Source organism: Pipistrellus kuhlii, unplaced genomic scaffold (assembly GCF_014108245.1).
Source record: "Pipistrellus kuhlii isolate mPipKuh1 unplaced genomic scaffold, mPipKuh1.p scaffold_m20_p_6, whole genome shotgun sequence".
NCBI classification, from domain to species: domain Eukaryota; kingdom Metazoa; phylum Chordata; class Mammalia; order Chiroptera; family Vespertilionidae; genus Pipistrellus; species Pipistrellus kuhlii.
This window is the reverse complement of record NW_023425562.1, coordinates 34,158,297-34,283,763: the sequence shown is the minus strand read 5'-3', so window position 1 is coordinate 34,283,763 and position 125,467 is coordinate 34,158,297. Positions and strand designations below refer to the sequence as shown.

Sequence of the window (125,467 nt, the reverse complement as noted above, 5' to 3'; positions counted from 1 at the left end):
TTATCCCAACTCTGCAACACAGCCCAGTGGGAGTGTCAGACAGAGGGACTGACAAGAAGCTGAAACTGCACAGATACAGCTCATTGGTTCTCTTATCTAAACAAGATTTTTTTCACTGAGATAAAACTTACATGCATTAAGAATTACTCTTTTTATTGTACAGTTCTGTGACTTGCCAAATACATATAGTCATGTAACCACTCTCACAATCAAAATATAGACTGTTCCGTCCATTCAGAATACTTCCCCAGGCCCTTGTAGTCAACCATTCCTCCCTCCCCCAGCGCCCGGTAACCACTGATCGGCTTTCTGTCTCTATAGTTTTACCTTTCCCAGAAAGTCATAAAAATGGGCCACACAGTACATGGCTTTGAAGCCTGGCTTTTTTCATTTAGCACAATGCACTTGAGATTCATCTATGCGGTTTTGAATATCGGGAGTTCATTCCTTTTACTTACTGAGTAGAATTCCATGGTATTCATGTACCACAGTCTGTATACCATTCACCAACTGAAGAACATTTAGGCTTTTTTTTTCTTTTTCTTTTCATTTTAAGACAATCACAAATCAAGCTCTTATAAACACTTACATACAGGTTTTTGTGTGAATGTAACTTTTCACTTTACCTGGATAAATACTTAGAAGTGTACCCAGCCAGAGTAGCTCAGTGGTTGAGCATCAATCTATGAACCAGGAGGTCATGATTCAATTCCCGGTCAGGGCACATGTTCGGGTTGTGGGCTCAGTCCCCAGGAGGGGGCATGCAGGAGGCAGATGATCAATGATTCTCTCTCATCATTGATGTTTCTCTCTCTCAAATCAATAAAAATATATGTATTTTTAAAAAGAAGTATGATTTCTGAGTTTTATAGTAAATATGCTTTATTTTATGAGAATCTACAAGACTGATTTTCAGTCTCTACACAATTTTTGCAACTCTCCAGCAATGTGTGAAATTTCCAGTTGCTTCTCATTCTCACCAGCAGTTTGATTATGTTGAGGTTTTTGTTTTGTTTAGTTTTCTACTCTTAGCCATTCCAATAGGTGTGATATCACTTTGTGGTTTTAATTTTTATTTTCTTAATAACTAATGATGATGAAAATCTTTTCATGAGTTCATTTGCCATTGTGTATCTTCTTTGGTAAAGTGTCTATTCAAGCTTTTGCCCATTTTTCAATTGGTTTGTTTGTTTTCTTATCATTGAGCTTTGAGACTTTGTCAAAAATTCTGGGTACAAGTTCTTTCTCTGACATGTGATTTGTAATTTTTTTCCCCAGTCTGTGACTTGTCTTTTTATTCTCTTAGCTGGGTAAAACAAGGATCCTTTTACTTCTAATTAAACTACATCATGATTTTGTGTGAACAATTAAGCATATAAGGATGCATGGTTTGGGTTTGTTCTACTATGTTTACTACAGAGATAAGCAGAGTGAGCACGAATAATTATGGCAAGTGTGATCCTTGTTAGGACACTTTCTCATACCCACCACATCTTAGGATCCAGCACACCCTCTGGTACATAGTGGACACTCAGTAAGAAATTATTGAGTGAAAGATTAAGTGAAATATAGGGCCAATAGAAAGAGTGCAACAGAGATATAGGTAAAGAGGTAGGTAGAAGCCAATACCTAACTATAAGGCTGAGAATTTTAAACCTTATCCTGTAGGCAGTTGGAGGCCTTGAAGTGTTTCAAACAAGGAAGTAATGGAATAGAATTTGCATATTTTTGAATGATCATACTTGAAGTAGCATAGAAAATAAGAAACGAAATGGTGCTAGTCATGAGACTAATGAGAAGACCATTAAAAGTTTCCAAGCAAGAGATGATGAATGGCTAAAATACAGATGCAACAGCAGGTACAGAAAGCACAGGGAAAATACAAGAAATATTAATGAATCAGCAGAATATCATTTTGCCTCAACATTATGTGAATTTGGAAACCTCTGACCAATATACTAGTATATCATGTTAGGGAAGATGGAACTACTTATCAGGAACCCAATGTGCATCATATAATTCTTTCTCACATACCCCTTGCAAACTTATACATACCTTCTCCTAATTATCCCCCCACTAGTCTTCACAGCCAAATATTTTTTCTAAAAATGTGACCACTTGCTTTTTCACCTCCTCATTTCTATTTTATGCCCCTTGACTTGACATGTGAGTAAATAATAATTTACCTTGAATCAGAAGCCCAAGAACATTTGACCAGGAAAATAATATTATTGAAATTAAATAGATAATTTCATGACCTATGTAGAACAGATTAACATGAATGTATAAAAAAAGCAATCCTCTCTTTGTGTGTGTGTGCGTGCGCACGCGCGCGCATTTTAGTATATTTGTATTGATTTCAAAGAGGAAGGGAAACATCAATGATGAGAGAGAATCATTGATTGACTGCCTCCTGCATGTCCCCTACTGGGATTGGAGCCCATAGCCCACGCATGAGCCCTTGACCAGAATTGAACCTGGGATCCTTCAGTCCGCAGGCTGACACTATCCACTGAGCCAAACTGGCCAGGGAACTCTCTTCTTTTTGTGCTGCCCAATCAAATCCTATAAGTCACTTCTCCCTACCTTTATCTGCTCACTTATCAATTTTTCAAATGCAGACAAATATTGACATTTGAAGTGTCAGGACTCAGAGAATATATAGTCAGGATGTTGCCTTGCAGACATACACTTTCAATAGACTCTCCAAGAAAGCAACAGAAAGTGTCAGGAAGCAGGTATTGTCCATAATATATTATATGCTAGGACAGTAAGAAGTCTTTAGGGAGACCATTGTTATATTTTCAATTTAAGTGCCTTTGAGACAATGCTTTTGGCACTGGTCTTTTTCTGCCACCTATTGTTGGCCGTGATTCACTGTCAAGATAACAACAGCTAAGAACTTCTAGCGCATGCTCTGCTATTCATAACTCTAAGAAGTTACTTAATCCCTCTGACCCCAGTGTCCTCATCTACAAATAAGATTGGTCTCGAACTAGATCATCTTTAAGATTCCTGATTAAACTGATACCGGTTTGGCTCAGTGGATAGAGCATTGGCAGACTAAAGGGTCCCAGGTTCAATTCTGGTCAAGGGCATGTAACTTGGTTGGGGGGGCACATCCTGGGAGGGGGGGGGCGTGCAGGAGGCAGCTTGTCGATGATTCTCTCTCATAGATGTTTCTATCTATCCCTCTCTCTTCCTCTCTGTAAAAAATCAATAAAATATATTAAAACAAAAGATTCCTGATTAAATGAGATCTTGGTTATAAACCTAACTTCAGAGGAAACATCTTAATGTATAACCATTGATCTTAGTGAATTAGGGCATTAAATGTCTTTCTAAAGATTTTAAAAAGCCAACGCTCCTTTATTGTGCCAGTGGGGCAAATCAATACTTTTGTTGGTACATTTACAAGTAAACCTCCAGAACAAAGAAAAAAAATCTGGTGTCTGTTAATAAAGTCACTTTTTTAAAAATGGGATTTTAAAAATTGATTTCAGAGAAGAAGGGAGAAGGAGAGATAGAAACATCAATGATGAGAGAGAATCATTGATTGGCTGCCTCCTTACTGGGGGTTGAGCCTAAAACACAGGCATGTGCCCTGACCAGGAATCAAACTGTGACTTCCTAGTTCATAGGTCAACACTCAACCACTAAGCTATGCCAGCTGGGCAACAAGGGCACCTTTTTTTTAAAAAATATATTTTATTGATTTTTTTTTTTTTTACAGAGAATAAGGGAAAGGGATAGAGAGTTAGAAATATCGATGAGAGAAAAACATTGATCAGCTTCCTCCTGCACATCCCCCACTGGGGATGTGCCTGTGACCAAGGTACTTGCCCTTGACCAGAATCGAACATGGGACCCCCCCAATCCGCAAGCCGATTCTCTATCCACTGAACCAAACTGTTTTTGGCACAAAGGCACCTTTTTATTTTATTTTATTTTATTTTTCAAAGTCACCATTTTAAAAGAGATATCCAAATGTATATTTGCGTGCCAGCCACAGCTAAACAATTTGCTACCTAAAAGCCAAACAAAAAATTCTAATTACTTTCTCTTTTTATTGAATTTATTGGGGTAACACTGGCTCACAAAACCATACAGTCTACAACTTAACAAAACATCATTTGCACACTGCATCATGTGCCCATCATCTGTCCCCATTTAATTCTAATTACTCTTAAATTCTCTTTAGTCATTATACCATCCCCATCACTTCCTGAATTAAATTTCCAAAATCTCCTCTAAAAGAAACTTCGATACAAACACACATATATATACAAATGTTTTAGAACTCAGAGTACCATGAACTGTGTAAATTTTTTCCTCAGAGTAATCTCCAATAAAGAATTATATTATAGGGTCTGTTCAATTTCCAGACTGTACAGCTATGATTTCGAGAGACATATCATGAGAACAAAATCCTATTACAACTACATCGGATATAGTTATACTGATATATATGCTTAGGTATAGTCATATATGGATATAGTTATGTAGACTTCATGTTAATAAGATTTCACCAGTCCTCATCAGACAAAATCCAGGACCTAAACTTTAATTTGACCTTAAGATGACACATAGAAAAAAAATTAGTTATCTGTGTCATATGGAGACATAAAACATTTAAAATTTTTTATAGATTCAAATATGTTCTTTTTCCCCTTATTATTTCCAGGTTTCCAAAATTTCTTTAAAAAATTTTCCCAACTCTGAAATTATATAAATATTCTTCCAATATTTTTGCTTTTTTACATCATTGTATCTGGAGCTCATTTCTGTACATGATGTAAGAAAAAGAAAACTATCTGTTCCATATGGAAATTGTTAGTTATGCCAGCATTATTTATTAAATAAATCACCTTTTCCCCACTGAATTGAAATATTACTTTTATGATAGATCAAGTTGCTATATCTTCTTTGGATTATTTCTGGACTCCATCCATTGTGACTGATCCAAGGATATTTATAGCAGTATTATTTGTATTTATAAAAACGAGAAAAAACTAAAATGTCTATCAATAGGAGAATTGATAAATAAATTATGGAACATCATATCATAGGATATTATTTACCCTAGAGAGAGAATGAGTTAAACTATAAACAATAATCTGGACAGATAGCTATGAAATACTATATTTTCTTTTTTTTAAAGTTTAGGATTATGATTTGAGAAGTAGAATCATTTATAATTGAATATTTGAGGGAGGAAAGTGTTCACATCAATTTTTTTTTTCAGATAGTGATGATGGGGAAGGGGGAGAATATTAACTTCATAGGTGTCTGAATTGCTTAAGTCATTGAAATAAGCAAGTATGAACTTTTTATATATACATATCTAGAAACATACCATAAATTAAAATATTATGATTTTATTTTAAATATATGTTAGAATGAAAATTTATATTTCATCCATCTCCGGAGAAATTGACAGCAATAGCCCCATGTTAGAATAGCAAAACGGGGACAACGCAAATGTCCTGCCGGAGTGAGGTACTGATGAGAGCGGGTCTGGACTGGCACACGGCAGCAATGCTCCCAACTAAGGAAACCGGCTTCTCCCAGTGCTGCGATTTCTGAGTTTAAAGAAGAATTCTTGAAGCAGAGTTGCCTGGTGGAGATTATTCCTGAAAAAGGAATGATCAACAGTGGTTTTATGGTGCCTGGATCTCTCTGCTCTAGAGCTTACTATTTCCCTCTCCTTAATACTCACATGGAGGGATTTAGCGCAGGGTCTGTCCTTCATTCTTTCCCCCCAATTCCATTACCAGAAAGACCAGCTGTTATTCTCAGGTGAACATGAATTTACAAGTATAAATAACCAGATCCTTAGGAGAACTACCTTAACTGACAAACAGTAAGCTGAACACCATATATTAATACATGTAAAGCAGAATTGAAACAAATGGATCAAGAATTTAAAATATGCATTATTCATATACACAAGGAAATAGTAAGTTATATAAGAGCCAAAAGTGAGAATTAAACATAATAAAAAGTAGAAAAATTGAGTATGAAATACATAAAAATTGAAATAAAGAACACAATCAATTTTTTAAAAAAAAACAGAAGAAAGAATTAGCAAATTAGATAGAGGAACTTTCCCATCAGGCAACAGGAAGGGATGTGCCCTACGTGCCATTGTTGAGTCAGCTCCTACTCCTGGCGACCCTGTAAATGAGTGATGTTCATAATATCCTGTCCTCAACAGCCCTGCCCAGCTCCTGTAGACACATGCATATGGCTTCTTTTATAGCATCAATCCGTCCCCTGTTTTGGTCTTTCCCTGCTGCCCTCTATTTTTCCCAGGATTTTTGTCTTTTCCAAAGAGCTTTACCTTCTCGTGATGTGCCCAAAAAGGACATCAGTCTTGTCAGTTTTAGCTCCAGCAATGTTTCAGGTTTAAGAATGTAAAGTGGTACAGGCACCATGGAAAATCGTATGATAGTTCCTTTAAAAAGTAAAAATCGAACAATAATGTGATACCGCAATTCCACTTCCGGGTGCCCCCCCAAATTAAAAATAGCATCCAGAACAGATATTTGTACACCCATATTCATAGCAGCATTAGTCACAATAGCCAAGCCATGGAACCAACACAAATGCCCATCGGTGGATGACTGGATAAACAAAAGTGGTGTACACATGCATTGGAACATTATTCAGTCCTAAGAATGGAATCCTGGAGGCTTTCTCCACGAACACGGCCACACCTTTCCCACCCCCTTCCCCCAGGTGTAGACTTCCTTGCTTCTGTTTCTTAAATCCAAGGGCCCTTCTGTAACTTGGTTCCTGAGCCCATGCCCAGCTGGCTCACTTTTCCTACCTTTGTTATTTTCTAAATAAACATTTGCTCATTAAAAAAAAAAGAGAGAGAGAGAGAGAGAGAGAGAATGAAAATCCTGACACATGCTACAGCATGGATGAACCTTGAAGACGTTTGCTAAGTGAAATAAGCCAGTCAGAGAGGGACAAATACCTGCATGATTCCACTTTTTTAAGGCATCTAAAGTAGTCAAACTCAGAATCGAGGATAGCATGGTGGGTACCAGGGGCTGGGCAGGGGGAGTAGAGACTTGTTTCACGGGTATATAATTTCAGATTTGCAAAATGAAAAAGTTTTGGAGATTGGTTGCACAACAGTGTGATATATTAAACACTACTGAACTGTACATTTAAAAATGGTTAAGGTGGTATATTTTATGTTACCAAAATTTAAAATAAAAATTAACAAGCTATGGTGCCTTTTGAACTAGAAGTGTGGGAGGAACCTTTCTCTATTCTGCAATTCTGGGTGAACAAAATACACAAATCTTTTTACACAGTTATGGGTGAATAAAAATAACCTGGGCTATTTTGCTTTTTTGTTTCTCTTTTAATAGAAAAAGAAAAACTCATAAGAAGAGAGACTATGTCAAACACATTTAGTTAGAAATCTCTTACTAAAATAAAAGACTAAAGCAAATACCTTTTTTGTGATAATGATCCCATAATATTAAAAGGCACAAAATTAAAAGCACACAATAGCTTATTGTTGCACTTAAACCAAGGGTAGTGCTGTGCATTGAATTATTAAATAAGCAATTATGATAACCTACGATATTAAAGACATTGTTGTGTCAGTGAGACCTAATGTATTGTTCTCGGGGGCGGGGGTGGGGGGGTGGGTAGGTGGGGGGTGTCCCAGGGGACTGCCCTCACTCCCTTTTTGACAGCACATATGGATTTCACCACACGGATGAGCTTGACCACAAGCATCATATCTAACAAGAGAACAACATGTACATAGTCCCAAAATTTTGGTTAAAAAAAACAAAACAAATACCTTTGCTTTTCCATCCCACCGGGGAATAGTTTTAATGAACACACTAGGTGACATCTTTATCAGCCCTCATAAACCTTGATTGAACACACAGCGATAAGGCCTGTTTAAACTGTCCTGATAACAGGCCTGGAGTCAGCGCCGGCCTTAGCAACCAGCCTGCAGGCCTCCCCAAAACCCAGAGTGCCGGCCGGCCACTCGGCGCAGTCACCGGCTTCTTTGGGGGTGAGGCTATGGTGGTGGGTAGGTGAGTGTGGGCTCTTCTCTCTGGTTTTCTTACAAGGAGACTTTTCATAAGCAAGTTTGGCTCCTGGGAGTGAGGAAGAGGACAGAGCAAGGACGTGCTTTCAGCCCCAGTGACCTTTAACATTTACATCTACAAACACAAGAGAACTCCAGACAGGCGGTTTGAAAGGATTTGGGAATGGCCAGCTCTGGTTTTCTTTCCACCAGCATCATAAAGGAGTGAAAGGTACCGACATCTACAAAGCAGCGGGAGCCATGGATTTTTCTAGTAAGCTTTAAGTCTCCTACTGCAGCCCTTTCCTTTGATGTTCTCATTCAATCACTACTTGCGTCTTCAAATCCCATTCCCTTGCCTTTCAGCCCTCCCAGTCCAGAGCCACAGTAACCCCCACAGGCTGCAGCCGCCAGGCCCTGTGGTGGGAGAGGCCATCATTCTAGGGCGCAGCGGAGGGCTGGTCTCAGCAGCCACAGCCAGCAAAGGAGGACAGTGGTCTATGAGGCAGGCTGACGATCGGCTTCATGTGTGACCCTGGAAAATGCTCTGAGCTGAGATGGATGGCCTCTGAGTCTAGCTGGTCCCAGCCTTATCCGACTTACTGGCGGCCCTTGAGTCCAGCTTGTAACTTTTCTAGGTCTCATTTTCTTCAATAGAAAGGAGAGATGGTTGGACTAAAAGATCTTTTCAATCTCTCTCAGGTCTAAAATTAAATGATTCTCTTTCAAAAGCATTTTCCCATATTCCCCTAATCTCATTTTCCCCAATTTTTAAAGAACATTTAATTACCACCACAGGGTTATCTTAGAGGTCGGGACAGAGTATCCTGTAGGTTATTTCCTTCATCACGGTTTTCACAATAACCTCCAACACATGGATGACAGTAAAATTTCCTCTCATCTCTCCCCATCCCACCCAAAACTGGACATGCCTCCAATAAGGGTCAAGGCAGACCCCTAAATTACCTTTCTGAAGGTCAGTAACCTAGATCTTTGCCAAAACAGTAGTGAAAGGAAGTTTTATAGCTGGGAAATTCCACCGATCTATGGGAAACACCTGGCCTATGTGATGTTCAGGGACTTGTATCTTCAATTGAGTTTGCAAAAGAACTCAAGCTTCTTTTGACCCAGGAGGTAAATAGGAAGCCAGGTCATCTCCAGGGAGACAGGGCGTCAGGACCTGTCTTTTGAGCTATACCCAGCACAGGCTCCACGCCAGCAATGTCCCTTGAACATTTACATGGACTTTTATATTTGCAAAGTGGTTTCCCAACACGTTGCCATGAGTCTACACCCCCACAACAACTTTATATCACTTGTGAGTTAATATTACTTGTGATTTTTTTTTAATAAAGAAGGGATTTTATGCAAAGTGAGAGAGGGAAAGGAAATGAAGTGACAAAACTAATAAATACTGAGCCAAGGATTCTAATTTTTCGTGCTAATTTTACATACATCCATTCAATGTGTGTATTTTCCAAACCTAAAGTTAGCACGTGAGAGGCGATGAGCAGGCATGTTTTTGAGGGTGATATGGCAGAATAGCTAGAACCTCATGTGGTCACCAAACCTACAGGAACTCCTAGGAAAATGGATGCTGGGATCCATTCTTCAGAGCAAAGACACCGGTTCCGAACCATCATAATAGTCAAGCATTAAATACAGAGAGAAGCAGACTTCTGGTCAAGATGGCTGAGTAGGTAAATGTGGTACTCGCATCCTCCCTTGACCACATCAAAATTACAACTAAACTATAAAACACCTATCATGCATAACCACCTACAATCTAGCTGACCATAAGTCCTACAATTAAGGATATAAAGAAGAAGGCACATCAAGACTGACGGAAAGGGCAGAGATGCAGAATGGGTTGATCCCATACCATTGAGTGGTGGATAAAAATTAAGAGGGAAATCTCCCCCGGGGTGGGTTCACCCCTGAGGAATGAGGAGTCCCAACCCCACACCAAGCCCCCAGCTCATGGTTCCAGTGCCAGTAAGAGAGGTCCCTGTAACGTTGGGCTGTAAAAACTAGCAGTGATTGTTGGCTGAGTGAGATGGAAGGCTGCTAGAGTCCCAGACATTCCTCTTAAAGGGTCAGCACACAGACTTATATGGACTCACCCACTTTGAGCTTCAGCGCTGGGGCAATAGCTCAAAAGGCATCAGGGGCATACAGGGAGGAACTGAATTGTTTGGTTTCAGGGCATGAGCTGAAGTGGCATCTTTCTCCCAGACAGAAGTGCTGGCAAAGACCTGCTCCAACAGAACTAGCACGCAGGAGCCATATCTGAATCTCCATCAATCTGGTTCACACTGTTCACCTTGCCCTGATGGTTCCCTGAGATCCTGCCTCGCCCAACTTGTAGGCCCACTGAGGCTGTTTCCAGTGGATTTTTTTTATATGAATGGCCTGTCTTGGCTAATGCTTCAAACTTGCCTAAAATTTCTCAAACAGGCAGCAGCAAGTCTCAGTGTGCCCAAAACCTTATGCTAAATGGCCTCAGGCCTGGCACTAGTGGCAGATGGCCTTGATCACAGCTTGGTCTCTTCCAAGCTCAGAAAAATTCCAAGCTCAGAACAAATTTCATCTGCAGATCACTTTGTAGCTCATGCCAGGTGGCCCTGGGCAGGACACAGGAGGCAACTGGCATTGGACTGCATCTCCAAAAAGGTCCTACAGCCAGTGCATCTAGTGGATAGCTTCAGATCACATGGAAGCACCACCCAATGATTTCCCCAAGTGGCATGCTCAAGGGGCTGGCTCAGAAGGCACAAGAACTCCATTGAAGTAAGTCCTGCTCTGTGGAGTGGGTACCTACACAACTGATCCTCCATGGTGGTTGTATCCAGTCCTTGCAGCCAATTAGTCTGGGAGTAAATCCCTCCCATTGATATGCCAACGGCTATCAAAACTCAACTACAGATAAAGCTGGTTTGATTCAGTGGATAGAGCGTCAGTCTGTGGACTAAAGGGTCCCAGGTTCGATTGGTTGCAGGCACATCCCTGGTAGGGGGTGTGCAGGAGGCAGCTGGTCAATGCTTCTCTCTCATTGATGTTTCTACAATAGCTCTCTATCCCTCTCCTTTCCTCTCTGTAAAAAGTCAATAAAATATATATTTTTTAAAAAGGCTCAACTACAACAAGAGGGTATACACAGTGCACAAAGTATGGGTCACCTGGAGTGTACAGCTCAGATGAAAGGAGAGGCTATGCCACTGGATCCTACAGGACACCTACTGTATAAGCCATTCTATCAAGCCCAGAAGACATAGTACCTCTACCTAATACTTAGAAAGAAATACAGGGAGGTTGCAAAAATGAGGAGACAAAGAAACATGTCTCAAATAAAAGAACAGAACAAAACTCCAGAAAAAGAACTAAACAAAATGGAGATAAGCAATCTATAAGATTTAGAGGTCAAACACTGGTTATAAAGATGTTCAACAAACTTGGTGAAGAGTAGATGAACTTCCTGAGAACTTCAAGATTACCCTCCAGCAAAACTATCATTTAGGATTCTAACAAAGAGATAAGAAATATAAAAATGCAACTAGAAAACATAAAAAAAAGGACTAGTCAGAAATGAAGGATAGATTAACTGAAATGAAGAACACATTACATGGAATTAACAGTGAAGTAGATGAAGCAAAGGATCAAATCAGAGATTTGGAAGATAAGAAAGCAGAAAATATCCAATCAGAATAGTAAAAAATATCTAATAATAATTTTTAAAAGAATCCAAAAAAATAAAGATAGTGTAAGGAGCCTTGGGATAACTTTGAATATACCAACATTTGCATCATAGTGGTGTCAGAAAGAGGAGAGAGCAAAAAATTAAAATCTATTTAGAAAAAACAGACAACTTTCCTCAGCTGATGAAGAAAATAGACATACAAGCCCAGGAAACACAGAGAGTCCCAAACAAGATGAAACCAAAGAGGCCTGTATCAAGACACATCATAATTAAAATACAAAAGGTTAAAAACAAAGAGAGAACCTTAAAAGCAGCAAGAGTAAAGCAGTTCATTACCTACAAGGAGAATTTCCATGAAACTGTCAGCTGATTTCTCAACAGAAACTTTGGAGGCCAGAAGGAATTAGCAAAATATATTCAAAGTGATGTAAAGCAAGGACCTATAACCAAGATTACCCTCCAGCAAAGGGTATTCTTTAGAATCAAAGGACATATAAAGATCGTTCCAGACAATAAAAAACTAAAGGAGTTCATCACCAACAAACCAGTATTGTATGAAATATTAAAGAGTCTTCTAGAAGAAGAAGAAGAAGAAGAAGAAGAAGAAGAAGAAGAAGAAGAAGAAGAAGAAGAAGAAGAAGAAGAAGAAGGAGAAATACATTATCTCTTAACAATTGAATCTAAAAACACAAATTAAATGAATAAGCATAACAGAAATAGATTCATAGATACAGAGAACATTTTGACAGTTGCCAAATGGGAGATGCCAGGCTTCACACAACTCAACCTAGATTATTTTTTCATATTTTCCTCTTCTTTATGAAAATTCAACATGTCAAGGTCTGGAGAATTATAATTTTTATTCATTCCTTCCTTTAGCTAATGTATATTGATCCCCTACTGTATGGCAGGTAGCATGGTATCTGCTTGATTCTTCCAAGCACTTGAAGTATAGTGCCGCATCAATTGAGATTAAAATCCTGGTTTCTCTTTTAGCACAGACCTCAGTTCCTTGAGCCTCAAGTATCCTAATCTGTCAGGTGGGGACAATAAAGTAACTACCACAGTAAAGTGCATGTAAGTGTCTGGCACAGGGAAGTGCTTTGTAAGTGTTACTGTAAGCAATGGAATGGCCTGTTTCTGACTTAACCATTTCATTTATGGTGATTTTTCTCTCTAAAGATGTAGCTCAGTCCACAAAATACTCATTCATCTCACTAAGTGGCCACCAGATGTTGGACACTGGAAATGACACAACCAAGCATAAACAATGTCAATCTCTGCCTCTTGGTAATTTTACAGAGACTGCAAGAGGGAAGATGATCACAATTGGAAATGGAAACAAACACATGAGAATTAAAAAATATCAGTGCTTAATAACTCTGACAATACATTAGAATTATACGAAGAGATTTATTTTTCAAGTCAGGGACTTGCCACTTACCAACTGAATGATCCCTTCTACAAGTAATACAAATAACACAGAACATTGATGAAAGAGTTTCACCTGTCAGCAAAAGGGGCACGGATAAGCTGTGAATCCTTTGCAATACTCACTGAGAGAGTAGCGGTTTTGAGTGTTTATTATGTTGTACCAAGGGCTCCATGAGTTGGTTTGGTCCAAGGTGACTTCAGAGGGGGAAGAAGTTGAGCCAGGCGAGGAAGGATGCTGGGATTCGGATCAAGAGAAAGAAGCTGGGGTTTCCAAGATGCAAAGAAGATGGAGTTTGCATTTTTGGATTAGGGATAAATAGAACGAGCAAATTCAATGTTAGTATTTGTGCTGCCAAAGCAATCACTGAACAAATGTAAAAGTGAATCAAATATATATTATCCTCACTTGAAGATATATTTTATTGATTTTAGAAAGAGAGGAAGGGAGGAGAGAAATATCAAAATGGGAGAGAAACCTTGATCAGTTGCCTCTCATATGCACCCTGACTGGGGATCAAACCCACAGCTTGGGTATGTGCCCTAACCAGGAACTGAATCTGCAACTATTTGGTGTACGGGATGACACTCCAATGAACCACCCAGCCAGGGTGCAAATACTTTTTGTTTTATGCGTAGTTTACATGTCCTCTGTAGCTTGTAGGTATTATTGAAACAGAACATTCATTCTCCAAAAGGGAAAACTTTTATCTTAAACTGGAAAATGTATGGCTTCCAAGGCATAAACAAGCAGGCCGGCCTACATTCTCACTTCATGGAGTCTTATGTAACTGACTATATTCACAGCATGAGCTACAGTGAAACTTCATGGGAAACAAAACAAGAGTAGGTCTGCGTATATTCCTTTCGCTTTGCCCTTCCTAAATCCTGACCTCTGCTGTGTTCCCTGAAAAACCAGCAGCAAGTTCTCAGGGATCAGCCTGGAGGCAGCACTTTGGAGTCTTTATTTTGACTTTCGGGTAAACATGAACAAAAGAACAACAATCAGAGACCGAGACACACACAGAGAGAGCTTATTAGATTTTAGTTACAAAAATAAAATTAAAACATGGCTTCATGCAATGCAGACTCCCTCTCCCCCTAAGAGAGAATGGAACTGGTGTCAGAAATGGAACAACTCTGAGAAGGCCAAGATTAAACAGGCAGAAAATAGACCCATCATGTCACACCAGAGGATTTTTAAGATAAAAACTCTTCATTCAGCCTTATTCCAGGGAAACCCAAATCTCCCTCCTCACCCCCCACACAAAGCTGGATTAGACAGGTAGGCATTTCTTGATTTGTTAGACAACTCTTTTCCAGGCTTCTACAACGTGAAAGACCCTATTCAACGCAAGAGGTGAAGAGGGGGCGGCCAGCATGTGACCCCTATGAGACACTCTTTCAATTAGGAGTTTGGATTTCTTCTACCGTCTTCTGTTGTTGTCTGCATTTTTTTCCTGTCATCTCACTTTGGTTATGATACTAGGGAAACACATTGGTACAATCCCTTATGCACTGTGCAAAGTCTGTGCTAATTTGTAGACCATCCTAAAACCCCAATTAATAACTAACCCTGGGATTTCGCATCACAGACTACCGTGTCTCCACATGATCCTCCAGCAACCTTATGGGTTAACCATCATCATCCTCATCCCCATTTTATCCATAGGAAGACTGAGGGTCACAGAAGCTAAGTGGATGACTGAAGGTCACAGGTTATTTGGCACAAAGTTCCCATTCTAAATCCCATTTCTTTCTACTAAACTATTTTTTTTTCCCTGCATCTTTGGGTATTTAATTATCTCCCTCATGCTGAGGCAATCAGGATAGAGAAAGACGCCACATTTCAAAAAGTTCATTTTATTGGCTTTAACCGACATCTCTGACACCAGTATGAACCACGTGAGGCATCTGAAAACTTCACCTCTGCTTTCACACATCCAGTCCCTCCCTTGTTAATGTGCAGGATTGTGTGGGCTCTGCTTGCTAATCTCCAGGACTCGAGCTCCCCGGACGGGACCCTGTGGAGGTGATCCCTTGCCTCTCCCTACATGTTGATGAATGGTCCCAGAAATGCAATGGACCGATTTCAGGAGCCAAAAGAACAACCACCCAGGGAACTCCGTAATCCTGCAGCAACACACACACACACAAAAGCAAGCTCCAAGTATTATCAAGGGTCAGGCCCAGGCATGGAGACACTCCAGACTCTTGCGTGTGTTGGAATTCCCACCGGGACCTTCAGCCGTCCTCGCTGGGTTCTCAGTCTGTAATGCCTTGCAGATTTCAGGGCTGGCCTCTGACAGCTCTGACATATCTGAACTAAGCCTAACCTCAGCGAGTTACTTGAAAGCCTGATAAGTTGTACTGTACCTGTCAAAGCCTCTCTCCAGCGAGATTCTCTCTCCTTCTCCAATGGGGCAACGAAACAAAACAAGAGCAGAAGAAGAAGGGAAAGAAGAAAGCGTATCTTCTTCATTTGACTGGCATAACCTCCTCTGCAATTTGTAATTACCATAGCATTATTTCAAATCCTAACTTATAACCAAAGGAAAATGTAGACTGCTTCGTTGAGAGGGCAAACATTTCAACTCAATTTTCTCCAACTTTCAAGGCCTCTTTTAAAACACAAATTCCAGGTCCAAGCTGTGTAGGATAGAGAAGTCATGTCCACATTGTCAGACATGAGACACACCACTTTACCCCTTCCGAAAGTCAACAGGTTCCCTCTAGCATTCTGCACAGTGGAAGTCAGTTCTGCATATTGTCACCCTCTGTCATCCATGAGAGACAGCAAACGCTGGCCTCTGCCCCATACCCCTCCCTGGAAGTGGACTCACCCTCGAGGTGGTGCTCCTTGCAAGCCCCCGAGTCAGCATCCAGTAAGGAGCTCAGAAAAGATCACAGGGAACCTCTCAGGAAGGCCCTGGAAGAAGGGAAGACCCATTCTCCCCTCATCTGGCCCAGTCCTGACTAGTGAAAAGATTTCACTTTGAACTATGAAACAGTTAGGAAATTAAAGATGTACCCAGGTCCAGTCTGGCTTTACAACCATCATTCATTAGTCAGATCAGTAAAGACTTTAGGAAAAGGAATATGTCATGGAATAAAATGAAATCATAAACAATTTCTACTCTTGACCCATCGCTGTTATAAGACCTTGAAGTGATGTTTTTCATCTTTTTGCCACAATTCTCTACCTATTATAAAGAGGGAAGCCTACACCTTTCTTTCAAGAGTACTGAAACAGGAAGTAATTTTGAAATATCATAATATAAGAACTGCATAAATCTTAGAGCACAAATGATACTGCAAATGATTTATTTCTTAGCAAATAATATTACCCCTGCTAGACAAATACAGTTACAAAAGGAACTGGTAGAGTGCTTTCAGGTGAGGTCAGCACAAACATATTGATGTGTTAGGGACATGGGGTCACCGAAGACATCCCTGCCCTCTATGTACAGCTGACCCTTGAACAAAATGGGTTTGAACTTGTGTGGTTTAAAAAATAAATATTGTAGCCCTAACTGGTTTGGCTCAGGCCTGCGAACTGAGGGGTCCCAGGTTCAATTCCGGTCAAGGTCATGTACATGGTTGTGGGCACATCCGCAGTAGGGAATGTGCAGGAGGCAGCTGATTGATGTTTCTCTCTCATTGATGTTTCTAACTCTCTATCCTTCTCCCTTCCTCTCTGAAAAAAAAAAAAAATCAATAAAATATATTTTAAAAATAAATAAATAAATAAATATTGTAAATGTATTTCTCTTCCTTATGATTTTATTCACATTTTTTGGGTCTCTAGCTTACTTTATTGTAAGAATTCAGTATATACAATGCGTGTAACATTACAAAATGTGTGTTAATAGACTGAGGTTTTTGTTTGTTTTTTATTGATTTTTTTTTTTAAGAGAGGGATAGAAACATCAATGAAAAGAGAAACATTACCTATCTGCTGCCTTCCCCAACTTGTGGGCCCACTGAAGCTATTTACAGTGGCTTTTTCATCTGAATGGCCTATCTTGGCTCTGGTTTCAAACTTGCCTAAAATTTCTCAAACAAGCAGCAGCAAGTCTCAGGGTATTTGATACCTCACGCTAAGTGGCCCCAGGCCTGGCACTAGCTGCAGCTGGCCTTGGTTCACAGCCTGGGCAAGTGCCCTGATCCCAAATCAAACCAGTGACCTCTTGGCTCCTGGGTCGATGCTCAACAGCTGAGCCACACAGGCTGGGCAATAAACGTTTAAGTTATCAGTAACAGTAGGCTTCCAGTCAATAGTAGGCTATTGGTAGTTAGTTTGGGAGAGTCAAAGTTATATGCAGATTTTCAACTGCACCGGGAAGTCCACACCCTTAACCCCTGCGTTGTTCAAGGGTCAACTGCACTTTCCTTTCATAAAGATTTTATTTAATGTTTCTTACATGAATATATTCTCATTTTAAAATTTAAACAAAAAAATATTTTTAAAGCACGTCCTCCCACTCCTTTTCTCCACCAGCCCCACCTGTCCTCCCAAATGTAACTCCTATTAGCTTCTTGCTGTGTGTCTGCTGGGCTATGTGTGGGCCATTTACCTGCATGTGTGCTAGTACTAGTACATAGAGTATCTGATTTTTACATACACGTTTTCTTACTCAAGGATTATTTGACCCGTGGAACTTTAATATCAGTATGAACTCTGGGTAAGAATTTAATCTCTAAGGCTGGCTTGTTCCTTTTATACAGTAGAAGCTAACTCCAGGTTAATCACAAAAGAAATCAGTACTACAGCTAATTCTCAATCATGCGAGGATTCATTTCCCAGTGTGAGAACTCCTGAGCCTCTGCTCTTTAAAAATATATATTTTTATTGATTTCAGAGAGAAAGGGAGAGGGGGAGAGAGAGAGCGATAGAACATCAATGATGAGAATCATTCATTGGCTGCCTCCTGCACACCCACAATGAGGAGAGAGCCTGCAACATGGGCACATGTTCAGAAAAGATCTAACCGTGATCTTCTGGTTCATAGGTCAAGGCTCAACCATGAGTCACACCAGCCGGGCCTGAGCCTCTGCTTTTCCAGCTCTACGTGAATACCCATGTTTTGCCCATTTTCTCTCTCACCAGCACCTCATCCAGAAAATAAACCGGTTGCATTCAAAATACTTCTAATATAATCACTGTTACTTGTTACCCCTTTCATCAGTGTGTTCAAAAGCAGAGAATTTGGATTTTCACCCCCTCTTATTGTCTAAAATAAAACGGGTTTATCTGCAAATTCTACTTACACCCCACGGCACCTTCCTCTGCTGCCCACAAACACCAGGACAACCCAGATTTGGCTTTGGCTGAGATTTATAGGGGCGCGGAGGTGGATTTCCTTCTCTACCCTGGTCTGCTAATGTCCAGTTGGCGGGCGTTCAGGGCAGAGTGCCAGGCCTGTGTTTTGGGGAAGAATCATCCAGAGAGATAGGGGCAGATGTGATTTGGCAGCCGTGTGAGATCTGGCATGTGATTTTACGTGCTGCGGTGTTATGTTTCTTAAACTCAGTACACATACTTAGGAGGCTGTTTATCATCATCACGGAATATCCAGGCAGCCCCTACTTGGCACCAGAGGCAAATATGTCTCACTACAGTAATATTTCAGCAGGAGGCCCGGGAAATGCATAAGAGATTGGCACTGCATGGTACTAACATATTATGCTGATACTGGCATTTCATGGGAAATTAGGACATTTTCCTGTTTCTGACCATCAGAGAGAATTCTGGAAAGGCCTAAGATACATGCCCGGGTTTATGATTGTTTTCACTTACTCAGTGAAAACAATGGTAAGCACATACTTTGAATTAAAGCATTATTTCTTGGGCTAATAAAAAAAATGAAACTAATACTAAAACTTTGTCTTCTCGCTGCCTTTCTTCCTTCCCTATATAATTCACAAATGAGGATGAAGGACACTTTTTCGCCACTCTTCCGAGCAAAGCTGTCTTGCCTGCTGCTTACACGTTTTCCAGGGCTGTTTCCCGCCCCAGGTTAAGACTCCTGATTTGTGATGATAGGTTCTGGCAGCAGGACTTTGGAAGAGGTATCCCGAGACTGCACGGTGAAACCCCAGCCCTTCCTTTAGCCAAGCCTGCTATTATTTTGCTGTCAGCAGGACACATGCCCGTGCATCACTCAAGAATAATGGGGTCCCACACATTTTTGAAGGATCCAAGTAAAACACGTGGGGCCAGTGTTTCAGGAAGAAGTCAGCGAAAACAGAGCAAGCGCGGCCCCTTGTCCCATCAGGTAGCTGAGGAAGTTCAGGGTAGGTTGATGAAGTGTAGGGATTCTCTTCTGACTTCGGACAAGGAGTTTGGTTAAGACAGAAACACCACCCCATCAGGAGATTGCCTCCCTGAGGCTGACTCCCCTCTCGTTTTGGAAGAAAGGAGCAGGCTGATGCCCTCCAAGCCCCTTCAGATCAAGAATTTCCAGGCTGCCATCAGGGTTTGCCTACGTGGCCTTTTCCCCAGCAATAATAAAGTTATTAGGGGATGGGGAGGGAGAAGGGCAAGTGAAATGAGTCAGCATGTTTTCGATGGGCCCCTTCACTTTACTAGTGTCTTGTCCCCATGCAGAACCCACCCTTGTCCCTAGAAGCTGGTTTGGGGAAACAGACAGCAGGCTGACCCCACAATGCCATGTTTATTTTAAAAAGATGTCACTCTGGGTGTGTGGGTTTGTAGTGTTTTAACCAACCGGTAACTCCTTCTCCCTCTTCCTCTTCAATAGCTAAGTTACTGGCACCAAGCTTTGGGTCTGGTGACAGGAAGGAAGAGTTGCCTTCTGTCAGGCAGATATCATGAACATGCCCATTTTACAGGCGAGTAAGCTGAGACACGGAGGGGTTACCTGATGAGGCCCAGATAAGGCACCCTCGTTGTCTTAAGACAGAGAGAAGAGCCCAGCAAATGGCAGAGGCTCATAAGCTCAGATCTTAAATTAAGCTAGCAAAACAAAAGACTCTTTAAAGCTGCATAAAAATCAGGTCATGTCACTATTCCTAAGGCTGCTCATGGTGTCAGACGCCCAGCCCTGCGCCCGCCCGAGGGGACAAGGACTTCCTGGAGGTCTCAGCACCCCAGGTCTCCTGGCAGGACCACTGCTGCACTATGGATCGCCTCCTTCCTAGAAAACTGAGCTCCTTCCTAACCCAGCCAGCCTGCTGCTGGCCCCCATGCAAGCCCCATCCCTGGGGTAAGAGAAGATAGTTTGATAGCTCTGGAGCCAGAGGGGGGTGGGTAAAAGGAGTCGGGAGGTGAGGACATCTCCAGGGACAGGCCAGGGGAGACAGAGAAGAGAAACTGCAGCAACAGAGAACAAACTCATCAACTGAAACCCACAGGTTCCCAGAATCATCACATGTCACTCCTCCAGCCCCCCAACCTGTCATTGTCCCCGTTTGGAGGGGTGGGGGGAAGCGAGGCTCTTGCTTATGATTCAAGTGGGGGAGGAAAGGGAAGGGGAGGGGACTTGGCCAAAGGCCCCCACAGCCTATAGAGGAGAGCCACACTGAAGCCAGGTGGGGTGGTGGGGGTCGGGGAGACTGGAATCTGCTCTTCCCACTCGTTAGGCTGCCCCCAGGCCAGAAGCAAGGCATGTGCCGGTCGGTCGGAGGGCCCAGCACATGGCATGACTGCTTGCCGGAGGGAACAGTGAGCTTGCTCTGGCTCCGAGTGCCCCAAACCCTGCTACCTCACAAAGACAGACATTTGAGGTGGGGGTGGGGACAGCAGTAACCAGATTTGACTACCATCTTGTTAAAAAACAAAGATTCTGACCGGTTTGCTTCAAAGTTGCTTCAAACAAAGAGCTGCGACATATCCAGGAGCCCATTAGCAAGGTTGAGGGAACTTTACTCGGATTTCTTCAAGATCGAACTCTACCTTCTCCACCCCCATTCGTCTCCAGTCCGCTTAGGAGGAGGCTGCCAAAAGTTTGGTCCTCAGAGAGGAGACAGAGCTGCATCAATCAAATAAGTATTTATTCAGTGCTGACATGCCCAGGACGGTGATAGGCCAGCAAGAAATCCTGGTCCCTGTCACCAATTTGTTTATAATCTAACTAAACAGAGATGGACTCACATAAAATGCTTTGTAAGCAATCTGCTAGGACGTCACTGAAGGCTAGCCCAGAGTGGGCACTTAACAAACATTTGTTGTGGGAATTGTTTGTTAAAACTTGTAGTTTAGCTGGAGGAGAGGTCCTGGCCTTGGCGTTGCTGGGAAGGCTCCGTGGCCCAAGGTCAGAAGGAGATGTGTGCTGGGTGGAGAAGGTTTTAGGCCAAGGGAGAAGAGGTTTATCAAAACTGAGTCCGGGGGGGGGAAAAGTAGACAATGGGCCCAAGATGGCGGTATATTCTTAAGTCTCAGTTGAACACTCACTGTGCCGTGCTATGGGTGTCCCTGATCTTTTTTTTTTTTTAATTGATTTTTTACAGAGAGGAATAGAGTTAGAAATATCGATGAGAGAGAATCACTGATCAGCTGCCTCCTGCACACCCCCTTCTGGGGAGGGATGTGCCCGCAACCAAGGTACATGGCCTTGACCTGAATCGAACCTGGGACCTTTCAGTCCGCAGGCCGACGCTCTATCCACTGAGCCAAACCAGTTTCAGTGTCCCTGATCTTTCTTACTGATACAATGACCTGTGGCCAAAAATAAAAAACAGCAGTTTTTCCAAAGTAGACTGCATTAGGGAACATCAAGAAATCCTGTGGCCATGGCCGGTTTTACTCAGAGGTTAGAGAGTTGGCCCTCAGACCCAAGGGTCCAGGGTTTGATTCCCTGTCAAGGACATGTACCTGGGTTGCAGGTTTGATCCCAGTCCCCCCAGCCACCTAGGCCCCACTATGAGGGGGGAATGAAGGGGGTGAGGGGGTGTGCAGGAGGGAACCAATCTATGGTTCTCTCTTACATCAATGTCTCTCTCTCTCTCTCTTCTCTCTCTCTCTCTTCTCTTTCTCTCTCTCTCTCTCTCTCTCTCTCTCTCTCTCTCTCTCTCTCTCTCTCTCTCTCTCTCTCTCCTCTCTCTCCACTCCCTCCTCCCTCCTCCCTCCCTTCCACTCTCTCTAGGATCTAAGACGTAATGTCCTCAGGTGGGGATTAACAAAAACAAAGAAATCCGGACTTGCCTGCCTATCATTGGAGAGGTACTGTCACTAGATGGGAACTAGGTCCCTTTTGGCAGAGGGCCATGGTTGTTTCTTAGCTGTGTGCTTTGATCTGTCAGTAAAGCTGTGGTGAATTAGTTCTCTGGGGATCTATGCAGGGGATTTACCCTAAAGATAAAGAAGCTTCAGCCCTGACCGGTTTGGCTCAGTGGATAGAGAATCAGTCTGCAGACTGATAAGTCCTGGGTTCGAGTCCAGTTAAAGGCATGTACCTTGGTTGCAGGCACATCCCCAGTGGGGGGGGGCGGGGGGGGGAGTGTGCAGGAGGCAGCTGATCAGTGTTTCTAACTCTCTATTCCTCTCCCTTCCTCTCTGTAAAAATCAGTAAAATATATTAAAAGAAGAAGAAGCCCACACCTCCCCCTTTACTAGACGGGCTCCTTCCAAGGCTTGGGAAGGGCCCAGGACTATGTTTATGCATTCACCATTTGTAAAGTGGGCAAAGACAAGATATTTTATAGTTAATTGGTTGAGACCACTTCCTGTTTCCACTCCCACTCTTGTTTTGCTTCCGTTTGTCAGGTGGCCCTGCGTTTGTGAGAGGAGGCAGATGAGGGTGCATGAAGGATACATTTATTTGGGGTTTAGTTGGACACACTGGTGTGGCTTCCAGTTCCTTCTGTGTCTGCTTAAGGTGTTGCTAAGCCAACCTGGTATAGAAATGGCTTCTAGGACACTGCCGGGTGCCACGATGGAAAGAAGCAGGGCCAAAGGGGGAATTGCAATATGCTGTGTCCAAGGGCGCCTGGCACCTGAAGGACATGGTTGTGAAGGAAAAAGATTTGAAATCAGTGAAGTCAGAAGCTGGCTTGTGGAAACTCTTCCAATCATCAGACATGCAAATGTGAGCCAAAGATTAGGTTCTCATTAACCTTAGTCCAAATGGAACTTCCCTCTTGTCAAGGGGGCAAAGAGGGAAGGAATTGGATATGTAGGGAGTTTAATAAAAATATGCTTATTCATATATAATTGCAAGATATAGAAAATTAAAAATTAATTTGTAACCATATTTTATGTACAGCAATTTACATGTTTAACTAAAATATCATTTTAAGTTAAAAGTAAAAAATGAATTGAGACTTTGTGCTCATTCCATTTGTTTCATTCCACATGGTAATATGAGGATGGAATACAGATTCCAGATGAATTCAGCTTGAATAATGCAGCGTGAGGAGGAAGAGCACGTGAAGGTCAGAGGTCTGTTCAATAATAGAATGATCCTCTCTTGTCTCAATACTAAGCCTAGTGGCTCTGGTATTAACAGGTCTTTAATTCACTAAGAGGATTTTACTGACTCCTTGTGGACGAAAGAAGTTGGTGCACTCAATAAAGATTATAATTTGGGGAACTTACTTTCATACTGGAAATCCTTTTGGGAGTAGAAAGGGGGTAGAAAGGAGCAGAAAGGTGAGGTAGGTTACTACCACTTCCTATTCAACTTGAAATTCTCATATACTGTTACTCCTAGCCAGTTTGGCTCAGTGGTTGGGGTGTCAACCAGGGAACTGATTCTGGTTAAGAGCATGTATGTACCTTGGTTGCAGGCTCGATCCCCAGCCCCAGGACAAGCATGGGAAGCAACCATTTGGTGTTTCTCACAAATCGATGTTTGTCAGTATTCTTGGGAGGACGGGCTCTCCCAAGCAGGGAGGCAGGAAGACGTAGAGAAGGGGCATTGCAGACAGCCTTCTATGGTCCTATGATTAGTCTGACTTTTAGTGCATCTGTCCCTGCGCTGTCACCTTCCCGAGTGCTTCTCAGTATTCTCCCCCTTGGATGAGACAGGAAGGCTACGGCTGGGGGCTGGATTCCGTACTGGCCTTCCCCAAATGGAAGCCTAAAGTGGGCTGCACTTGGGTATTTTGCCAGTTAGGCCCTGGCAGAACGGTTTTCCTTCAGGGCAGGCCTTGTTCAGGCGCGCAGAATGCCTGGGTGTGACAGAATGGCTGCTTTTCCCTCCTCAGGCCAGAAGCATAGGGGGTTTGCCTCCGATCTTCTCTGTAAGAACCTGGCAGGCCCCCTAGTGGTAAAATTCAGGGTTGGGGCCCCCTGGAGTTTTTAACTCTCATTTGTCCACACTGAGCCTCTAGCATTTGATCAATAACCGAGGGTTTCCTCCCCTGGCACTGGTTCCAACCTGGTGTCAGCTCCTGGGTTCTCTGGCACTGCCTGTGTCTGGTTTCTGCAGCACTGGCTCCTGTGGCCTCAATTCTCTGATCAAATAAGACTTGTTGATTTTCAGTTTGTTCAGCTTTTTTCTTGTTGTGAGGAGAGAGGTGTCAACTTCTGATCTCCTTTCATAGCAGACCAGAAATTCTAAAGCCAGATGTCCTTCTTTTTAAAGGACAATAATTATTCATACAGAGGCCAGATGGACATGGGTAGGGGGTGTCACAGTGAGACCAGGTAAAACACTTCTGAAATTATCCAGGCAGAGCTGATGGGAGTGGAGATGAAGACTGAAGAGATATTTCCAAAGAAGCAATAGCAGGATCTAACAAATAGATATGATAAAAGGTAGTCAAATATGACTTAAGTGTCTACTTTAAGAAACTGGGTAATAGGATTAACACAAGTATACTAGAAATAGTCTATTTAACACTGAGACATACTAGGTTTGAGATGCCTGCATATCTACTCAAATATGCCCAAAGGAAGTTGGGAATAAGAAACTTAGGATGTATTATAGAATCAGGAATCTTCCAAACATATAGCTGATAACTGAGCCATAGTAATGGCAAGATCATCAATATAGAATATAAAGATAAGAAACCGTATGTAATATACCAGTGCACTTATAAACCAGAGTATCATTAATATCATTGTTTCCAGAACATTCAAAATTTTAAGCAAATTATTTCATTTGAGACCATCCCACATTCATCAACGAGGAACTGCCTACATGCTATTTCTGCTAATCTTGGTGGGTTTAATGAACCTCTCAATGCAATCATATCAGTTCTCTAAATCTACTGCTGAGAATATTTTCTCTACCTATAGAATATTTAGTAATATAGGCCCAAATTCCCATCTGCCCCTGTGGTGGGCAGAATAATGGCCATGTCCTAATCCCTGGAACCTAGGAATATATTACATTGTTATGAATATGTGTTATGAATGTTATGGCAAAAGAGAATAAAAGTTGCAGGAATTAAGGTTACTTGTCAACTAAAATTGAAATAAAGACATACCCTGGATTAGCCAGTGGGCCTAATGCCTTAGGAGTGGAAAAGTAGAAGAGGCAATGTCAGGGACGCAATGTGAGATTCAATCACCCAACGCTGGTATTGATGGGAGGAGGCCAATGAACATGGCTGCCTCAGAAACTAAAAAAGGCAGGAAATGTTCTCTCCCCAAGAGCATCCAGAAAGGAGCAGAGCCTTGACTCTAGCCTAGGGAGGTTCACATCAGACTTCTGACCTCCAGGACTCTAAGGTCATCAGTGTCTACTGTTTTAAGTCACTACGTTCATAACTATCTGTTACAGCAGCAATACAAAATCAATAGGATATTCTTGTACTAAAACATACATATTAAAAGCATATAATCTTTCCGAACATCACTCTTTCTTCAGTGTGGTTTGCCCATTACTGTGGTCAGTAATCAAAGATTCTCTGATTTGATTCTGTTTTCCTATTAAATCAAAGTTAACTTCACCTTCAGGAGCTTTTTCCAAATTTTATGCAACGGGAAGCGAGAGGAAAGGAAAGTAATATGAGCAATAATGAATATTTATATTGACTTGAAAATCAGCCTTTCGGAAAGCTGCCACACCTGAAAATGCAAGGACCTGGTCTGGTATAAAGGCGCACCTAAAGCATGACATTTGATTAGAGCAGCGACTTTTAAACTTTTTCATCTCATGGCACAAATTACTAAAATTTTGCTCCATACCAGAAAGTATATTTGTTGCCCATGTGACCAAAAAACTGATTAATTTTGATTCATTCACATTGGATGGCTACTGTTGTGTTGGTGGTTGTCATTTTTTTATTTGACAATCTAGGGAAAAGAGGTCAGTGCCCTCACTAGTCAGGAATTGCATACAGCACCGGTTGAAAATCTCTGGATTAGATAGCATTAGTGCACAAGCAGCATGGCCTAACAGTCTCATTGATACTCATTGTCTTAGCCATTGACGGTCTCTGTCCTGTTCTTGTCTTATATTTAGAGGTGTACTTTTTTTTTTGGTCCTAACAAAATATACTAGTAAAAATGTGTTTATCAACTAGTTTTGTTATAAGTGGGGGAAAAAACTAGTATTACAGAATTGTACACCTGAAACCTATATAAATTTAGGAACCAATATCACCCCAATAAGTTCAATAAAAAATGAAATAAAGGGAAAAACTATTAGCCAAATGATCATTCTTCAGCAATGAACATATCTGACATCATTTCTTTTTCTTTTTCTTTTTTTTTAAATATATTTTATTGATTTTTCTTACAGAGAAGAAACGAGAGATATAGAGGGCTAGAAACGTTGATAAGAGAGAAACATCGACTAGCTGCCTCCTGCACACCTCCTACTGGGGATGTGCCAGCAACCAACGTACATGCCCCTGACCGGAATTGAACCTGGGACCCTTCAGTCTGCAGACCGACGCTCTACCGCTGAGCCAAACCAGTTTCGGCTGACATCATTTCTGATGTTCTACTTTCACCAATGCACTTATTCTAGCTCATAAATGCCTACAATGATCTGTAATACACCATTTAAAAGTTTTCATTGTCAGTAAATTTGGGGAATTCCACACTATAAAACTAAAAAACAAGTTATGAATAACTGTCAATGATAAAAAATATATATATAAGTCAAATTTTCTACCATGGCTTTATTTTTAAAACCTATACAGTTTCATTTAATAAAATACTTCCACAAAATATCTAATTATACAGCAACAGAGAAACAAAAATACAGTTAGAGGTTATCCAAAAATAAATTCACAATTTTGAAGATGAAATACATGTTTTTTCAAATAAACAATTTAAAGATTGTTTCAGACAGCTTTCCTCTTAAACGTCTGAGAGACACATGCTCAATCTTTTTAACTCAAACTAGACAACCTCTCAATAACTTCACAAGTGCTTCTATTAACATGAGAAGCTTAAAATAATTAAAATAATCCTCAAGCCACTCAATAACTAATTTAGTTACAAAATTTACTTGGCTACTCTTGAAAATGAAATCTATATCTGAATTGTGAAGAGGAACAACTTTTTATAGAAAAAGTTGAGTCCTCCTAAGTAATTGATTTATTTTCTATTAAATGATCCTATTAAGACTACTTTCACAATATATCTTAATCCTGAAAGAGTTCGAGGTGTTAAAATACGAAAAGCTTCTTTGGCCCTTTGGATAGAGGTACCTTATATGTAAACAACTGTAATGAGAGCCTTCTACAAGTGGACACTGTATCTTACTGAGTTGGAGATGTGTGTCCTTGTTTCTGAAAGACATAGAAATTCATTTCCTTATAATAAAAGAGTTGATATACTGAGATTTATTTTCAAATGCCTTATCAAAATTCATATGTATGTCTATAAAGAACAGGTTCAAACGATCAGAGGAAAGCATTCCATAATGATATTACATCATAGGTTTTATTAACGGTAAATGTTTGCATTTATTTTTAAAAGCTTAGCTCTTGCTAAGCACCTTATATAAAAAAAAAGCTAATAAGCAAGAATCATTTGCCATACAAAAACTATATTCACAAACTAGACTTTAAATTTAATCAAGTGAAAGCTAAAAACCACTGGAAAAAATACAACACAAAACTCTGCTGAGTCAACTCAATTGCTTTCTATAACCGAATATACAGTATTTAGGATGATACAAGCATGCTGAACTTAAAAGTAATTTTGTGGATTCAATCTAAGCAAGACTGGCAGTAAGACTAGCATATCGACAAGCAATTCCTGATTTCCACTCCCAACCCCAAACATTTCTTTAAATTGAAATCACTTGAACAAAAGGTTTCTTTTTCATTTGAGAGGAAGATCATCTGTGTTTACCAAACAGGTCCTCATTTCATATTAAAATGGCAAACTGAGCCCTATTTCCTCTTCCCAGAGGCTAATTATACATGGCTTTGCATAATGACTTAACATAGTACTACTCTTCTGGTAACAGTGTCGTGGCCATGAACAATCAGTTAAAAACAAACAAACAAACAAACAAAAACAAACTATTAAGTGCAAATCTAAAAGAATTCCTTTAAAGAATTACCCAAACTTAGCACACACACAGTATCGCTATTACACAAGCTTAAGCAATACAACCTATAAACATGTGTAGGATAAGACACACACACTATGCCTTCTATAAAGTTTTAGTAGTGTTGCCAAGTTAATAATTCTTTCAAGGCACTGAAGAATTGTGTAGATGAATTTTCCAAAATATAATTACCAATTGCTTCAACTGTTAAAAAGCCCTGAGTCAGAACTTTCAATAGCTTCCTAACATTATAGATTTCGGCCAAAATGGCACATTATTTAATTTATAGAAAATTATAAGACTAGTTTTGCTTTCAGGAGGAAAGAAATCATGTTTATGAAACAAAATCAAACAGACTGTAAGGAAAAGGAAGCTATCGGCACTATTATCTTTCTTACACATTTTATGCCAGGTGTGAATTCAACTTGTGGTTATGAAATTAATTGCCAAATTGACGTGGCAAGTCACCTTTCCTGTACCTGCTCCTTAAATCCTCAACTAAAAATTTCAAATCTAAAGAGTCCCCCTCACTGTAGCAAAGCAATGTACACATGAGACGGCATCGAATAGTTTTTCCTCAAATTTAATGTTTTAAAGAAGTACAATTGTAATTACTAATACTATTATAGTTTTATATATATGTTAAAGTTCCAAGACTATATATGACTACTAAGTAATATCAGTAAGCATTCCTATCATAATAGTCAAGCAAATAAAATTGCTTTTTGAGAAGAAAAAAAATTTTGAAACAATTACATGTAGACTTAAAGACAACTTACATTTTCAACAAGGCACACATAATTGTGAAAATCTTTTACCTTCCCAATTTAGTACAAGTTCAAAGCTTAACTAATTCTAATGTTTAAAATGTGTTTCTTTCTTCTGGTTCAAAATGAATTCACATACCCTTCCAATTAACAGACTTTTAAAACCTACTCAATTAGGACTGTTGATAATTGTAGGGGAGGGGGAAGAAGTTCTGTCATCCCCCAAATTTTAGAAACTTGATGTTTACCAAGACTTTAGATCTTGCAAACACTAACAATTACGATAATTCAGGCATTTCTTTTATATTTAATCAAAATTCTACTCCAGTTGGGGGAGGGGGAGGAGTTTGTGTTTTAATGGGTATATAGTGTCACTTTTTCAAGATGTGATTGTTTCACAACAATCTGAATTTACTTAACACTAGTGAACTGTACACTAGAAAATGGTTAAGATGGTAAATTTCATGTTGTTTTACCATAAAGAAATGCAAAAACTTCCGATTCCAAAGTTCAATTTTTACACAAAAATTACTATAAAATACTTTAGACTAGGGGTGTCGAACTCAATCAGAGAAGGGGCCAAAATCTAAAATCCAGCCTAAATCGCGGGTCGAATGGTTTACTCAACAGTCATAAACTGTCATTGTGATGGAAACGCAGCCGAGTGCAGTGATGACAGCGCGGTGCGGGCCACATTGCAAGGCCTGGCGGGACGGATTTGGCCCACGGGCCTTGTGTTTGACACATGTGCTTTAGACATTCCGAGAAGGTAAGTGCTTTTCCTTTTGCATTTTTTTTTAAAGCAAGCTGTATCAAAGCCTATAATTTCCAAAGCAATTGTCAATTAAACTATACTGGAAACTGGTTGAAAGGCCCTTTCTATTATTCAATTAAATGCACTCTCTCCACTTATTGCTTTAATAAAATCTACATGATCCCCTTTTCTCTTTAATTCAAACACTTGACTTTTTTTTATTTTATTTTTTTTTTACTTTGGCAAACCCTACTGTCTTCCCTATTCTACCCCATCACCAAATCTCTTAGTTCATTAACTAATTCCTAGTCCAAAAGGGTCCAAACTTGATAATAAACAAAAATGACAATGGGGCAACACAGATTAGAGAGTATATTTCTATCATGTAAAAATGAAGCAAGCTTTGAAATTTGAATTGGATAAATCTTAAGCAACATGCATTTCAATATGCTAGAATAGTCTTATAGGCTAAAGCCATCAAATATAAAATTTAAGAATTCAACATTATCAATTAATTTTATACCTCAGTAGCTAGCTGGCCAATTTGCGATGTTTAAAATTAATAACCAAGCATAATTTAGCCAACTAAACTAAACACTTGTCAAAAGTAATATTCCTATACGAACACAAAATGATCTTTTCTTAAAAAATGATCTTGCTCCCAACAAAATTAAATATGAATATAATAGAAGCAGTAACAATGTTAAATTATGTGAAGAACACAATTGGAATAGCACCACCATCTGCTAAATTGTATGTTTTGGGTATCAAAGCTGACAATCTTAGAAGAATAAAGGGGGTAGAGAAAATCCAATACCACTTGATAACTCTTATAAAACATTAGGAAATGCTATCAATACATTTGGATCCCTCTTTGTCTATAGATTACTTCAAATATATGACTGTGTGATAAATTCTTTATGTGTTAAGGTGCTGACCATTTTTTTCAATGTTGTATATCTGACCCCTGAAGCCCATTATATATTTTAATGAATGCAATATTAGTTTTTGGGGGTTTTTTTTAAATGACTCCAGGAAAAAGCTCTTTGAGGCGTAAGATTAAGAGATGATAATGAGAAAGAAACACACCTAACTGGGAAAGTACTGCTAAGCAACATATATAATAAGAGGGAGCAGTTTCACAGTTAGAGGAAAGTCACGTAAATTCCTATTCTCTTTCACGATCCCCAAATAAATTTAAAAAAAATTTCACGTGGCTGAAAATGTGAATAAAGAAACATTTTCTATTTGTTAAGTAAATTTCAAAGTGGTACAAATACAGAAAATCACAAGTGCATAGCACTATAATTATAGAGACTCCCTTTTGTAATAGTTTGTTATTATATTTTTAATATGGTGGGAATAAACAAGTCTGGAAGATAAAACTGCCTTTTAGGAATATAAGTTTTAGCACTGCAGCTCAGAAGACAAATGAAAGGGATTTAAGTAGAGCTCTAGACCACAAAACCCTCTGGTTGGCCAAACTATGCATGCGTCAGCCAGTGTTCTCTCTTACCAGCAGATCTACTGGGAAAGAGACGGTGGCCCCCGGCAAGGAAGAAAAGAAAAGTCCTGACTTACCCGGTCTTCAAATCTAAAAGAGCAGAGTATGTCTCTTTAGGTGAACATTATCAGTCAGATGTTTTATCATTTTATAACTACAAAATATGGCTTGAAAATAGTCTCAATGGCCCTTTATTAGATAACTGAGTAGAATAAATTTTCAAATGTAAATTTATTAAAATTTAATCATTCTGAATGATGTTACTCAGCTAAACACAGATATGGAATTACCAAGACTATAAAATCAGCCAGCAAAGCTCACCATTGTTTTCTCCAGTATTTGCAATGGCACAAGCCATTAAATAGTCAAAAACATGATGCTATAAAGTAGGGGTGTCGAACTCAATCAGAGAAGGGGCCAAAATCTAAAATCCAGCCTAAATCGCGGGCCGAATGGTTTACTGAACAGTCATAAACTGTCACTGTGATGGAAACGCAGCGGAGTGCAGTGATGACAGCGCGGTGCGGGCCACATTGCAAGGCCTGGCGGGACGGATTTGGCCCGCAGGCCTTGTGTTTGACACATGTGCTATAAAGGCTAGAGACTTTATACTTTCAAGGTTAGTTGTTCTGGCAGAAAAAAAAAAGACTTAAGAATCAGATTCAAAGGGGGGGGGAAACTACCAAAAAGATAACTACACTTAGGAGTAAGCTTACACACAATATTTAGTAGACACTATTGTAAACAGCTGGTATCTTAATAATCTAGCAGCAATGAACCCCAAAACTCTTATTTATGTGTATACCCATCCTAGATAAGATTACTCATTCAAAGGAGAGAAAATGATTAGAAGCTCTAAAGTCAAAGTTTAAGTTAAAAAATTTTATGGGTAACCAGACACATTTCTGGTCCTAGTTATTCTTTGTAAAGTAAGTATTTATTTTTAGGTTATTTACTATGTCTTGGGTATTGTTGATAGTTTAAATAATGTCCTTGTCAATAGGCATAAAGAGAGACCACGTTCTTTATAGGAAGCCTCACTGAGAGAGAATGGAAGCAAGGCCTAGAATCAGTATCACCGGCAGAATTAACAGACACGGAGAAGAAAGGACTGCTACCTTTGGGCAATGCATTATCCTTCTCAGTTCACGAGGGTATTGCTGTTGAGTATATCAGAAAGGCTGAATCAAACTTCAGAGACTAATCAGGGTATTATTGTTTCACTGGACAGATCAAACCTGGATAAGTTACCACAAGGAAAACTGAGGTATACTTTTCACAGGCATTTTTTAAAGGCTTACTGAACAGAACAGTGTATAATGAACATAAAAACGAGAATCATTAACAGCAGTTAACAGATACTCTCTGACTGAAGAATTTTCCTCCCTTCAGTTCCTCACTGTAATTTTTCCTTTTCATGTCTACCCGTCATTTTAACACTGGCAACCAGATTCAAGTTTCCTTCCCCCTTTAAATTTAGAAAATAAGCTAAATGCAAAGCCATTATTCTTTCATTCTATGCTTTCATTTACTCTAAGAATTCAGAAACAACTATTTGGATAACTTTATGTTACTTAAAAAAAATTCTCTTTAATATTTCCCATATGTGACAAAATAGTTTGACTTGCCCCTTTCATTTGATGCATAACTTTTCTGAGTACCTGTGTCAATTCACTGTATCAAATCATGATAAACTGAAGGATAGCAGGTTATAACAAAATGTATTTTCTGAGGTCTCACAGATTTATAAAAAGAAGATCTTTAAAGGATTTTTCCTCCTTCATAGATTTTCCCCCTCAGCCAAAAGTAAATTATCTATTAAGTACATGAATTTGATGTTTCAAATTAAAAAACAAACATAAAACCAAACAAAACAAAAAACACACAACTTCAAACACTGTTTTGTAGAGTTATTTTGTTCTGGTACATTTACAGTTTAATTATACTCTAGTAAAGAAACTATAATATTAAAAATTAATTCATTAGAACCTCCTACTAGTTTAAAGGCTTACTAAGATCTCATGACCAAATACCTTAGCTAACAAAACACACTGAGTTTCTTGTTAATACAAAAGAATCCTTCGTTCAATAGCCTTGCGACAGATTGGACATTCACTCATTCGGTCTCCACAGAGTTGGCACGTTCCATGGCCACAGAGGAAAATCATGTTCTTTAGGCGATCCAAACACACTGGGCACATTGTCTGGATGGGAGATAATAAATAAAATAATAAATGCTGAGACATTTTATATTTTGAAAGTGTAACATGTGACAACTCTGTAACATCATTTTCTTTTATTGTTTTAGTCAAATAATCTTTCGTTGCTTAGAACTTTTTTTTTTTAATATACTTTATTTTTTACAGAGAGGAAGGGAGAGAGATAGTTAGAAACATCGATGAGAGAGAAACATTGATCAGCTGCCTCCTGCACACCCCCAAATGGGGATGTGTCCGCAACCAAGACACATGCCCTTTACCGGAATCGAACCCGAGACCCTTCAGTCCGCAGGACGATGCTCTATCCACTGAGCCAAATCGGTTTTGGCAATAGAGCCAAATTTCTTTTTAACGCCACTTCAAAATAGACTCGCCCAGGCCGTGGTATTTTGTGGAAGAGCCACACTCACGGGGTCAAAGAGCCGCATGTGGCTCGTGAGCCACAGTTTGCCAACCCACGGGTCTTAAGAAATAACAGATCAGACAAAGCCAGTTTGGCTCAGTGGTAGAAGGGTCCCAGGTTCGATTCCGGCCAAGGGCATGTACATTGGTTGCGGGCACATCCCCGGTAGGGGGTGTGTAGGAGGCAGCTGGTCAATGTTTCTCTCTCATCAACATTTCTAGCTCTCTATCTCTCTCCCTTCCTCTCTGTAAAAAATCAATAAAATAAAAATGAAATAAAATAACAGCTCAATCCTTTGAATTAAATCAGATGTAATTATTGAGTCAAATAGTAAGGTTGGGGAGGAAAAAAACTTTCTTACCTATACTTACAAGTTTTAGCTATTCTTTTATTTTTGCTTTTATTAAATACTGAGTAGATATAAGAGCATTTCTGTTTGTATGTATCTATAATAATAAAAACATAATATGCAAATTGACCCAATGGCTGAACAGAACGACTGTCCTTCCAGACTACCTGCCGGAAGAAGCAGGGGCTGCAAGGGCAGAGACAGCCAGGGCTGCGAAGGCCTACTCTTGCACGAATTTCATGCATCAGAGCTCTAGTAAAATATAAAGAATATGACCATCATGCAGTTTAAAACATGAAACACTATCTTTTATTTTTAAGCCCTTCTACACATCTTCCCCAATCCTTTTCATCTACTCCTCAGATAACTATTCTGAGTTTTACCTTTATCTTTCCCTTGCTTCTCATTATGATGTGTGTGTGTGTGTGTGTGTGTGTGTATTTTGAAAGTATACCATCTATACATAAATGCGCACAACTCCTATGTGTACAGTTTTTGTTTTGTTTTTTTAATTATATTTTTATTGATTTCAGAAAGGAAAGAAGAGAGACAGAAACATCAACGATTAGAGAATCATTGATTGACTGCCTCCTACATGCCCACACATGGGACCAAGCCCACAACCCAGGAATGTGTCTTGACTGGGAATCGAACGGTGACTTCCTGGTTCATAAGTCAATGCTCAACCACTGAGACATGCCGGCCGGGCATAACTGAACAGTTTAATGCAAGTTCACAAACTCATAAAATGCATGTAACTGATAGTTAAAGCAAGAAGTGGAGTATCACTCCTCCAGAAACTTCTTTTATGCCTCCTCTCAGACATCCCAGACAAGAAAACCACTTCCCATAATTTTAAACACCATCTGAATGACTATCCAAGTTTGCATCCCCAAACATATTTTGTTTAGTTTTATTAGATAAATGACAAATTTCTAAATGACATTCCTGCCAGCATTGTTGAGTTATGGCTGCTACATATTCTGCCTAAAAACTCTGACAGTTTTTAACACTAAGTTTTTCCCACAGTCTCAGAGGTAGCAAAAGATACCTCATAGTGGTTTTAATTTTCATTTCTTAATTAATAACGTGGTTTAGCATTTTTTCATGTTTATGGTCATTTGTGTGTTTCCTATTTTGGAAACCTTTCAATCAGGTTTTACCTGCTGCAAATATTCAAATAGTACAAGTGATACATTAATATGAACCATGCCTATTATAGAAAACACTACTGGTTTTATAGAAAAATATGAAATGCCACTCTCAGGATCATTTTTACCATGCAGAAAGCCTTATTACCTGCTCCTTAATGTCCTGCAACTGCTGCTGCAACTTCTGCACATCTGCGTTGACATTCGTATTATCTTTGTCCTTTTGTAACACTGGGATATTTCCACTTGCTATAATAGAGATAAAAAATTTAATGTTATGACTGTTTTGACACAGTAATGATTTTTCATTTCTAAAATCATTACTGTTTTATTAAAAACACAAGATTATTATTAGAATCCTCTTTACATGTGGACAATAGATACAGTAGTGATATTCATGTTATACTCCCTCACTTATAATCTTCAAAAAGAAATAGGTTTATATATCAATTTCAGATTTTATTTAACACAGCTAACCCAGACTTTCGGGTTTTCCAAGGCTCTGCTTGCTTTCTTTGACAAGTTCACAAGTACATTTTATACTTACTTTCCCTGTTCCTGCACTGTATGAACCCAAGAAGACAAGCAATTATTTTAGACAATCCTAGCAGCAAGCTATCTTTCCTTTATTCCCAACTCTACTTATTGTTAGTGATCTGAGATGAGGAACTCCATGAAAGAAAGGCCATGATCAATGGCCTACTAAAAGGGGGGAAATTTTTTATTTCATTTTTCCTGCTCTCTGGATTCTTGGTCTTTAACTCTAGTTAATCTATTCCTGGAATTATATTCTGCTTTACTGGTGATAAAGACAAAAGTCCTGGGCAGAAGTAGTTACACTAATGTTTTCCTCATTGTACACAGACCAAAGAAATCAAAGATACCATCCAGCTTATAGTAATGCAAAGATGAAAAACATTTTTACATAGCCATACTATTGAAAAGGTTAAAGATAAATAATTTACTTTTCAATTTTTTCAGGTTTCTAGTAATGTAACAAGATCAAAGCCCTACCTGTTCCTCTGTAAATTTGAGTCATAGACCTTACGTTTTACAAGACCACAGTGTTCTATACATGAGAAGATATGTTCAGGGAAGTCCCAACAAGATGGATAATGGGTAAGAAATCCACTTACAGATATCATCAGTAGCATCTTCTGAACTTTTACCTCCACAACACATAATAAAAGGCACTCTTCGTTCAACCACTGCCCGACACTGCACACACTTTTTCATTAGATTAGCACAGTCTGGAAAATAACAACAGGACACTTCTTACAAAAAGAGAAAATGAATAAGAAAAGGGTTGCCTTTTTCTGCTCATTCTTATAAAACACATCCTGCAGGCCAAACCCAACCAGTAGACTATTTTTGTAAATAAAGGGGTTTTTTAAAAATATATTTTATTGATCAAAAATATTTATCATTTAACCTTTTGCAGAAAAAATTTGCTAACTTCTGCACTATGAAAACTTAAATAGCTTGAGCTCTTGTAAGCGGAATTATCTTTCTACATGCACTCTGACCACTGATCATAGGCATTATACCAGTCTTTGGTAAACAGAAACAATTACATGTAGCAAAATGCTACAGTAGAAAAACTTAATCCTTTCTTTAGTTAATGAACTGCATATCAGAATGAAAAAGGCTAAAACAAATCTAGGTTACTGAGATTTATTTACCATGCAATTTGTATATTATGTTAGATATATTAAAACTCAATACCTATTGAGTGAACTATTTTTTAAGAGGAGTTACCATGCTTTTACTTTGGGCCCATTTAACTAAGGTATAATTTATTAAATGTGTTTAAAATCCTTCATTGACAAATGTAAAAAGCAAAGGGGAGATAATATTAATACTGAAAAAGCGTATGAACTTGAAAAGAACAAAGGAGATATATAAAGGCAAAGGTTAAAACATCTCTTAAACTTTAATATTATCCTAATGAAGAAAAGATTTTTATAGGTTCTCTTGACAAAGAGGTTAAATTAAAAATGGCTAAGAAGGCCAGAAATTACAACCCCAAATATTGATGTGGGTATTGGGGAAATTATGCAAGAAAAGCAATATTAAGGTGAAGACAAATGAAGATGTGTTAATTTTATATGTGAGAAAGGGATAGACAAAATGTTTCAACATTCATTTTTAGAAATAAATTTCTATTGCATGTGCGAAGCGATCATTTTGTGCTAAAACAAATAAAATCAAAATTTGACGTAGTGGAACCCAGCATAGTCTTCTTTAAGGCTCAGGAGCAAGGAGGAAGATAGGTGGCATTTTGGTTGAAAGAAAGAAACAGAAGGTACTAGCAGCCCACCAACTTTGTTGTTCATAAGTTATCAAAAAATGTGTTTCATTTTCTATTTTTATAGGCTGAGGAAGTTTTGTATAAGCTACTTACTTTCACAAGCACACATGTGTCCACACGGTTGAAAAAGAACAGCTGCTTTCTTGTCTGAGCATACCACACATTCTTCAATCTACAAAAATGAATTAACACAGCAGAAGGGTGAGCATCTACAGATAAAACTCTAAGTTTCTTTTATATACAAATGTATTTCCTCTGTAAGGAAAAAACTCTCGGCATGCAAAATTTAATACATACTTCTCTGTCCTCTACTCTCTTGGTTTCTCATTGTCCCTGTTTAGCAGGTTCTATCTCCACTTTATTCTTCCCACCTTTCCTAAAGAATATAAAAAAAACTCAATTTCCTCTGAAGTTAGGAAGACCAGACTAGACTTCAATTTTCTTTTTTTTTCAAAAACTACTTTTGGGAGAAAAATTAAGAGAACAAATGACTAATATTAATTTCCAATACTAATAAAAATTTAGCCAGACTGCTAAAACCCAAGGGAATTTTTCTGTTTACCTACATCTGAGAAATGCTACCTAACACACCCAGGACTTGGTCAATTCTCCAACACTGGCTGGAGCCAAAAGTTTTGTGCTATTCTTCCTCCCTGATTTCTAAAGTCTTCCACAATCTATCCATAATGTCTCTCAATTTTACCTCCTCTTCATCAGTTAATCTGAGTTTTGAGTGTGTAACTATTTCTTAACTTTGGCTCTGGCTTCTTTTACCCTCACTCACCTTTTCTTCTCCATTATGACACACATTCAGTCTATCCACATCTTTTTCATTTAATATTACAACTCACCTATAACTTCACCTAAGCAACCAAACACTGCATGCATGCTCACTCTCTCTGGACTTACCAACTTACACCCTGTATGTGCAGAGAATTTATACAGTTGTAGTCACAGGGGAAAGCAGTAAGAAATTGTATTTATATTTCTGGATTCAAATTCCAGAGCCAGTACTAACAAATTGTCTAACATTGTTGAGCTGCTGCCTTTTAAAAATCTGAATGCTAAAGAACAATCCTTTACAGTGTAGTAAAGAGTAAATTAGGAGATAGGAAGAGGAGTCAGGTGACCCTTATTCAACTATATCTTGAGCCAGTGAGGGCATAACTAAACTATGATATAGCAATAGGGTAGAGTACAAAGAGTTTTGAGAACATTTAAGAAAACTTGGTAACTAATAAAAAATGAGGAATGAATGGTGTAGATATCTAGCACATTTGCTAAGTTTCTGACTTAACTACTGATTTCAAACAGTTGAAAGAAGCAAATTTCAGTCTTCTACAGCTCATCGTATTAACATGAGGATATTTTTTCCATCTCTAGGATTATATATCCAGGCTTCAGTCCTATTCAAGGTCTGATTACAGTGAAAGGAATAGTTCCCTTCAGTATAGCCATATAGCCCCAACTGAATAAAAACACTAAGGAGGAGGGGGGCGCAATGGTAAGATATGTAAAAAAACAAAACAAAACAAAAAAACACTAAGCAGTACACCTCCAGAATTGTGGGATAGGGAGCAAAAATAGGAAAACCTGGACATGGATGGCTAAGGAGCCCATAACCTGAGGTAAGTATACTAATTTTACTAACTCCCAAAAAAGATTTTCCTCTCTCATAAAGGAGACTGGCTAGGACTGGACTTTGGCTAAGATTCAAAGATGTCAGTCAGCCATCTATCTGGCTGGCTAGTAAACTAAAAAGAAAAGCAGAAACAATCTGGGTGAAAGAAGAAATAAAAATCCCAAATGTTAGCAACTGGAGACATAGACAAGTGTTAAGAGCAATGATGGCAGGGAGGTGAAGCTCTAATTAATCTAATCTTTGTATATAAGGAGCATTTTTTCCTATAATGTTTTAAGATCTACTGTGTTAAGTACTGATGAAAGATTAAAATGTGATAATGTAAAAAAAATAAATAAATAAAAATAAAAAAAGAGTAAATTAAATGTTATGTGTAACATGTTTAGTTCAATGTCTAATATAGAATCCAGGCCGAATTCATGAGAATTCTCTTCACCTCTCTCTGTATATAATGATGTGCTGCGTTTTTTTTAAATGGTTCCTAATGCAACTCTCTAGGTATCTGAATTATTTATCAAGACTTTAAAATAATCTAGTAAATTTATTTACCCAATCCCGTTAATTAAAAACAAGACAAAACAAAACAAAAAAATACTTTATAACCGTAACTTTTTTCCTCTTCTGGAATTTTTCCTCAGGTTATATTCCCAGGAATGGAATTAGTATATTAATGTTTATTATGAAGATTTTTGTATATAAAATGTGAGAATGGTCTCTCAAAAATGTGAAGCATTTATTCAATCTCAAGCAGTTAAGAGAGTAACCAGCCTGGTCAGTGTGGCTCAACAGTTGAGCGCTGACCTATGAACCAGGAGGTCAATTCCCAGTCAGAGCACATGCCCGGGTTACAGGCTCAATCTCCAGGAGGGGATATGCAAGAGGCAGCTGATTAATGATTCTCTCTCATCAATGATGCTTCTATCTCTCTCCCTTTCCCTTCCTCTCTGAAATAAATAAAATATATTTGGGGGGGGGGGGAAAGAGAGAGTGCCCATTTCCCACTTGCCTAGAAAGGAGTTTTTAAAAATTTATTTTCACTAATTTAATAAGAATGGTTAATAAATTCATACTTTTTTATTTTATTTATTTATTTATTTTTTGTTAATCCTCACCCAAGGATTTTCTTCCATTGATTTTTTTTTTTTTTTTAGAGACAGTGGAAGAGAGGGAAAGACAGAGAGAAATATCAATGTGAGAAAAACACAACAATTGGTTGCTTCCTGCACAATCCTGGCCATGCTTCCTGCACAACTGAGGTACATGCCCTTGACCGGAATCAAACTGGGACCCTTTGGCAATAACTTATAATTTTAAAATCTGTATTTCTTTAATTGCTAAAGAAACTAAGCTTATTTATTCTTCCTTCCTCCAATTACTAGTTTTACGATTTATCTTCCTTGAAGATGTGTATATCTTTTAACCACTTGGGGTCACTATTTCTTTATCTTCAAAGGCTCTGCAACCACTCTGGCAAATCTATTTGGTAGATGTGTTAGTTTTTGTACTTTTCTACAGGTTTGAGAATTTCATAGTTTAAAAACAAATTGAAAGATTACTAATTCTTATAATTTAGAACTGATCTAAAAAAAATGACAGCATATTCCTTCCACTCAGCCTCTCTGTTCTATCAATGCCCCCTTAGATGCTGTTTTTCATTTTGTCTGTATATTGTAACACAGTGGAAAGAACTTAAGAATCAAGAGAACTGCATTATCATCCAACTGTTTGTGTACTTCCCACAGCATCAGTTTTTCCAACTGTAAATACTACAGTTGAACTAGAAGACCACAGGCTATTCCACATCTGAGACTCTGCTTTTGACAAGCTGGGGCTCTGAACCCACGATACTGGTACATGTCTTAAAGCACCTACAACATCCTACATGGCAGAGCAGCTCACTAAGTCACAGTTTGCCAAGGGATTGTTAATTTTCAGCAGGAAATTATCATATACATCTATATCCTGGCTATAAAACAAGACAATAAAGGTTTGTTGGAATAGGGCTTAATATAACATAAAGTCTCAAGCACAAAAGCAGAATACACAGACCAATCTAAAAACAAGAGAATGGCTTGGGTTTTTATTCTTTTAGATTCTTTCCCAAACTATTACTTTGTAAGCAGCTAACTAAAGTTATCAGTGCCAAGTAGAATACTCCACATTTATATATTAATCAAATTTGACAGATAATGCATATAAAATACCAACACAGTGCCATGTACTCAGAAAGGGGGCAATTTATAAGTAACTACAAAACAAAATGGATTCAAATAAATCTTTAGGTTATAAGGTGCTCTGAAAGCAAAATAGATAATTTTTAATGACTATAGTTTACATATAAAGAGGGAATCTCATAAATGGTCTCAATAAATATATAAATCATACATTCCTATATTTAAAACAGAACATAATTAAATAGACACAAGGCATCTTATAACTTTATCATTAATTGTAGTTTCAAAGATCTTCATAAAATTATAAAATACCATATTAAAAACATATTACCTTTGTCCTAGACTGAACTTGTTCTTTACAGATGAGGCATTTCTTGACTCGTGGAGAACATAAAGAACAGGTAGCAACATGTCCACATGGGCCAAAAAGAGTATCTCTCTTCATATCTGAGCACACCATACACTCCTCTAAGGTTTCAGAATCATTACTAATCATTGAAGGACTTCGAGAACCCACTTGACCACTAATAAAAGAACATATTTCAAATCAAGTGTATCAGAATATTTATATTACAAATTCAATAGTTAAAATGTTTTTAAAAACAACTGAGCATATATAAATAGCTTCAGTTGTTAAAAAATTAAGCATCTGTGTATGAAACACTGTATACTATATATTCTATTTATATACATCTCTGCATCTTCACCTATTTGTAGTACTATTTGAAATACCAAGTGAACAAGTTCTTACACACTGGAAAAGGGTGGATCCAAATCTTCTAACAAAGAAATAAAAAATACCAGTTAAAATTTTGGATAAGCAGAGTTTTACTCAGAACTTGTTTTGCTTATGTAGAACCAGCTGAGAAAGGTATAGGAATAAAAAAATAAATAAAATTAAAAAATAATAATTTAAAAAAAAACCTAGAGTCCATGTTAGTTATCCTAATTAAAGACAGGAAGAAATAAAGCATCTATAAAGTTCACAACTGACAAGGGCACTTGGAAAATATGTCACTACATAATTTTCTTATCCAATGTCACCCAATAAATTTAATAAAAAAATAAAGGAAAAAAGAAGAGGAAGAGCAAAGACAAAGGCATTTTCAAGTAGTCTGTTATGAAACTACATGATACCTTATGTATAAAATATCAAGTTTTATGATAATTTATAATACAAACCTGACTTTTTCTTTATGACATTTTGCCAGTGCTTTGCAGAGGCTTGGATCGGGACACAGATCAAGTGGTGACTGACCCTTCTTATTTCGAATGCTAAGGTCAGCACCATTAGCAGCCAAGAAGCAGGCAATAGATGCTGCACTCTTCTTCTCTGCCCCCTGGGTACCAAGTCCCATTATTAACTGAAATCAAATGAAAAAAGAGTAATTACTTTCCCTTTAGGAATCTGTTATCAATTCCTACCACCAAATATAGGGTGGACAAAAGTAGGTTTACACTTATGAATATGTGAAACACTGCTAATTCTTGCATTATTATTTATTACATTATTTCCCTTAAAAACTACTGTAAACCTGCTTATACATCACATATACAATGTGTATATAGAATATGTACCTACATACTCATACATGTACGCACATGTGTACGTGCTAATATGTATGAATGTGTGTGTTACATATAAAAATGCATGTCTGGTAAGAATTTAAAGGCCATATAAATATGGTGGACATTGCAGCTCTAATATCCATTCCCCCTTCCCCTGTAGCCCCACTTTTCTCAGGCATATAGTTTGAGGACTGGTATACACTCCACTTTAAAGGTGGACCATGATGGATCAAACCAGTTAGATATCAACCTGTCTGTGTGATTAGTTCAGGGATGACACATAACCCAAGTCAGGTCATCTAACTATTGACTCAAACATCTTACCTGAAAACAGTCATAATAATTGTTAACATTTACCAGGTGTCTACAATGAACCAAGAATTATTTTAAGGACTTTCCATAAATTAACTAATTTAATCTTCATAACCTTATAGAGATAGTAATCCCTTCCCCTCATTTTAAAATGAGAAAAATGATGCACACAGGAGTTAAAGCAGCAATTCTCAAACACTTAGGTCACAGAACCCTTTACAATCCTTTTTTTTAAATATATATATATATTTTATTGATTTTTTACAGAGAGGAAGGGAAAATGATAGTTAGAAACATCAATGAGAGAGAAACATCGACCAGCTGCCTCCTGCACACCCCCTACTGGGGATGTGCCTGCAACCAATGTACATGCCCTTGACCAGAATCAAACCTGGGACCTTTCAGTCCACAGATCGATGCTCTATCCACTGAGCAAAACTGGTTTTGGCCCCTTTACATTCTTAAAAATGATTCTCAAATTCAGATGGAAAGGTGAAGGACTTAGAATAGACAAATAACTTTGAAAGACTTATACTATCTTATTTCAACATCCTATAAAAATTAATATGCTAAGTGTCTGGTTTATTCAACCAATCAAAGTGTAATATGCTAATGATATACTAAGGCCACTCAACCGCTCACTATGACCACCAGGGGGCAGACAGTCGACTGGTAAAACAGTCGCTATTGATGTGCACGGACCACCAAGGGACAGACACTCCAACTGGTAGGTTAGGTTGCTGCTGGACCCCAGCAGATGGGACTGAGCAAGATGGGCTGGACATGCCCTGGAGCCCTCCTGTGGTTCCTCTCCGGCTGGCCAACCTCCTGTGTCTCTCCCTGGCCTCAATCGTGCACCAGTGGGGTCCTCTGCCTGGCCTGCACCCTCTTACAATCCAGGACCCTTGGGGGATGACAGAGAGCCAGTTTCAGCCCAATCCCACAGGCCAGGCCGAGGAACCCTGCACCAGGCCTCTAGTTTATTATAAAACTACAATAATCAGCTCAGCTGGCATGGCTCAGTGGTTGAGTATGAACCAGGAGGTCACAGGTTTGATTCCCCGTGTCAACACATACTTGGGGTTGCGGGCTCAATCCCAGTAGGAGGCAGCCAATCCATGGTTCTCTCATCATGGATTTTCTATCTCTTTCCCTCTCCCTTCCACTCTGAAATCAATAAAAATATATTTGAAAAAACAAAAACAACAATTAAGACAGTGGGTTGGCATCACATAGCTAAAGACAATAGTTCTAAACATACTAGAATATCGGATCCAGAAAGACTTCATATACATGGTTAAAACTGATTTTGGATAAAGATACACAGGTGATTCAATACAAAAAGACAGTCTTCTCAACAAACAGCGCTGGAATAACTGGATATCCACAAGCCAGGAGAATCCATGTGCATATCACTTATCTGATTTATAAAATTTGCATTCAGATCATATAATAACTCTCAAAACTCAATAGTAAGAAAACAGCTCAACAAAATAATGAACAAATGGTATGAATAAACATTCATCAAACATGTGGGTGACAAAAAAAAACCAAAGAAAAGATGTTTGATATCAGTAGTCATTGGGGAAATGACTTTCAGTGGTACTGAATTAAAGATTATCTTTACTCACTGTGTTTTTGGATGGCTCCCAGGCAGCATCAACCTTCCCCACATCTTGCATATCCTGGAGCTGACGTAGCTGAGACAAGGTGTGATGCCTCAGAGCTTCATGCAAAGGAGTGTCCCCATCCTTATCCTGAATATCTAATTTGGCACCTGCTCGGACCAAAAGCTAAAAGAGAAAGTCATCTCATTTTGCTAAAGTATTCCCACCCACAAGAAATTACAATACAGTTAACGTAAGAATGAGAGAGCCCACCTGGAGGGGCTGCCACTAATAATTCTTATGCATTTGCTTGCTACTACTCATAACCCTGAGGCTCCTTACAAATAGTGAAAATTATGGGTATTGAATTAAAGAAAACAAAAAAGCTCTATACACTGAGCCAAACCGACTAGGGCTTGGCAAATTGTTTTTATTTGATTTTTACTTTGTTCTTTTTTTAAGATCACATACAATTCAATTCCAGAGCAGTGTTTCTCAAATTCGAACATGTATCAGAAAGACCTGTAAGGCTTATTAAATCAGATTCCTGCCAGTTCCCATCCCTGGAAGTTCTGATTTAGTTGGTATGAGGTGGGGGTTCAAAAATTTGCTTTTCTACTAAGGTCACAGGTAATAATGCTGATGCTGATGGTTCAGCCTCCACACTAAAAATCTCTGCTCTGCCCTGACCGGTTTGGCTCAGTGGATAGAGCCTCAGCCTGCGGACTGAAGGGTCCCGGGTTCGATTCCGGTCAAGGACATGTACCTTGGTTGCGGGCACATCCCAAGTAGGGGGTGTGCAGGAGGCAGCTGATTGATGTTTCTCTCACATCAATGTTTCTAACTCTTCTATCCCTCTCCCTTCCTCTCTCTAAAAAAATCAATTATAGATAGATAGATAGATAGATAGATAGATAGATAGATAGATAGAGGTATATATACAAGAATCACTGGTCTACCAAAAAATATTTTTTAAAGATAACCTTTCAAATATTTTGTCTACAATAACCAGGTTAATAAAATAAAAACATTTTATTTGGAATCAATGCAGCAAATATCCAGCCAAAGTTTTAAATTATAATTCAGTCTCAATTATATAAATTAAGTGAGAATGTACTTTTTAAAAACTAATTTATATGCTACTTGGAAATTCTTTAATTTAATATTCTGATAATTCACAAATCTGGCAACAAAATTATAAAAACTTTAAATATCAGAGTTTTAAGATATTCCCTACTATAAATTAAACTGCTATAAAATAGTCTAAAATCATAATTTTTACATATAACTCTGTCTTCTGAGAAATCTAACAATGTGTTACTTAAATTTCCAAAACATTCTAGAAATCCGTCTGGTTAAACTACAACTGCAAACTAAGATTCATGTTAGTAAAAACTTTACCCTAACAATCTGGGTGTGCTGTCGTTCAACAGCAAGATGGAGGGCCGTTTGTTGGTTCACATTCTGGATATCCAGGTTTGCATTACCCTGAAAAACAACAACAAAGTTTTTATAGTTAAAATCTAACAACTGGGACTGAAAAACAGTGGGAAAATATCGTTGTGTGAAGATTAACAGAAAAAAAAAAGTAACATGCAAAACTGCCTCGCAACAATGTCTGGCATAATAAAAAATAGGAAATTAAGAAAAGGTTCAAAAAATTAAACTTTATCATCCTGTTTGTATTAGAACCATTCATGCTCTCTGATTACAACTCTGATACCCAACTGTGCCCTTGCTTGAAGCATCAAGTACAGCTAAAACTCCAGTAATGCTATGTCATTTTCTAGAAGATGGAATTTCTGGTTTGTTTTTATTATTTACTAGAGGCCCAGCGCACAAATTAGTGCACGGGTGGGTTCCTTAGCCTGGCCATCGATTTGGGCAGATCAGGAAGGCTGGCCTGCTGGGGGGAGGGACCGCAGGAGGTTGGCCTCAGCAGCAAGTAACCAATGGCTGATTTTGTGAGGAATCGGGCTCCTTCCTCCCTCCTGTCTAGGTCCAGGGTGCAAGTGAAAAAGATTTGGGGCTGTCAGGGCCCCAGAAGCAAGGTCTGGGTCAGTGCGTGTCATAGATACTGGCCAGTCGTCTGGTCGTTCCAGACATTAGATCATAAAGGACACTTAGGCTTTTATATATTTAGATGTTTTTTGAATGAAATCCTGAGGTACCTAATCTCAGCAGTTTTCTTATGACTAACTGATCTAATAAAAATAAAAAAAAAGTAATATGCAAATTGACCATCACTCCAAGACATAAGATGGCTGCCCCCACATCCAAGATGGTGGATACAAGATGACCGCCATAAGATGACCAGCAGGGGAGGACAGTTGGGAGGGACCAGGCCTGCAGGGGAGGGCAGTTAGGGGCAAACAGACTGGTAGGGGAGCAGATAGGCATCAATCAGGCTGGCAAGGGAGTGGTATGGGGTGATCAGGCTGGCAGGCAGAAGCAGTTAGGGTCAATCAGGAAGGCAGGCAGGTGAGCAGTTGGGAGCTGGCAGTCCTGGATTGTGAGAGGGATGTCTGACCCTAAACAGGCAGTCACTCCCTAAAGGGGTCCCAGATTGGAGAGGGTACAGGCTGGGCTGAGGGACACCCCTCCCCCTGTGCACAAATTTCGTGCACTGGGCCTCTAGTTCTTATATAATGCAGAAAGTGAGGAATTTCCTTTTCAAATTTCCTGAACTTTTCCATCATTTAGATTTTCCAAAGTAGTAAGTATGCACTGTATGGATGTACCATAATTTGTTTATCCTGGCACCAGCTGATGAACATCTGGCTTGCTTCCACTTTGAAACTATTATAAATAAAGCTGCTACAAATATTTGTGTGGAAATGTGTCCTTAGTTCTCTTGGATATATATCCTGAAGTGAAATTGCTAGTTGTATAGTAAAATATGTTTAATCTTATAAGAAACTGCCAAACTGTTTTTTTAAAATGGTAGTTTGAAAATCACCACCAATGTTTGTGTATTCTAATTGTTCCAACTCCTAATCAACACTTGGCTTTTCTGGCCTTTTTAATTTTATTCATTGTAGTTGGTAATTAGTAGTATCTCAATGTAATTATAATTTATTTCCCTAATGACCAATAGTAATTTAAGCAATGTCACAGGATATATGACAAATATGCAAAGAATAATTGTATTTCCATAAACTAACAATATACAAAATTGAAGTTTTAAAACAATGTAATTTACGCCAGCCAGTGTGGGTCAGTGGTTGAGCACTGACCCATGAGCCAGGAGGTCACAGTTCAATTCCCGGTCAGGGCACATGCCTAGGTTTCAGGCTCAATCCCCAGTTTGGAATGTATAGGAGGCAGCCAATCAATGATTCTCTCTCATCATTAATGTTTCTATTCCTCTCACTTCCTTTTTCCGAAATTAAAAAAAAAAAAAATACAATTTACAATAGCATCAAAACTTAAAGATAAAACTAATATGTATGAGAGCAATCAAACTCTCAGAAAGACTATTTAAGAGAAATTAATAATCTGATTCTAAAATACATATGGACATTCAAAAGATCCAGAATATTAAAGCAATTCTGAGAAAGAACAAAGTCAGAGGACTTACTCTAACTGATGTTAAGTCTTACTATAAAGCAACAATAACAAAGACAGTGTGTTATTGGCTTAAGGTCTGCCATTTGGATTACGATAAAAAAGAACATTATAATTAACAATACTTTTTAAAGAATTAATTTTAAAAATAAAGGCTTAAAATGGCAGGGGAAAGGTAGTTTAACTTTTGAACTATTTCTTTATCTAAACTTGTGTAGTTTATCTAAACTTGTCTAGTTTATGGAGAATCTACCTTATAATCTAGGGTTTAATTGCACATAATGTATTATCTCCTAAATTTTTCTACTTGACTCCTTGAAGTCAGGGATCACAGACAATTTTTTAATAACTTCAGTGCTTCTATATGGCATATACTTGATTGAAGCATTTGTAATATTTTGCTAAATATACTAAAATAAATTATAAACTATAATAAATAGGTCCCCATAAAAATCAGTCATAAAAAGTTGTCTTATTTTGGAAATGAATGAATGACTAAAGTGAGTGTCTGCTGCTAACCAGCCACACATTCCACAGGTCCAGCAGCAATCATGAATTGAATCCCCAGATCCTGGCTTCAGCCTGGTGTCACCTGATGGCAACTGGCCAAATCAGCTTAGATATCAATATGACGGTTCTTGGTCCTGAGGCTAAATGACACTTCCAGAACAGCGGCAGTGGTTCTGGAAAATCCCTTGTGGTTTTGCTCATTTCATTGGATCAAACCAGGAAGACTGTGCAGAGGGAACACTGGGGACTGAGGGACACACAAACATACCCTTGCCTCCCTTTAGTAATCAGTGTTAGCAGACTAATGTGTACTATTTCTGAATATGCATCATCATGGGATTTTACTGTAGCATACTAATAGGTAGCTGATAAACTAATAAATAAATGAATGGCAATGGTCTAAAACTGTTAAAAATTATTAAATTGCTTTTCTTACCTGATGTACCAACAATTCAGCCACTTCCACATGATTATTAAGAGCAGCCAGATGCAAGGCAGTATACCCATCATCTTTCTTCTCATCCACAATCCATGGTCTTGGTAATTTAGATAGTAAAACACGCATTGCACTGAAAGTCAAAATTATGCTATTTTTATATTTGTATAATCTGATATTTAATTAGTTGTTTTTGAAAAAAATATTTTAAAAATCTTTGAAGTCAAATGAACATATTTCTCTTTAAAGAATATTATGCACAAAGACAAAAAATTTCAATTTTTCTAAAACTCAAATGTACAGCATTTTAATATTTTAAGAAGTAAACAAACTGTTACTAACTAGAGAACAGAATCAAAATAGAATGGGAGTGCTACATAGAAGAACCATGAGAGTCTAAAAATACCAAAGGGTTAAAAAATATACCCTAATAAGGATAATAATTTTGATTTGTGGAATCTCTTAGGTTCAATCTGAATAGTATATATTAGTGGAAGAGTTAATAAAAAACAACCAAGTAACAAAAATATCAGTGCAGAAAAAATAGTAATAATAATTGAAACAAATTTTATGTAGCTTAAAGATTAACATGAACTCTGCAGAAAAAGTTAAAAATCTGTCATTTATCAATAGTGCTAAAACCAGCTGATGTCAAAACACATAAAATGGGTCCTTATAATCTAATATTTGAAATTTAAGAATCAGAAACAAAATATTTCCAAAATGAAAAAGGCAGTTATCCTTAAGAGCACCAAAGATCTATATGTATAAAAGGCTAATATGCAGTGTCCCCTCAGAAGTTGATGGGAAGAGGAGTTCGATCACTCACTATGACATGAGCTGACCACTAGGGGGTGGCACGGAACAAAGGAAGGCCCAGCTGGCAACCAGCAGCTGGGGAAGGAAGGCTTTAGCCAGCAGCCAGAAGGAAGGCTCCAGTCAGCAGCCAGAAAGCCCCAATCAGCCCTGATCACCGGCCAGGCCTAGGGACCTACCCATGCAAGAAATTCATGCACCAGGCATCTAGTTAACCATAAAAGAGCCAGAAACTACTAATTATCAAGAAATGATGCTTCTTAGAGAAAAATCAACTCATCTCCCCAAAAGAAAAGTAAAATTAGAAGCAACTTTTCTTGCCACATACATCAGTAACTTTTCTTAACAGGAATGTTTATGTGGAAAATTCATAATATAATTTGAGGGGAAAATCTCCCTTAACATATTTATCCAGTAATTGTTCTTTATATTGCTTTTTTTTCCTCCAATTTTACATTTTATTTTTAATTGAATTTATTAGGGTGACTGGTTCACAACACCATACAGTTTCAATTTTACAACTAAATAAAACATCATCTGAACACTGCATGGTGCACCAATATTGTCTGGTTTTGTCCCCATTTTCCCCTCCTTTGTCCACCTCCACCCAGCCCAGACCCCACTTTTCCTATGGCTATCGCCATACTGTTGTCTGAGTCTATGTGCTACAAATGTATGCTTTTTTGCTTAATCCCTTCATCTTCTTTCATCAGTCCCTGTCAGTCTGTTCTCTGTATCCATGCGTCTGTCCTCACTTTGGTTTTTAGTTTATTTTGTTCATTAGATTCTACATATAAGTGATATTTGTCTTTCTCTGAGAAGCTTATTTCACTTAACATAATGATCTCCAAGTTCATCCATGCTGTCACAAAAGGTAAGATTTCAAGGTTTGGTGTGATTTTTTTACGGCCAGTAATATTCCACTGTATATAAATGTACCACTCATCTTTATTTTTTTAATATATTTTATTGATTTTTTACAGAGAGGAAGGGAGAAGGAATAGAGACCTAGAAACATCGATGAGAGAGAATCATCGACCAGCTGCCTCTTGCACACCCCCTACTGGGGATGTGCCCGCAACCAAGGTACATGCCCTTGACCGGAATCGAACCTGGGACCTTTCAGTCCACAGGCCAATGCTCTATCCACTAAGCCAAACTGGTTTTGGCCCACTCATCTTTTTTATCCACTCATCTACTAATGGACACTTGGGCTGTTTCAGATCTTGGCTATTTGGAAAAAAATTTCCCTTAACATATGTATCTACTAATTATTCTTTTTTAATACTATAACCTAAGATAAATGCTCCACAGACTTAAAAAAAAAAAAAAAAAAAGGCAGTAAACATAGAAAATAAAAGCTTTTAAAATTGTTCCAATAGGGTATAAAAGGTAAAGTATAGTAAGATATATATTACCTAAGGTGATATCCTATATAATAAAAGCCTAATATGCTAAGTGTTCTGTCAGCCATTCAACTAATCAAAGCGTAATATGCTAATGATATGTTAAGGCCGCTCAACCACTCACTAAGACGTGCACTGACCACCAGCGGGCAGACAGTCGACCAGTCGACCAGTAGCTATGACATGCACTGACCACTAGGAGGCAGATGCTATGACCGGTAGGTTAGCTTGCTGCTGGGGTCCAGCTGATTGGGACTGAGAGAGATGGGCCAGACACGCCCTGGAGCCCTCCCGCGGTCCCTCCCAGGCCCCAATCATGCACCGGTAGGGTCCCTCCACCTGGCCTGGACCCTCTCACAATCTGGGACCCGTTGGGGGATGTCAGAGAGCTGGTTTCAACCTGATCCCACAGGCCAGGCTGAGGTACCCCACTTGTGCACGAACTCGTGCACAGGGCCTCTAATGTGTGAGATAAAAATTTGAAACAGAGAAATGTCAGAAACGTAGAGTAATAGTCTGAAGGTGCAGAATATGTGTAAATGAAACTAAGTCTCTAAAATAATGAGACTAAGGCCTAATATGAGCCAGAACATGTTTCCTTAATGGCAGTGGTTTATGAATCCTACATAGCAAGTCCAAGAATTCTAAGAACAGGTTTTGGAGGATCCAAGAACCTCAAAAATTATACCCAAATTTGAAAATTTACAGCTTTTCTCAGGTTTTAAGCAGGTTTATGACCCAAAGTATAATGAGACTCACAGCTTAAAGACACCCTTCAGTATCTGTACTGAAGTTACAATCTCTGTGTAGGGGTGTCGAACTCAATCAGAGAAGGGGCCAAAATCTAAAATCCAGCCTAAATCGCGGGCCGAATGGTTTACTGAACAGTCATAAACTGTCATTGTGATGGAAACGCAGCGGAGTGCAGTGATGACAGCGCGGTGCGGGCCACATTGCAAGGCCTGGCGGGACGGATTTGGCCCGCGGGCCTTGTGTTTGACTCATGTGGCTTAAAGACACCCTTCAGTATCTGTACTGAAGTTACAATCTCTGTGTAGGCGTGACAGACCTCTTTGGAAATCTATGGACTCACCTGCCCTGAGAAATTCCCATAAAAATCTTAACCTATAGTTTTGAGTCTACAAACCCCTAAATCACATTCATGAACCTCATAAAAGCTAAGGTTTCCTACTTGAGTTTGCTTTCAATAATTTAAAGAATTCTAATCTTCCTCATTCAGTGGATTCAAACAAGATACTAGATATTCTGGAGACTTTGATTCAGATTCTTAATGGGGGAAAATATTAGTATAACATCATACTAATGAATGTTCAGATTTGGATAATCATGATACTAATGCCATATATTGTCTGCTACTTTACGCATTTGGCTATGTGAGAAACAGAATTTATAGGGGTTTTATGATTCTTGGACAATTTTAAAGATGCAAGTATTAAATCATGTGAAAAAAAGCTTTATTAAAAATGAAATGTATTAAAAATAGATATGTTACTTGGTGGGGGGGACAAAAAGATGAAGAGAAATAAAAGCAGAAGAAAGTTCATCTTCATTATAAGCTTTGTGGTAATATTTACTTAAATATGTATGTATATTAATCTGATAAAAAAAAATTTAAGTTAAAACACTAAGATAATATTTAGGCTTACTACCTTAAAAATTTTAATTCGCAACTTTACCGTGATAGGCAAGATATATAAATGCCATACACACACACACACACACACCCCATATTTTCTGGCGTATAAGACGACTTTTGAAACGAAAAAAAGTCAACTGAAAATCGGGGGCAAAAGACCAAAATTGCACAAAAATTACCTGCAGATCTTGACGGCAAAGAAAGTCTTTTCTTTGAAGTGGGGGGTAGTCTTATACAGCGAATATAGGCCTAAACCTATGTTTTAACTGTAAGATTAGGGGGTTGTCCTATACGCCGGAAAATACGGGGTGTGTGTGTGTGTGTGTATACACACACACACACACACACTTCTGAAACTACTAGTAGAATGGGAGATAGTGGGAAACATGCTTCCATAAGAACAAACTTCTCAGGAATATAGAGCATGTTTAATAATAGCTCAAAGGAAGAAAAACAAAAAAAGGAGTGACTTCTCTTCTGAACATAAGGTGTTCACTTCAGCTCCTTAGTTATTTAAGAGGAGACTGGTGTTATGCTGCAAGCACTGAGGCCCATAGAGTTGCTGGGATTGGAGTGGTACCGATTCAATAAATGAATTAATTTTATTAAGCTAATAGACTTGCACTTGTGGAGCATAGTATATGAGATATTGAAATATTTTCCTTAATGCTCAAGCACTCTTTTATATTTCTCAATCTGGTTGTTTTCCAAGAAGTTAAGGACATGGATGGTTTAAAGATAACATCTTACTACCAGTTAAGCAGGCATTTGTGAATACTGCCAAAGAAGCATTAAGTTCCGGAACAACTAATAGTGGAGCCTAGCATAATCCTTGGCACATGGTAATACTCAAACGTTTGCTGAATGATGAACAAATGAGTTCTGAGAAGCAGAGGGGACAGCAGCTGTCTGCAGTGGTATGTGATAGTCAAATGGCTCTGGGTCCATTTTTAGGGCCTGCCATGCTTTGCAATCTATCTTCAGAGATAGGCAACATTTTTCCAAACAGACCAAAATTAAACTGTGAAGGCCTTACATATTAGTATTACTTAATATAAAAAGAGTTAGAATAGCACTATAGCACAAATTAGGTGTTCAATAAATGCTAAGTTATTGTTGCTAATAAATAATCCCTCAAATAATAGTTAAAGCATGTTAGTCCAGAATCCATAAAGGAACTTATTGAGAAAGCTGATAAATACCAAGAAGTTCTTTTGGGCATGCTAAAAGCAGGTTAGTATGTAATAATCTGAACATAGTTTTGTCCAATATGTACCCTTCTCTGAAAGGACACAGACAAGTCTAGGAGGATATATACCAAAATGCTATCCATAGTAATCACTTTAAATAAAAATAAATGGTTTTTGTTAGGGTAGACAGGTAAAACCAGAGATTAGGTGTTACTTAAATGTTTTTTAAATTCTGTTTTTGGTGTGTTTTTCCTACAATTCTTTTTGACAGATATTGTAACTTAAAGGTTCATTATTTTACCTTAAATTCATTAATTAAAATTTGGGTAGTGTAGAATTTAGTTCAAAATGAGAAAGATATACAATGACAATACAGGCTGCAGAACAGGTAAGTTCTTGATCATTCTTAAATTAAAGACACTAAAATGATCTCTTGTGACTAGTGAGTCCTTATTTCTCCTTTTTGTTTGTTTTGTTTTGTTTTGTAGTTTGTTTTGTAGTTTTTGTTTTGTTTTGTTTTGTAGTTAATCCTTACCTGAGGATATTTTTCCATTGTTTTTTACGGAGAGTGAAAGAGAGAAGAAAAGGCAGAGAGAAACATCAATGTGAGAGAAACACATTGGCTGCCTCCAGGGGAGGAGCTTGCAACTAAAGTATGTGCCCTTGACTGCAATCAAATCCGGGACCCTTTGGTCCACAGGCTGACACTCTATCCACTGAACCAAACCAGCTTGGGCTTATTTCTCCTTTCTTGAGATAAGCAAGGAAACCTATTTTACTTATCTTTATATCTCTTTTGGACATGTAGGATAAGGAGCTCACAGTTCTGTTCAATGGAACAAATAGTCAAGTAAACAATCATCTTTCTGAATATAATGAAGGAAGAACATTAGCAACATTATATTTTTGGTGTACCAGTCCCAAAAAGTATAATTCACTAACTGATTTCATTATTACAATATAGAGCAGCAGCAAAGAATAGTGGTTAAGAGCTTTGGGAGTCTATAGCCAAACTATCTGGGTTCAAATTATACCTGTAGCAAACTGAACAGCAGGTGACTTGAGCAGATTACTTAACTTCTATGCCTCAGTTTCCTCATCTATAAAATGTGAGAATCATGAATCCTATCTCATAGGGTTGTTATGAAAATTAAAAAAGGGCTCTGAAAAATTCCTGACACTTCATTATATGTGCTTGCTGAAAAAAAGGGGGGAGGGGAATTTTCACCACTACAAAATGGTTAACAAATCTAGGATAATGTAGAAACCTGAAAATTAACCCATCTTACACTCTGAGACATGTGTCACCTTCTTACACACAGTATGTGTAAAACTATTTCAATAACTATGAAAGCTGTGTCTTTAAATTTACCAAATATCTACAAAAGCTTGACTGGTATGGTATTAAATGTTAAAGATAAAAGCAGTGTCAAGGACAAACTTTCCTTGTAAGAGAATGAACTTAGAAAACTGGTTTTTCTTGATTCTAAACTGATTCAACATTTAAAGTAAGAACAAGGCATAGTTGGTTTCTCTTGGACATTTTTAGGTTTATAACATCTTAAATTTTATCTCCATAGGTTTTTTAGATTTGATGTTCTAATATTTTTTCTCCTTAGTTAAAATAATAAATTTCGATCTTAAAATGTATTGTTAATATGCTATTAAAATTTAGAGCAAAAGTATTTTTCCTTTGAGACATACACTATATGCCAAAGTTATATATAGGTTAATGACTATTTTAGTCTGTAATAAAATGTGAAATGATCATGCTTAATGCTATTGCACAAAATTAAAGAAAAATGGTGATGCAGAAGTGAGAAAAGCACCACTTCACATTTGAAAATGAAATAGAATTTAATTAATAACATGCATGTTAATAGTTATATATGTATATATGGTTTCTAATACAGAAGTACACAATTACTCAAAAACATCCCTGACCGTTTTACACATAAACACTACAAAAATAAATAAATAAAAATTGTCACAGAATTAAGTTTTAATTAGCACTTCCAAAATTTCATTTACACACTACTCCCTTCTTAATGATCTTTTTCCACCTTCAATATACAGGTTCTACCTACCATTTCTACATATTTTCCATTCAAATATTAATTCATTAAATTTAAAGAGCATGTATAGCAAAAACTAGCTCTAAAGATAATACTACAAAATCCCTTCAGGCCTCTAAGTATGTAAAATATCATTATGCATAATATTTTTAACCAACAAAAATTCAGGTTATGAAATATAATATAATATGAGAGCACAGATATTCTATTTATCCTAAAGACTGTCTTGCTTCTAGCTAGGGTGATATTTTTCCTCTCTCCTATTTTCTCTGCAGTGCTAAGTATAGTGACAGCCGCATCAGGCTTTCCCAGTCTCAGCGCAAGCTCAGTGAAAATCTGGGAAATGTAAGTGGAAACATGAGAGACCGCTTTATTTGGCAGTGCTTAAGAAAAAAAAAAAAGGGCAGGACAAATGGCAAAGCAGTGTTTGGACCGCAGGATGAACAATCAATAGGCAGAAAGCAAGATAGAGGCTTCCTCAGTTTTTGGATCGACAATCGACAGCTGGGAGACTATTTTTTGCTATGGTTGACTAAATATGGTCAGGGAAGAGAGAGGCACAAGAGAGCCTGTTTGCCTGGGAGTGCATGTTTCAAATGCTTAGCTGCCTATAAAGCTGTAACAGTTTAGCCTGTAGCCACTGAGGGAAGAATTTAAGTTAACCTCTGTAGTGACCATGTGGAAATCCTGACCTTGCTTGCAGACTTGACCTCTGGATATGACAAGGTAGCTTCAATACAGATTTACCATTTACTCCTGGAAATGAAAAAAAAAAAGAAAAAGAAAAAAAATATCTCATAGCAAGAAATATGCAGAATTATTTCCTAAGAAGTCAGAAGAACCCAGTGTATTCTGAGGGGCAAAGGAAAATAGTATGGATGTTTATGGTTAGTTGGGAGAATGAGGTGTGTTTTGTTTTTTTGGCTTTAAGGCTGTTTTAGGTTATAAAATTAACTTGCTCTGCAACTTTCCCCCCTCTTCCGAAGCATTTCATCTGAGAAATAAGAGAGGTTCAGTATCTTGGACGTTGTAGCAACCTTCCTTGCTTGCTTAACTTTCTGTATAACAGATACAAGCTACTCATATCTATGCAATACTGGTAATTTAACATTCTAAATCGAACAGCCAGTGTTGATTAATTTTTTCTGTGGTTTATTTCTTTTTAAGGGTAAAGGAAGGAAGAGGGAAAAGATGGCTGATTTATTTTTGTTGTTCAATTGTTTTTCAAATTTATCTTAAAAGGTGAGATTCTGTGTTCACTGATAATTCCCTCTGACTTCACCGACTCATGAAAAGAAGTGCTGAATCAGCGGATAGAGTGAAGGAACAATCAAGATGAGATGGCTGCTGCTGATGTGACTCTCGAGGTCATTATCTTTCTTCCTGCTGCAAATGCTGCATGACACTAAGCTCACAGGTAACAGAGCACCACAAAGCCTGTACTTTTAAGGATGCTTGTTTATGACTTTCTGCATGCTTACCTATTACTGACTCAATATTTATTTTTATTGTTAAGTTAAATTCTATCTGGGCAAAGCCTAATTTCAGTTCAACGAGAGAGCTTATGTAGTGTAAAAAGAAATGCTGTTCAAATATCATGGCAGGTAATTCTTTATCTCAAAAATGTACAAATCCATTACTGTCATTTATATTATTAAAGATTTAGTCTTTTATTGTTTCAGATTACATGATTTTGCATCCCTAGTAAATTACACCCTGCTCCCAAAGTATGCTAAATTTTAAAAACTATTAATTATGTCAAGATTTAGTCAAAAAGAAACTTGGCAGATTACAGAACACTTTTTTAAAATATCCTCTAAGTTGGCCACACAAATAAATCAGAATGTGTGTGGTGAAATTCTAATGCTGCAATGCTGAAACTGCTGTAGTACTGCCCTATCTCCTGCTACATTCTAATTTGCTCTCTGTGAGCTGTACTAGCTTTTTATCACAGGCTGCAGAAATTCTTTCCCTGTCTTTTTACCCCTTCTTTCCCAAACCTCAAAATTTCTTACAGTCTTCTTTTAAATTAACTGTTTACTACCAGAATAATTAAAGGCAACTATTATATCTTTCAATGATGAGTGATCAAGCTAAAACCCAGTGCTAATACCTTTCAGTTCTTTTAACTGTTCTGACAGTTGTCCTTTATATTTAAAAAAGAAAGAAAGAAAAAAAGAAATGAAGTAAACTCACCAAAATTAAGTATTTATATACTTCTGTTTAAACTGTATTAAACCCAAAATGTAAAATGTAAAATTCAGATTAGTAGCTAATGAAAACAAAGGAATGACAAAGAGATTTTCAACTGATCATGAATTCTTATCTGTAACCTTAAAAAAATAAAATAAAATAAAAATCCATCTTTAAAAATTCTGTTTAACCTTGGCCAGTGTGGCTCAATTGGATGGTGCATCATTCCATACACCAAAAGGTGGCAGGTTTGATTCCTGATCATTGCGCATATCTAGGTTGCGGGTTCAATCCCTGATCGGGGCACCTATGGTAGGCAATTAATGTTTCTTTCTTCTTCTCTGTCTCTCCCTCTCCTTTTTCACCCTCTCTAAAAATTCAATTTAGAAATTTTATAAAATAAATGAAAATAGAAAAATTCAGTTTGCTCTAAAAAGACCTGGTTTTTCTCATTACCATTTCAGCTTTAGGGTGAATATCAGAAGAAATACTAATTTGTTGATTGGTTAATTTTTATTAAGAAAACTAATCTATAAAAAATAATCTGTACCAAATTAATTACTATCTACTTGTAGGATCTAGAAGTACACTACAAAATAAGAAGAATTTCACTCTGAAGACTCTGAAGAAATACTAGGCTGATTGTATAAATTTCTGAAACATACTCTGTAAAAACTCCACTGGTTCTATAAAGCTATTGCAAAAAGGACCAAGCCAGGATAAAGTACAACAGATAACTGGTCAGTGTTTAGAAGTGTATGTCCACCAACAAGGAACCATAAATGGCATTAATGCAATGCTTCAGGTAAATTTTTTATGATGTTTAGTCTTTGATTGTTTCTACAAATGATCTACCATTGTTCTACATCAGTAAGCGGAACGTTTTACTAATAAACGGGAAAATAAAACAATTCATGTTTTTACAGCTAACAACTTTGTAATACCTACTCAGAGTACATACTTCTTTATGTACCCATATGAACATACAATGCTATGGAATGTAAAGAAGTATGTATTTTTGGTAGGCACTAAAACGCCAAGAGGAAAATAAACTGCAGCTAAAAGAAGCCCTTGCTTCTTTCTGTGTGAATGACCTTCATATGGTATAGTAACCTAGAATCAAAGAGATGACCTTTGGGAATAATAACATAAAATGTACCTACTGCTTATAGATGAAAACTAAATGTCACTAAGATTTATATTTTTGAAGAAAAAAAAAAAAAACTACTGAAATAGATTTAAAATGATCATAAAATTCCTTTCAAATCTTTTACATTTAAAACACAATACATTTTTAAATCTAGTATTCACATGATTAATATATTCTTTTACATGAATATTTGAACACGAGAAAAAAGTATTACTAGCACAAAAGAATGTGATACACACATGACCTATTTTCTGTTTCCACAATTTGATCTTAATTTAAGTATATCACATTAATAGGGCTGACTGATTTATTAAGAAAAGATACAACAAAAGATGATTTCATTTACATTTTAACAACTATTCATATTTTTATAAATTTATAATTTAATAATATTAGAGAATTTTTTGAAGCAAGCTTTTGCTTTAGATTTTCTTTTTTGAAAACTAAACATAGTCATAATTTTAAAAGACTATATTTTAAGTAAAATCATACTCTTAAAGGAAAAAAGTTGCCCTTATCTTTCTCAAGTTTATCATGTCTTTATGCTAAGTTAGTACTTAGAATAAATTAAAATGTAAGATTTATGCAAGAAAAATGACTAAATTCTGGGTTACAGCTACAAGTCAACAGAGCACATTGGTAACAGACTGCCAAATATTTAAAATAAATTAATTTATTATCTATATTATCCTTGAACTTATTTTACCCAAAGGAGATACTCAAAATAAAAATACTATAGTCAAAAAAACAATTTATACAGATAGAATAACCTTCTTTTATTTTTAAAAAATATATTTATGTTGATTTCAGAGAGGAAATGAGAAGGAGAGAGAGAGAGAAGCATCAATGATGAGAGAGAATCATTGATTGGCCGCCTCCTGCACACCCCTTACTAGGGATCGAGCTGGCAACTCAGGCATGTGCCCTTGACTGGGATCAAACCTGGGACTTTAGTCCATAGATCAACACTTTATCCACTGAGCCAAACCAGCTAGGGCAGAACAACCTTCTTTTAATGGTACATGCAATTATAAGTCAATTTTTATAAACATCAAAGACCTACTATATACTGTATGTTAGAGATATCAAAATACTTCCATATTTTATACAAAATTTATTTTGTATTATATTTATATATTAATAAAAATTATAAATAAGCTCTTAATAAGCAGTATCTATTTTAGCTACGATAGACTTATATTAAAAATATTAATATTCTAGTCATGTATTATTAGAAGTATTATTTCAACTGACATAGTCATGTAAAAAGTATAGTAATATTTTTAAATTTCTGTCACAAATTAGTATAAATAGCTATAAGGTGACTATAATTTTCTCTGTTTAATAAGACAACTAGGTAGTTAATTGTCTAAGTTGATTTTCATTTTATCAGATTAGAAAAAAAAAGAATGAATCTATTAGATATGATAGCATATAAGTTATTACATGTTTATTGAAAATTATAAAAAGCTCATAATTTAAAATTCTGTATTTCAAAGAAAAAAATAACTAAAGCTTAACACTTAAGAATAAACCTTCTTTCCAATCATCCACCAAAAAAAAAAAAAAAAAAAAAAGGCAATGCTTCATATTCCATTTAACTGCATGCCCTAAATATCCAAATCTAAAAATATACACCTCAAAAGTAGAGGTTCCTCTATAAAACTATCCAAAGGGTATTACTACATCCATGTTTTATAATAAAGAATTATATTCATTATTGTATAGGTATAAAAGCTAATAATTCATTTAAATCATCCAGTATCTAAGAATCTTATGATTGTAGTATTGAATATAATCCTTAGAAAATAAAATGACAGCATCTGTTATTCTTTTTTTATTTTTTTTATTTCTTTATTGATTAAGGTATCATATATTTGTCCTCAACCCCCCCGTTACTCATTTTAAAAAGTAAAATTATATACTGATTCTGGTGCTTACAACTTTAACTTAACATATCTACGAGTATTTTCAATCACTCTAAAATGTCACATTCATCACTTAGGTCAGCTGTTCATTTTTAACTGAGTACATATTAAACTCTGGGCATCTGCTGACACTGGTGTAACTCAAACATTTCAACTGTCTCTCTGACAGGGATAACAGATGCTGACATTATCAAATGCTGTACTATTTTTTTCCCATGGCCTCTCCTTGCCCCGATATGGCCAGTATATGAAACTGAACTGCCATCCAAAAGCACACTTGAGCAACTGGATCTGCTAAACAACTCCCATATAACTATTAAAAATAGAAGCCAGTTTTACTGCTATCTTCAGCACTTAAGTCTAGGCAATTTAGCACCTGTTTCACCCTATTAGAATAAAATATGGGAAAATTTTAGTTATATTAATTTCAACACGGCATGACACTTACTAACCAACAGATGCAGAATATACTTAATATGACAATTATTTAAATATTGCCTGAATTACTGACCTTCTCCCAGTTTAGTTCAGAACAGTAATTATTTCCTTACTCTTTATATTTCACTTACTTTTACAGGCAAACTATAATTTCTCAAACTTTTATTTTAATCAAGCATGTTTCAGAAGACTTGCCTACCTGACATTGAAATGCAACACTGAAGTTACATTATTAGCAAAAATTGCTGGACTGAGTTTTAATGGTAGATTTTAATACTCAAATTTATGAATTGTAGCAACAATTCAATGTATTATTAATAAACTGATAATGAGGAATAACTAGGCAATCTGTACAGAGAATTCCGTCAAATAAGTAGACTCTTAAAAAGGTTAAATTACTAGTCTATGATTTGTAATACTACATAAGTAAAAAACAAAGAAAAGTAAGCTAGCATGTATGGTAGTTCCTCTCAACACAAATCCAAGTAATACACTAAAATACATGTGCAATCTATTTATAAACCAAAGGGCAGAGGTACTTTCTTAAGGCCACTTGTATTCTTCCAACCTTAGTCAGAAACTTTCTATTAGTCCTCCAGTATAATAATAAAAAAAGCAAGGTGCCTTGGCTGGTATGGCTCAGTTGGTTGGACCCATATACCAGCAGGTCACAGGTTCGATTCCCAATCATGTGTCAGATTTGATCCCCAGTTGAGGCACTTAACAGGAGGCAACTGAACAATGTTTCCTTCCTTCCTTTCTTCATTGAGAATAAAAATAAACAATTTTAAAAAGGCAGGGGGCAGCAGAAAGGTGTAATTAACAGTACTCTTTCGGAACCTGTTAGGTTACTTGGTTTACTGCGTAGAGAGAAACATAAAACATTACTCAAGATCTATTTGTTCCTTTAAATGTTGTTGGTTTCGAAACACGTTATTGTCTACATTTAAAAATTAAGTGTTAAAAACAAAATGCACACTGATAATTCCTTAATGCATTAACAACATGTTGAAGGATAAAGACTTTTCACTTTTAGAGCAGGAAATAGTAGGAAAAGTGCCTTCAAAATAGAAAAATTTATATTCAATGACTAAAGAACGGATATGAGAATCTAACTTATGTGAAAGGTCTATAACCATAATTTTACAAATAAAAGCATTTTAACTGTTTTAAAGCCCTAACTAACAGCATTGCAATGCTTTGCTAGAGCTGGTAAAATGGAACCAAATCGCCTCTTCAATGGATTTGGTCCCCTTCAACCAGCTGTAGCTATGCATTGATTACTACAAGACAGCCAATGTTTTCACTTCTAAGTATCAGACATGTCAACTAACTTCAACTTAAATTATTCAGATTGTGCTTTAAATTTTAAAAAAATTGTTATTCTTTATTCTCCTTGTAAGAGCCATAGTGGTTAACAATGTTTATTAAAACTTTATGAAAAATGTGTGGGTCATTTAAGAATTACAAATAAAGTAATTTTACTTATTTATGGTCTCTTGGTATTAAATTTCTTACCCTTCGGAAAAGAAATGGCAATGAAAAGTAGGCTATGCTGCATAATATAGTTTCAAAAAAGAACTTCCTATTGAGGAAAAAAGTATCTGGGAAGGTCACCTGAAACCATAATAGGAATGCCACATTGTGATTCACATGGACATATTTTAAGTTAAAGAAAAATATAACATTACATAAAATAACACACTAGAAATGTTGGGTAGTATCTTCTGAAGAATTAGCATTTAATTTTACTGCTATTTACCTGAATATTGATAAAGTGAAAAAGATGAGGATACTGAAGAATATCTTGTGAAAAGACAAATAGTAAGAATCTCATTTTTCCAACCCTGAATCAAAAGTTCTTAATCCTCAAAACTGAAAGAAAATCCTAAGCATTGTTACCTTTTTCTCTATAGATATTTTATCTCTCCAACTTGTCTCCTCAACTGTAAAACTAATAACATTCTATGAAACTCCTCATTCCTCTGTCTTCTTTGTCCTACACACACACACACACACACACACACACACACACACGAGCCTCTCTCTCAATGGAAAGAAAATGAAGAAAAAGGAAAATGACAAATGATCCAACATCTTCTAATTTTCTTACTGACTGTAATTAGACTATAACTAACGTAATGTTCTTTAATAAAGACAAGCAGTTCATCAATTAATGAAAGGTTACAGAGGGCAAATAGTAGTTTAAAAACATAGATGTTCACACAATCCTCAACTCCTTACCACTCCTCTATTTCAAAGCAAAGAGATCATCCCTTAAAAGATTGTGGGTAAAGGAAGGCATATGTAAATGAGTCATCACTTCATTCAAGTTAATTGGCCTTCTTCCTTGTATGAATTACACCTGTCGGGCACATTAAATATATTTATGAATTACAAGGCACGCAGTGTGTGAGAGTACATGCATGGACACAGAGAGAAAATGGACATACTATAAGTATAGTACATTCAACAGTCTCTCAGCTACTTTTTATATAGCACTCAGCATATTTAGAGTTTATAAGAAAAGAAAACCATTAAACACAAAGATATGGTCTAGATTATCAAATCTTTCTATATTCAACAGTCTCATAATTTAAAAAATTAAATAAAGGTATAATAACATTCTACAGGGAAAATACGAGGTGCACACATATTCAGTAAGAATTAGTACGTGTCTTTGTGGGAATAAATAGATAAGTAAATAAGAAGGGCCTGTGAGGTTACCTTAGTGCTATGCTACACTGAAAATATACCACATCATATGGCTCACTCATATTTTACTATTACTTTCCATATCCAACTTATATTAGAGAAAAACTTATAAATAACACTACCTAAAATAAGTGTATTATGTTGTTATCAGTGCCTCCAAAATACCTAGCAATTATTTTTTAACAGCTCTTCAGGGAATGCTGCTAATTTGTTTTCATGTCTGCGAGGGAGCCCTAAACACTTCAAGGTACCTAAAAATGCAACGTCCTCACAGAAAATACCTAAGTAATGTGCTGATTAGTGCCACTAATCAAAGGAAATTTAGTTTTCATCTTTAGCAACAGAAATGTTTTCGGCTCTTCATTTAAATCTGAAATTTTACCTGTTTATAAAAATAAAGGACAATATGGCTAAATTCTAGGGAAAATGCCAAATATCAGAATACATAAATAGCACTGTCCTTCATAAAGATTTCTTAAAATAAAAAATAACTACTATATTAAAACATACTTCAATTACATTCTAAAAAGCTCCAAATTTTACAAAGCATAACCGAAGTACTCAGTGTCTCACACAAAAACATATTCTCTTACGTAATTCTGAAAGAAAAGCAATGCTTTATAAGTCTTTTTCTCTTAATATCTTTATTTCAGTTAAGGTTCTTTATGAATAAACACCAAAATCAGCTCTGAAATCTGGAATCTCTATTGATCTGCACCTTTGAAATCTAGATTTCAAAAGTACATTCTTCAAAAACATCAGACATTTAGACATATTTTTGATGAACAGGAAAAGTTATTTTCTTTTAAAAAGCACATCCAATAATTACTAATTCTACTACGTTGTTGGCTGTTACTGACTTAATGCTGAAAAATTATTATTAAAAGCAAAACTAGGAACTAGAATGCTACTTAAAGTCCATGTGTATACATGTACATAAAATTTTGAAAACTTTTCCGCATTTCTAACCATAATAAATTGAAATTATAATATTATAAGAAATTATAATGCTGGTACTAAATTATACTCACAATGATGTACTAAATTATACTCACAATGATGTAAATAATTTACTGTAGATATATATATATATACACACACACACATTCTAACAAAACAAAAAAAACAGCTAAGAATTAGTGCCATCAGTTGTATGTATGTATGTATGTATGTATTTTTATTGATTTTAGAGAGAAAGGGAGAGGGGAATAGAGATATGATATAAAGTTGCAAATTTGCAATTATAAATAATATATAAGTTGTATCATTTTCCTGACATTTTCCTTGGCCAATTAACATTACACTCTTTATCTGGCAATCTACAGCTCACACCTACATAAAAATGCCTTAAGGAAACAGGAATAAAGAAGTCATGCAGTGAGTGCCTGGGCTGGTAGCTAAGCCAGTTAGAGAGTCATCCTGATATACCAAAGGTTTCGGGTTTGATCTCTCTGCTCAGGGCACATACAAGAAATAACCAATGAATGCATAAATAAGTGGAACAACAAATCAATGTTTCTTTCTCTCTCTTTTCCTCTTTCTACCTCTTTCTCTAAAAATATCAATAAATGAAAATTTTTTTTAAAAAACAGAAGTGATGTAACTTCATTTGAAGCAGTACTTTACTGTAAACTAAAAGTGTTTTTTCCTCTTTTTAAAATGTCACCTGACACCAATTATCTGGTTAGAGGTGTCACTATTGAAAATGTTTAGGGGAATTCTCAAGAATTGAAGAAATAAAAGTAGCATATTTCCTCCTCCATATATATAATCTTAGCATTATTAAACATACTATGGCTATTTCTAATAAAATGAAACAAATCAAAATATTAGAAGTCACTCGTTTCCTAAACTCTTCAATTTTCAGTTTACCTTAAACTTTATGATTTAATATTTAACCTAAATTTCCTCAATAAAATCTCTTTTTGCCCATTCTCATCTGTAATAATCACTGTTTAAACTCCTAATAGTTTCTCTATGGAATTTTTTCTGTAATTGATCATATATACTCTAATAATATCTAATACTGTCCTGTCAAATTAAGAGTAACATTTACTGAGTTCCTATTATAGCCAAGGCATTGTGGGGAACATACAAATGAACATGAATGCCCACAATTTAAGTAGAAAGGTACATAAAAATGCATATACTTAGGGACAGCACAAAGCAGATTATAGGTACAGTAAAATAAGAACACAGAACAAGAAAGTATACGGCAAACAGAAAATAGTTTCTATGGTGAGATCTAAGAGTTCTAAAAGAAAGATAGTTAAGATAAAGAAAAAATGCTTAAATGAAAGAAGAAAGAAACAAACTATCTTAAGAAAGGAGAGTAGAATAATGTAGCTGAAGAGCAAGGTAGGCAGATGGCTTTTATTTAGTGAGAGATAAAGTCAGAAAGACCAGGACACACTGAAAATGAGTCTGAATGACAAGTCAAGGTGTAAAGATTTTATTCTATGATACAAACAACAATAAAGGCTTAACTACAACAAAACTGAACACAGCCCACAAAAAGTTGCACCAAAAGTGTCCACCTCAGTTAACTGGGGAGGCTGAGCCACTGGACATTTAGGACACCTAGACACTCTATCAACTCAGGGAACCAGACAAAATTCGGAGATAAAGAAACAGGTCACAAATGAAAGAAATAGAAGAAAGCAAATGACTGACTATAGAGTTCAAAACCACAGTTATAAGGTTTTTCAAGAATTTTCTAGAAAAGGTTGCTAAATTTAACGAGACCCTCGAGGATATGAGAAAGGATCAACTAGAAAGTAAGCATACACTGACTAAAATAAAAAATAATATACAGAGATCCAACAGCAGACTAGAGGAACACAAGAATCAAGTTAAAGATCTGAAATACAAAGAAGCAAAAAACACTCAACCGGAAAAGAAAAAAGAAAAAAGAATCCAAAAATATGAAGATAGTGTAGGGAGCCTCTGGGACAACTTCAAGTGTATCAACATCCGAATTAGGGGGTGCCAGAAGAAAAGAGAGAGCAAGATACTGAAAATCTATTTGAAGAAATAATGACAGAAAACTTCCCCCACCTGGTATAAAAGAAATAGACTTACAAGTCCAAGAAGCGCACAGAACCCCAAACAAAAGAAATCCAAAGAGGACCACACCAAGACACATCATAATTAAAATGCCAATGGCAAAAAGACAAAGAGAGAATCTTATAAGCAGCAAGAGAAAAACAGTTAGTTACCTACAAGGGAGCACCCATACAACTGTCAGCTGATTTCTCAATAGAAACTATGCAGGCAAGACAGGAGTGGCAAGAAATATTCAAAGTGATAACTAGCAAAAACCTACAACCAAGATTACTCTACCCAGCAAAGCTATCATTCAGAATTGAAGATCAGATAAAGAGCTTCACAGATAAGAAAAAGCTAAAGGAGTTCATCTCCACCAAACCAGTATTATATGAAATGCTGAAAGATTCTTCAAGAAGAGAAAGAAGAAGAAAAGGTAAAGATAAAAATTATGAACAATACATACATATCTATCAACAAGAGAATCTAAAAATCAAGTGAATAAAAAATCTGATGAATAGAATAAGCTGATGAATAGAATAGAATCAGGGGCATAGAAAGGGAGGACTGACAATCTTCGGGGGTAAAGGGGTGTGGGTGGTGCCAGAAGAGACTGGACAAAAATCATACACCTATGGATGAGGACAGTGGGGGAGGGGGTAAGGTCATGGGGTGGAATGGTGTGGGAACCTGGTGGAGGGGAGCTATTGGGGTATAAAAAGAGGTACAACTGTAATAATCTGAACAAAAAACTGAAAAAGGAATTCCCATTCGACCCATTAATCCCTCTCCTAGGAATATATCCTAAGAAACCAGAAACACATATCAGAAAGAAAATATGCACCCCTATGTTCATAGCAGCACAATTACAATAGCTAGGATTTTGAAACAGCTTAGATGCCCATCAGCAGATGATTGGATCAAAAAACATCTACACAATGGAATACTATGCTGCCATAAAAAAGAAGGAATTCTCATCATTTGCAGCAACCTGGATGGAATTGGAGAACATCATGCTGAGTGAAATAAGCCAGTCAATGAAAGAGAAACACCACATGACCTCACTCATTTATGGATAATAAAGAACATTATAAACTGATGAACAAAAAGATAGATACAAAGACAGTAAAGCAACAAACAGACTCAAATTACAGCAGGCAGGATAGGGAGATATGGGGGAGATAAGAAATCAACCAAGGACTTGTATGCATGCATATAAGCAAAACCAATGGACAAAAAACTCTGGGGGAAAGGGCATGTATGGGGGGGGGGAGGGGGGATGGAAAGATATGTACACATATAATACCTTAATAAAAAAATTTTTTTTTAATTTATACAAAGAATTATATTATTGCCCTAGATGGTTTGACTTAGTGGATAGAGCATCGGCCTGTGGACTCAGGGGTCCCAGGTTCGATTCCAGTCAAGAGTATGTACCTTGGTTGCAGGCACATCCCCAGTAAGGGTGTGCAGGAGGCACCTAATCAATGTTTCTCTCTCATCAATGTTTCTGACTCCCTATCCTCTCCGTAAAAAATAAATAAAAAATATTTTTTTAAAAAGAATTATATTAATAAGCAATTAGGTAACTTAATAGTTATTTAACCACAAGTTTAAAAAAATAATTACTATGCAAATGGATTAACATGGGGTTTAGAGGACACCCTAAGAATGGTCTTAAAGAAACATAAATCTCAAAATGCACTGCATCCTAATTAAAACTTTACAATTTAAGTGAGTATTCCTGATCCTCTATATCCATATTAAATATATATTTTGACATTTCATACTTCATTAGTTTAATAACACAAAGAATCATTAAAAAATTAATCTATTCATAGTGAAGACAATTTCCACAGACCTTAAAATGATTTAAAATACTAAAATAATCAAAAATTATTTCCTTATCAATCAGAAAAAGAGAACCAGCAACAGAAAAATATTCTTAAACTGCATATAAAATGGTGAAAGATACCATTTTTTACCTGGGATTTCCTCTTAGTGCAGCATGATGTAGGGCGTTAAACCCATTATTGTTTGTAATGGTAACATCTGCTCCAGCTTCCAGAAGGACTGCCAGGATATCATCACGTTTTTTACTTATTGCATCATGAAGAGGAGTATCACCTTCAGAATCCTTTTTTTTTAATTTAAAAAGATTTTCATTAGTTCTTTTTCAATCATTCTCATCTGTAATTATTAATACTTATAATAAACTACTAAACAAAGAAACAAAAACAGAACCATATCCAACAACTATCAATAAAGCATACTATGGGTTAAATTTAATAAATGTAGGCAAGAAATAGCATTATAATGAATAAATTTATACTCAATCTAAATGATAAACATGCTGTAGCTTTAAAAAAAAAATGGAAGAAATTAAATACCCTCAAAATAATTAAATAAATAACAAAAATAAGTGAGGTGGAAAAGTGGCCAAAAAATTCATTCATTTAAAATCACTTGCTAATACCATTTTCCTACCATTAACTGCTGTACTCTGAAACTCCATACCAAACCTACACCAATCTCAGGGCCCATGGCAATTAATTAAAAGTCAATGGTTCTCAACCCTGGCTGTACTTCAGAATCTGTTGGGAAGCTCTTAAAATCTTGTAAATAAATAAATAAATAAATAAATAAATAAATAAATCATGTAATCCAGACTGTTCTTCAGATCAACTAACCTAGAATCTCTGGTTGGGACTCAGGCATTAGTAGTTTTTCTGAGTTTCCCAGGTGAACATATTGTAATATATTGTGTAGTCACTGTTAAGAATCATTACTCTAAACATTTTCAAAGGGCAGGAAAGAAGAGTATTTAACTCAAAGTGAAAACAAATGTAAAAGAAAATTTGGCAGTCTCATCCTATGTTTTTTTTTTCCAAGTTGATTACTTCTTTCAGTAATCAACCAATGTAGCAATAAATTTTTATTCATTATTAGTCATCTGTGTAAATGGGTAATTTAGTCTTCATTCATTTCATAGTTTTATAAATACTATTTTCAGTAAAGCCATATATAGTTACTACAGTGGCCAAATCTAGGCTGCCCATTTTTATAATTTTATTTACATAGCCACACACATGCATTTATGTATTATCTACTAGAGGCCCAGTGATGAAATTCATGAACAGGGGGGCTGGAAGCAGGATGAGGGTGGTGGTGTCCCTCAGCCCAGCCTGCACTTCTCCAATCTGGGACTTCTTAGGGGATGTCCAAATGCCAGTTTATACAATCCCACAGGCAGTCAGACATCCCTCTCACAATCCGGGACTGCTGCCTCCTAACCGCTTATCTGCCTGCCTGCCTGCCTGCCTGATTGCCCCTAACCGCTTCTGCGTGCCAGCCTGATCATCCACCAACTGCTCCCCTGCCGACCTGATCGCCCACAACTGCCCTCCCCTGCCGGCCTGATCACCCACACTGCCCTTCCCTGCCAATCATCTTGTGGCAGCCATCTTGTGATGTCGTGCAATGCCACCTAGGCTTTTATTTTATAGGACTAGGCTTTTATTACATAGGATGGCTACTTTGGTGCTACAATGGCAGCATTGGATAACTGTAATACAATAGAAATCATATGAAAGCCAAAAATATTACCTGGCCTTTCTTAAAATATACTTTTTAAATGATTTTTAGAGAGAAAGGAAGGTTGAGGGAGAGAAAGAAACATCAATATGAAAGAGTAACATCGATCAGCTGCTTCCTGCAAGCCTACCTACTGGGGATCAAGCCCACAACTGGGGCATGTGCCCTGACTACAAATCTAATCAGCAACCTCTTGGTGCAAGGGACAACACCCAACCAACTGAGCTGAGCCACAATAGCCAGGACTTACCTGGCCTTTCACAGAAAAAGTGCGCCAATTCTAAGCATATATTCATCCACCCACATAAAAAATTCCCAACACAAATTTAGTCCAACAATCCACCTTTCATCCTCCTATGGTACTAAAAATTCGTGATCTCCAACTTGAAATGGGCTCTTAACCTGATATTAGGAATACGCTTCTACAGGCTCTGATCTGTCCTCTCTCTAGCTCCCCACAGTAGCTATTTCAATGACCCTTTCTATACTGACCACTCCCCACTCACTCTCACCTAATAACTTTGCCTCCCATATCAGATACACAAAAGAAGTCAGCAGGTATAAATTACACACACCTTCAACGGATTAATACCATACCTCCAGCGCCTTCCCCATCTTTTAATCCTACCACCCTGTATCTCAGAAAAACTAGTCTGTAATAATCATCTAGCTGAACAGAATCTCTGACACTTTCGATCCTTGTCACACCCTCAGTCCCATTATTCCTGTTCTACATTGCTTTTCTAAGACCAATCCAAATTAATTCATCTGGTTGCTGAAATTTTGAAAGGGAATAATCATTTCATAGGTGACCCTCGCTTAAAAAAAAGTAGGTCCTACTATAATGAATAAACTTTAAAAACCTATGTATTTCCCAAAACAGAAAATCTCCTAAGACTGGACTAATGACTACACCAAGACTCTTAAATTACATAAGGCTAGAACTATTGTAAAATAATTTAAATAGCTATGAAGTAACTATTAGGAAATGCAACCTATTACACTTATTTAAGTTGCTGAAGCCCAATGTCATGATCAATAAAATTCAGTCAATTCAAGTAAAAAAGGAATACTTTTGCATGAAATCCCTATCCCCACCCTTCTATATAAGACAGATCTACTTGACACTTCCTTAAAAAGGCTTTTCTAAGAAGGAAGAGCTACCAATTTTATTACATTCTATACCTTTGGTATCACTTACTATGACTAATCATATAAAAAAGAATTGTAACACAGAAATGCTGACCATTGAAGCTAGTACTTCCCTTTAATAAGATCCTAGCAATATCTACAGAATATATTTTGTTAATGGTTTTACCTGTAGACTGGGATGACAACCAAAGTCCAATAAAGTCTTTACAACTTGAAGATGACCTTTATTGACAGCAATATGAAGTGGTGTCTGTCGGCGTTTGTTGCGAGCATTCAAGTCAGCACTGCCTCGATGTAATACTTCAATAACAGCACCTTCGTCTCCAAAAGCTGCATGGTGAACGGCTCTATCTCCATCTTTGTCCTAAACAGCAGAATTAAAATCTGAATTAATGAATATCTTAGAAAAATAAATAAATCTTGAAACTATAATTCATTAAGAACCAAATTGATATGAGAGAGAAAAAAATATTAAATAGAGCCAACAAAATAAGCACAAATTCACTTTAATAATGACTAACCTCAAAAATAAATGACGAATTCTAGATCCATACAGGGGTGGGCAAAAGTAGGTTTACAGTTGTGAGTATACAATACACAAAGTATATTCTTGTACAATTATTTAATACTGTATTATTTGTATTACAACTGTAAACCTACTTTTGCTTATCCGTGTATATTATATCAGACATAGATTGCACCAATAGTTTTATCAGAAGTAGTTCAATTCTTCATTACCCTAATTTATCAGTCATGATGATAAGCCAATATTAGGAAAATACTGATATATAACACTATACATAAACTTTTTTCCATTTAAAAATTTTACAAAGACTTTTCAAGGACATAAAAATTACACTAACTTAAGTTGAGTGGTTTTAAAAGAAAGATGCCAAAAAATGTGATCTCAATTAGTTTTAAGGGGAGAAATATATCAACATATTAACACTGACTATCTTTAGCTGGTGAGTATACACTTTTCTGTGTATTTAAGAAAAGAAAAACATTATAAATACCACTTCAAAAGACAAAAATGAAACACAACAAAACAACAAGAAAGCCCACAGTGTGGGAGAACATATTTGCAAATGATACCACTGATAAAGGTTTAATCTCCAACATCTACAAACAGCTTATACAACTAAATAAAAGGAAGATAAATAATCCAATTAAAAAATGGGCAATGGACCTAAATAGAATATTTTCAAAAGAAGACAGAAGGAAGGCCAAAAGGCACATGAAAACATGCTCAAAGTCACTAATTGTCCGAGAGATGCAAATCAAAACAATAATGCGGTACCATCTCACACCTGTCAGAATGGCCAACATCAACAAATCAACAAACGACAAGTGTTGGCGAGGTTGTGGAGAAAAAGGAACCCTCGTGCACTGCTGGTGGGAATGCAGACTGGTGCAACCACTGTGGAGAACAGTGTGGAGTTTCCTCAAAAAACTGAAAATGGAACTCCCATTTGACCCAGTAATCCCACTTCTAGGAATATATCCCAAGAAACTAGAAACACCAATCAGAAAGGATATATGCACCCCTATGTTCATAGCAGCACAATCTACAATAGCCAGAATTTGGAAACAGCCTAGGTGCCTGTCAGCAGATGATTGGATCCAAAAACTATGGTACATCTACACAATGGAATACTATGCTGCCATAAAAAAGAAGGAATTCTCATCATTTGCAGCAACCTGGATGGAATTGGAGAACATCATGTTGAGTGAAATAAGCCAATCAATGAAAGAGAAATACCACATGACCTCACTCATTTGTGGATAATAAAGAGCATTATAAACTGATGAACCAAAAGATAGATATAGAGACAGTATATCAACAAGTAGACTGTCAAATTACAGCGGGGAGGGGAGGAAGATCTGGGGGAGATAATAGATCAACCGAAGGACTTTTATACATGCATATAAGTACAATCAATGGACACAAAACTCTGGGGAGGGAGGGGATGTGTGGGAGGGAGGGAGGGGGGCAAAAAAAAAATCAATAAAATATATTAAAATAAATTTAAAAAAAGAAAAAAGAAAAAGAAAAAGAAACACAAACCAGCATAATTTCATACATCCAAAATTCTAAAACTATTTCAGAGGAATCCAGTAGGTATGCCTCATGTTTTGTAATTGGAGGAGATGAGAGTTGGAGAATTGGTGGTGGCAGGAGCCTCTCCCACCTGCAGGGCAGCACTAAGGATGTCTGACTGCCAACTTCAGACATCCCGAGGGCTCCCGAACTGAGAGAGGGTGCAGGCCAGGCTAAGCGAGACTAAACAAATTCTAATATACTGGTTCCCTTAAGAGGAAAAAAAAACGTAACAGAGGCCTCTGAGTGTCACAAATCAGAAAAAATCTTGACCCACATGATTTATAATCCCCTTCTCTCAACTTCCCCAGTATAATTCTTGGGTGAACCCAACTGGGATTCCAACAGCAGTTGGGGCTATTGCCAAGAATACTGAGGGATCACAGAAAACCAAGAAATACTTCAAGTTGTCTTTTATCAAATTTTTCTCTTCGATGAGAAAAGTCTTAGGTAAATATTAAATTTCAAGAATGAAAACAATTCATCTAATAATACAAAAGTAAGTACCATTTCTAGGACATTTTTACTGAAAATATTGTTCAAGCTTAGTTTAATTACCTCTGCTTCTACATCCACATTTTGTTTCAAAAGTAACTTCAAAATATCAACATGTCCATTCTGACTAGCAGCTTGCATAGCAGTATGGCCAGCACATTGTCCATTTACCTAAATAAAATAAAAAAGAATAAAATGTTACAAATCAGAAAGAGCTAATATATAAATATAGTATAGGTTCAAATTTAGTACATTGTATGATTCTATAAAAATAATTTACTCTACCCCAAATGTATTATTTAGAATCAAAGAACATATAAGATCTTCCCAGATAAGAAAAAGGTAAAGGAGTTAATCACCACCAAACCAGTACAAGGAATGTTAAAGGGTCTTCTTTAAGAAAAAGAAGAAAAAATATTTAAAATATGAATACAATACTAACAATACATATTTATCAACAACTACTTTAAATTCAAATGGATTAAATTCTCCAATCAAAACATATATCGTGGCATAATGGATAACAAAACAACATATGCTATCTACATATCTACAAGAGACTCACTTCAGATTGAAAGACCCACATAGATTAAAACAAAGGAATAGAGCAGGGGTGTCGAACTCAATCAGAAGGGGCCAAAATCTAAAATCCAGCCTAAATCGCGGGCCGAATGGTTTACTGAACAGTCATAAACTGACAATGTTAACCAGAAATGTGAATTTAAAATGAGTGGAACAATCTTTTCCTTAACAGTGCTGTTAACCAACTCACATGGTATCAAGCAAAACAGTAATATTGGTATCAAGCAAAACAGTAATATTGGAATGTACCTAAAATGCTCATTGTTTTGTTTTCTGGCTAGATGTCTGACACCGTTTTCCCCAGATCAATGAGTCAATGTTCGGTTTTATTTCTTGGGCTGTAGCAACCCGCAAAACAGCATGGAGGTTGTCATCGGTAATGCGTGATCTGTGCTTGTTTTTGTTCAGATTCATTATTGAAAACATCTGTTCACAAAGATAGGTGCTCCCGAACATGGATAGAATACGGGCAGCATGAAGTCGGAGCTCTGGCATTGAGTCAGGGGGCAGTAGAGGGTAGAAGTCCTCAATTTCAACATCCTGAAACCTTGATTTCAGGCCACTGTCAGACTGAAGCTCGATTATCTCCATCTGAAGGTGATGGGGCACATTGTTGATATCAACTGTAAAAGGATTGTCAAAGATGTCAAAGCCTGAGTGCTGTGTTCGAAAGTCAGAGAAGCGCCGCTCAAATTCACTTAGTAAACGGCTAACTTTGGTAGCCAGCCGACTGCAAGGAAAAGTACCAGAAATAGTGGTTGAGATACTCAAACAAACGGGAAAGTGGGCAATATTGTCCTGTTCCAGTTGGGACTTCCATAGTTGAAGTTTACGCTGGAATGCTGTGATCATGTCAGACATCTTCGTGATGACTTGTTTGCGTCCCTGCAGCTTCAGATTCAGTTGGGCGAGATGCTCGCATATGTCACACATCATAGCAAAATCACATAGCCAGGCGGGATCCGACAGTTCAGGCAAGGCCTTTCCTTTACTTTCCATGAAAAGAGCAATTTGTTCTCTGAGCTCAAAAAATCTTTTGAGGACTGCGCTCTTGCTCAGCCATCTTACTTCTGTGTGGTATGGCACGTCTCCATGCTCTGCACCCACCTCCTGTAAAAACTGCTGGAACTGGCGATGATTCAGGCCACGTGCCCGTATAAAGTTAATAGTTTTAATGACTGTGGTCATTATGTCATTCATGTCCAGAACTTTTCCACACATAGCCTCTTGGTGGATAATGCAATGATAAGTAATCAAGGGTGTGTGGCAGTGACTTTTTTGCATTCTTTCCTTCATTAGTCCAACCAAGCCTTTCTTTTCTCCGCACATTGAAGGTGCGCCATTGGTAGTTAGCCCCACCAACTTTTCCCAGGGTAATTTAAAATTATTTATAGATTTCTCCACAGCCTCAAATATATCTCTACCAGTCGTCGTCCCATGCATGGCAGCTACATCCAAAAGTTCCTCAGTGACAGAGAGGTCGGTCTTCGTAGCAAGTATAAAGATGGACAGCTGCGCTGTATCAGTGTTGTCTGTGCTTTCATCGATAGCAAGTGAAAAAGCGAGATAACTGCATGCCTGTTCGGCCAGCTGTGATGATAGATTTCCTGAGAGTTCTTGAACTCTATCTGCAATGGTGTTTCTTGACAAACTGACATTTTGAAAACTCTGTATCTAGTCTGGGCATACTTGCTCACACACTTTTAGCATGCATTGCTTCAAAAAGGCACCCTCTGAAAAACACCTTGAAGTACGGGCAATTTCTTCAGCCACTATAAAGCTTGCTTTCACTGCAGCATCATTTTTCGCTGTAGCCTTTGTAAACATTTGCTGCTGTGATTGTAGTTTGCCTTTTAGTTCTTTAACAATTTTATGCTTTTCTTCCAAAGTATATTTGCCATATTTAACATTATGTTTGGTGTCAAAATGACGACGTATATTGTACTCTTTCAGCACCGACACTGTCTCATAACACAATATACACACTTGTTTGCCCTCTCTAAGCACAAACATGTATTCATTTTCCCATTTGTCATTAAATTGTCTGCCTTCACTGTCAACTTTTCTTTTCCTGGACATTTTGGGATCAATATTGGCAGTAAAAGATGTAGTTTATTAGAAATCTGCGTTAGAAGGAAAAAGTTGAAAACTGCACAGGGATAGCTTGATTTGGCAGATGGAGTGGAGAAAAAAAAAGTCAGTCAATAAATGCCTGGCTGGGTACAGATAGCAGATTCTGTTGCGATTTTTATGCCTGCACTTTATGCCAGGAACTGGCAGCTTCTGCTGTGTATTTTTTATGCCCGCACACTCACTCTCTCCTCTGCTCTGCCACCCGCACAACCACATCGGATGCCGGACTATAGGTCACGCCTCCTGAATCTCACGTGACTTGTTATCTATGCGCATGCGTAATAGATAGCAAGTACGGCAGCCGGCGAAGCGGCCGGAGAGATCACAAGCCTCCTATGTTACCGCGCGTCATTGTGATGGAACGCAGCGGAGTGCAGTGATGACAGCGCGGTGCGGGCCACATTGCAAGGCCTGGCGGGCCGGATTTGGCCTGCGGGCCTTGTGTTTGACGTGTGGAATAGAGAAAGGTATTTCATGAAAATGGAAACAAAACAACAACAAAAAGCTGTTGTAGCAATACTTATACCAGACAAAATAGACTCTAAAACAAAGACTATAACAGGAGACAACAAAGGACTCAGCAATTCCACTTCCTGGTATTCATCTGTAGAAACTCAAAATACTAAATCAAAAAAATATATGCTACTTTATGTTCACTGCAGCATTATTTACAATAGAGAAGATACGGAAGTGACTATCAACAGATGAACGGATAATGAAATGGCACACATCCTATATAATAAAAATGTAGTATGCAAATTGTCCCCTCAACTGGGAATTGTCTGGGAGTTCAACCAGGGGGCAGGGCAGGCTGAAGGAAGGAGGGAGGCCCTGGCCGATGACGGCAGATGACCGGAAGAAGGGAAGGAGGCCCTGGCAACAGCAGGCAGCCAGGGGAAGGGAGAGAGTACCCAGCAGGCAGCTGGCAGCCACTAGGAACCCTATTTCATAGGGATGAGTTTTGTGCACCTCACCTCTAGTATTCAATAAAATTGTGACTCAACCATAAAAAAATGGGATGAGACATCACCATCTGCAACAACATAGATGACAACCCCAGCTTGTGCCCTGACTGGAAATCGAACCATGACTTCCTGGTTCATAGGTCAACACTCAATCACTGAGCCACACCAGCCGCGCAAAACTTTTTTTTTTTTAAATCACTATGTTGTAAAAAAAAATATATTAAAAAAAATCACTATGTTGTACACCTGAAACTAATATAATATTGTATGTCAACTATAATTTTTAAAAACTTTACATTCCAGTATGGAAAGAAAACTTTGGGGAGGGAAACTTCAATTATAAGATGTTCAAGAGGGAACTTCTATTATAAATGTTCCTCTAAAATTGAAGGTGCTATTAAAAAAAAAAACCAAATAAACAAACAAACAAACAAAAAACAGAAAAGCTAAAGAGAAAAAACAGTCCCATTAGTAAGAGCTAAAAAATTTTTTCAGTATTTAAGATTTTAAAAGTATATTTTGCTCTGGCCAGTGTGGCTCAGTAAGTTGGGCACTGAATTCCCTTTCCATGTCAGGGAACATGCCTGAGTTTCAGGCATAATCCCCGGTAGAGGGTGTGCAGGAGACAGCTGATCCATATTTCTCTCTCTCCCTTCCCCCTCCTATCTTTCTAAAAACCAATTTAAAAATATATATATATCCTTATACTTTTATTCATGGTACAAAACAACTGAACCTCAATAAACCTCTTAATAAAATATATCCTTGTTTTATTATCTTTGTTATTGAAAGTATCACAAATGTCCCCTATTTCCCCCCCATTATCCTTTTCTACCCGGTTCCCACCCTACCCCAAGCCTTCACCACTCTATTGTCTGTGTCCATGAGTTATGCATATATGTATATAAGTTCTTTGGTTTATCTCTTCTCACCCTACCTCTCCTCCTTTTGAGATTCATCAATCTGTTCCATGCTTCAATGTGTCTGGATCTATTTTTTTGTTCATCAATATATTTTGTTCATTAGATTCCACCAGTAAGTGAGATCACATAATATTTGTCTTTCTCTGACTGGCTTATTTCACTTAGCACAGTGGTCGACAAACTCATTAATCAACAGAGCCAAATATCAACAGTACAAAGGTTGAAATTTCTTTTGAGAGCCATATTTTTTAAACTTAAACTTCTTCTAATGCCACTTCTTCAAAATAGACTCACCCAGGCCGTGGTATTTTGTGGAAGAGCCATACTCAAGGGGCCAAAGAGCCGCATATGGTTCGTAAGCCACAGTTTGCCGACCAGGGACTTAGCACAACATTCTCCAAGGGTAAGCATTCCTTTTTACGGCTGTATAGTATTCCACTGTGTAAATGTACCACAGCTTTTTTTATCCACTCATCTACTGCTGGGCATTTGGGCTGTTTCCAGATCTTAGCTATTGTAAATTGAGCAGCTATGAACATATGAGGTGAATATATTCTTTTTGAATATTGTTTTGAGATTCTTAGGGTAGATTCCTGGAAGTGGGATCACTGGGTCAAACAGCAGTTCCATTTTTAATTTTTTGTTTTCAGTATGGCTATACCAGTATACACTGCCACCAACAGTTTACTAGAACATGTTTTTTCATTAAATGATGGGTTGTATTTAATTTATTTACGGTATCATACTAAAACAAGAGTAAAGTTTTATTTTCTTTTAAGCTTCAATCTACAAAGATAAATAGAACTAGCAAAACAGAAACCACACACACACATACATACATATACACACACACACACACACACACACACACACACACACACACTCTCTCTCTCTCTCTCACATATACAGGAAGCTGAAAAGCAGACCTAAACCTACTATGAAAAATAGCTATGAAAAAATATGAAAAAGGTAGCAACCCTTTTTCCAAGGAAGCCCAAAAAGCTCAAAGTTGATGAGCTCTGAATATGGGGTTAATATGGTAGTGGATGTTAAATACAAAAGCATCAGTTGACAGTCTTCTTAAAAATCATTTAGATCCCTGGATTCCCCACCTCTGCACAGCTGCTCCACCCTTACACTAACAGAAACTTGGAAGTTTATTCTCCGGAAAAGGTAGTGTCCCTGGCCACTGTTAAGGATGGGGCAAAGAACTAAAAACAGAAATTTTATGTAAATATTTACAGGCCAAGTCCTAAGAACCCAGGCCCTCTCCCCTTAATCAATATTCATAAGGTTGGTATCAGGTTTATAACTAGCAGAAGAACTGGAGATCTTTCTGGGGAGTCAGACCAGCCCAAGAGAAAAGACCTAAAGACCAATACCCAAGAATAATCCAAGGAAATGTCCAGATCACTCGATAGTGAAAACCAGAGTCAACAAACACACACACACACACACACACACACACACAGACCTTTTACTGAACACTCTTATACATAAATGAACAACCAAAAAACACCAACATCTGAGAAATGGCCTCTGACATGAAAAGATTGTATGGAAGAAGTTAAAGAGGTAAAAATAGTTGACTCTGGAAGAATGAGAAAATAAGGTTGAGAAGGAGATGCCATTTTTCATAACAAATCTTGAACTACTTTTCCCTTAAATTTTTAGAATGTATGACATTGTTAAAAAAAATACCTAAGATACCAATAATTAAATTTTATTTATTTAAAATTTAATACCAGTAATTAAATTTTAAAAAATAAATATAAAATGTAAACCTGCTGGATTGAATATGAAAAAAGTCTGACTCTTTATTTCAAATACAAAAACATTGGCACTTTCCTATCAGTAACAAATAATTTGTGATATATCTTACAACCAATCAAAAAACCACTTTGTTGCCAAAACCGGTTTGGCTCAGTGAATGGAGCATCGGCCTGCGGACTGAAGGGTTCCAAGTTTGATTCCGGTCAGGACATGTACCTTGGTTGTGGGAACATCCCCAGTAGGGGATGTGCAGGAGGCAGCTGATCGATGATTCTCTCTCATCGATGTTTCTAAATCTCTATCCCTCTCTCTTCCTCTCTGTAAAAAAATCAATAAAATATATTTAAAAAAACAAAACACCACTTTGTTGTGCTATTGCAATTGCTCTCTCAAATAAGCCTAAAGTGCTATGTGAGCTCATAGGATTAAGATATTTATACCTTACAATTATAGATCTGATCTTCTTCAAACTGTCTAGCATATCTACATAAAAAGATGTGGCAATAAAATCCATCATAAACACAGAAACTACCACTCCACTTACAATCTTGGTTGGCACTAAATATCATATTGGTGCCAGCATGGCAGCAATGGCAAAGCCAAAGGATGACTAAGTAAGAATCAAAATAACCATTTAAAATAAGGGCTTATATGAACAGTAAGGTTACAACATAAAATATTAAGATTTATAAAGTGCATGACATCTAAGTCATCCGCCTTACAAACTATGAGATAGTCAAGTTTCACAGGAAAGAAAGGGTAAAAAGTATAAGTATTTTAAAAAGGATAGAAGCCGAAACCGGTTTTGCTCAGTGGATAGAGCATCGGCCTGAGGGCTGAAGGGTCCCAGGTTCAATTCCGGTCAAGGGTATATACACTGGTTGCGGGCACATCCTAGGTAGGGGGTGTGCAAGAGGCAGTTGATCGATGATTCGCTCTCATCGATGTTTCTAACTCTCTATCCCTCTCTCTTCCTCTCTCTGTAAAAAATCAATAAAATATATTTTTAAAAATAAAAGGATAGAAAATTGCTTATAATATTTACTAAAATATATTTAAAACACATGATGATATTTACATGAGAAAAATTTACTCAATTTCCCAAAAGGACATTAATCACTTAAAAACCTAAATATAAATTTTGTCAATCATAAAATAAAGGCCACAATGTTAAAATAAGAAAATTCCAATAACTTTTAGATATGTATACTGAAAAATGATGACTGGTGTCTTCTTTAAAATATCTCAGAAAAACAAGGACTAAAGCGCATGTGGCAGTCTTAATAAATATTGAAGTAATGTGGCAAAATCTAAATAACTGTTGAAGTATAAGGTTCATTATACTATTCTATTTTAGTGTATCCTTCAAAAAAAATTTTTAAATGCTCACATCCACATCTGGTCTTTTTAGCAAATCTTCCACTTTAGCAACATCTCCATTGGCAGCAGCCTTAACTAGTTCTTCATTGAGGTCACCAGATTCTTGGGTTTCAAATAATTTCTTCAAGAGTTGGGAGAGTCTTTCTGTAAAGCATAAATAAAGCTGCTAATACAGGAGAATCTCAAATTTTAACTACTAACAGACAAGCATTAACCATATGTCTATAATATATACCTCTTTCATTATTTTATAATGTTATTTTTCTATTATGCTACAGATATTACCCATGCAAGTTACTATTACTATTACATATATATATATATATATATATATATATATATATATATATATCTGCATTAAATTTGAGCCCATAATTATTTCAAGTGTTTTCCAATTTCTATGTCTTTCAAGTTACAATTTCAGAAAAAGCAGTTATAATAATAATTCAAGTCATACCAAAGATTTTAGAAATGGACACATCACAATAGGACTACCATGATACAAACTTCCTTTGAGGTCTTAAGCATACCAGCACAGTGAGTCTCTGACCCCAATGCTACAGATCTTAGAATAAATCAACAGATCGATGATTACGACTCAAAAGAAATGTAGTCTCTATAATATCAGGGGAAATATTTTAGAGATAAAACAATTTTCAGTTGAAAATAGACATCTAAGTGTTAACAACTTATCTCAAAGGTGCCCATTGATTAGTTTAGACCAGTGTTTCCCAAAGTGTGGTACGCGTACCCCCAGGGGTACAGGAAGAGTTTGGTGGGGGTACGCATTGCACCGGAGTTTGGTGGGGATATGCACTGCACCGTGCTTAGCTGCACCTAATTCTACGTTCTCATGAGTGAGGGGTACTCAGCGTTACGAAAATTATAGGAGGAGTACACATATGTCAAAAGTTTGGGAAACACTGGTTGAGACTAAAATGAGAAAGAAATAGGGATTTACAGACCCTTTCCTAACATATTTTTTCTAAACAGCATTAATCAGTAGAAAACCTACTCAGGTTTTACTCCTTAATTCTTAGATCTTATTGTAAAGAAACAAAATCACACAATGGGGTAGAGGACTACCAAGTTCACATTGCTTGAGAGAAAAATATTAACCTTTTAATTTATATGTAGTCAGCCTATTGTGATACCATCTAACCTCAAGGTAAAAATAAACACCATCTGATTTAAACTGTAAGCACACTAGCAGATTTCAGCAGGAAGTAAGAAACAGAAGCAGAGGAAGTGGAAAGCAGTACAAAATAAAATTGGAAGTCACTCTATGTTTTCCTTTACTTTCTTTTTTTTTTATTAATATATTTTATTGATTTTTTTTACAGAGAGGAAGGGAGAGGGATAGAGTGCTAGAAACATCGATGAGAGAGAAACATCGACCAGCTGCCTCCTGCACACCCCCTACCGGGGATGTGCCCGCAACCAAGATACATGCCCTTGACCGAAATCGAACTCGGGGCCTTCCAGTCCACAAGCCGACGCTCTATCCAGACCAAACCAGTTTCGGCTCCTTTACTTTCTTAATATTTATTTTAATGTTATGTTTCTACCTTCTTTTCTGGATGACAACAATATATCTCAGTAACTTATAATTTGTTGTAGAAAGAACTGAGTCTGTGTACATAAAGCTGGAGCATAGAAATGAAAGACTAAGCTCGAGTCTACCCAAGCATCCAGTATATTCATATCTCAACATGGTTTTCTACTCATTGTAGAATACTATTATTGAATACTAAGAGAAAAAATATGCTGAGATGTAAAAATATCCAGAAAGAAAGCCATCTGCTAGCAATCATGTTGACAACAAAAGGAAAATAAAACACTCTAAGAACGTGATGGTTCTTTGGCAGAAAACAAAAGTTCTGACTTAAGAAAAGAATGTTCAATTTTAGATATCTTAGATTTGATATGGAGAAGCACTCAATATATCTAAGATAGAGCACATATTTATGGAACTTTTCCAGTGCGTACCTCAGCCAGAACAAGGGTTGTTCATTGTATGGGGGGGTGGAGAGGAGTGTTAGGAAAAAAATTATAAAAAGTTTAAAAGGCACTTAACCATCAAGCAGAGTTATGTGATCTGAGAGAAAACCAAGAACACATACAACATTAGTGGTATATGAGAACTAGGAAATTAGCAAAGGTTCTATGTAAATCATATTACTTTTAAAGAAACACAAAACAAAACATACCACCAGATGCATTGCTAATGGCTGATCCTGCGGATGCCACCTTGGAAACTGCTGCTGGATTATATGTCCAGGATGTGCCACAAACTTCCACTTTTAAATCGCTGTCTGAATAAATCTGTTGTACTCGGCCAACTTTACCTAAAGTCTTTTAAAAAAAAAATTAGATTCATGTTTCCAAGTCCACAGTATATACCATAAAAATCAAACACCTGGTTTTACATGTTTAAATAATTTATTTTATTTTGTTCCTAAAGGAAAACTTTTATATATATATTGTTTATTGGAGCACTAGTATATAAATATTGAAATTTGTCTTTCAGGTGTTCTTCCTGTACCTACTTTCTTCACTAATACTTTTATTTTAAATAATAGTATTTAGTCCCAATTAGTACCTTATCCCTATTTTACATTCTCCACTAATGACTCTATCAAAAAATATTAACTGTAGTCCTTTTTGGACCTTCCCTGGCTAATTTAACTGGAATAACTTAGAAAATAAAAGGCGTAATTATGCCTAGCTGCCAATGAAGAACACAATTCTCAAAGAATTATGCTAATTTAGTTTATAAAATTAAAGTACTTTTAAAACTTAACATAAGCATGATATAATTCCTAGTCCAAAACTATTTTACATATACTTACTGGGAGCATAGCTTCAGCCCATTCTCCATGTCCTCTTTGCAGAAGCTTAATTCTTTCCAGATCATAACAAACTTGTACAAGATCACCCACTTGAAACTGTGAGGTGCCTCCTTCTGCACCTTGAGCAGCATCCCCACTTCGGACAATGTTGGCTTTAGTGAGAACAGCAGGATTGAAGGTCCACCTAAGAATCAAAGCCAAAACTCTAAATGAATTGTTTAATTTTAACAAAACATTTTTTAATATATTTTATTGATTCTTTACAGAGAGGAAGAGAGGGATAGAGAGTCAGAAACATCCACGAGAGAGAATCATCGATCAGTTGCCTCCTGCACACCCCCCCACTGGAGATGTGCCCGCAACCAAGGTACATGCCCCTGACCGGAATGGAACCCGGGACCCCTCAGACCGCAGGCTGATGCTCTATCCACTGAGCCAAACCAGTTTCAGCAACATTTTTAATTAAGTATTACTGCCTGGAGAAAAGCCTTATAACACATCAAAAAAAGTAAAGTCATCCATTATAATTACCTCCTGAATTATTTATTTCATTTTATAATTTTAAAATACAAATTTGGGAAAAGAATCATCATAATATCACCACCCGAATATGATATACTTCTGTGAAGATTTATTACCCTTTGCATATTAAAAAGTTATAAAAATAATACACACTCATTTTTAAAAATTAAAACTTTTCAGAAACATGTAAAATATGTGAGCCTTGAGAAGGAGCATATCTGCCAAGAAGGACTCCTTAGGGTTAACTGGGCCCAAGTCTAGCAGCCATGTGGACAGAGGCCTCTCACACATTTTGCATTTGAGGGGAAAACTGCTCCCGGTTTCTGAATTCTGAGTCAATTCTTATAAGGGAGTTCCTAGTATCATCTTTTGACCAATGGACTGAGACCTGCCACATCCAATCAGAACTGTGCAGCTGTATCATTTGCTCTATCTGACTAATCAGAGCTGCCCCATAATGACCAAATCAGAATAAACAATTTTGACCAATGAGGACCATGCCATTTGGATTAATCAGAACTCTGCAATATCAATTCCTCATTTGTATAAAAATTCAGCCAAAACCGGTTTGGCTCAGCAGTAGAGCGTCAGTCTGTGGACTGAAAGATCCCAGGTTCGATTCCAGCCAGGGGCATGTACATTGGTTGCGGGCACATCCCCGGTGGGGGGTGTGCAAGAGGCAGCTGGTCGATGTTTCTCTCTCATCGATGTTTCTGTGTCTCTATCTCTCTCCCTTCCTCTCTGTAAGAAAATCAATAAAATATATTTTTTTAAAAATAATAATTCACAGAAACCAGGGAGGAACTTTCTCTATGAAAGATAGTATTTTCAGTTTTCACCAGAGGTTGCATTTCCTAGGTTTGTAAATCTGAATAAAATTTCTTCTCTTTCCACAACTGAGATTGGTAATTTTTGTTGACAAATGACAGTTTCATTTCACACACACACTTGGATCACCATTCCCCACTGTACTAGAAGCCACTGTTAATACTACATTGTGTATCCGTGCAGATCTATCAATATGCTGAGTGACAGCTATAATGTAGGAAGAGAATTGTTGTTTTTTTTTCCATAAGTAGAATTATTATATAACTAGAGGCCTGGAGCAGAGCCAAGCCTCCTGCTTGCTCCGTGGCCAGCAGCCATTTCTGTTTGGATTTGTTTACCTTCTATCATTGAAACTTTGCAGCCTTGAGTGGAAGCCTAGGCCAGCAAGGGCTGGTGGGAAGCTTGGCTTCCTCCATTGCCTGGGAAACCCAACCCTCCCTCTTGCTCTCTGTGGCTGTAGCCATCTTGGTTGGGTTTGTTGCATACTTGCTCTGATTGGATGGTGGGCGTTGCTGGTGGGTATGGCTTGTGGGTATAGTGGAGTGATGGTTAATTTGCATATAACTATTTTATTAGGTAGGATTCTGTGGCTTTCTTCTCAGAAAATGTATCTGGGAAGATTTATTTTTCAATGTCACAGACATGGAACTACTCATTTCAGTTTAATGGCTATAGAATATTCTATAACATGGATAAATACTAATTACTTAACCATTCTATTGACTATCATTTAAAGTATTTTCACCCAGCCAGCATGGCTCAGTGGTTGAGCGTCAACCTATTAACCAGGAAGTCACCGGCTCATTTTCCAGTCAGGGCTGTGCCTGGGCTATGGGCTCGATCCCCAGTTTTGGGTGTGCAGGAGGCAGCTAATCAATGACTCTCTCTCATCACTGATATTTCTCTCTCTCACTCCCTCTCTGAAATCAATAAAAATATTTTTTTAAATAAAGTATTTCCATATTTTCACTACAGTATTACAAACAAAACTATAAAGAACATCCCTTTATGAACATCCTTGTGCACATGGGGTATTTCATTAGAAATTCTTGGAAGGACTGTAACAATTTGTTTACAATTCTAATAAATAGAGCCAAACTGCTCTACAGAGTCCACCATTTCTCCATATCAGTGCCAATCTCATGGCTAAAATAGTATTTATATAGTTTTAATTTGTACCCTGGAAAAAAAAGGTCATGTGAAAACACAGTGACACATCCACTCACAGGGGAGAAGGCCAGTGCAGACAGAGGCAGAGAAATGAGTGCTGCATCTACAAAAGCCAAAGAATACCAAGGACTGCTAGTAACCACTAGAAGAGAGAAGAAAAGCATAGGCAGATTCTCCTAGAGCCCCCAAAAGACCCTAATCTTGTCAACATCTTGATTTTGGACTTCTTATCTCCAGAATTATGAAAGAATAAATTTTGGTTGTTTTGAGACATCCAGTTTGTGGAAATTTGTTATGGCAACCCTAGAAAACTAATATACAATCTAAACAATATTAAATCTTCCAATCTATAAACAGGAGAGGTCTTTCCATTTTTTTTCATCTTCTTTGATTTCCTTCAACAATGTTTTAAAGTTTTTAGTGTACAAGTCTTGTACTTTTAAGGCTAAATTTATTCTTAAGTATGTGATGCTATTTTTTTTAAAATATATTTTATTGATTTTTCACAGAGAGGAAGGGAGATAGAGAGCTAGAAACGTCAATGAGAGAGAAACATCGACCAGCTGCCTCCTGCACGCCCCCTACTAGGGATGTGCCTGCAACCAATGCACATGCCCTTGACCGGAATCGAACCTGGAACCCTTCAGTCCGCAGACCGACACTCTACCACTGAGCCAAACTGGTTTCGGCTGTGATGCTATTTTAAATGGAATTGTTTTCTTAATTTCATTTTTAGACTCCTCATTGCTAGTGTACAAAGATACAAGTTATTTTTCTCTATTAATATTGAATCCTACAACTTTGCTGACCTCATTTATTAGTTCTAATAGTCTGTAGGTTCCTTGTATTTTTCTATATACAAGATCATGTCACCTGTAAACTGAGATAATTTAACTTCTTCCTTTCTTTCTTCTTACTTTTCTTTTTCTTGCCTAACTGTCTCAGCTAGACTCTCTAACAATACTGAATAGAAGTGGGGAAAGCAGATAAGCTTGTTTTGTTCCCGATCTTCAGGGAATAGCAATTAGTCTTTCACCACTGAGTATGATATTACCTGTGGGTTTTAGAAATTCCCTTCTATTCCTACTTTATTTAGAGTTTTTATCATAAAAAGATGTTAGATTTTGTCATATGCTTTTTCTGCATCTCTTGACATGATCCTATATAATAAAAACCTAATATACAAATTGTCCCCTCAACCGGGGGTTTGACCAAGAGTTCGACCACTTGCTATGATGTGCACTGACCATCAGGCGGCAGCACAGAACATGGCAGGTGTCGGCGACACGGTGCTGGCTATGGGCGGCAGTGGAGGTGCTGTCGGCCCCATTGGGCCCCGACAAGAGTAGACTGCAGCAGGATGGTGGAGCAGGTGAGCAGGCGGCACTAGGCCAAGGCAGATGCAAGCTGGGTCCAATTGCCCCGCCAATCGCCTCACAGATGGCAACCAGCAGCAGTGGGGGGGGAGAGGGGGCGCACCGGCTGGCTCCCAGACACTAACGGAACCAGGAGGGGGCCCAACGACTCAGGCAGAAGGTGGCATGTGGGGTACATGCCTTTCCAAACCAGATACTAGCATTTTGATGGACAGCCAGGCGTAGAGAACGGCACCAGTGCACAAATTTCATGTACTGGGCCTCTAGTCATGTATCAAATCTGAATACAATTATAATAGAACTAATTCTATACTTTGGTAAGCAACTCAATGTTAATTTTTCTAATTCCCTAAAGAACCTCAGGAGGAACTGGGTAAAAAAGATAAAAGGATTAAGAAGTACAAATTGGTTATTACAAAATAGTCACAGGGATGTATAATATAGAATAGGAAATATAGTAAAAAATATTGTAATAACTATGTATGGTTCCAGGTGAGTACTGGAAGTATTGGGGGAACACTTTGTAAAGTATATGATTGTCTAACCACTATGCTGTTCACCTGAAACTAATACAAAAGGTATTGAATGTAAACTGTAATTGAAAACAAAAAAAGTTACCGAAACTGGTTTGGTTCAGTGGATAGAGCATTGGCCTGTGGACTGAAAGGTCCCAGGTTCAATTCTAGTCAAGGGCATGTACCTTGGTTGCAGGCACATCTCCAGTGGGCGATGTGCAGGAGGTAGCTATTTCTCTCTCATCGATGTTTCTAGCTCTCTATCCCTCTCTCTTCTTCTCTGTAAAAATCATAACCTTGGTTTCTTTATAAACATATCAGCAATAAAGTTGAACAATTATTCAATTTAACTACTGCTTTTTCTTTAAAATGCCATAAAATATAAGAAAATTAGGCATATTTTGAACACTAAAGAGCAAATACATAAAAGGTACAGGCCTTGTCTCCAAGAAACTCACAACCTAGAGGTCAAATAAATAATCATTTTAATAGATAACAGGAGACTTAAACAGATGAATAATGTATGCATACACCAAGGAGAGCGGAAGGAGAGAGGAGATTCCCAAATATATAAGCTCAATATTTATAGGGTGCAAACCAATTAATCCAGAAAAAGAGGGTATAAAGGAAGAAAGGTCATTATGCATGAAGGGAATGGTATATGCAAAGGAACAGAAATGAGAAAATGCATGTAACTCTGTGTTGCTGTTAAGGATTAGTATGTGTTTGTGTCTGTGGCAGAGAAAGCTGAGTTACCAGTTACCAGATATGGAGATATGGGCCAGAAGAATATTAATTTTATCCTTCTCATTCATAGATGGACTCACTGTGAACACAACTTTTTGCTATACTTGGACCTAATGATGACACAATATACTGTATAGTCTGCTCCCTGAGGAGAGACACAAACACTTCTTGACATTTATTCCCTTCTACCTTACCATCATATTCTGGATTTTTACCTACTGAGAACTACCTTTAAAGACTCTTTGATTATATCACATTATTTGCTTTCTTTAAGGCTCTTTTCTCTAGATTTGCTACTACTGAAAATTAAGAAATAGCACCAACCTATTTCCACTTGGATACTGTACTACAATGTCATGATCTTCATCAATGCCACAAACAGTTCCAGTTGTAGTTAAAGTCTCAAACATGCCATCAGTCCATCCTCCATGACCATGCTGCAAAGACTGTACAATTTCTAGGTCAAGATCTATATTTACCAAGTCACCAATCTGCAACCCACCAGGATTCCTGTTGCCATTCTGCTCACCTGTAATTGCAGAGAAGGTGGACGAAGGAAAAAGAAAGTTATAGCAACAACATGCAACTGCATTATTTTTAAACAAAAACAAGCACCAAGATTTCAAGGATTCATAATCATGAAACATTTCAATGAGGGATTCAAAATGTGTATGTTGATTCTATCCTTTTCTTGTGAAGGGAAGACACAAGAGTTTCTTTTTTTTTCCCCTTTGGTGCCAAAACCTGGGATCACAAGAAAGTTTCTGGTAGCAAGAGAAATGGATACTCTCAGCAAAAATATATGTATTTCTTTTATATTCTCCTTTAAAAATAATAAGGTGTCATGCAAGAAAAGAACACTTTTTATCAAAAAGGTAAATCCAATCATTTGGAAAGAGGAACACAGAGTCTACATGAGAAAGAAAAGCATTCAGAGACTAAAGGCTTATTAATCAGATGAATGTAGTAAATGTTCATCATGACAACAATAAAGAATCTATAAAATTAAGGTAGTTTTGGTTTTCTTATTCTTTTTTATATTAAGGATATGTGAAATTATATTTATTATGTTACCTTAATTTTGGGAGTTGTTTTTGCATTAGAAAGGAAATTCTAAGGATTCCATAAGCTATAAATTGTCAGATTCTATTCTTAATAGTGAAGAGATGTTATAATACAAAATTTTTCAGTAAGTTTACATTTAAAAGAAAAAGTTTCAAATATATTATGATATAAATGGCATGTCAATTTTCAAGATATGACAACTCAGTGTCTACATAAATCATTTAAAAAGAACAAATCCGCTGAAACTGGTTTGGCTCAGTGGATAGAGCGTTGGCCTGCGGACTGAAAGGACCCGGGTTCGATTCCGGTCAAGGGCATGTACATTGGTTGCGGGCACATCCCCAGTAGAGGGTGTGCAAGAGGCAGCTGATCAATGATTCTCTCTTATCGATGTTTCTAATTCTCTGTCCCTCTCTCTTCCTCTCTGTAAAAAAATCAATAAAATATATTTTTTTAAAAAAAGAACAAATCCTTGCCCTGGCTGGTTTGGCTCAGTGGCTAGAGCTAGAGCATTAGCCTGTGGGCTGAAGGGTCCCAGGTTCTATTCCCAGGGGAACATTCCCAGGTTGTGAGTTCAATCCTCAGTATGGGGTGTGCAGGAGGCAGCTAATCTAAGATTCTCTCTCATCACTGATGTTTCTATCTCTCTCTCCCTCTCTGAAATAAAAATACGTATTATTTTTAAAAAGGACAAATTCTTTAAAACGAAAATAAGACCAAAAAAATATATCTTCAAGTAGCTTTAATGGTAATTAATTTGTTAAAAGTCCACTTAAATATTTTTCCAATTCCATGAACTCTGATCCATTATTTAGTTATTTCCTCAAGTCTGCTAACTCACCTAGCACAGGGCAGTGATCTCTGTAGAAAGAACCTCCTTTGGCATCCTGGACACACTTCAGATCAGACTAAGAAGGAAAAAAAAAAAAAATCACTCTCGAAAACATCAAGTACAGCTCAATACCTAAAGTAAACAAAATGTTCATTAGAAACATACTCTCAGCAGAAAAAGGTGATGGGATTAAAAAGTACAGATTGGCCGAAACTGGTTTTGCTCAGTGGTAGAGCGTCAGTCTGCGGACTGAAAGGTCCCGGGTTCAATTCCCGTCAGGGGCATGTACGTTGGTTGTGGGGACATCCCCAGTAGGGGGTGTGCAAGAGGCAGCTGGTCAATGTTTCTCTCTCATCGACATTTCTAGCTCTCTATCTCTCTCCCTTCCTCTCTGTAAAAATCAATAAAATATATATATATATTTTTTTAAAAAGTACAGATTGGCAGTTACAAAACAGCTATGGGGATTGTGAAGTACAGCATCAGAAATATGGTCAATAATCCTATATAATAAAGAGGTAATATGCAAATTAATCCTCATGCCTTCACAAGATGGCTGCCTACGACCAGGCTGGCAGGGGAGTTTGTGAGGGTCGACCAAACAACTGAACAAGCAGGCTGCATGGGGGGTTAGTGAGAGATGACCAAACAACTGAACAGCAAGCTGCATGGGGCTACCAGGCCAGCAGGGGGGCCATGACAGAAGACCAGGCTAGCAGGGCGGGGCAGTAGGGGGCAACCAGGCCAGCAGAGGGGGCAGTTGGGGGCAATTAGGCTGGCGGGGGGGAAAGGGGGGCAGTTAGGGAAGACTAGGTCGGCAAGAGAGGCAGTTAGGGGTGATCAGGTCGGCATGCAGAGGAGTAAGAGGCAATCAGGATTGGGAGGGTGGGGGCGCCTGGGGCAGTTAGGAACAACCAGGCAGGCAGGCAAGTGATTAGGAGCCAGCAGTCCAGGATTATGAGAGGGATGTCTGACTGCCGGCAATCCCTGCGATCGGGCCTAAACCGGCAGTCGGACATCCCCCAAGGGGTCTCAGATTGGAGAGGGTGCAGGCTGAGCTGAGGGGGAAACTCCCCCCATGCACAAATTTCATGCAGCGGGCCTCTAGTCTACACTAATAAAAGGATAATATGCTAATAAGACCAGGAAATCTTCCGTACATCCTTCTGGACAAAGCCATGGTGGCAGGGCCAAGGCACAGGCAGTTGGGGGCGAGCAGGCCAGCAGGGGAGCAGTTGGGGGCAATCAGGCTGACTGGGGGCCAGATAGGGACCATCAGGCCAGCAGGGAGGAAGTTGGGGACAATCAGACCAGCAGGGGGGGCGGGCAATTAGGGGGCGAGAAGGCTGGCAGGGGGAACAGTTGGTGGCAAGATAAGGCAGACAGTGGGGGGAGCAGTTGGGGGAGATCAGGCTGACATGCAGAGTGGTTAAGGGCAATCAGCCAGGCAGGCAGGTGAGCGGTTAGGAGCCAGCAGTCCCAGATTACGAGGGAACAGGTCTAAACCAGCAGTCACACATCTCCCGAGGGGTCCCAGATTAGAGAAGGTGCAGGCCGGGCTGAGGGACAACCGCCCCCCCCCACCCCCGTGCACAAATTTTGTGCAGCGGACCACTAGTATTGTAATAAAAAAAGAAAGCAGAGGGGAAGTTTATATTTTAGAAACATGAAATAGGGGGCTTGAATATATATATACTGATTACACAACTATTACATTACTATTATACTTTATTATTAATATAAACTTTAGAGTAAACTTCAAAAACAAAAAAAATAATTTTAACATCTACTTTTATTTGTATTTTTACTAGATGCCCAGTGCACGAATTCCTGCACCAATGGGATCCCTGGGCCTGACCTGCAGGATCAGGTCAAAACTGAGTCTCCAACATCCCCCAAGGGGTCCTGGATTGCAAGAGGGCACAGGCCAGGCCAAGGGATCCCACCAGTCCAGGATCAGGGCTAGGGAGGGACATGGAAGGTTGGCCAACAGGGGAGGGATCGCGGGAGGGCTCCAGGACATGTCCACCCATCTTGCTCAGTCCTGATCATCCAGACCCTAGCAGCAAGCTAACCTACTGGTCAGAGCATCTCCCCCCTGGTGGTCAGTGCACATCATAGCAAGCGGTTGAGCAGCCTTAATATACCGTTAGCATATTACACTTTGATTGGTTGAACGAACAACCGGATGATTGGAAAATTAGCATATTAGGCTTTTATTATATAGGATCAGCCACCAAAGCCTAGAATGCAAATATTCCATAAAAATCTTATTATAATACTATTTTCTATGCAGATTATTTTAAGTCTTAGATTCTTACACTGACTATTAAATAGTTCAAACAAATATAATATGTAAAGTTTATTAAATCTTCACTTTATAGATTTCCCCTCCTATTGCATATTCATGATGATTCAGATAGCTGTATTCTGACAAAAAGATGACAAAAGAAAAAATTCAAAAATAGAATTATTTCCCTTCTTTCATCCATCCAATATTTTCTTTTATGGTTCTTACTACTTACCATGCCCTCAAAGCCAACTCTGTAAAGGTTCTTAGCACCATTATCCCAGAGAACATATGCTGCACTGTGTGGGCTTGATGCACTCCAGTCTTGGATTTCTGTTACCTATAAGAGAATTTTTTGAGAAAAATTTTTAAAGGGAGATAGAAGAGGTTGGTTCTTTTAGTTATATTTAAATCTTCAAAATTATTTGTTATTCTGTAAAAAAAAAAAAAAATCATTCCTCAATGATAAAAAGTCTCAAATATGAAATGTTATTTACTTCAGTGCATCTATTGTAGCATTTAGGATAACACAGAGTATACATAATTCAACACTTATTTTTTTTACTGAATCAATGAATGGTCAACAAAAGCTGACCATAAAATCCAAAATAAATAAATCCAACAACCCATTTAGCCTAATATTTCTGGCTATCCCACCCCAGTGAAACAGGTTCCACACAATTCCCTTCAGAATAATTGCTAAAACTGACCCTAAACAGCTCTACACACTACCTGAGAATAGTAACAAGAGTTAAGTGGACTAGGCAACAAAGAAGCTGCTTATTACCCCCTAAGACTCAAGTCTTTGAAAGAATGGAATATAAAACAAATGAAATTGTAGCCCTAACTGGTTTAGCTCAGTGGTCAGTCTGTGGACTGAAAGGTCCCAGGTTCAATTCTGGTCAAGCGCATGTACCTTGGTTGCGGGCACATCCCCAGTAGGGTGTGTGCAGGAGACAGCTGAATTGATGTTTCTCGCTCATCATTGTTTCTATCTCTCTATCCCTCTCCCTCTACCTTCCTCTGTTTAAAAAGTCAATAAAATAATTTATAAATAAATTTATACTAATAAAAGATTAATATGCTAATTAGACCAGGAGACCTTCTGGACAAAGCCATGGTGGTGGGGCCCAGGCAGAGGTGGTTAGGGGCTATCAGGCCTGCAGGGGAAAGCAGTTACTAGGGAGATCAAGTAAGTTAAGAGTATTAAGTAAAGCTCAGGGAGGGCTAACCCAAACAGATTGTTTAGAATGGCATTCTGAGCAACAAAGCAACAATATTGAAGCCTAAAGGTAGAAAGGTAAAATCTACCCGACAACTTTCTCAAGAAATACCAATATTTACAATGGAGCAGGAAAAAAAACTTTAAAAAAAAAAGGGGGGGGGGGGGGAATTAAGATTTAAAAAATTGCTCCTAGCATAGAAAAAAAAGTGCCACAAAATTAAATTATAGTAATAAAAACTCCTGACATACTATATTCTAGAATAACATAATGAATTAAGAAAAAAGTTTTACCTTCCCCCTACGTCCATTTCCTCCATCCTGATCTTCCCATTGCCAGTCTACTCCTCGTACCACTCTGGCACCTGCAAAGATCCCTCTGGCTGTAATCTTCTTAGATTTTCTACGAGATTCTAATAGAACCCTAAAAATAAAATTATTTCAAACTTGTTTAAAAATAGGTAACATAATTTTTTAACAACAGTATATAAAAGGTTATTTCGAAAATATAAAAGAATTTTTAAATAGTAATGAAATCCACATATAAACCCAATCTACTTCAAATTATCACTATACTCTTCACTGCTTTAGAGATAGCAAACTCAAATCAAGTACAACTGTTAGGCAAATAATATAAATGAGTTCCTAAAAAAAACAGTGCCACAGAAATGGAAAATGGCAAGTGGCACTTTGACCTCAGGCTTATTTAGGAAGACAACGGGGAGTGGTAGGGACTTTGGTGAACTCAAGCATGGATTTGTCTACAGGGTACAGGTGCTCCTGTGCTTCAGCAATCTCTTGCCACGAACAAATGTAGGCCCAGTGCTAAGTTTTCTGGGGGTGTGCGCACATGAGTGTGAGAGTGTGTGTGAATGTGTGCATATTTTAAAAATAGATAAACTTAGATTTTTTTGTGAAATCACCCAATTTCAAAAGATTAACAATTGTTCAAAATTTTGGAATATGGTACATGTCAAGTAAAATACATCTGTGGCCTAGTCTTGACCTGCATTAAACTGCCTCCAAAGTTCTGAACACCTACAGAAGACTGTGGACCTTGGAAAAGATTCTAATTATATGGACCAGCTGGGTTTTCCAAGCAACTACCCCATATTCTACACATCCTCATTCATAAAACCAAAAAGATTTTGGGATTTTTTCCTTTTGCTTTTCTGCTTTCATCTCATTATTCTATTCATTTTTAGAATATCTTTAATATATTCTAATTTTTTAAATTGTAAACAAAAGACAAAAATAAGTTGTTCCAATTACTTAGTAAATAAATGGCAGGACCATAATTTGAACTGGGAAACCAGGTCACCCAAATCCATCTTTCTATTACTCTTGCTGCTTTCCTATGACTGGCTAGATTCGTGCTCTTATGCATTATCCATCCTATCTAATAAAAGAGTAATATGCAAATTGACCATCACTCCACCCAAGATGGTTGCCCCCATGTAGACACAAGATGGCCATCACAAGATGGCCAGCAGGGAGGGCAGCTGTGTACGATCAAGCCAGCAGGGGAGGGCTGTTAGGGATGACCAGGCTTGCAGGGGAGGAAAGTTGGGGGGGGGGGGGGGAACCAGGCCTGCAGGAGAGGGTAGTAAGGGATGATCAGGCCAGCAGGGAAGGGCAGTTAGGTGCAATTGGGCCGGCAGCAGAGCTGGCATCGCTCAGGCTGGCAGGGGAGGGGTCAGGGGGGTGATCTGGCTGGCAGGCAGAAGAGGTTAGGGGCAAACAGGCAGGCAGGCAAGCGAGCAGTTTGGAGCCAGCAGTCCTGGATTGTGAGAGGGATGTCCGACTGCCCGTCCCATCGGGCGTAAACAGGCAGTTGGACATCCCTCAAGGGGTCCCAGATTGGAGAGGGTGCATATGGGCTGAGGGACACACCGTTGCCCCCGTGCATGAATTTTGTACACTGGGCCTCTAGTATCTACATAAGAAGACTAAATTACCTGAAACTCTATGCCCTTTCACAATTAACACTCCTCTCTCTTACTCCTACGATGACACTTAGTACATATCCCTATGTAGAGTATAAAACATTACATGATAATCACTGTTGATCAAATAATCCCTTAACTTGAAAACTCTTTAAGTATTTTACCTTCAAATTTACACAAGCAGAGTAGCTGCCTCAAAGTCTTAATAAATGCCTCTTGACTGGATCAATGGACCCTAGTGGTAGCAATTAACAAAATAGAAAATATAGCAAGAAGAAAATAATCAGCCCTGATGGTAGCTCAGTTTGTTAGCACAGCATACAATACACCAAGGTTGGGGGTTCAATCCCCAATCAGGGCACATATAAGAATCAACCAATGAATGCATAAGTAATAGGAACAACAAATCAATGTTTTCTAAAAATCAATCAACAAAATAGTAATAATAAAAACACCAGCTTGTTAATAAAAAAATAAAGAATAATCAGTCTCTCTTGGGCTACCCTTGCATTTCCAAATACTGAGTAATGCCAGATCTCTAACTGAGAGAAAGAATCGCCTCAATTATCTTGGAAAAATACTTAGTGCTTTGTCTTCGCAGAGGCAAGCCTGGTCTACTTTTAGCCTGCTCCCTGCTACCTCCTGACTAAACTAGCTCTTAGAAGCTTTCCTAATCCTGCCTTTAAGGCTGAATAGTATAAAATTTTAATACAAACAAGAAGTTGCGACTGAAGAAAAGCTATTTCCCATACCGCTCACTCCCAGGTGTGGTGATTCTATAGAAGCGGTGCCTTAAGTGGTGCTTGTCTCCATGGTAACACACTGTGCACAAATCATAATTCGTACACTCGGCACACTTCCATCGAATGCCAATGATTGGCTGCTGGCGGCAGGTATCACACATGGTTCCATCATGCTTAATGCCTATTAAAACAAGGATACATCCTTATATTAATTACAGGTATTATTTACTTGAATATTATTTGTTAAGAGGAAAAATAAGAACACAACATTTTACCAAGTATTTCAATAAAGTAGGAAATAATATTTCAAATGCACCATATATAGTTTCAAGATAACGTATTACAAATATTTTAATCAGCACAAATTATAGGCTAAATAGCTTCTATCCCTTTTTTTTCCATTAATAAAAACATTTCTCAGTAGTGCTTCCCTTTAGCAGTGGGGGCAAGATCAGGACAGCAGGGAGGGCAGCTGGGGGCAACCAGGCCAGTAAGGGATGGCAGTTGGGGGTGAGATCAGGCCAGCAGGGAGGGCAGTTAGGGGTGATCAGGCAGACAGAGGTAGCAAGGGGGTGGGGGGGGCGCAAAATCAAGTCAGCAGGCAGAGAGGTTAGGGACAATCAGACAGAGGGGTTAGGGGCAATCAGGCAGGCAGGCAGGCAGGTGAGTGGTTAGGAGCCAGTGGTGTCAGATTGTGAGAGGGATGTCCGATTGTAGAGGAAACATTGATATTTCTTTCTCTCTCTTCCCCTTCCTCTCTCTATAAAATCAATAAACACATTTTAAAGTATTAAATATGAAAAAAGAAAATCATAAAACTACTAAGAAAAAGTTGAACAGCATACTTTACAATTTTGAGTAAAGTTTTTCAAAGCATAGCACAAAACCTAGAAGTCACATGCATGCCCATGTGAGCACACATATACATACATGTGTATAAATAGCAAAAAATCTGTAAGCCCACTACAAAATTGCTGACAATGATTGAGGATGCACAGATGGGGAAGGAGAAGGAACTTTCATCTTTTGTTTGATATACTTTTGAATTGTTTAGTTTTATTATAAGCATACTAGAGGCCTGGTGCATGAAATTCATGCATGGGTAGAGTGCCTAGGCCTGGTCGGGAATCAAAACCAATCAGGACCAAGGGGGCGGGGGGGCCTTGGAGGTAACCTGTGGGGCGATTGGAGGGCAATTCCAGGCCCGCCCCCTGATGCTGCTGTTGCCGGTTGCCTCCCTCTGCAGGGCGACCAGCGGGGCAATTGTGGAGCCCCTGCTGGCACTCGCCTTGGCTGGCCTGGGGCCTGTGGGCAGCTCCTTTACTGAGCGTCTGCCCTCTGGTGGTCAGGGCATATCAGTGTATCCTAGTGACCAGTCATTCCACCAGTTGCTCCACCATTCGGTCAATTTGCATATTAGGCTTTTATTATATAGGATTATTAATTTCATACTTTTTTAAATATATATTTTATTGATTTTTTACAGAGAGGAAGGGAGAGAGACGGAGAGCTAGAAACGTCGATGAGAGAGAAACATCAACCAGTTGCCTCTTGCACACCCCCTACCGGGGATGTGCCCGCAACCAAGGTACATGCCCTTGACCGGAATCGAACCCGGGACCTCTCAGTCCGCAGACCAACACTCTACCACTGAGCCAAACCGGTTTTGGCTAATTTCATACTTTTAAAAAGAAAACACAGCCCTGGCCAGTGTGACACAGTGGGCTGGGTGTCATCCAGTGCACCAAAAAATAGTATCCAAAGATAGTAAATTGTTTGTAGTAGATAGAAACAAAAATTTAACATAACTGATGTAAAAAATATGGAGTTATTGCCTGACTGGCATGGTTCAGTGGTTGAGCATTGACCTATGAACCAGAGGTCATGGTTAGATTCCCAGCCAGGGCACATGCCTGGGTTGCATGCTCAATCCCCTGTGTGGGGCATGCCAGAGGCAGTCGGTCAATGGTTCTCTCTCATCATTGATGTTTCTGTGTCTCTCTCCCTCTCCCTTCCTCTCTGAAATCAATAAAATATATTTTTAAATAGGGTTACTTATGTGTAAACTATAGTCATTCATAAAGGAAATTCAGTTATTAAACCACCTTATAGAAGAAATGTTACTGACATCATAAACTGTATTATTATCTTATAAAGCAGTTTGCAAACAAATACAGTATACCATTTTGGTAAATAAATTACATAATGCATATAATTCATGTGCACATAAAAACTGGAAATGTACTGATGGGATTACTCTTTGTAGTTTTCCAAGTTTTCTACACTGTATTAATTCTAGGAAGCACCTAGGTGAGTAGAGGTATTTAACATGTAGTATAAGCATATAATTAAACTAAAAGCTAAAACGAACAAAAACATGAGGGATTCTAAACAGATTTTAAAGAAACCAACTTTTAAATATTTACTTTAGCAATATGGTATTAACTGTTATTTAGAAATTTTTATTTCTTTTAAGCCTTACACAAATTAAGCAATTCATGTGTATGAAAAGAAAATATATACAAAAAAAAGAAAATATATACCTTATTTAGATATACTTCTCATTGCCACATATCTGAAGTTAGAGACTAATCTGTTTTACTACAGGAAAACACTATGACCAAAAACATAATATCAAATAGCATAATAGTAAATATCTCCACAATGATTAAGTTTCTGAACAAGATGTAAAATAGGTCTTCTATGTCATTACAAAAAGTAAAATGCACTAAACAATCAGTATCCCTATGCATTTAGAAGTTATTTTTCCTAAGCTATCTGTGCAGCACTTCAAATGAGTTGATAAAAAGCATAGGGAAAATGTATCCCAACTCTCACTGACCACAAAAAGAAAAAGTTCAGTTTTTAGCTATCTATATATTTCATCTCTACCTTAATTTTCCACAAAGCACAATGATAACATTCATGAGCTCATAATCTTAAGCAGGCTTTCTTTAAAAGAAACCATTTAAATACACAATAACAGCTGGGGTTGGTTTTTTGTTTTTGTTTTTGTTTTAAAAGGCCCTTCTACAATTCATGGTTTTAAAGAATACTCCAGGAAAATCATTAATGCACACAAAAGCATATCCAAATCCGGGTTCCCACAGTTCAAACACCAACTACTGAGCAGCTATGAAAGAGACTAGTGCTGAGAATTGGAAAAAGTAAGCAAAGCAACACCTCCTTCCATTACCAACATGAGCACTAAAAACCTTTTTAAGAATGCAACTGATTTTTTTAAATTGATATTTAAAGAAAACATAAAACAGGAGAATGGGCATTACATAAACAAGGCCCAAATCTGACTTATATCTCACTTTGGTGGCGTTTGGTTTCCAGTTACTACCGTGTTTCCCCGAAAATAAGACATCCTCCGAAAATAAGACCTAGCGCATGGAAAGATAAGACATCCCCTGAAAATAAGACTTAGTGCAACTTTGGGAGAAAAAAATTAATATAATTTCAGGGAAACAGGGTACACCTATCCAATTTATTCTCATCTAAAACAATTTCCTCCCAGTCTAAACCTCCTTCACCCTGGCAAGAATTATTTCTTAAAAATTTCATTTCATAAAACTTAATTCCCTAACTAAACCTATTATATTTTTTCTCCTTCCTATAGAATACCATGTTACCATCAAGAGTTAATGCTCTCTCCCTTTGCTAAGCTTTAGGAAGACATCTGCCACCATTAAATGAACCACCTGATGATAGCTTTTGACTCATTCTATTAGTACTCAAATGACCATCTGCTGTTTTACCGGCATCTGGCCTAAATGCAATAACTTAGAGAATTTACATAGCTTAAGTCTCTTTGTTGGAAAATTTTATGAGAACAGTAAAACGTGCTAGTCAAGATCAATAACCACAAGTTAAAAGAGCCAATGAAAACAGCTCACATTCACAAAACGCTGATCTATGCAAGTAAAATGTTTAATTTCTAGCCAGAAAAGATGATTGAAAGAGGGTACTGAAGTTCTCATTACAAGTAGTTCACTATATGAATGAATCACTTCGACATGGAATAAGAACATCTAAATTATCACTTTGCATAATAGCAAAAGCAAGCAATATAATTGTCTATTCACAAAGAGTGGAAATCTATATTAGGTATACAATGGCATACCTAAAATAAATGTTCAACATGGATGAATCCTTCAACTGCAATGCTGAATTTTTTAAGTACACAATTCAAAATGTTGCAAATAAAGCAGTGTACACTGTTTACAGATATATAAAAACACTAGAGGTCCAATGCATGAAATTCATGTAAGAATAGGCCTTCCTTCCCCCAGCAGCCGGCACCAGCTTCCCTCTGGCATCTGGGACCTGGGCTTTCCTCGCAGCCCCAGCTACATCTGGAAGGTCTCCAGAAGGACATCTGGTCTAATTAGCATATTATGCTTTTATTATTATAGATAGCATAGCCCTAGCCTGTTTGGCTCAGTGAATAGAGCGTCGACCCTCGGAATGAAGGGTCCCGGGATTGATTCTAGTCAAGGGCACAGACCTTGGTTGCAGGCTCATTCCCTGGCCCTGGCCAGTGTATAATACATGCAGGATGCAACCAATTGATGTGTGTCTCTCACATCAATGTTTCTCTCTCTGTGTCTCTCCCCCTTCCTTCCCCTCTCTATTAAAAAAAAAAAATCAATGGAAAAAATATACTCAGGTGAGGATTAACAAAAAATTAATCAATTAATTTAATTAAAATGGCATAAATGTAAACCCATTGGAATAAGTTATTTCTAGATAGTGGTTATCCTAGCCTACGAGAAGAAGGAAGAGAATGTAATTGGGAAGAAGAACAGTGTTTCAAATGTATTAGTAATGCTTTGCTTCTAGATGGGTTCACAGGAATTTATTAATTATTTATCTACTTGGATATTTAAATATTATGTAATAAATTTTATAAGTTTTTAAAATAAAAAACATCCCTAGACTAGTATAGTGCCAAGGTTAATCCTCTAAATTTTTGCTCTAATTAAAAGACTTCACCTAAGATTAAAAAATAATTTATAAGTTATTAACCAGTTCTTAGGTGTAATTATTTATTACGGCATATTGTTATCATTCAACAAACCAAGAAACTCTATTTCTGATTTATGAATTCATTCAATTTGAACCCCAAATTAATGTGACAAAACGTTTACAGAAATTTAAAAGAGGGTTAACCAACTAGAGTATGCATCTTATTTTCCCTTAAATTCCTAATAAGGATGAGGCCTTGGTAACCTAAATATAACCAGTTGGTATATTTCACATTCCTTACTCATGAGAAATACTAAGTTAATGAAAACAGAATTGTTTTTATTAATAACACTAGACACTAATTATTAGTACCAAGCTTGCTGCTTCACATATTTTATTTAACCTTCCCAACAATACTAAATGGTAGGCATTATTATCCCCAATTATAGAGGAAGAAATTGAGGCTCCGAGAAGTAACCTGCCTGAAGCACACATTAGTAAGTGGCATGCTCAAATTCAAACCTAGGTGGGTCTGATTACAAAGCTTGGCCCCTTATGCTATTCACTCTGCCAAGGATTTTTTTCTACTTAGCTCTTATCTGAAAAAGAATTACATATCTAGGAGTCATGTTCCCCTTTCAACATACTGGATTCAAATATATGCTATTAAATCATATTCTAATGTTCAAGTAAATCTTGAAGAGATACATTTTAAACATTGAAAAGATTATCTATTTTTTTGGTTAATTTCAATAGTGTAGTAGAATAAAACACCATCTACTTCCAACCAACGCTTTTTTTTCCCAACTAACTCTTATTTATGAGTATTTTTAAAAATGACTTTGAAGTTGTCTCACCCAAAATCTACAACTCTATCATATTTTTTTCTACTGGACAAAAATTATTCTCTCATCTAATATCTAATTTTGTAACTCTTACTACTCTAAAAGCTTGCATAACAGAATTACAATCATGCCCTCACACAGTCCAAACAAAAGAAGTTGTCAAATTAGGTAGACAATTGACAATTTTATTAATATATTTGTTTTTTGTGTTTTGGGGTTTTTTTTAGCACTTGTTACACAGGGGTAAAAAATGAGGTCAAACAAAATTAGAATTATATCTGAATTTTTTCCTGCTAATTGGTAAAAATTCATTATTCCATTTCAGAAGCAAAAGACCTGTGTTCATACCTTGACCTATTCCAACTTCATTTTATAGGTGAAGAATTAAAGCTCAAAGAAACTAATGTTATAACCTGGGCAAGAAGAAAAAAAGACTAACAAATCTGGATTTGCATCTCTACAATCAACTTATTACTTGTAAAATCTTGAACAAATTAGTTCATTTCTCATAGCCTGTTTTCTCATCAGTAAAATGAAAGCCATCAAATAACATTTTTAGGAGGATTAAATGAGATAATGTATGTAAAACCATTAGCATAGCACCTGACACATGACTGGAACTCAGTAAATGTTAGTCCATCTCTCTAGTTAATAGACCCATCTGATAAAATCTAGAATGAACAAATGTTTTCCCTGCTAAGTGACTGCATTGTCCACTATTCCATAAAAAGAGACTATTGGAAAGAGGAGAGCAAGACACCATAATGTAAAATATTATCACCCCAAGCTTTTATGGTTTATCACTAGCTCTGCAAAACTCCCAAAATTCAAATAATTATTTTTATATTAAAAATTTACCACCCCTTTCTTGCTTTTTTAGAAACAAAATTATCACCAAGAGGAGAAAACCAAATACTAATGAGTGTACTTAGAAAATATAAATTAACTAAAGTAAATGCGCCTTAAAAAGTATTCCAAAGCAAAAATGAATGTCTATCCGCTGTTTCTTTATCTCCTCCACTAATTTAAACTCCACTTTATCTTGGTCAGTTGTTTGGAACTCAGAACCCATTTTTTCTCCCAGAAGCAACATTTTAAAGATACTTTAGGTCTCAGACTATTTTACAAAAACTGATTTACTCTACATAGAAATAATCTAGGGGCAAACAAAGATAAAAATTATTGTTGTGGCCAAAACCGGTTTGGCTCAGTAGTAGAGCATCGGTCTTCGGACTGAAAGGTCCCAGGTTCGATTCCGGTCAAGGGCATGTACATTGGCTGCGGGCACATCCCCAGCAGGGGGTGTACAAGAGGCAGCTGGTTGATGTTTCTCTCTCATCAATGTTTCTAGCTCTCTATCTCTCTCCCTTCCTCTCTGTAAAAAATCAATAAAATATATATTTTTAAAAAATTATTGTGTTCCTAGTTCCACCTAAGAGATGGTTCAATCGCTATAATCCAGACATAATGGTAAAAGAGCCAAGCTAAATGGTGTGAGGCATATGAAAGTATGCGAGTAAAGAAATGGCTTTAAGAGAATGAGAAGGCATGTTCTAAAAAAGCCATTTTTCGGGCAATGGAAGCTAAAGAGAAAATAAACAAATGGGACTACAACAAAATAAAAGGCTTTTTTACAGCAAAAGAAACCATCAACAAAACAACAAGAAAGCCCACTGTGTGGGAAAACATATTTGCAAAAGTTACCACTGATAAAGGTTTAATCTCCAACATCTACAAACAGCTTATACAACTAAATAAAAGGAAGATGAATGATCTGATTAAAAAATGGGCAATGGGACCTCAATAGAATATTTTCAAAAGAAGACAGAAGGAAGGCCAAAAGGCACATGAAAACATGCTCAAAGTCACTAATTATCCGAGAGATGCAAATCAAAACAACAATGCGATACCATCTCACACCTGTCAGAATGGCCAACATCAACAAATCAACAAACGACAAGTGTTGGTGAGGTTGTGGAGAAAAAGGAACCCTCGTGCGCTGCTGGTGGGAATGCAGACTGGTGCAACCACTGTGGAGAACAGTGTGGAGTTTCCTCAAAAAACTGAAAATGGAACTCCCATTTGACCCAGTAATCCCACTCCTAGGAATATATCCCAAGAAACTAGAAACACCATTCAGAAAGGATATATGCACCCCTATGTTCATAGCAGCACAATCTATTGTACAATAGCTAGAATCTGGAAACAGCCTAGATGCCCGTCAGCAGATGATTGGATCCAAAAACTATGGTACATCTATACAATGGAATACTGTGCTGCCATAAAAAAGAAGGAATTCTCATCATCTGCAGCAACCTGGATAGAATTAGAGAACATCACGCTGAGTGAAATAAGCCAGTCAATGAAAGAGAAATACCACATGGCCTCACTCATTTATGGATATTAAAGAACATTATAAACTGACAAACCAAAAGTCAGATATAAAGACAGTAAAGCAACAAGCAGACTGTAAAATTACAGCGGGGAGAGTAGGGAGATCTGGGGGAAATAAATCAACCGAAGGACTTGTACACATGCATATAAGTACAACCAATGGACACAAAACTCTGGGGAGGGAGGGTATGGATGGGAGGAGGGAGGCAATGTTAAAATATGAACACAGATAATAATTTAATTAAAAAAATAAAAAAGAAAAAAACAGAAAGAAAAAAAAGAAAAAAGAAAAAAGCCATTTTTCTACTGGTACTTAAAATGCATAAGCTCCTGCTTGGGGACTTAGATCGGAGCTTTTCAACTGGTGTGCCACAAGAATTTTTAAAACATGCAATATCTGACTATTTAGTCAGGGGCACTGACCTCTCTTCCCTTAGACTGTCAAATTAAAAAATGAAAACATCCAACACTAAAATAGCCATCTAGTGTAAATAAACCAAAATTATACTTATTTGTCAGATCTGCAATTTGTGTGTGTGTGTGTGTGTGTGTGTGCTACAGAATCTTAGTAATTAGTTTGTGTGTGCCATGAGATGAAAAATGTTGAAAATCGCTGACTTAAAGCACTGGTTTCCGGGAGACGTAGAAGATGGTCCTTTGAAAGCAAGATAAAATATAAATCCACAATCTCCTATCTGTAATTTCAAAATCAAAAACTCCTAAGTTTCTTTGTATGTTAGCAGCAACTTTCTTACGGCTTACCACTAACAAACAAGATGCTATGCATAGTATGTAGTCTTCATCACCTTAGTATAATTATTCATACGTTTCACTGTAGAAATACTAATATATTTGCTAGCAAGGTGCTGCTGTGGACCTCAAAGTTGTGATAAATAATATATGGCAAACATACCATATTATGGTTCTAAAATCCAAAAGTTTATAAACTCAATCCCAAGCATTCTGAATAAAGAGTTGTGAACTTCCATTAAAACTTTTATTTTTAAAAGTTTGAGAGCATGAAGACCTAACACTGATGCTCACCTCTGGCACATTCAGACGTGCTGAAGCTTTCTGGGGCCTAGGTAAGCAGATTTGTACAATGTATCTTAATGAAACAAAACAACAGGTTACTGACTATCTTGAGACACATACCTAAGTGTCAAAATTAAAAGTAAGTTCCAGCCCAGCTGGTGTGTCAACCTATGAACCAGGAGGTCACAGTTTGATTCCCAGTCAGGGCACATGCTGGGTTGCAGCTCAATCCCCAATGTGGGGCATGCAGGAGGCAGCCAATCAATGATTTTCTCTCATCGTTGATGTTTCTATCTCTCCCTCTTTGAAATCAATAAAAACACATTTAAAAAAAAAAAAAAAAAAAAAAAAAAAAAAAAAAAAAAAAAAAAAATAAGGGGCTTAAAGGAGAGATCCCATGGGACGATATCCAGAGCTTTGAAGAGGAGTTGGCTTGTACTGGGGTCACTGAGGAGTGGACACATCAAGGCTATTTCTGAAAAGAGGAAACTGGAATCAAATACTGATACTGAAAGGCTGCTGGATGAGATGACACCGAGGAGGAGCAAGGAAAACAAGAAAAGAGCAAATCCCTCCTTCCCCTGCAGCCTTCCAATCTCCTCTAAGTCCCTAAGGTTGGCAAAGCCAACAGGATTCAGTTGTTTAACAGGAATATTGTTTGCCAAAGTCCCAGACCAACCTCACAATGCAGAGCTAGAGAAAATTTATATTTAAATTGGCTTAATCCATTTATTTCATAAAGGAAAAAGCCACATAAAGGAAATTTCCTGCCACACCAGATAATGTAATTATCTATGTTGCCCTTCATCACACATATAAACATAAGTATGAATAGGCTCATTTTTCTCATAAAACAAAAAGAAGCTTAACAAAAACAGGTTAGATTTCAGTAATTTGAATATTGGATAGGATGTGATAATTTAGTAGATAACAATGTCATAGATTCCGCCAAGAGCACAACTTGGCTTCAAAAATGTAGGATTTGGCTCAGTGGACAGAAAGGTCCCTCCCAGGTTCAATTTCAGTCAAGACCATATGCCTGGGTTGTGGACTTGATCCTCATAGGGGGCGTGCAAGAGGCAGCCAATCAATGATTCTCTCTCATTGTTGATGTTTCTATCTCTCTCTCCCTCTCCCTTCCTTTCTGAAATCAATAAAAAAAAATATATTTTTTTAAAGTGTAGGGTGATTGGGACTTTGAGCTGCTATTTAGAACAATAAAAATTTAAAATATTTAGAGCCCCAGTAAAGTAAAAATACAATACCGTAATAGTAAAGATTGACCAACTAGACAATCTGCAGCTTTGTATGCAGCTCAATTACTTGTTTTGATAGCAAAACCTCTCTCTCATGGTAATAATGTTGTTGTTTTTAATAGGAGGCTAATGTAATTATGTATAATAAACTACCTGTTACATATTGTATACACACAGAAAAACTACTGATGTCCAACAACAGTGTTACATTAGTCAACTAACCATACTAGATTAGCATAAATTATTTAAAATTCCTAATCAATTTTTCCTCAAAGTAGTACAAGTGGTGATCATTTCTGAACTACTATACTATAAATGGAAGAGAGAATGACAGAGAGAGAAAAGCAAACTAACTGACTATTCATCCTAACATTTACAGTTTACCAGCTTTGTGACTAGACAAGTATTTTTTAATTTCTTTTTGTATCTGTTTTTAAGATAATATCAATTTAACCTCAGATCAAATGAGTGAAAAATTATTTGAAAAAATTCATTCAGAGCCGTGGCTTTACTACAAAATGGAGATACAAGGAACACACAAACACACTTTCCTTCCCCTCAAACTAATAATCTAGTGCAAAATTACAACACAGCATACCTGTGGCAATAGATAGAAGCACAGAGTACACTGGAATCATGCTGCCTAACAATTAAAGAAGGTGGAGAAGAGACTTGAGTAAGTGGCTACCTGGAAACACATCCAAAAATAAACATCTGATCCAACCAGAGGGATAAGGCAGTAAAGTACAGAACCAGAAATACATATTAAGATAGTATTACATTTATGCTCTGGCTGAATGGCTTAGGTGGTTGAAGCTATTGTTCCATCCACCAAAAGGTATTATTCAAAGTGTATCCATGAGCTAGCAACATCTGTATATCACCTGTGAGCTTCTTAGAACTACTCTGGCTGAATCCCACTCATACAGAATCAGAATCTGATTTTAACGGTCCACAAGCAATCTGTGAGCTTACTAAAAAGTTTGAGAAGAGTTGCTAGTTGACTTCTTGAGGTCCTCAGGTTCAACCAAGCTGCAATCTAGAGGAGTATTAAACTTTTTTGCATCCTTGAAAACATTGTTTTATTAGATGGAGATAAATAAGGAAGGATATTTTACATAAGTCTTTAAAATAAAACAGGATCTATAGGAAAGTCAGGTTTTCTTTACAGATGCCATTACTAAGAAACATCTCACACTATTTCATCCTTAACAGGTGTGACATCCTCTTCACCTGTGTTTTCCGAAGGCTCTGTTACCTAATAATACTCCCTCTCCTTCTGTAGTTCTGGAAACATCAGAAATAGGGGGCCTGGGCCTGGCTGGTATGGCTCAGTGGTTGAGTGTCAACCTATGAACCTGGAGGTCACAACTGATTCCTGGTCAGGGCACATGCCCGGGTTGCAGGCTCAATCCCCAATGTGGGATATGCAGGAATTGATTCTCTCTCATCAATGATGTTTCTATTGCTCTCTCTCCCCTCCTCTCTGAAATCAATGAAAGACTATTAAAAAAAAAAAAAAATAGGGGGTCTCCAAAAGGAAAAGCTGGAGATATTAACTCATTTCATTTATTACCCAGGGTGAGCACTTTTAGATTTTCAGTTGAGTACTAACATCTGAGGAGTTTGTTAGAAGCACTCTTTGCTGGGAATGGAAAAAAAGTACAAAGAACTGCTCCCAAAACAGCTTGGACCAACAATACCAAAAGTTATTTTTTAATAAACCTAATCATCTATACCCCTGACTTTTTGTTATCCATACCAAATAGGAAACCCAAAATCATTTTCTCTACTCTTTCTCTGGAAATAATACTGTAGTCAAGTGACCACAAAACAAGTACTAAGTAAAAACACATTTTCTTCCTAAATCCTATAAAATCAGTACCTATATGATAAAATATCAACTGTGCATCAATTTCCCACAATTAACTCTAAATTAATTCAACAATAATGTATACATATATTTGTGCTATCTTCTTGCTCACTACAAATTAGCCAAATATATCTGGACATTAAGATAGAAGTAATATCATTCAAATATATACTAAATTCCCCTTCTCATGGTTTGACTCTCCTAGACCATAAATTCAAACATATCATGTGTCACCTAAGAAAAAAAAAACATACGCCAAAATATTACAGACTTCACATACAACCCAGACACAAAATATTCCATATGTAATAAGGGAATACAAGAGAGATTCACAATGACCCAACCACTCCAGAATCCTAAACTCTCAGAAAAGTTTTGCAGAATTTTATTTTAAAGGTTACCCATTTCTTAATTCCCAAATATACTGTAATAAATTTTTTGCTCATATAGTGTGGGTATAAATAAGGAAAAAGAATGAACATCAAAGATAATCTCAATTGTCCTTAGGGTAAATATCATAGGACTTTTTAAATTAACTATAACATGTCGAGCACACACACACACAAAAAAAAAGGCATAAAAATTTAACAAACACCTTTGCGCCCACCACCTAAGTTAAGACATAAAACATTACCAAAATAGTTATAGCCCCTGGGGTACTACCATGAACTGTGCTCCACTTTCTCCAACATAAAGATATCCACTCCCTGGAAGTGAGTACATTACTTTTCTTGTAGACTTTTACCACACACATACATATTCCTAAACCAATGAGGATGAGGAGCAATTTTGCTCCCTATTGGGTATTAGGCAATATCTGGAAATATTTGGGGTTATCATGACTGTATCTATGGGTAGAGGCCAGGGAAGCTGGTCTACAATGCCCAGAACAGCCCCCTACAACAAAGAATTATCTAATTAGTCCAAAACAGCAATAGTGCCAAGCTAAGCAACACTGCTCCAAACAATAGTACTGTTTTGCACTTTAACACATCATAAGTTTCTTTTCCAAAAAACTTTACTTTCTTGGTGTATTTGCTTAATATTAATTTTGTCTTCTATACAGAACTTCACTGTATAAATTCAGTTTGTTTACCCATTCTTCTATGTGTTTTTTGGGGGTTTTGTTTTTTTAAATATATTTTATTGATTTTGTACAGAGAAGAAGGGAGAGAGATAGTTAGAAACATCGATGAGAGAGAGTCATCGAGCCTCTTGCACACCCCCTACTGGGGATATGCCCGTAACCAAGGTACATGCCCTTGACCCGGAATCGAACCCGGGACCTTTCAGTCCCCAAGCCGACACTCTATCCATTGAGCCAAACCAGTTTCGGCTACCCATTCTTCTGTTGATGTACCTTTAAGTTTTTTCCAATTTTTCGCTCTTTAAATCTTTTTTTTTTTTTTTTTTTTTTATTTCAGAGAGGGAGAGGGAGGGAAAGAAAAACATCAATGGTGAAAATCACCGATCAGCTGCCTCCTGCACACCCCCTACTGGGAAAAAGCCCACAACCCAGGCCAGGTGGCCTTGACCGGAACGAAACCTAGGACCTTCAGTCACAGGCTTTATCCACTGAGCCAAACCAGGTTCTAATTTTTTTATTCTACATGCAATATTGCTGTGAACATTCTTATACAAGCCTCTTGATTCTCAATGAAAGATTCTGTCTAGGGCAGTAATTTTCAAAATGTGATTCTTGAACCCCTAGGGTAGTCCCCAGGACCCTTTCAGGGGCTTCATGAGGTCAAAGTATTTTCATAACTATACCAAGGTTATATTTATCTTTTTCATGTTGGCATTGCAATGGTAGGTAAAAATGCTGGTGAGTTAGCCAAGTTAAAACACTCATTAATGAGACATATGGGTAGCCTGTACCTCCTGAAATAATGCAATTCTTAGGGCAAAACATCACATCTACGGTACTTATACCTAAAACACATATCTGAATTGAATCGTGAGAAAACATTAGAGAAACCCAACGAAAGGATAATCTATGGAATTATTAGTGAGTGTCAAAGTCATGAAAGACAAAGAAAGACTAACTGAACCAGATCGGAAGAGATTGAATGACAACTAAATGCAATGTGTGGTCCTGGATTGGATCCTGGAGCAGAAAAAGAACGTTAGTGGGACAACTGGCAAAATCTCAATAAGGTCTGTAGATTAGTTAGTAGTGTTGTAGCAATATTATTTTTCTGCTTTCAATAATTGTACTTTATAAGACATTAATATTTTAGGACTATGGCTGAAAATCCAAAAGGAACTCTTTTTACTAGTTTTGTAGTTTTTTGTAAGGCTGAAATTATTTCAGAATAAAAATTGTGATCCTTTAACTATTGTGTAAATAAAAAAGTATGGTATATAATAAATACGTATTAAATCTTCAAAATGTAATATAATGCTAACATCTATTTTTAAATATTTTGAAGAAGAAAAAAAGAAAAACTTGGATAGCAGTATTATATTCCTGGGGCAAAAACAGAGCCAAGAGTTTGTGATTTGTCCCGGTATTTCATAAGAAAACTAGCTGCCCTTCTAGGAGTGTTTTAAAATGTTTGCTGAAGAGCCTGGCCTGCCCTAGCCCATTTATCTCAATAGATAGAGCATCCGCCCAAGGACTGCAGGGTCCCAGGCTCTATCCTGATACCTCAGTTGCAGGCTGGATCCTAGGCCCTAATCAGACCACATGAGGAAGGCAACCAATTGATGGTCTCTCTCTCACACAGATATTTGTCTCTCTGTCTCTCCCCCTCCCTTCCATAATCTCTAAACATCAGTGGGAAAACATCCTCAGGTGAGGATTTTAAAAAAGCATCAACGCATGAACCAAGAGGTCCCCAGTTCCATTCCCAGTCAGGTTACGTGCAGGGTTTTTGGGCTTGATGCCCAGTAGGGCGCGTGCAGGAAGCAGCCAGTCCATGTTTCTCTCATGGAACTTTCCATCGCTCCACTCCTCTCCTTTCCTCTCTCTCTAAAAAATAAAAATAAAAGCTGAATGAATTTTTTTTTTAATTGTTTGCTAAAGAATCAGTTGAACAAGATGAATTGCTACACACAGCAAATTAAATGCATGGAATAATCTTGAAAATTAAACTAAGATTTTATAACAGTTAATCTCTGAAAAGCACCTGCTCTATTTAAAATAATGAAACTGTTTATAGAACAGATATACTCCATACTAGACATTAATATCCATTTAACAAATTGCTGTAGTACGAGATTTGTTACACTTTACCTTTACCCTGGAAAGACATTTAAATTTCCCTATAAACCTACAATAACTTATCTCATGGTGCCTCCAAATTATTGAGTTATGGTCAAACTTTAGTTTGAGGTAGCATGAAAACATTTTAAGAATGTACAAAAACAGGTATAGGCCTCATACAGTGTTGCTAGGAGTTTAAATTGGTAAATGTCTTCAGAGGGCAATTAGTCGCTATCTATCAAAATGTTAAATATGTGTATCCTTTGATGCAATTCCACCTCAGATATACTCAGCACAAATGCACAAGGATACACTTACAAGGATTTAATCAGTCCATCTCTGTAAATAAGAAGACATGAAACACTATCAATGCCCATCAAAAAAGCACTGGTTAAATAAAATACTGCATCCAGTCACTGGAATACCATGCAGCTATGAAAGAATAAGGTGCCAACATGGCACAATTGCCAATCCATATTATTAAGAAACAAAAGTGCAGAAGAGAACAAAGTTTACTACTATTTTTGCTTAAAGGGTAATAGATTTATAGTATATTAATATATATGCTTGCAATGAACAGAGTATTGTGTAAGAGTACACAAGAAACTGCGAACAATGGCTGCCCCTTTTTATACTGTTGAAACTTTCCTTTTGGTACTTCACGTACCAATGTTTCAAAAGTCAAGTAGGAAACACAATTTTATGAATAATCTCAAAAAATTGAGTTGGCTTGTATTCATATGCCTTTTGATTGCTGCTAACAATAACTAGGTACCCACTTAAGGATGGTAGGCTATGTCAGAAGTAGCTTATTTATGCATTCTAAAAAGTATCAAATTTTGAATTTGAACTATTTTCTACTGAATACTATTAAGGATAAATATATATGAAAAATGAATTTGATTAAAACAAGTTAGACCTTTCATTTACATTATATAAAAATTCTAGAGTCAATAACACACAGATCCCTGAAATTTTGTGAATCAGGAAGGACACTGACTCATTGCTGTGTTATTGGATAAGTCTTGGACAGAACCTTACATACAAAATGAGATGTTAACAAAAACATGTATCGGGTGGTTTCTATGCTTATTTTTCACTTGGAAAAAAAGTATTTAACAAAAAAAAATGCTTAGACTGCTTTCCCTCTATTGGTATAACGATATAAAATGGAACAATTTAGATGAAAAATCATTCCACGGGGTCCCAAGCAGCATCTAGCTGCCGAACTCCTAGTGGGGAGAGGAAGGGAGGGGGGTACCAAGGGCCCCTTGGCAATTGTCACCAGTGAACTAAGCACCATATGGCAAGGCAGGCCTCCCTTCTGACAGTTATCGCTTGGGGTCTGATTCATTTCTGATTAATTTCAAAGGCTTGCTAGACAAGCCTCTCCAGACCCCTACGCTACAGAAGGGGGAGGAGGGGAGCTGTCTGTTGTCTTCCCCGGGCTTTGTGTCTTCCAGGCTGGAAAGCATCCTGGCGATGGTGTTGCTCACCTTTTCCCTTAGTGATGGGGGGGGGGGGGGGGGTCCTTTTCTGCAAGTTTTTGTTTATTAGACACTGACCCTAAAATTCCTTTTGCCTCTCCCCTTCCCGCTCCCTCCAGCCGGGCGCCCGGAGAGGCGTTCCACCCAGGCCTCCCCCGGCGGCCGCCCGCCCGCCCGCCTCGCCCTGCCCCGCGCGGCGGCTTACCGGTGGGCGCGCTGTCCAGGATGCGCAGGTCGTAGGCCCCGGAGCAGCGGTAGTTGGCGGCGGTGCCGTTGTCCCACACCACCACCACCTCCTCGGGGCTCTCGAAGCTCCGGACCGTGCCCACATGGCCCTCGCCGCCGTCCTGCTTGCCCCACTTCCAGTCCGGGCCGCGGACCACCCGCGCCCCGACCCCCTCCACCATCACCCGGTTGTTCCGGGAGTTACTCATCGGGGCGCCGGCGGTGGGCTCCGCCGCAGCCGCCGCCGCTGCCGCCGCCGGGGGCCCCGGGAGCGCGCCGGGCCCGGGCCGGCCTCTGGGCGCCGGCGGGGGCGGCAGCGGGCCGCGGGGGGCGCGGGGGGAACCCTCGGGGACGGCGGCGCGATCCCCGCCGGGCCCGCCGCCACTCCCCAGCCGTCGCCGTCGCCGCCGCCGCCGCCGCGCCCCCGCTCAGACTGGACGCCGGACCGCAGCGACTCGGAGGCGGCGGAGGCGGGAGGGCGGGCGGCGCGGAGGGGAGGAGGGAAAGGGAGGGCGCCGTGGGCGGGGCCTCCTCCGCTTCCTCCCGGCTCCCGACCGGGCGACGGCGACGGCGGCCAGGAAACCGCGCTCTCCCCCGGCCGGCCGGGAGCGCGGGGAGCCGAGTGGAGCTAGCCCGGGGGGAGCGCCGAGGGCGGCGGCGGGGGGCGAGCTTAACTGCCGGCCTCTCCTCTCCCCGGGCCCCACGCCTCGGTGGGCACCCGCGGGCCGGGTGGGACCAGCCGGCGTCCGGCGAGCGCCCCGGCCCAGGGCGCCGCTCTCAGCCCCACGCACGCCGCCGCCGCCGCGCTCCGCCCCGCCGCGGAGTCCCCTCCGGGCGCCGGCGACTCCACATCCGGGCACCGGCGCGCCCCCGGCCCGAGCACGCCCTCCCTCAGCGCCTGGGAGAGGGGCCTCCAACACAGCGGGTGGGGAGGGCTTGGGGGCCGCGCGACCCGGGGAGAAAGGGGAGGGGGATCGGCCCCGGAGCCGCAGGCCGGGCCCCGGGGGAGTGCGCATGCGCGCCACGAAGCGAGGGGAGGGGGGAGGAAAGAAGAAAGGCGGCGTGGTGGGCGGACGCCGGCCTCAGCCCCGGGGATGGAGACGCGGCGGCTCCCGGCGGTTTCCTGCGGAGGGTGCGGCGCACCCCACTAGCTGGGAGGAACGGGGCGGGGCGAGGAGCTCCGGCTGGCGGGCCTGGCGGGCTGGAGGAGGTGGGGGGGGCGGTGCGACCCGGGTAACTGGTAGCTATGGTGAGGTCAGTCCTTATGCTAGTGTACTAAGTGTGAATTTGGGATTCCGTGTTGTGTTTTTACATTTTTTTTTTATTTTTAGTCTTTTTTGTTTTTTAATGGGGAGGGGAGATAGAACAAAGTATGGCATTTTTGCATGAGTCAGTTGAAAACATTTCCAACTATTATAGAATGGATGATGTTAGCAGAGTGGTTGGTGCTGAATGATGTGTGTTGTGTCTTGCTTTCCTGCGGAGCCACAGTGGTAAGTGGACTCCAAACAGCAAGCTTCCAGGAAAGTGTACAAGCACCTTCCCCGCTGAGAACCCTCACACCCACCCACCACATAATTTAGTCCCAGTCACAACATACAACTTTGAAACGAAAATAAGAAGGGTGTAACAGAGGGTTCTGGTGGCTGTTATTTAAATGGCATTACGATGCCCTAGCAGGCTTGACTCAGTGGATAGAACGGCCGCCTGAAGGGTCCCGGTTCCTCCGGTCAAGGGCACATGCTGGGGTTGCAAGCTCGATCCCCTGTAGGGGACGTGCAGGAGGCAGCTGATTGGTGATTCTCTCCCATCGGTGTTTCTCTCTCCCTCTCCCTCCCTGAAGTCAATAAAAATATTTAAATAAGTAAATAATAAAATAAATGACATTATGATGTGTAGGATTTAAAATCATGTTTCAGCCCTCACGGGTTTGGCTCTGGATAGAGCATCGGCCTGTGGACTGAAATGTCCCAGGCTAGATTCCGGTCAAGGGTTGTGGCACATCCCCAGTAGGGGGTATGCAGGAGGCAGCTGATGGATGTTTCTCTCTCATTGATGTTTCTAACTCTCTATCCCTCTCTCTTCCTCTCTGTCAAAAATCAATAAAATATAATTTTTTTAAAAATCATGTTTCAGCCCTGACCATTGTGGCTCAGTGGATAGAGCGTCGTCCTGCGGACTGGGGAGTCCCAGGTTCGATTCCGGTCAAGGACATGTACGTTGGTTGGGGGCACATCCCCGGTGGGGTGTGTGCAGGAGGCAGCTGATGGATGTTTCTCTCTCAATGATGTTTCTAACTCTCTATTCCTCTCTCTTCCTCTCTGTAAAAAATCAATAAAGTATATATATTTTAAAATAAAATAAATAAAATAAATCATGTTTCACAGCTCAGCACGGATGCATTGTAAGCATACACCATGCTTTTCCTAGAAGCCAAAGAAGTAGGGAATATTCCAGCAGAATTGAATAATCAAGTGAAAAGAAAGGAGACATAAAATGTAACCAATGAATTATGTAGTGAAATAAATCAATATTCTCAATTTTTTCTTGTAAATAAAATAGGAAAATGCCAATATGTAGTCCCAAAGGCCAAGTAGAACTAATTTTAGAAACTAAACAAAGCATTTGCTTAAAAATACGCCAGTCAAATTTCTAGCAATGTCAAACATTTTCATTCTGGAATTTTTTTCTTTTCTTTATACCTTCTTTCTTTTTTTTTTCTTTTTTTTTTTGTTACTATTACTTTTTAAATTTATCTTTTTTTAATATATTTTATTGATTTTTTAGAGAGGAAGAGAGAGGGATAGAGAGTTAGAAACATCGATGAGAGAGATTCATCGACCAGCTGCCTCCTGCATGGGAATGTGCCTGCAACCAAGGTACATGCCCTTGACTGGAATCGAACCCGGGACCTTTTAGTCCCCAGGCCAACGCTCTATCCATGGAGCCAAACCGGTTTCGGCTTAAGTTTATCTTTATTGTTGAAAGTATTACAGAAACTTTCCTCCATTGCCTCCCTCCAGCTCCTACCCGCTTCCCAGTCTTTCATCCCACTATTGTCTATGTCCACAGGTTATACATATTTGCATGTAAGTTCTTTGGTTAATCTCCCTCTGCACCCCTTACCCCCTTTCATCCTGGATTTTTTAATGTGCTCATGCTGACGTTGCTCAACTACAACTAATCAATTAAAGACATTTCAGCATTCCTGCTCTACCAGCTCTTTCTTCTTTCTCTGGGATCTTTTCTGATTTCCTCCTTTCCTTGTTAACCAGTTAAATTGATCACGTGAATTAATACGTTGATGAAAAGATTTTAGAAAATTTATAGCCACCGCACAAGTTATACTCGTCATTAACTTTGTAGCTTAAAGTAAGTTGACTCAAGTAAAAGCCAATCAAAACGTTAGATTTTTTTAAAATATATATTTTATTGATTTTTCACAGAGAGGAGGAGAGAGGATAGAGAGTCAGAAACATCGATGAAAGAATCATCGATCAGCTGCCTCTTGCACATCCCCTACCGGGGATGTGCCCGCAACCGAGGTACATTCCCTTGACCGGAATGGAACCTGGGACTTTTCAGTCCGCAGCCCGACGCTCTATCCACTGAGCCAAACCGGTCTCGGCCAAAACGTTAGATTCTTAATAGAGCAACCTTGCATTTTCTATCAAACACAGTATATTAATAATTGCTTTCACATGTTTATGTTTTGTCTCACCCAAGAATTTTGTACTTACTAAGATATAGTCTAATATTTAGGTAGGCATTTATTCTTTCTGTTAACCTCTACTTATTTGTTTATTTTAAACATTTTATCATTTTTTTATTTTCAATTACAGTTGAAATACTTTATTTATTACATTAGTTTTAGTTGTACACACCAGATTAGACATTATATACTGAAGGGTCCCGGGTTCAATTCTGGTCAAGAACACAGGCCAGAGTTGCAGGCTCAGTCCCCATTAGGGGGCATGCAGGAGGCAGCAATCATTGATTCTCTCTCATCATTAATGTTTCTATCTCTCCCCTCTCTCTTTCTCTCTGAAATCAATCAAATAAATAAATAAATAAAATATATAGAAAAGTTTTCATACTTTCTTCCCTCACTCCTCTGCATTTCTAGATGTTTAAATTGGTATTCTCCAAAGTAGACCCACACCAATTTGACTACTGTGTCCTACATGTGTCTGTCATGTTTAAAACCCATTCATTTGGCACATATGTTTGCTTATCTGCCTATCTGTTCAGAAACATGTAGGGTCATTCAAAACTAGTCAGATTTTTATTCCAACCATAAATGAGATGAAATCAATAAATCTTTGCCCCAGAAGTGAAGCAGTTTTATTATTCACCTATTCTACTACTATGAATGAATTTGTGATTGCTTTACAGACTACAGAAATGTATAATATTTGGAGAGCAGCTTTATAAGTTAGAGTTACATCTAGCACATATCACTCAGTAGCATTATGTAGTCTAGAATTCAGCCACATCTACTAACTAAAATGGAAGAAAAACGCAGCTTAGCTGAGTGCTCGAGAAGAAAAGCATGTCGTCTAGTGTCCACTTAGAAAAAACAGAGACCACTGTAACTATTCAAACAGATAGCATTTAACCCAACAAATTGTCTGCTAAAGTGTTGTAAGGACTGCAGACACCAAAAGAGATTCATAACTGGAAAACACCATCCCCCAGGACTAGAGGAAGAAAAGAGAAAAGGATGTTATCTAGGACCCATGACCACTGTGCCACTGAGGCTGCTGACATTGGAACCACTGCTGTTTTGTAGTAAGCTGGCAGCCCAGAAACCCAAAGGCAGAGAAAACAAGGAGCCCAAAGTCCCCACCGTTGTCACTGTCACTGCCGAAGTCAGAGCTCCAGGAGTGCAGGGCACACACACTCTGCTGCTGCAACCCTGTGACGGCCCTGCCTGAGTAGGAACCCAGACGCTACCAGAAATTCCATCAGAAACAAGAAACAATAAATTGCTTCTCTTTTCAGTTGGTCTCCCGTTAGTCTGCAACAAATAACTGGAATAGTTTACCCTGTTGAGTACTCAGCACCATTCTCACCTTCTACCATACTGAAACTTCCACATAAAAAAGAAATAACATCATGCATCTGCCTAATAGTATGCAACTATTCCACCTAACCACTTGAAATGAAGATACTGGCCGAAACCGGTTTGGCTCAGTGGATAGAGTGTCGGTCTGCGGACTGAAAGGTCCCAGGTTCAATTCCGGTCAAGGGCATGTACATTGGTTGTGGGCACATCTCCGGTAGAGGTTGTGCAGGAGCAGCTGGTCGATGATTCTTATCGATGTTTCTAGCTCTCTATCCCTCTCCCTTCCTCTCTGTGAAAAATCAGTAAAATATATTTTAAAAATAAAATAAAGATACCTTCATCTATCTCCCCATTGAATTTTGATGATTGTATAGATTTAAAACAAAAATGACTTAAGGTGCCCATTTCTTTAATTCACTGTGATTAATAGCCACCAAAGATCTATGGGAGCTAAAACATTCTGACTGCCATTCCTCGCACTCATTTTAGTAACTGCATTCACTGAGTCTTTGGTGAGCAAGCACTGATACCTGCCCTATGTTCCTCTGGCCTGAAATCAAAGAACCTATCTCAATGGAGAAATCTCCCACCATCATCCCTGACCTGCAGATGGCAGCCGCAATGAGCTTTTAAAAGATTCTGGAGATCCCCTCATCAACACATTTCTCAATGTCTTAGTGAACAGAGTGTTCTCTGGAACAATTTTTCCTGCTCCCAAAGTTTTTGGTTTCTTTCCTTGAAATTATACCAGGGAAGTTTTGGTGTCTTAGCCTACTGAAAGTACTAATAAGCCACCATTAACTCCTGTTTTCAGTCAATTGACCAGCTACATGAAGTACACATTATATCTGAAAATGGTTAAGTGCTCCCGAATTGATAAATTCAGTCCAATCCAATGTTAAGTACTGTTCTTTGTGTTCTTTTACTGGCACTTGTAGAATCCATAGACTCCTACGCATATTCTAAGGTCTCTGACAATATAAATTTGCAAAATATTGCAATTGCGGGGCAGGGAGGGGTGGAGATATAATCTAGCTTCTCCCAGGTCAAACAAGGAACTGCATCAGGTGAATTTTCTTCAGGGTCTTCAATCAAGGGAAGTCTAGTCACTTCCAGCATGGGGGAAAGGAATGTTTTAGTTGGCAAAGAAAGATTAGAGGAATGAAAGATGATAATTAAAAAAAAAGAAACAGCCAAGACCGGTTTGGCTCAATGGATAGAGCGTCGGCTTGGGGACTGAAAGGTCCCGGGTTCGATTCTGGTCAAGGGCATGTACCTTGGTTGCGGGCATATCCCCAGTAGGGGGTGTGCAAGAGGCAGCTGATCGATGACTCTCTCTCATCGATGTTTCTAACTCTCTATCTCTCTCCCTTCCTCTCTGTACAAAATCAATAAAATATTTTTAAAAATAAAAATAAAAAAAAGAAACACATTTAACACACATAACAACTAGGTAGATCTCAAGGGCATTATCTCAAAGGATTACATACTATATAATTCTATGTATATAACATTTTGAAGTGAAAAAATTATAGTGATAGAGGACAGATCAGTGGTTGCCAGGAGTTAAAGTTGAGGGAATAGTGTACTATTGTGGAGTAATGCAAGAGTTTCTTTGTGGTAAAGGAATAATTCTGAATCCTGATTGTGGTGTATTTATTTATAGAATCCACACATATGATAAAATTTCATAAAACTGTATATGCCCAAAAAAAGGAATGCATGTAAAAACTGGCAAAATCTGAATACAGTCTGTACCTGAGTTTGAAAATATTGTACTGATGTTAGTTTCCTAGTTTTTATAAGGTACTATGGTTATGTAAGATCTTATCATTGGAGGAAACTGGGCAAAGGGTACATGGGAACTCTGTTTTTTTAATGTATTTTTTCATTGATTACAGAGAGGAAAGGAAAGAGAGAGAAATAGAAACATCAGTGATGAGAATTATTGATTGGCTGCCTCCTGCACCTCCCCTACTGAGGATCAACCTGAGCATGTGCCTTTGACCAGAATTGAATCCAGAACCCTTCAGTCTGAAGACTGATGCTCTATCCAATGAGCTAACCCAGGTAGGGTGAGAACTCTGTATTTTTTGCAACTTTCATGGGTCTTATACTACTTTTTAAAAGTAAGTTAGTACTGAAACCCGTTTGGCTCAGTGGATGGAGCATCGGTCTGCACACTGAAAGGTCCCAGGTTCGATTTCAGTCAAGGGCATGTACATTGGTTGCAGGTAGTTGCAGACACATCTCCAGTAGGGGGTGTGTAGGAGGCAGCTGATCGATGTTTCTCTCATCAATGTTTCTATCCCTCTCCCTTCCTCTCTGTAAAAAATCAATAAAAAATATATTTAAAAAAATAAAAATAAAAGGAAGTTAGAAAAAAAAAGAAAGAAAGAAAGAAAGAATAATATAAGGGGAACATGGGGGTTTTCAGTTTCTCAGATTTATTTTAATCCATCCAAGTGTCTTCATCCTAATTCTCAAGAATTTCATTTTTTTTTCTAATCTGTGCATCTACTTAGTAGGGATTCTGGGTCCTTAGTGATATCATTGCACTGATGAGTTAAACTACCTTGGAATTTCCTTTTCTACTCTGCTTCTAGACCTCTTTTATATGAGGTTATAAATATCCTCATGTTTAAATGTTGTTTTTATATCCTTCTTATTCAGTTGTTTTTGTAACTTGAAGCTGCATGCAATCTTAACTAATTCAAATTCTTGACATAATTAGCATATTAGAGAATGAAAACAAATTTATTCTCTAAGGACTTCCATCTTGTTTATTTTAAAAATTATATTTTTTCTAAATAATCAAAAACAATGTAGTATTATCGGAAACTTTTTATTTCAAAGAACTGAGAATTCAACTCAAATTGGCTCAACCAAAAGGAGAAATCTATTGTATTAGATCATGTAACTAAAATAAACAAATACAGCTGAGACCGGTTTGGCTCAATGGATAGAACGTTGGCTTGGGGACTGAAGAGTCCCGGGTTCGATTCCGGTCAAGGGCATGTACCTTGGTTGCGGGCATATCCCCAGTAGGGGGTGTGCAAGAGGCAGCTGATTGATGACTCTCTCTCATCGATGTTTCTAACTCTCTATCTCTCTCCCTTCCTCTCTGTACAAAATCAATAAAATATATTAAATAAATAAATAAAAAATAAAAAAAATGAAATTTAAAAAAATAAATAAAATAAAATAAACAAATACACACAAAAACAGAAGTTCTGGGTTAATATCTATACTGACTTAGCTCAAACAGCATTTTTATGATTCAGTTTTTCTTTTCTTTGATCCCTTTGTAGTCACCAAATGGCCTCAAGCTTCTAGCTTCCTTCACTCTTACTGCTAGAAGTCCCAGCAGAAAAGAGCTCTCCTACC

General features: G+C 38.0%; 1 protein-coding gene and 2 long non-coding RNA genes across 3 annotated transcripts; 2 read left to right on the top strand and 1 right to left on the bottom strand.

Annotated features, from left to right (window-relative positions):
- Window positions 1-31,892: 31,892 nt before the first annotated feature.
- On the top strand, window positions 31,893-32,325 carry LOC123651564. Its single transcript, XR_006740357.1, has 2 exons — window positions 31,893-32,038; window positions 32,243-32,325. It is a non-coding gene; the product is annotated as an uncharacterized LOC123651564 (long non-coding RNA).
- Window positions 32,326-32,916: 591 nt separating this feature from the next.
- Window positions 32,917-117,368, bottom strand: MIB1 (MIB E3 ubiquitin protein ligase 1). The gene is made up of 21 exons (XM_036417899.2): window positions 116,993-117,368; window positions 99,725-99,896; window positions 97,321-97,450; window positions 96,040-96,144; window positions 93,524-93,590; window positions 91,942-92,146; window positions 86,460-86,643; window positions 85,818-85,962; window positions 83,618-83,751; window positions 75,915-76,022; window positions 73,422-73,619; window positions 70,495-70,646; window positions 49,897-50,029; window positions 46,785-46,871; window positions 45,408-45,569; window positions 43,078-43,259; window positions 42,227-42,419; window positions 38,173-38,251; window positions 36,905-37,018; window positions 35,917-36,017; window positions 32,917-33,850 (listed from the first exon to the last, which is right to left on the bottom strand). The coding sequence occupies exons 1-21, from the start codon at window positions 117,219-117,221 to the stop codon at window positions 33,710-33,712; spliced, it is 3,021 nt and encodes a 1,006-aa protein (XP_036273792.1). The 5' UTR covers window positions 117,222-117,368; the 3' UTR covers window positions 32,917-33,709.
- Window positions 57,483-61,149, top strand: LOC118707510. Its single transcript, XR_004984299.2, has 3 exons — window positions 57,483-57,766; window positions 58,283-58,457; window positions 59,809-61,149. It is a non-coding gene; the product is annotated as an uncharacterized LOC118707510 (long non-coding RNA).
- Window positions 117,369-125,467: the final 8,099 nt, after the last annotated feature.

Coding starts and splice junctions, on each gene's coding strand:
- MIB1 (XM_036417899.2), bottom strand. CDS start 117,221: ATGAGTAACTCCCGGAACAACCGGGTGATGGTGGAGGGGGTCGGGGCG. Junction 76,023..83,617: donor TAAAAAGACCAGATGTGGAT/GTGAGCATTTAA, acceptor TATTTTATTTAG/GTAAATGGACAATGTGCTGG. Junction 50,030..70,494: donor GCACTAAGAGGAAATCCCAG/GTAAAAAATGGT, acceptor TTTGACTTTCAG/TGCAATGCGTGTTTTACTAT.